Here is a 121,896-nt window from a genome sequence, read left to right as displayed (position 1 = left end):
GGAAGAATACCAATCTGCGAACAAGCGCCACTTTAGGGTGTAAAGGTGCCTGGTAGAGGGGGCTCTGGCTTGGTTGATGGTATTCACAACGTCCAGGGACCAGACGTGGAGGTTCCAGAGGTCTGGGCGCGGGTGCCAGAGCGTGCCCCATCCCTGAGAGAGGAGGTCCTTTCTCAGGGGAATTCGCCAGGGAGGAGCTGTCGCGAGGAGCCTGAGTTCCGAGAACCAAGTCCGAGTGGGCCAGTAGGGGGCCACCAACGTGACTTGCTCCTCGTCCTCCCTGACCTTGCACAGCACCGGTGCAAGAAGGCTCACTGGGGGAAATGCGTACTTGCGCAGCCCCGAGGGCCAGCTGTGTGCCAGCGCGTCTGTCCCGAGGGGAGCCTCTGTTAGGGCGTACCAGAGCGGGCAGTGGGAGGTTTCCTGGGCGGCGAACAGGTCTACCTGGGCCTTGCCAAACCGTTCCCAAATCAGCTGGACCGACTGGGGTGAAGCCTCCAGTCCCGCCGGGCAGGCGTTGTCGTGATAGCGCGTCCGCTATGACGTTGAGCTTGCCGGGGATGTGAGTGGCACGCAGCGACTTGAGTCACTGCTGGCTCCATAGGAGGAGACGGCGGGCGAGTTGTGACGTGTGGCGGGAGCGTACGCCGCCTTGGTGATTTATGTACGCCACCACCGTGGTGCTGTCCGATCTCACGAGGACATGTTTGTCCCGAACTAACGGGAGGAACTTCCTGAGAGCAAGAAGGACGGTCAGCAACTCCAGGCAATTGATGTGCCAACGCAGCGGGGCCCCTTTCCAATGGCCCGCTGCTGCATGCCCGCTGTACATGGCACCCCACCCGGACCAGGAGGCATCGGTTGTGACCAGAACGCGTCGAGACACCTGCTGCAGGGGCACTCCTGCCCGTAAAAAGCAGAGGTCTGTCCAGGGTCGGAGGGTTTTGAGGCAGGCGGGGGTGATCCTTACCCGATGCATGCCATGGTGCCATGCTTGTCTCGGGACTCGAGTCTGGAGCCAGTGCTGGAGTGGTCTCATATGCATCAACCCCAGCGGCGCGACCGCCGTGGAGGATGCCGTATGCCCCAGGAGCCTCTGGAAATGTTTTAGAGGGACCACTGTGCCTGGCTTGAGGGAAGCGGGGCAGTCCAGCACCGACTGAGCACGCTCGCTCGTGAGACGTGCTGTCATTGATACTGAGTCTAACTCCAACCCAAGACAAGAGATGCTCTGAACCGGAGTGAGCTTGCTCTTTTCCCAGTTGACCTGAAGCCCCAAACGGCTGAGGTGCCGGAGCGCCTGGTCTCTGCGGATGCCGGCTACTTGTAGCGGGGCAAGGGCCACCTCTGCGACCTTCGTGAAGACGCGAGGGGACAGAGACAGGCCGAAGGGGAGGACTTTGTACTGAAACGCCTGGCCGTCGAACGCGAACCGTAAGAAGGGTCGGTGTCATGGCAGAATTGAGATGTGGAAGTACGCGTCCTTCAGGTCTACCGCTGCGAACCAATCTAGATGCTGAACGCCAGCCAGAATATTTCTCTGCATGAGCATTTTGAACGGGAGTTTTAACAAGGCCCGATTGAAAACTCGCCGGTCCAGGATTGGTCGTAAGTCGCCGCCTTTCTTGGGTACAATGAAGTAAGGGCTGTAGAAACCCTTCCTCATTTCGGTTGGAGGGACGGGCTCTACCGCGCCCTTGGCTAAGAGGGGTGGGAGCCAGGCAAACTGAATTGCGTAACAGAGTCGAATGGTCCGGTGCAGCCAGCGTGATGCATTGGGGAGCGAAAGCCACGCTTCCCAGCTCTGCGCTGGGGCACCAAAGGGACGAGTATTTTGGACATACCCGGCGGGGTCTCGCTGCGGGGCAGAACAGGTAATGCAGCGTTGGGCGGCTTCGTTGCGGCCCGAGGCTGAGGTGCTGAGAATAGACTCAAAGCACTTACCTTGTGGCCCAATCGTGGCCCAAACACACGAGACAGCCTGTGCCGTCTGAAGCGGAAAGCACTCTACCGCATCCAGGAACGACACAGGGGCGGAAAGGCATCTTGAAAAAGACGCGTCCTTAAAAGGACGTTCAACGCCGCTGTGTTTGCTCTTTTAGAGAAATTACTCTTAATAGAAATTTACTCTTTTAATACACAGTGTGTGTGTGTGTGTGTCTGCGCTGTCGAAGCGCTCAGGGGCAACAATGCACGCCGTGCAATGTGAAGGAGATAGCCGCTGTTGTGCGCCGTCAAGATCCAACAGCATGCAGATCGTCAGAGGAAACAGGAACGTTTATAGTGGTGTGTAACTCGCAGCAAACTGCAGACAGACCATCGGCTCCGAAGAAATTTTTCTGAATGAACTCCCGTATTTGCGCCGCTTAAATACCCGTATGTCCGGGGGCGGGACATGCAAATACTGGCTGCCAACTCTCATTGGCCTTTTTTCATAGATCAGAGGTGGATATCGGCACTCAAGAAAGACCCCTAGTGTCGCTTCTCTGACACAACGTGGAGAGAGCAACAGAAGGGGAACTGCCAGTGTATGACATCAGTGAGACCTATATTTTTTCACTATTTCTCCCTTTGTGTTAAGAAAATGTAATAAAGTAATTTGGGGTTATAACAACACAGGGGTGAGTAAACAATGACTGAACTATCACTTTAAGCAAAATCAATTAAATTAAAATTATTGATCTTGGTTGATGTTTATTATAAACACACTATTGTCCAGTGTGCATGCATGTTAGTTAATAATGCATTAACTAATGGTAACATATACAATTTCATTGGAAAGAGTTCTCATAAATTCTTTTCTCTTTCTTTTGATTTTGGGGTGTCTGTTTCCAAATGTGTGAATTTGTTGGCTGTATGATTTGTACTGGGTCTGTGTAGACTCATTTTGGATGCTGATGCCGGCCTAGTTGTCTGTCAGGGCTCAGCGCCAGGACTAAATTTAGCATCCCACCCACAAGAATACGAAAAAACCAGAGTGGGAATTAGAGAGAGTAATGGAGAGTGACTCATCCATCCAGACGCTGGAATGCTTTTCTCTGCTACTTTCTATCTTTCTCTCCTTCCCCTTCTCTCTTCTTATAGGCAGTGTAGAAATGATGAGGTCCTTTTTCCTTTTTTTTCTGATTAACAATTTTTTAATTGATTTGCATATTGAACAGAAAAACAAAACATACAGTATATACACAAAATGAACAATTAACCCCCATTATAACCCCTCCCCCTCCTAATCCCCAACAACACACTGGCCCCCAACAACATCCCAGTGGTCGTATATGATTATAGACACAAAATATATAAATAAATAAAAAATTATAATAATCACACATTCAGCAACGTTCATGCTCCAAATGGCTTCTTGCTCCAAGTCTTCCATGGCTTCTTGCTCCAAGTCTTCCATGGCTTCTTGCTCCAAGCCTTCCACGGCTCCTTGCTCCAAGCCTTCCACGGCTGTTTTCTCCAAGCCTCCAGGCCTGCCATGGCCAATAAGCCAATAACCACACCTGCCATAGCCAACAAGCCAACGCCCATGCCTGCCACAGCCAAAGAGCCAGCATTGCAAGCCTCGTACATCCAAGAGCCAGCGTTGCAAGCCTCATCTGTCCCAGAGCCAGCCCCAGCCCAGATTCTAATAGCAAGTAATTTATAGGGGGAGGGCCACTGTGGTTCCAGTGGTCTCTGAGCTCCCATCAACAGAGACCACTTTCTCCTCAGCTTCTGTGATCCTGGAGCCTTCCTTCATCGAGCCTCCCATGGCTCCACCCTACGAGCCTCCCACGGCTCCGCCCTTCGAGCCTCCCACGCCTCCGCCCTTCGGGCCTCCCACGGCTGTCCTGTCTGCCATCTGGAAGCAGAAGAGGAGATCCTACTCTTAATTCGCTGCCAGTGTCCACGACCATGGAGGTCGTTTCCCAGTTGCTACCAGCACTCCTGACCACGACGACTCCACCCTCAGAGTCTTCCAGGACTCCACCTGCTCATCTTGCTACTTCTCCAGGAGTTCAGTCCACTCTTCCAAAGACTGCAACTCCGCCCGCTCCATCTCCAGATCCTCCTACTCGTGAAACACAAACCCCTGCTCCTACTGCGGCTCTGCCCACTCCACCTTGGGCTTGGCCTCCTGACCCTGTCCCTGCTCTGTGGCCGCCTCCCAGGCCTCCTGACCCAGTCCCTGCCCTGTAGTCACCTCCCAGGCCTCTTGACTCTGTCCCTGCCCTGTAGTCACCTCCCAGGCCTCTTGACTCTGTCCCTGCTCTGTAGCCATCTCCCAGGCCTCCTGACCCTGTTCCTGCTCTGTGGCTGCCTCCGCCTTCCTTCCCATCCATCGTTGGACACTATGAGTCACCCCTTTTCTTTGGGGGGCATCTGTTATGAACTGCCTTGTTTTTTCCCTCATCGTCTGTACACTTTATTGACTGTTTAGTTTCCCCCTTTGTTTATGGACTAGACTTCCCAGCATGCACCTTTTGATTACACTCTCCTGCCCTCCATCTTCCTCAGCTGTTATCCTTTCCCTCATCATTCATCTGTGTATATATATACCCTCTTGTTCCCTTCACTGTCCGATCTCACGAGGACATGTTTGTCCCGAACTAACGGGAGGAACTTCCTGAGAGCAAGAAGGACGGTCAGCAACTCCAGGCAATTGATGTGCCAACACAGCGGGGCCCCTTTCCAATGGGCCCCGTTCTTGTTCTTATGTTCTTATGATAAGCTGTAGCATTTATGTAGAAATGTTGTTTGTTTGTATTCCTCCATGTTTATTGTATTACCTTCTTCTTGTTATCATTAAAAAGCTGCAATTAGATCCTAAGCCTCTATTCTAAAAGATCACCACTACCACGTTACATCAAGATAGCATTTTTTAAAAGCATTATTAATATCAATGGCCAATGTACAAATTTCACCACCAGCAGATTTCACTGAGGGAATGGTTGAAAGAGACTCTTTGGTTTATATTTCTTGCCAAAAGCTTCCCTGCATTGTCCCCTGACTCAAAGTATGACTGTCTTGCCCTGAATACCCAAAACTCCACCTTCTGCGACAAAATAGTATTATCCTTTAGCTGTGACTTAGCACATTTAATATTCCCTTCCAACGCCACGAGTTCTCGTGCTTTGGATTTTTTGATGAATGAGGCATACTGTATGATCCGACCCCCAAGCCACACCCACAGAGGATACTGAGGACCAGTTGGTCTTCGTATAAACATTTATTTCAGCCTTTAACATTTGTTGGAAATGAGGATTTTGCAAAAGGGATACATTAAAGCACAACTATATGATTTATTTTTCTCCATATGTGTCAATACCTCTAAACACACTCAAGATGTTTTCAATTGAGCAGTCAACAACAGATGAACTAAGGCACTTAGATATATAAAAAAAAAATTCTAGAATAAATCTTGTGTAAAAATCATGGTATTACAGATATTTGGAGACTTTTGAACCAATCTGGTTGGGTTATACATTCTTTTCATCAGAAAGAATGTATAGTCCCAACCAGATGGGTTCAAAAGTCTCCAAATATCTGTAATACCATGATTTTTACACATCCTGTGAAAAGTCAATGTTGCTCTAGGGGGCTTACACACTTTTGCTTCACCATGATCAAGGACTGATCCTACCAATATTGTATCATGAGGGGTGCCAACGGCTTATAGCATCCCTTCAAGATCTATAAAAAGCCATGATCATCAGTGTTAGCCAAAATCAAACTTTGCCCCTGAATTTTTGTTAAAACAATAATGGCTCTTCCTAATTTATCTTTACTCTGTTTGAGACATTTGAATTGTAGAAGTTTACTTATCATTGTAATGACTCCTCTGCTCTTACTTGAGCCAGCACTAAAGAAAACACGCCCACCCCATATCTTCCCAAATTTTTCAGCTTCCTGCGGGGAAAGATGCGTTTCTTGAAGAAACTGTGACAGGGTGAGCAGACACAATCAGTGTGGCATCAAGCCTTGGAGATTGAAAATTATAATAAATTAAAATGTCCAAAAGGGGTAATAAAGTGTCCATGGGGGAATAGTATTCATAATAAAGGGGGAATCTGGCATCCTCTCGGTGAACGGGCTCCATGAAAGGGCGGGGTAATGTTCATATGAAGGTCCACGGTGCAAGGGGCGGTGGCATTACTGGCGGCATGAGGAGAAGGTGGCCCGTGAGCTGTTCATCCCCAGTGACTCTTCAACTCGTCTGGGGGTCCGAAGAACTGGTCCGGCAGCAGACCTTCTCATCAGCTCTGAATATTCACAGCTCTGGTCCTGGGCGTGCGAGGATGCCAGTGTGTGCACAAGTGGAGATATGAAGCTGGCTCCCCGAGAAGAGGTGCACTCTGCATTTAAAGACAGCAGTGATGAAGGATTATTCCCATCATATGTGGTTCATTCACCCCTGACTATACAAGGCTTATAAATTATGCACCTCTTCTCACTCTCCCTTCTTCTTTCATTTCCTTTGTAAAAGAAATAACCTTCATTCTTTTTATGGGGTGCCCCATCCCATTCCATGTGGAGAGAGATAAATCCACTCATATTAACATTTTGACATATTAGAAAAAATTAATTGTGTGTCAAAAACAAAATTATAAAGACCACATTCCAACATTAGTGCAACAATCAAACCCCAAACTTCCCCTAGAACCAGACAAACAGAAAAAGAAAGATATGCACATTAACCCTGCGCACGACATCGCCTACCGGCGTCCGTCCCTCTAAACTCAAACAGTCTATGTACACCTACGAGAGCCCCCACGGACAAATTTACTGTCTGATTGCTCAAGTCCAGTGTTTCAATACAAATTTTGTGGGACAGAATTACATAACAGAAGAATATCTATAAAACAAACTCCAGCCAATAGGCAGAATAAACACAAATAACTTGTAGATTAATCCACAGAACTGTCCCGAAGGTGTGTTCCTCCACAAAACAAGCTTCAGCTGCGAGCGTAACCAGCACATACACACAAAAAAAGCCGCTCAATTTCCTCAAGCAGTCAAACGAGTGCAGCAGATGACCTAATCACTCCAATGTCCTGCAAAAAATACTCCACAAAACAAACTCCAGACAATAGGAGGCATAAGCACAAAGAACGTGCAGATTCATCGACAACACTGTCCCGAAGGAGTGTTTCTACACAGAACAAACTCCAGCTGCTAGGCGAAACCAGCACCAAAAGAAACAAAATAGGCACCCAGTTTCCTCGGACGGTCAAGTGAATGTTCACTGAGTCAGGCCCAGTCGGATTCAACGCGAGCACCACACAAAGTCTTACTCATTCCATTGACTTTATGAAGGACAATACTTGTTGGGGACAAGTAAATACTTTGCGGACATTCTTAGCATCTATTCTCAATTTGGCCAGGAACATAAGTGCAAAAGCGACCTTCCAGTGATGTAAGAGTTTCTTGCATCCCTTGAATCAATCACGTTTCTTTCTTGTTGAATTCACAAAGTCTGGGAACAAGAAAATGTTGTGGTTCTTCCAAGAAAGCCTTCCTTTACTCCTCGCCTCACGTAACACAAGATCTTTATCGGATGATCTCAGAAATGTAGCCAGAATTGATCGGGCCTGTCTCCCTCAGCGGATCGCTGAGCCAGAACACTGTGAGCTCGCTCGATTTCCAGTTTATGGCCTGTTATGTTGAGCAGAATCAGAAAGAGCCCATCCAGAAATTCCATCATATTCTGACCCTCTGCTAGCTCAGGAACTCCAACAATTCTGTGTTTTGCTGGTTACAATTCTCAAGGTATTCCAACTTTTCCCAAACGTGTTCCAAGTCCGCCGTGGTTGCTATCGAATTAGAAGCTAATTCCCTCTCCGATGACTCCAGATAATTGATCCATTTCTCAACATCCGCCACTCTTGTAATCAACTCATTGATTTTCATCTCCATGGCAGTGATCGATCGACGTATTACAGCAAGATCCTCCAAGTCAGCAATGACCTTCGTCGGCATTACCGACATGTTCAACAGTTGATGCTGAATCTCTTTCACCTCATTGGTCAAATTGAGTCCCTGGTCTGGGGCCTGCTGCTCAGGGGCTTCATCTTGAGCATGTAAGTGTCTTTTAATGTCTCCATAGCCTGAGGATTTTACATTTTTTTGATAGAACAAGAACATAGAACAGTTATGGAACAGGCTGAATTATTTTTATAAATCACACACTTCAGCTGCCTAAACAAAATGGCTCTCTTATCAGCTCACAAGCTTTTCTTCTACTCCAGAGCCATACTCTTCCTCTCCCAGACATTTTCAGTTAAAAACACAGTCCTGTGTTGTTGTTTTTTTAGTGTTTTTTTTTTTTTTTTATGTGCATGAGTGTGTGTTTGTGCCCAAAGTGGCACTAATGATAAAGCATCAGTCATGTTTACTCTGTGTCTCTTTGTTGAAGCAGCTGTGTTCTAGCAGGCCTGGATGCTATCTGGACAACATGAATATGTGTGTGTTGTGATGTTATCTGGCAGAGACAATGACATTGGCTGAGCACAGCCTATGTGTGTGTGTGACAGGATGAAGCGAGAGACAGCATATGTGTGTATGTGTGTGCAAACGCTGTCGGTTGAGCACAGAACAATCCTTTAAAAGTGTCTGTATGTATGTTTGTAAGGTTGTGTGTCTTTTAGGAGAACACTGATGCTTTTGAACAAAATCTAAAATAAGATAGAGGAGCAGAAAAATAAGCTATGCCATCAGTTTGTTTCCAAAAAGCAAATGCCGATTCAACGATAGGTTCATGAAAAATTAAAGTTTTTTTTTTTTATTCAAAGTGAGTGGGACTGAGCCACATCAGGGAGATAAACACCATATAAAGCTCTTACACAGAGAGGACATCAAACAAGTTTACATGCTGCTTCATGTTGAATTGCATTTTGTGGGTTTACTGAAACATACTTTGTCTAAAATTGTCCCCAGAAGTTAGCAGAGTCTAACAGAACTTTTCTTTGGGTATATCAAAAAATTGGAAGAAAATGGGAGAAATATTATTTAATTTATTAATGAATTATGTATTATTATTTATTAATTATTGTATTTCTAAAAATTCCAAAAGTTTTATTTGAGGGTTAGTGTTTGGGTTAGGATGTAGTAATCATAGTATGTCTCTCTTATTACAGTTTAACCCTTATATTGTGTTCCGGTCAAAAGTGACTGATTAAATTTTTTCTTTCTTTCAGTTTATTTCATCCAGTTGAAATAAAATTCCATGACTTTGTTCACACAGGGCATAACAGTACGCAATATGTGTTATTTTTTTTTTTTGAGTATTTTAATAAAATTCTGAATGTAAATGAATGTATTAGACTACAAAATACAGAAATATTAAGTGTTCAGGAGCATCCCAATCCTTTAGATGAGCACATATGTGGATGTGTGCTTGCACACACAAAGTTCTCATGCACACAACGTGTGTTGACCGCCCTTTTGTTTATCGTCTTTCCATACAAACTTTGAGGAATTTTTTCTATGATGGACTTATCATATTATGTTGTGTTTGTGTTCATTTGAATCGGGATAGTCTGCTGTAAGTTATGATATGTCATTGTCTATGTTATATGTATGTTTCAGGAATTATTAAGGAAAAACTTGACAACAAGACACTCCTGTTTACAATATTTATGTGTGTCTGTGGGAATTTCATACACTAATAATCACTGCAGTGAAACAATGAAAACAATTGCTCATTGCATTTTACTAATTGAGACCTTTCCAACGATATATAACACATCTCATCTTTTTAGTGTTTTTTACAAATTATGAGAACGATTTTTCAGCAATTTAAAAACATGTAAGAATTAGTAGGATCGGTTATATGCATTGTAAAGTCCAGATTCTAAGCTTTAAAATGACACCTATTTTGTTTAGATCAAACTAGTCGTTATTAATTTATTATATAATAATTATAATTTAATTTGTTTTCTGCAGGGAGTGCCCCCACTAGCCTGAACTAGGTATAAGTTCAGGTCAATGAATCATTCTATCAATATATATATATATATATTTTTTTTTTTTTTTATGAAATATATGTTCAAAAAGAAGTACAAAACCTGTCATAATTACAACAAAAGAAGTTGACAAAAAGATCTTATCCAATATCTTGGGATAATAAATGCAATATGAGAGATTTATGAATAATCTTAGTGGGCTGATAATTTCTGACAAGGTACAAATGCAACACAAAATTAAACAGTGTAAATGAGTAATTATTGTACTCTTTCAAATCATATTCTTCTCAAAATTATCATTGTAACGCAAGTGCTTTCGACGTTTCACTTGTCCTGACATGTGATATCAATAATTACATTGTTACCAGCACACATATCCCTTCCTAATGTCAACATGCTTAGTAAAAATGCTAATTATTTTATATCTGTAAGTGTATTTCAAATATCAATAAACTGAAGAGTAATAAAATATATCTTTAAAGACTTACTTACTAGTTGCAATAACATTATATGAACCTAAAAGTAACATTGCCACCAACATTGAAAACCAAATTACCAATATAAAAAATTATAATTTTTACTAGTTGAAATTTAGCTGATATCTTGAATGGACATTTGCACAAGTAATGATGTAATTGTTTATATAAAACATTGTCGTTTTTACTAATAAATAGTGCATTACTCATATGTGATAATGGAACTAGTAATACATTTATTATAGATATCTGTATTTGTGTTTTGAACAGGAGTGAATGACAGATCATTGTGCTACATTGAAAATGATGCATTTACAGATATCCATAATTATGCTTTTTACTAATTGAAATTGCATTTTTGATATTAAGAATGGGTATTTCCACTATTAATGATGTCACTATTCAAGAATGAACATTTTTACTAGTGAGAAACCTAATAATTGATATAAAAATTTAATTATAAATATATATAATTCATATCCTGCACGTGATTCAAATTCAAAAGTCTATTAGAGTCTCTAGTTTGAGAAATAGACACCTCACATGTCCTCAGCTGACAGCTTCATTGAATTCTACCCACTCAACACCAGATTCATGTACAACAGTAGAGAAGACTCAGGGGTGCAGGCCTTATGGGAAGAATTGCAAAGAAAAAGCCACTTTTGAAACAGAAAATTGACAGCTAGAATAACAAGGATCTGCAAAGCTGTCATTGCTGCACTTGGAAGATTGATGAGAACTCTTTGAAGTAGTTTAAAAAGTTCTAAAAAACAAAATTCAAATAGTAATAGTAATTTTTCACATTAGTAATGTCATGACTATATTGTGATCAGTTGAATGCCACTTTGGTGAATAAAAGTACCAATTTATTACCATAAGAGTTAACTCTGTACATTATTCCAAACTTTTGGCTGCCAGTGTGTGTGTATAGAACAGATATATATTTCATTAAGTCTTTGGCCTATGTTCCACTTAAATTATACCCTGTGGGGCAATATTACATGGGAAATTTCTTAATGTCTTAAAATGTACATTGTGAATGTGTTCCATTCTGTGCATTGGTAAATATTCCTACAATTGCAGTTTGTAGGAATACTTTTGGCGACATCTGCTGGTGTTTTGGTACTTTAAAACAACGTCACCAAAATTTTATTTGCTGATTCAGTGATTTTGTCACATGCTGTATGCCTATAAACTGGTATTATCACCATTGTTCATAAAAGGTTTTCGGACTGATACATTTCAAGCCAAATGTGAAACTGCGCAAAATACAAGCTCGATCATACTGCGTCACAAGTCACGCTTTTGGAAAGCTGAAGTGCGCATGTGTGTTCGGGGACGTGGCAGTGACGTTGCACAAACCGGAAGCGGTCAGGACTGGAAGCGAAACACCGACGTCCGTAAAATCGACAAGCCGGGAATACTGAGGATCAAAACAACGAAATGACACTCTAACCGTGAGTAAACGCGTGTAAACGATGACGGTGATCATTTGGGTCCATTGCGAGTAATACTCGTTTAAATGAAGTTAGTAATTGTCGAGTTTTGTGCCAATTTACGCTCAGAGTGCTGCGTATTGTGGGACTGAAAATGACGTCAGTCAATATAGAGACGTAAACAAACCTCTAAACATCTTTAACCCTATAATTAGTCTTTAAATATTATTACTAGTCATTTGGCACACCTGCTCTTGAATACTTGAGTTGTTATCAATGATGTGTGTTATTCCACGTCTGCCTGTTGAGCCAGAATATTGTAGCTGGTCAATAATCCGATAACATGCGAGTTCAATTCACCTCTGTGTAGCTGACAGATGATGTGATTGTTTCTGGAAATAATCTTAACAATAATAATATCGTTTGCGATTTATAGACAACCATATGAAGGTCAGACTGTCTTAAAACACATCCTCTTTTGAGGATGTCGTTTCTTTAAATGTAGTTTTGAACCAACAGCTCTTGTAGCACTTTGAGATTCGATTTGAGTATGAAGTGCATTCAAGGAAAAATGACATGGCTGTTATTGTTATTATTAGGGTGGATACTAATCCGAATTTGGACGCTTAAAAATGTCTGAAGGCCATTGCATTAGACAGCAAAATATCCAAGCAAGTGGCTTTATTTTAAGGAAACATTACACAAACACATTTTTCAAGCAAAACATGTTACGAACACATTTGCTAGGTTTTATAGTCATTGCATTGTGTATTTGTTTGGTTGTCAGATGTTAGTGGAATATGTGTTTATGTGATGAACTACACCTGTGGTTACTGTGTTTGGATACCTGTGTGAAATTGAGGTGAGCTGACTTCAAACATCCAGTACAATTCTGTTGGCACCAGAAAAAGGTCTACCATCATTTGTTCTCCAATGCCACTTAAAAGTGAAATGTTCAGAGACTTTTTTGAATTTGTTCCGTGTCTTTTCTCTTCTTTGCAACGACAGCCATGCTTGAAGTTAAATCAATATCTTTTTTTAAAGGTGAGGTGACTGATCGGATCATTTTTGTTCCTCAGATGATCTCCAGATTTATTGAAGAAGAACAGTCAGCTCTGCCAAGAAGTTTTAGGAACATCTGAAGTGTTTGCTTTGGCCTCATAAAGACTGTTTCAGCAGAGAGTTTCACATCAGCCGGATCTTTTTAGACTCACGGTCACACATATTCATCCCCAATATCATTGAGGAAAAAACGGTTCTGCAGCATTATCATGACGTGTCGAGATCGCACGGTTGAGTTCCAGTCGGCTTGTAAGTCACTGCAGGGGAGACAGTTACAGGTATGAATATGTTATCTGTATCAAACTCTGGATATTTAGTTGATTCTTTTGAATTATTTTACATTTAAATAATCTTTTACACGGCAGAATGTAATATTTCGATAATGACTGGCTGACTGTACATTGTTACCATTAAGGTTAAGGTAAAAATATTTTTTTCCCGATGCATTGTAATCTTCATTTGATCAATTGAGATAACGTGATCTTAAATCCCAAGATTCATTTTGTGTTTGTCCAAAGATGAGATCCTCACAATCCATTTGTCACTGAATAATGCTTTTTTTTGTTTTTTGTTCTTTAGTCAATTGTTGATCAAAAACAACAAAAAATAAACATTTAGTTCTAATCACGAATAGTATGGATTAGGTAAATCTGTTAGTCCTCTGTTGTTACGATGTCATTTACAGACACTCTTTACAGAACTGCCTTTATTCTTAAAGCGGCAGTACTGATTTTTAACATGTGATGTACAAATCAGTGTAAATAGTATAAATTACGCATGAAACAATAAACATTTAACAAAATATAATATCATATCATTTGATGGAATAAATTAATTTTAAAAAGCTAAAATGTACAAAAAACTAATAAAATATAAAAAAAAATTCAATTTTTTTTTTTTTCATATGTAAACAAAGGGACATTATAACTAAAATATACCCATATGAATTGATATCGAATCAAAATCTAATCGAGAGCTTGTGAGTTGGAATCGGATAGAATCAGGAAATATGTATCAATACCCAACATTAGTAACAATTCTACAGTGTTGCATGAAAATGTTCTGTATCATTATATTATGCTTTCTGTCAATAGCAAAACTTGTCTGAATATTACTAATATTTTTTGATCTGTGAGAGATGGTTCATATTTATTTTCACATTTCTTCAAAAGCATGAAAAAACTGTCAGTAAGTCCACATAAACGTTCTCTCTCTTCTTTTCAGAATGGTACTCATACTAAACCTGCCATTAATGCCCTTAAACAGCGCAGTGACTTCACTCTTATGGCCAAGTAAGAGTTCAGATCCATGTTTTCCAGACGGTCTTTGGCCAGTGTCATGTTTTTAATGCATCTGCACCTTGTCCTGCTTCTTTGAAACATAGCCCCCTGAAATATTTTTTATTTTATTTTTTTGTTACAGGAGAATTGGGAAAGACTTGAGCAACACTTTTGCAAAGCTTGAAAAGCTTACAATCTGTAAGTAACATGTCAGTAACACTAATAGGCTGTTAGTAGTAGTGAAAGAACGTCTTAAGAATGCTGTTAATTGATGCAAACCTTAGATAAGACCTTTAAATTATATCTATATATTTGTGTTCCCTATTTAATGAATCATTGTTATCATCATAACAACAAGAGGTCAAACCGATAGTTTTGCCGTTGATAAATGATTAATCAGTGGATAGTTTTTTAACTCAATGTAAAAAAAATTACAAAATTGTCTTTCCTTATTGTAACAGGCACTGACATAGGGCTACAAGAGTTCAAAATGAATACAATTCAATATTACGTTTATTGTTGGGATGCATCGATTTATCGGTCGCCGATATTAATTGGCCAATTTCTGGGGGGTTTTCTCCCCATTATGTAACGCCCAATTCCCAATGCGCTCTTAAGTCCTTGTGGTGCCGTAGTGACTCGCCTCAATCCGGGTGGCAGAGCACGAATATTAGTTGCCACCCTGGATTCGAAGTCATGACTCCATGGGTGGTAATCAGCATCTATACTCATTGAGGTACCCAGGCCCCCTAATTTGCCAATTATTGACAAAATACAAACCATCTACAAATAATTTTAAACTGATATGAGAAAGCATCAATTCTCATCACACTTTGTAAAAAAAAACTCTTTGAATTAAAATACACAATCCAGAAATAATGCTAGCCACAGAATGAAAAAGGGTTGGCACTCCTAAGAACACAGTTTTCGTTCTCGCATGAGGAATAATGTTACAGAAGTGACCGTTGTGAAAGCGGTACTTACCTATACATGATGAGGTCTGAGCAAAATAGTGATCTGATGACAAAAAGGTATGTGGCAAAATATAGGTATCGGCCAATGGGTTTTTGTTAATATCCGTATCAGCCAAATATTTTCATATCGGTGCATCCTTAGTATATTGTTCAACCAAAATCCCAATAATAACCAGAAAAAAATTCAGATTTGGTGCCTAATGTGTAATTTTAAACTATAAACAAGCCCAAAACCACACAAGGGGCTCTTAATTTAACTTGGCTGTTGCAATGCTCTATATTTAAGTATTAACCAAATTAAGCTTTTTAGAGCTTATATATTCACCAGATGAAGAGTTTATGGAAGAGTAAGGTTTATTATTATTCAAAAGATATGAATTTGGAGACACGATTTAGATAGGGCACGTTTCCATGTACTCATTTTTCTTTGCATGCCTTTGCTTCAATTTAGATTCCTTGATTATCTAATGAAAATGGCACCTTTGCTAAAATAGCAAATTGTGAGTCTAATGAGAATGTTGGAGAGAAGACGTTTCAGATTGAATTATTAATGTCCTGTTCCCTTTTATAATCTGTGCTATGCTATTCTCTTCTCTCATATCCAGTGGCGAAAAGGAAGTCTTTGTTTGATGATAAAGCAGTGGAGATTGAGGAGTTAACATACATCATTAAGCAGGTTAGTGGCTGGTGATGTCTGTATGCCCCATTTACACTTTGGGATCACTGTTGGATAGCACTTGGCCACATACAATTTTCAGTTACCACAGCCTCTGATGTAATATGTAAGTAACTTTTTCCATTTTTGTTTGGGTAACTTTGATTGGATCTGGTTTCACCAGCTAAATAACTTTTAGATACTTTTTGGATATGAAACAAATTTGAATGCAAGGTGTAAATGGGGCCTATTTTCCTTCTCTGTATCCACAGAATGAAACCGTGTGTAATAATCTCAGACATTCAGTGCTTACTTATTTCACTTTTTCATTTAACTGTAGATTAAGAGTGTTTTAGTCAGTCTAACCATATTGTGCAAGACCAACCCTCTTGCAGAGATCTGATAGGTTGTCTGTCTCTCATCAGGACATGAACAGTCTGAATAAGCAGATAGCACAGCTGCAAGACCTCGTTCGGTCTCGCAGTGGGCAAAATGGTTGCCACATCCAGACACATTCCAGCACAATTGTTGTCTCCCTGCAGGTACGATCTCAAATCTGATATTTCTGCATTGCTTAGATACTTAAAACTGTACAGGAAGTGTTATCTTAGATTGCTGCTGTTGTAGAGTCAGGGTGGTCCATCTCATTTTGATTGACGTAGGATTACTTAACTGGCTGCCACACCTGTTATTTTCCCTTTGCAATCTAAAACACGATGTCTTATCTGTGAATGTTTGTGTTGCAGTCTAAGCTGGCATCAATGTCTAACGATTTCAAGTCTGTTTTGGAAGTGAGAACAGAGGTGAGTTTAGAATTAATTTTTTATGACCAATGTTGAACTTTTATAACATCAATTCTTTTAAATATTTAACCATCTCTCACTTATTAAAGTTCTCTCGTTTATTGTTCATAACAGTCCTGTGAAACCATCTACTGTTTCTGTTGAATTTTGTTTAATTTACCTATAATGCCCTATATGTCAAACAATAAGGGATGAGTTTAGTTGTAATGAGTAAATATGACATGTTTGGATTGTGTCTTTGTTCAGAACCTGAAGCAGCAGCGCAGCAGAAGAGATCAGTTCTCTCAGGCTCCTCTGTCAGCATCACCTCTGCTCACCAATAACTTCAGTACTGTTTCTTTCCCTTTCATCTGTTCCATCTTAGAAGAGAATTTTAAAGTAACAGTGCATCCAAAAAAAGAACCTTTTGTCATTAATATAACAGAAGTGTAATCTTTAATAAATGTGACTGCTGCTTTGGAAACGTCTTAAGGTTAATTGGTATTAATATATAGAACTGTAGACAAAATTATTAGCCCCCTATGAAATATTTTGTTATTTTTCAAATAATTTCCAAGTGCTGTTTAATGGAGCAAAGATTTTTTCCCAAAACATAGCACTTCTAAACATAATAGTTTATTTAGGCAACTTAGAGTGTTTATAATACAAATAGAAACAAAATCATAACCAAGAATAAAAAAAAATCTACTGGTCAAAATGATTAGCCCTCTGATGTTAATAGTCAATAGTGTATCCCTTTTGCTTGATAACAGCCTTTAGTCGTTTGTTGTAGTTCTCAACAAGTTTTCGGCATTTCTCCTGAGGAGTCGCAGCCCATTCCTCCTTAGCAAATTTCTCAAGCTCCTCCAGAGTTGTTGGTCTCCTGGCATGGACTCTAATCTTCAGTGTGGCCCACAGATTTTCTATGGGATTTAATCTGGGTTTTGTGGAGGCCAGTCAAGGATGTTCACTTTGCTCGTTTGGAGATAGTTCTTCACCAGAAGTGAGGTATGCTTTGGGTCGTTATCATGCTGGAAGACGAAATGTTGACCCAAACCAAGTTTTGTTGCAGATTGCCTGAGGTTGTCTTTCAAAATCTTCTCGTAGACCCCCTTTTTCATGATTCCTTCGACCCTGATGAGATTCCCAGTTCCAGACGCACTAAAACATCCCCACAGCATTATACTCCCACCGCCATGTTTCACGGTGTTCTTTGGGTTTAGCGCATCTCCCTTCTTTCTTCAAAAATAATCCACATCTCTATGGCCAAAGAGCTTTAGTTTTGTCTCATCTGACCAAAGGACATGTTTCCAGTATGCATAATTTTTCACTAGGTTGTCCTTGGCAAACTTCAGTCTAGCTTGGAGGTGTCTCTTCTTCAGAAGTGGAGCTTTTCTTGGTCTGCAACCTCGCTGTCCATTCCTGTGCAGGGCTCTAGTGACTGTCTTCATTGAGACATCAATCCCAGACTTGACTAAATCATTCACTAGTGTCTTGGCAGTTGTTCTTGTGTCTTTAGAAACCTCTCTCACCAGTTTTCTTTCCAAGGTTTTTGAAATCTTTCGCTTCCTGCCTCTGCCAGTCTTGTTCTCCACTGTGTGGGTCTCTTCAAACTTCTTGATAATACTGATCATGGCAGATCTTGACAACTGAAAACGCTTTGATAAACGTGTATATCCTTCTCCTGCTTTGTGAACATTAACAATTATTTTTCTCATGTCTAAACAAATTTCTTTTGTCTTTGCCATGATGACAGTTTTATGACTTCACTAGTTGTTTTGCAAGATACTAATCCTCAATTTGAAGTGCAACTTTTAAAGGCTTGGGGGATTAATTAGGCGAGTTAGGTTAATTAGGCAAGTTATTGGATAACAGTGGTTGGTTCTGTAGCCAGTCAAACAGATAATTTATTAAGGGGGCTAATAATATTGACCTTAGCAGTTTTTTATTTTTTTTAATTATTATTTTATTCCAGGCAAATTGAAATAAATAAGGCTTTCTCTAGAGGAAAAATAGAATAAGAAATACTGTGTTAAAATCCCCTTAATCTGTAAAACATCACTTGGTAAATATTTGAAAAAGAATACAAATTTCATAGGGGGCTAATCATTTTGTCTTCAACTGGAAGGTTCTTAGATACACCGATCAGCCACAACATTAAAACCACCTGCCTAATATTGTGTAGGTCCCCCTCGTGCCACCAAAACGGAGCCAGAGCCTTAATGGCAGTTCTGACTCATCATTATAAGATGAGTCAGTTGTTGATCAAAAAGTAAAAATAAACATGAATTTTAATCACACATATCACTGATGGAAGTAAAGACACCGTGCGACTGCTCTCTCCTTAATGTGTCCTCAAACAAATCAGCGTTCTTCTAGAGAAAGTACTCTTTTAGCACTTGTTATACAAATCGATGTAAATGCTGGTAAATTGTACAAAGGATTTCAGTGACTGCTCATATGATGTTACACTGTGTGTGCAATTTCATATTAATTGTGTTAAATTTATTTTAAAAACAGCAACAATTATAATAATGATAAACAATTGATCAAATAAAATAGACACTTTCATATGGAGTGACAAGAAAAAGTATGTGAACACTGGAATTACCTGCATTTATGTATTTCAATTTGTCTTACAATCTGGTTTGAGCTTCATCTTAGTTACAATAATGAACAAACACAATCGGTTCTAACTAATTACACAAATTATTGTATTGTTCTTGTACATACTGTATACAGTACATCATTCAAATGTTCACAGTGTAGGTAGGGAAAAGTACATGAACCCCTAGGCTAATGATGACAACAAAAGCTAATTAGAGTCAGGAATTGGCAAACCTGGCATCCAATTAATTAAACTAGATTGGAGGTGTTGGTTAGAGCTACTTTTACTTATAAAAAGCACTCAAACATTTTGAGGTTACTATTCACAAGAAGCATCTGCTGAAGTGGACCATGCCTCGCAAAAAAGAGATTTCAGAAGATACGATTAGCATTGTTGCTTTGCATAAAGATGGAAATGGTTACAAAGTTCTCTAGATGAGCTTAGATATTCATCTGTCCACAGTTAGACAAATTGTCTATAAATGGAGTGTCCAGCCAAAACATCGCAGAATGCTCAATGAGGTAAAAAAGAACCCTAGAGTGACAGCTAAAGACTTGAAAGAATGACTTGAACTGGTTAACATCTATACCACTTTATTAAAAACATTAAAAAGGCATTGTGTCCATAGTAACCACTGTAATATAAATAAATAGCATGTTGCTTTTCCTAACTGGTTCCATCATTTATACATTTGTTAATAATCTGTTTTTACAATGTTGGAATTAATATAATTGTTAGTTTCTTATTAGTAAATATAGTCAAAGCTCTGAGTTTTCTTACATTCATAAAATCCTTAATTGAAAATTGGTGCTGGAAATGTACTGAATTATTATTCAGTAATGACTCAAAGCCCTGTTATTATAATTTTATGTTTTTTATTTGGAAACCAAAGTTCTTTGCTCAGTTTCTCAAAAATAGTTCTCGTCAGAGAGAGCACACTTGTTGCTTCATTTTGAAATGTAACCTGATATTTCATTTATTGCTTCTCACAGACAGTTCAGTTCTGATGCAGGATGAGTCCAGGAGTCTGGGAGGAGAGGTGGCCATCGACATGGACTCGAGAGCAAACCCTCTGCAGCTGCAGCTCATTGATGAACAGGTACCAATCTCTGAACGATCACACCTTTTTTGTGTCATTTACTGTTATATAGGGACCAACTTGTCGTTTATGGTCAGAGGTGCAAAATGAGTGAATGAAGGCATAATATAACAACTGCAGCACCTCCATTCTCTTAACAATGGAGTTATTTGCGATCAAGCAGCACTAACAACATTGTTTCTGTGTGCTCTAAACACTACCAGTATCTGTTTTCTTTCTCCCCCTCTAGTGGTTGCTGGCTTAAGTACACTTTTTCTAACCTCTAATTGGAACAAACCATTCTGGAAAATGGTTCAGAACAAGAGTTAAAAATGGAAATCAATAAATACACAAAACACTTGCTTAAAGATTTTCTTTTATGGCTAAAATATGCTTCCCTTATGGTTACTCCCACTCCACTAAAACAGGAAATCAAAATCCCCTAATACATATTTTTTAAATTTATTAAAAAAATAAATAAGGCATTTTAACACTGTAGGATCTCATGATGGAATACTCCACAGGTTCTCCATTATGCTTATGGTTATTGCTATAGTGCATAAGTTTTTTGTTTTTTTAAGCATCTTAGTGATTTTGCAGGATTAGTGTTTATGAAGGAGGAACATGTCAGATTTAATTCACAGTTGTATGTATGTGTGTGTGTGTGTGTGTGTGTGTAGGACTCGTATATCCAGAGCCGAGCAGACACCATGCAGAACATCGAGAGCACCATTGTGGAGTTGGGCTCCATTTTTCAGCAGCTGGCACACATGGTCAAAGAGCAGGAAGAGACCGTTCAGAGGTTAGACAACCCACACACACAAGCAAACCAGAGACAAACACATGTACCTCAAGAGTGTACATTCTACAAAACCACAGACCATACAGTACAGCACACAAGAGATCACTTGTAGAGCTTTAGTGACATGCTTTACAAACCACACACACGAAACGCAAAACACTTTCTAACCCACAGAAAGAAACCGTAAAACAATATTCACAATATAATTCAATTAGGCACTTGAGGCTTATACAAAGGTTAATATATAATTTGTGTTTGAAATGTTTTATTTTCGTGGGTTAGTTCACCTAAAAATGAAAATCCTCATGAATTTCTTCCCTTTAAGCCATCCCAGATGTGAATGACTTTCCCTCTTCAGCAGAACCGAAGGGAATATTTTTATAAGCATATTTCAGCTCTTTTTCTTCATACAATGGAAGTAAAGAAATGTCATTAGACTGCTGGCTGTTTGACAGTCCAAAAGTCATATTTAGTCAGGATAAAAGTAAATCCACATGACTCCAGTCGATGTTTGATGTTAATTCATGTGTTTTTCATGCTGTAATTGTGTAAAGAGGAATGCTGATCGGAGGGGAGACGCTATAAGCAGCGCTCCCGTCTGAAGTGACACCAGTATGTTTTAACACACTGCATTTAAGAGCATTTAAAAAAACATCATTTAAAATAGAAATAAATAAATTTTATATATATATATATATATATATATATATATATATATATATATATATATACACATACACACATTTGAAGAGTTTTACATACAACTTATACAAATACATTTAAACTCTTTAAAACACATTTAAAATGCTTTAAACACAATTCCTGACATTTAATCATAGAAAACACTCCCTGTCTTATGGCAGTTAGGATCACTACATCATTTTAAGAATGTGAAATAGAGGTCGACCGATATTGTTTTTTTCAGGCTGATGCCGATCTTTTGAAATCCGGGTCGGCCGATTAATGCTGCCGATTTATTTTGGCCGATATTTGGCCGATATGTGCTTGTTTTTAACCTCTTATTTGAACCTTTTATTTGAAAGATAAAATGTAACACAAATAATTACTTAAGATAGACAACATTTCTCAACAAATACATTTATTGAACACTTGACCATTCTGCACTTGTACACTTAAATTAAAAATGTATAATGTAAAAACATATTGTATAAATAATGTATAACAAATATATTAAATAAACAAAGCAGGTGTTACGAACTGCTCCGAGACACGAAGGTTGAGATCCAAATGCAGCTTTAATTAAGGAGCAATCCAGACACGTAATCCAATATTCAGAGCATCCAAGAGAAGCACAGGCATAACTAGTGATGGGTATCGTTAAGGTTTTAATGGTATTACAATCTTACCGATACTGTTTATCGATCCGGTACTTCAACGGTATTCTTAACAGTTCTTTTTGTTATATATATATATATATATATTTTATTTCAGGAAGGTCTAACATTACTGTTCAGGTGTGGTCTAAAAAGAAATCTAATAATCAATTGTAAAATAACACTGCATAGTTTATCATAGATAGATTAATGCTTATTAATGCAGAAGTTATTCATTCAAGAGCTGTAAGTGATTTTCTCTTTGCCTTTTGTTGTTTGATTCTCAGTAATGGCTCAATCGTCACATGTTTAATAGACAGCTTCCCCTTTAAGACCGAGTTCAGATCTCCTGATGCAGCATATTTTCTCCCAACTATTTCCATAACTACGTCCATTTAAGACATAAACTGTGTTTAAGTGAATCTCCAAGCCGGTCATTTTGACATATTTTTGTGTATATTTGATCGTTTAGACGCGCACATGAAACTCAAAGTAGCCTGTACTTTGCCTGTCTCTTTGCGGTCTGTATCGGAGCGCGCGCCACCTTGGGAACGACATCTCTTGCACTCTTTTTATTATTAAACGCGTCCCGCAATTTAGCAACAGTAGCATTTTACAACAATCACCGATCGTGCTGATTCTGACGTTAAGTTTGAGTTTTAGGGAGAAATGTCAGTGCACCGCTGTGAAGGGAAGGAAGTTGTGCTAGACAGAATGCGGCTTATGTATAAATATTCTTTTTATAATCTTTGGAAGGCGAAATCTAAAATAAAATCAGACTAATAATCACAGATCTAAACCAGGCTATGTTTGAATGTTTAGTTCTGTCACTCATTAAGCTGGGCTCGTGTTGGGCTCGTTTTGTGCTCGCTGTGGCACCGCGTGAGCGAGTTCTCTCTCTCTCTCTCTCTGACTGCGAATAGCTAAATTGCATCACAGACAAATGGTTTCATATTATTATACATAGAAATGGCTGGCGAGATAAAATAACTTTCTCTTTATAGCAATAAAGAATGTATGTTCTTAATTTCTCCAGTACCGACAGCAGAACCGATAACGTCCGAGCTTACCAAAGCCAGTCCTTCAATAGCCTATACTGCGTTGGTATATTTTTATTACTTATTTATCGGCATTGAGTGACAACCCTCTCAAATATAAGACACACAAACAGAACAAATAAAAGTCTCAGATTCACTGTCTGTAATTGCAAAATTCTTGCTTACTTATTGTGACATGATAGCAACCCTTCTGCTGTGATAATGCAACTTCAACTACGCTATCAATATCCAAAGTAGCCGAACGTCATGTCAGCTATCGCGTTTGTCGCGTTTTTTCTTGAAGTTGGCAGTAACATATCAAAAGTTTTTAATTAAATCTAAAGAAGTTATACAAATTTAACCCTTACTGTTTTCTCCAAGGAACTTAGCTCCTTCCTTAGGCACTGGATGAGGTCTGCACACTCTGCTGGAAAATGACTCTAGGGGCAGCGTGCGTCGAACACGTGTTCCACAACAACACTAGGCTGCCCACAGATGCGCCTGCCTAATAATCGGCTTGATATGCGTGGATATTGGCCGATGCCGATTATGTAAAAAATGCAAAAAATCGGCCGATTAATCGGTCGACCTCTAATGTGAAATTTCCGAATAATCGTAGAGAGAATGATTTATTTCAGCTTTTCCCAGTGGGTCAGAAGTTTACATATTTGTTCACATTGCCTTTATATTGTTTAACTTGGGTCAAACGATTTGGGTAGCCGTCCAAAAGCTTCCTGCAATAAGTTGCTGGAATTTTGGCCCATTCCTCCAGACAGAACTTGTGTAACTGAGTCAGGTTGTAGGCCTCCTTGCTCGCACATGCATTATCAGTTCTGCCCACAAACTTTGTATTGCATTGAGGTCCGGGTTTGTGATGGCCATTTCTCTCTGTAAACAATTGTTGGAAAAATGACTTGCGTCAAGCATAAAGTAGATGTCCTAAACGACTTGCCAATACTATAGTTTGCTAATATTAAATCGGTGGAGTGGTTATAAAATTTGTTTTAATTCAAGTTTATGTAACTTCTGACTTCAACTGTATATATCATAATAAAAATATAGCTGCAAGCAGCAATTAATGGGGTTTAAGCTATTAAGGTCCTTTAAGTACAAATGCAGCCAATATTAAGTATTAATTAGACTGTCCATTAGCACCTAAAACTATGATAAAGTGCCTTAATATTTCAGGACCATCATGTTAGGTATCACAGACATGTGACATTTTTTACATTCATGAATGTTATAGTGCCACCAGGAGGCAGAGGTGCGTATTTTATTTCATGTGTCATACATGAGTCAAAATTTGGTGATAACATCTCATTCCACTGAATTGAAAGTTCAAACTTTTTTTGATAATTATTGGGACTCCAGAAAATCTCTCTTCATTGGTTTGGTTCCGATTGGGTGAACGCCCTAGGACTAGTTTGAAAAAGTAGCTTTTTTTAAATAATGTTATATATTTAACAAACAATTTGATTCACACCAATGCTTCTTGAGGCAAAGTTTTTCAGAATGAGGAACTCTATCACATCGTGTCTGTGTGAAAAAAAGCTGTATATACAATGTTTTACTTGCATGAAAAACATGATAGTACCTCTCGGTGGCCCATTTTTACTTTTGCACAGACCTCTTTGGCCAAGAGACAAATAGGCCTACCGTGTTTCATTCCAATCTGCCTTTTCTAACCCTGTCTAATAGCTGATAAAAATGTAGAGGTCGATGGCGGCCATGATTTTGAAGATATGAGACTGTCCTCATAGACAGAGGGCACCTTGGACATAGACACTGTATGCAAATTTCAAGTTGATCAGCCCAAGCATAGTTAGAGCCATTTTAGATTTTGGTGATATCTCATTTCATTCATGAGTTATAACTGTTTAAGTAAAAGTGACCGTGCCCACTATGTATGTTTTGGCTTGCCATTTGACGATGACTCAAAGTCTCATATTGAGAGACTGCTGAATCCGTTTATCATTCATTCATTTCATATTCAAAATTGTATAAAACAAATAGACTTATTTAATTATTCATTTACAAAACCAATATAAAAAAAACGAATAAATCAGGGGCCTGGGCAGCTCAGCAAGTATTGACGCTGACTACACCCCTGGAGTCGCGAGTTCGAATCCATGGTGTACTGAGTGACTCCAACCAGGTCTCCTAAGCAACCGAATTGGCCTGGTTCCTAGGGATGGTAGAGTCGCATGGGGTAACCTCCTTGTGGTCGCAATTAGTGGTTCTCGCTCTCGATGGGCTGCGTAGTAAGTTGTTCGTGGAGCGCAGAGAGTAGCATGAACCACCACGAGGACCTACTAACTATTGGGATTTGGGCATTCCAAATTGGGGATAAAAAAAAAAATACACAAATAATGACTTTTTCATAATTTAGATTTAATACTCCTGTTAAAAAAAGGAAATTGGAAAAATAGCCACGGGACACTGTTCATTTTGATTTATTTGATTTCACTAATATATGGCTTGAATATTTGATTCACATACATGGGTGGGCCTGAATCACACTTTTTTTCAGATTGGTCAACCTGCACCGTCGTCTTCTCAGTGCTGTGAGACTAAATAAATATTAACTGCTGTCTAATTGTTCCGAAGAATTTGTCTCCATTAATATTAAATTCTTTACCATTTATTCTCCAAACTCACCACGTTTATTGCAGCTGAGCTATCTCTCTCATCAAGTGGCCAGACACCGTGCCAACACACGAATGTTCACTGAATGCAGACAGGGTGCGACACACTCACAATTTATATGTTTATTAAGATTAATCCCTGCACTCCATGACAAATGTCTTCTCACATTTATCCTTCTTTGTGCCACACAACTTGTTTTATCCATTTATAAATGGTACCATGCAGTGCAGGGATGGCATTCACAATTAGGTGACCAGACGTCACTTTAAAACATGGGACAGTCCTCTTTTTGCAAGTCATGTTCTGCGTCACGATGGACTTACAGTCAGGACACCTTTTGTCCTAACAGCTATAGTTTGATTGCTTTAAATAATCATTTTAAATTCACATCAGTGTTTTGTGCGTTCTTTAAATGAGAAATCAAAGAGTTTTGAAAGAATGGTTAATTTAATGGTTCAAGGAAATACAGACTTAAAAGTAGGGTGCATCCAAGACAGATGAGCATTTATGCCACAACAGTAAATAACAAATGATTAATAATATAATAACAAATAAATTGGAAGATATTATTATATTTAATATAAGATAATAAGTATTTACATTGCAGTGAAGAGTACTAATTTCAAGCTCCGGTCATTCCGACATCCATGTTTTTGAATGGGAATGTGGGTGGACTTCACGGCAGTTTTATGTGCCTTTTTATTATCATACAAATGTGAAGGCTATGTGTAAATGCTGATTTTAAATTCACTGGCCGAGCTTTTGAGAGATGAGCATTCATTAAATTCTTTAGCATAATTTCCATGATGAGCAAGTCCCTCACACCTAAACGCAGAGCGGGGTCAAGTTAGTTTTAAGTTTGATATTTTGGGGATATTATGTTTCTTGTGCCCGCCCGCACTCTCTGCCGATGGCAAATTTGCAAAGATTTTGCACACTTGGCTTGATGTTATGGTATATAAATTTAAATGGTGTGTGTATATAACTATAATATACAGATATAAAACACTGCACTAGGAACTGTCATTTGGTTTGGCTGCAAATTATGAAAAGGCATACTTAAGGGACCATCTGAAAATTCCACTCACTATTAACACAAGCAGTGTTCAATCACTCATTCAGTTGACGTGCAAGTTAAATATAAAACTTTAAAAGTACACAGTTACATTCCAAATGTTGTAGTAGGTTGCCAGTTAATAGACTGAGCTACTACTTGTGAGATTTTTACTGTAAGTCCAATAATATGAACACAGTTTTAGATTATTTCAAATAAATAAATAAATAATTCACCTAAATGTTATTTTCACATTCCAAAGATTGTAGTAAGTTCCCAGTAGATGGCACTTATATTTGCCTATGTAATGGAAAACCTTTCAATTCAAAAACGTGTTAATTCTTTCTTTTACAATTACTGTTTTAATTATCATTTCAGTTCTGTTTAAGCTGTTTGCTAAAGCTTAAAGGAAATGTTCACCCAAAAATTGTAATTGTCATTTTTACTCACCCTCATGTTGTTCCAAACCTGCATGACTTACTTGCTTATGCAGAACACAAAAAGAGATATTTTAAAGAATGTCACAATTGCTGATTTCCATACAATTGCAGTGGATAGTGACTCTTCAAAGCTTAAAGCGCCCAAAGGTGTCATAAAATTAGTCCATGTGACTCCTGAATCATATTCCAAGTCTTCTGCTGGCATATGATCACTTTGTTTGATGAACAGATTTAAATCTAAGACATTATTCACTATTAAATCAGTATGCATACATCCAAATGGTAAAATGTATGTAGCTTCAAAGTGTCATGATGTATGGTTTAGTAAATAATGACAGAATTTCCTTTTTGGGTGATTATTCCTTTCAAAGAAGCATAGAGTGATTTCAATCCTAGAGAAAAAGCTGCTTTATTCTACATATAGTGCTGGGTGCACATTCAAGCATGCTCAAAACAAACCGTTTGAGAAAATGAACCTATGACTGGCTTACTTCTAGTGTCTCTTCATATTTAGCTGGGATTGAAGAAAGTATTTTAACATTGACAAATGTTCATACGTCAGCTTTATGTATTGTCTGTTTTTTGCTGACCACCAGGATCGATGCCAATGTGGAGGACACCCAGCTGAATGTGGACATGGCCCACACAGAGATCCTCAAATACTTCCAGTCCGTCTCCTCCAACCGCTGGCTTATGATCAAGATATTCCTCGTTCTCATCGTATTCTTCATCATCTTTGTGGTATTTCTCGCTTGAGAGGGAACAGCCCCAAGGAAAGTGGCATGGGAGACGATGGAAACAGAGCCAAAAGGGGATAGACTTATGGGCGAATGTGCAAAAACATAAGCGGACTGGGCCGCCGGGGACTCTGGCTCACTAGGGGAGGGAAGGGAAGGGAAGGATGGTTTCTGATGCTCATTGGTTAAAGGATTTTAGTCTGAGGAACTTAAGTCCATTGAATTGTAAATTCTGTCACTGTCTGACTTCGAATCTCTTACACTAGAGAGAGGATGATGATGATGATGATGATGGAGATGAACCTGAGATTTACGGTGTATTCAGCAAGAGATGGGGGTGTTCACTCTGTTCTGTTTAATATTCATCTACATTTGCATTTATATTTGAGCCTTCATTTGTTAGAGTAATCACATATTAAAAGAGAAGGCCTTTTCCCAAATGGTTTGATTCTCCAAACTGGTTTAGTTTGATTTTTCTCTGACAGTGTTATCAATAATCAGCGATAACATTTTTACAATAAATTAAATGTGATCTGTTCTCTTCATATGATAACCCATTAATCTCTATTAATATGTTTTTATATCAAAGAAGGGCAATTATTTGCCCCCTTATGGTTGAATCTCACAATTCACTTTCCTGGTCATATTTAAGCCCAAATTAAAAATGTTTTACGAAATTATATTTTTCATACTTTACAATATACTTGGCAAAAAAATACAAATATATATATATATATATATATATACACACACACACAGGTCTGGAAAGAATTGAGACCACTCCAAATGATCAGTTTCTCTGGATTTATTATTTATAGGTATGTGTTTGAGTCAAATGAAATGTTTGTTTTATTCTATAAAGTACTGATAACATTTCTCCCAAATTCCAAATAGAAATATTGTAATTTACAGCATTTATTTCCAGAAAATAACCAAAAATATGCTTTGTTTTCAGACCTTGAATAATGCAAAGAAAACAAAGAAAACAAGTTCACATTCATTTATAAACAACACAATACTAATGTTTTAACCTCGGAAGAGTTCAGAAATCAATATTTGGTGGAATAATCCTGATTTTCAATCACAGATTTCATGCGTCTTTCACATTGCTGTTGGGTGACTTTATGCCACTCCTGGAAATTCAAGCAGCTCAGCTTTGTTTGATGGCTTGTGGTCGTCCATCTTCCTCTTGATCACATTCCAGAGGTTTTCAATGGGATTCAGGTCTGGAGATTGGGCTGGCCATGACAGGGTCTTGAACTGGTGGTCTTCTACCCACACTTTGATTGACCTGTCTGTGTGGCATGGAGCATTGTCCTGCTGGAAAAACCAATCCTCAGAGTTGGGGAACATTGTCAGAGCAGAAGGAATGATCTGGGGGTGCTACAGCAAGGCTGGATTCTTGCAGATTCTTCTTTGTGATGGACGCATGAATATGCATATTTTTTTGTTATTTTGACCAGTTGTCATTTTCTGGAAATAAATGCTCTAAATGTCAATTATTTTTATTTGGATTTTGGGAGAAATGTTGTCAGTAGTTTATAGAATAAAACAAACATTTTATTTGATTCAAACACATACCTATAAATAGTCAATCCAGAGAAACTGATCATTTGGAGTGGTCTCTTAATTTTTTCCAGAGCTATATAATGTTCACAATCAAGTAATTGGAATTTAGATGGGGAAATGTGCTTAATTGTCATTATGCAAACAATGGAAACAAATCTTTATGGTCACAAAAATAATTTTTACAGTAAATATATATATATATATCTACACACACACACACACACACATATGTATATACAGTATTTATTTGGTGAAATGTGAAATGGACATTTCTTGACCATTTTTGTGAGATTCACCCTTATAGTGTTAAGACATTATTGCTGGACCTGTAAATATAAGGTCGGTAAAATTACACACTGATATGAACTTTCAATTTCTTTATTTTAATCATTTTAGTTTGATTCTGCCAAAAACATAAGGATGAGTTTGATGAAGTCATCTGGTCTTGTGATTTTGTTCCACTCCATGCAGGAATAAATGAGGTGCAAATGAAGACCAGGTCTTTCTTTTTTTTTAAACAGGATAATAACTGCTTACTAGAGACTTTAAGAGGTGACACTGCAGTTTAATGGGATGAAAGAGACTCCAAATGGTTTTAAAGCTTCAAACTGCACGTTCATCACATCAGGACCAGTTTAATAGTTCCAGATCATTGCAAAAAAAGTTGCATGTGTCAGTTGCTCTGAGTGAAACTGGAAATGAACGTCTACTGGCAAAGCACATCGGTACTCTAATAAGTGAGTGGTGGATGCAATTAAGTATTTTGTGAAGAGCAGCTTTGGCCAATGAACTTTTAGGCTGCTGGCACAGAGAGCCAGTTTACAAAAACTTAAGATCAGCTCTCTCATGCTGTGATGCTGTGAATAATAAAACAGGAGGAGAAAGAAGTGTTTCTATCAGAGACCACATGCTCTCAGCTCAAATTCATGAACGATGTACAGTGTATTATTTAATGTGCACTTATTATGAAGAATTTCCAGGCTTTTTTTTTAGCTGAATGATCTGCATTTCTTGTATAAACTGAACACTGTTGTTATGTAAAGGACAAATAGTACAAATTAAAACACTTCTGAGGAACTGATTGTTGCTAATGTTGCTTTTTGTTTGCAGTACAGGAGTGATAGACTGATATATTGGTCCGGCCAATATTTGCCCAATTTGAAATGAACTGCCTGCTTAACATATTAAAAAGTGGTATGGCAAGCTGAATTGACTTTTGAAATTTTTGCTATTTCTTGATAAATACTAATAGTGGAAATGCACATTTTTAACATCAGTAATTAGGTTTGCACTAGTATAAACAACATTTGCTTTATATCAAAATAACATTACTAAAAAAAAAAAAATGTAAACTAGTAAAAAGCATAACTACGGATATCTGAAGCTGAATTTGTATTAGTAGAATTTCACAATGATCTGTCATTCACTCCTGTTTGTAATGCAAGTACAGATATCTTCAATACATTTCTTACTAGTTCAAATTCCAAATGCACACATCAGCTATGTACTTTTTACAATTAAAAATGATCTATTTTTATATCAATAATTACATTGTGCAAATAAGTTAGAACTAGTAAAAATACTTAATTTTCCATATTGCTGATATGTGAAATTGCTAATGATAAGTAAGAAATGAATTATAGATATCTGTAATTGCATTTTGAACAGGAGGGAATGACAGATCAGAAATGCAGTTACAGATATCCGTAATTATATTTTTACTAGTTGAAATTCCATTTTTGATACCAAGAATGGGTATTTCCGTAAGTAATGTCATAATTTTTATAACAAGATCCAGTGTTGATCCAACAAGATCAATTGCTGATTGCAAAAATTGTCATTTTCACTAGTAATTCTATTGCTGATATCAAGAATTAGCATTTATATAGTGAAAATTGAAAGATAGATCTCTATAATTCATTTCCCGCACCTGAATTTTACTTTTCAAAGATTAAAACATTTTTGTAAATTAAGTGTTCATGTAATTCCCATAAATTCGCCATCATTAAATTGTATTATTATTGTTATAATATAGGACATCCGCCATCCTGCTCTCTCGATATCAGTATTGGCCATTAAAATCCCATATCGGTTGATCTCTACTGCAGGGGTCTTGTGTAGCTTTTAAATAAAAATGAAATGGTCTTAAACATTATACATACATTTTTGCCAAATACTTACATGTCAACTGCAATTGTTTTCAAAAACATCTTGAAAGTTAAAAAAAGACTATAGGCTTTACATATGCCTATACCTGTGTTCTTTGGTATGATTAACAAATTAACAATATTTTAACAATCTGATACCACACGCTTTAATCTTTTTCAGTCAGATTTGTCCTCTCTTTGCCTCTTTTTTTTCTTTGCCTTCCTCCCTTTAGTCTCATCCCTAATGCCTTACAGGCTGCAGTTCTTTTCAAATGTCTTTCTTTCATGCCTTCCATTGCTTTCTTGCCTTAAAACGTCTTTCCATCTTCCTGTCCGTCTTCCTTCATGTTCATCTCTAGGCAGCCTCTTCGAGTGGGGTGATCTCTGGCATGCTCAGACTTCGGCCCTTCCTGTTGCGCATGGCAGTCGAGACCTGCTCCGTTGCCTCCTCGTCTTCGTCAGACCACGTGTTCTCCTCTTGCAGGTTGTTGCGGGAACCACCAAAGTTTCCCTTCCCGCGGTTCAGGGTGCGGAACTTGGATCGGAATGTGACAAAGGAAAGGCTCTTACTTCGCTGTTTCTCCCAACGGTTTGCCCGATCCTGGAGTTCTGCATCTCCCTGAATCTCATCCAGACAGTTTTGCAGGGCACTCCGAAACAACTTTGGAACTTCATGCACATCTGGCTCAATCTCTGACACTAGTTTCCGGAACCTTTGCAAATTTAATATTGAAGATAAATTAGATACATTTCATTGATAGGCCAACCCTGTCTCAAGTACTACGATGTCGTTTAGTCGTAAACATAGTACCAGTTGGAGAAATCATACGTGTTGGTCTCTATGTAAATAAAATCTGACCTTTACAAACAAGCAAAATTGTATGACATCTTGATTTTGCCATCTTGCACAAATTATTTCGAGTTGTCTTGAGACTATGTTGCATCCATACAACTCCAAAGTTCTCTTGCTCAATCACCTCTGGCAAAAATTCATGCACACCATCAGACCTCATAGGTCAATGTACCTACCTGACAATAACAGGACCACACTGTTGGGGTGGGATTTGGGCACACAGGTCTTGCAGGTCCAGAACATCTCCTGGTGTGAGCTCGTAGGGTACTCGAGGCTGAGGGCCGGCCAGCCAGCTGTAATCTGCAGAGGAAGAGTTGCGACGTCTACGGATCTCCTTCTCCAGCCTGATCCGTTCGGTTCGTTTTACCATGGCACCCAGCTCCAACATCAAAGTGTTGGTCACCAACTCCCCTGGAGTACGTTGGCCAGGGACCTTCGGCTCCAGGGAGAAAACAACAGACCAGGGAAACATCTGTAAAGGCGAGAAGAAGGAACAAAAGTAGCAAAATCAGAAGAGGTCGGAAGAACTCCTGAAGTTTAGAGCTGCCAAGAGTAAATTCTGAAGATTGATCAGACATGGACTGGATAGAGAAGCTCTCACTACAGCGCTGGACAGATAAGCTCATTACCATTTTGTGTTAAGTTTAGGTAGTAACATTGAGCCTTCTTAATAGTTGGCAGGCAAGTTATTACTAAAACGATGGACTTCAGTCTACCATTATAAATTTCAGAGACCACGTCTGTCTGACTAAACATTCGACTACTTTGGTGAGCACAGTTAGATGGTGCACCAGTGCAACAACAAAATCAAGCTAAAAACTTGCAGCAATGCCAAACTTATGTTAAACAGCAAATTTATGGTCCATTTTACTTAACATTGGCCAAACCGTGCAGGTATTTGTACCCAAATAGTCTGGGGTGTAGTTCGAATAATTCTTCAAACAGCAGCACATTGCCAGAACACCATTTGTAATGGAATAAATGACTGTCTATGTAGGGTTCAAATAGTATACACCACAAGTGCAAGAGAATAGACATTACCTTTTAGATGTGAGAGTTGGAAGTTTTCAGATCAAAAATATATTCTTGTTTTATTGTCAAATGTGTCCGAACAATAGAGGTAGAGCCAAAATATTAAAAGAACCCAAATCCAGGGTTTGATTGCCACACAGAGTACTCCAGATGAGACAGTTCTCCTACTTGGCGTTGTGCCTGTTGTGCCACACTATTATGTGCCTGTAATCCTTTATAAATATACAAGCTGGTATTTAGCTATCTGATTAGCTTGACACACCTTGCATATGTAACTGACCTCCTACTCATCCTCTGGGACTGACAGCACTTATGTAATATATATATATATATATATATATATTAGTTTTTCAGTTTCAAATCATTCAAAAAGAAATCAAGTCAAAAATTGTTTATATATATATATATATATATATATATATATATATATATATATATATATATATATATATATATATATATATCCATTATGTCCAGTTACGCATTATACACATGATATATATATATATATATATATATATATATATATATATATATATATATATATATATATATATATATATATCATGTGTATAATGCGTAACTGGACATAATGGAACATACCAGCCAATTTCATTTTTTTTTTCTTCTTTTTTTGCAAATCAACCCAAATAGTATGTAGCTATGATGATAAGAAGTGCTTCTCATATTCCCACAGTCAAATAGTTTCAGTGTTGGCGGAGTTACTGTTTTGTTATAGCATTAGGTTGTTTTGTTTCTTTACAAGTACCACAGATATGACATTTCTATTGATGCTTTTTAAGTAACTCTGAGTCACTGTTGTAACCACCATAACTTGATAAACAATAGATCTGATTGACATTTTAGGCTTTATATGAATCTCTCAATAAACCTTAGATAGGGTTAGAGTTAGTTAGGTTAGGGTTTGGACCTTTAACGAAATAACAGGCTCCTCACTTTCACTGCATTATTTTGTTTGAAACTGTGAGTTTTGGTCATTTGAAAAGATGCCACATAAGATGTTACATAACTCACTATATGTGCTCATGCTGGTTTATTCATTGTGTATCTGTATCCATCCATCAGTGTTTTGATCAGTCCAAAAGATGGGGAGTGAATTGCAGGTGTTATTAGTGTTTCCAGTCTATTCAGCACTTATTGCATGTGTGTGATCATGGATTACACTGCAGCCATAAACACTTCTGAGATACAAGGGCCGGTAGCAGTTGGGGTAATCTGATTACAGTATATACTGTTTATGCTGGTGTTAAACCAGTGAGATTGACCAATAGTGTTACCTAATGCATGACGAATACCTGTAACAAGGTGCTTATACATTCTAATGTTCAAATGAAAGGGAAAGACTAGAACTGTTGACAGAATTTATAAGGAAGACTGACTTGCTAATGTACTTCATCTCTGTAGAGATTATTTTAAGTGGTTATGTGGGATTTCTCTTTGAAGTGTCATGTCATACTGTAAAAAAAATAATGTTGAATGCGTTTATGTATTAGATAAATGTAATCAAAAATCCTTATGAATTACTATATTGCAATGTATAAGGATTGTTTTAATAACATAAAAAAAATCTGATAACTTAATCCTTTAAAAAAAAAAAAAAAAAATATATATATATATATATATATATATATATATATATATATATATATATATATATATATATATAATGAAATAAATATTTATAGGTTCTTTTTTAAGTTAACAATAGATTAAAAAATATTTTAATTAATTAATTATTAATAGTTAACATAAATATTAAAAACATACTAGACTCTGTGTTTACCACGTGCACCGCTGGTTGGTTACCTCCTAAATCCCCGCCTTTTTCTGATGACGTCAACGACCTCCACGTTTCGTGTCAAATCAAGTTCGGGCAGTTCTGAGGTTCGCAAGACACGGTGGCAGCGTGCGCTCTGTTTTGACCGTATAAAATAACGACAGTCTGGAAAAACCGTTTAACGGTCAAACTCAGACATAAAGATTGTTCGTCATCTAATAATAGTCTACACAAAATAACTCGGAAAATAGTACCGGTAAGTGATGCCACGTTGTTTCATTTCTTTGCCTTGTGTCTAATATCTTTTTGGTATGTTTTTGTCTTTCTCGAAGATTTCTACAAGTATTATAAACAACATATTTTTTGACTGCAATCTTTACGCACCCTGCAAACTAGCGCAATTATATTCTCTTCGCGCCTAGCGAAATTACTAATCCTACTATAGCGAAGGCTGAAACTCATGAATTTGAATTAGAAAGGTTTTTGCTGCGTCAAGTCACGTAACCTAATTAATATTCATAAGCTTAACCTTTACTATAGTAGTGTTGGTAAATTCGTTAATTTGAAACGCCTGTAACAATCTTGCATCAGTAAATAGAATTTGAATATTGTACACGTAAAGTAAGCCTGTTAGATGGACGTTTAAACATATTTTCATGCATTTAACATGGTAATCAACCCAGCATGGCGTCAGCTGTATTTGAAAGCTTTATCTTTGATGTTTTATAATGTTAATGAATGTACATGCACACCCAGTATGGATAGACCTGAGCTGGATATTTTCAAATTCACAAAGATTCATGGGCTGGATTTTCCTCATTCCTCTCTTTCAGCAATGCTGCACTAATGTAAACCGAGCACTTGCCCTTTAAATTTGGGTGTACTTACTCTAGAATTGACATTTCAGTAGGCAAACTTTTGCTTTATTTGAAGTTTTTAGAGAAATTATACATAAGTTCCTCTAAGGTTGTGTTTTAGCTGCAGACCTCCCCTGGGAGTGTTTCCATGAACACACTGTCAAACACAAACCTACTCAAACACTGTGGTTTTCAGACTTATATAAAGATGCGGATGCACTGATTCATTTTTCCTTTTGTCATTAGCGAAATGTATAAATATGTGAACTGATATTTCTGGTCTGAAACAAGTACAGACAGCTGATAGCTTCTTGCCTGAGGCAGCAAACAGGATCCTTGTGAACAACAACTGAAGTCAAAGTTCAGGGCTGTTTTAAGATCTGCAACACTAATCTCACGTTCTCTGTGTCTCTTCTCTCCCAGCATTGGAAGATGACCAGTGTGCATTCTGGTCGATCTCTCTGAAGCATCATTTAGTGGTTTGTAAGTGTGTGTGGTGATGAGCTGGGCCGGGGAAGACTGGACCGTGGGTCTGAGCGGTCAGGTCCTGCAGAAGGTGAAACAGCTTCAGTCTCAGAATGAGAAGCTGAATAAGGAAAGACAGCAGAGACAACTGCAGCTGGATAACTCAGAGATAGCTCTGCACAGACAGAAACAGAAGGTAGGTAATGATGCTCTTATTGCGAGATATTTACATGGCTATTTTTACAGCAGCACTCAAGCAATGCAAAAGACTGTCTGTGATGACACCAAAGCTTTTGAAAAAAACTTGGCCGATAGTTGGAGCGTGGCTGTTCTCTGGTTTTGTTGTAGTTGTTTATGTAGTATTTGATAGAACAGCTCACCAAGACTACTTTAAATTAGCTAGATTTGTACATTTTTGAATACATTGAGATGAGTGCACAATTCACCCTCTTGATGCAAGGGTGTTGTGGGCGATTGCCAGGCTTTTTTTTTGGCTTCTAGAGTTTTCAGGGACCCATCCTGTATAGAGCACAATAGTCTCCGCCCATTTTTTAGCCATTTTGGTTCCAGTCCAGATATATTATGCCATTCATTTTTTCCATAGGGATTTTGTTAAATCCTTCATTAAAGAGTTGTAAGACATGAAACAAATCAACCAGCTCTGAGGTGAATCTCAACATTACAAACTTAAAAAAAAAAAAAAAAAAAAAAAAGTTTTAAAAAATCTGACAAAAAGACAAAGATACAAGACTGTGTACTCAACATCTTTCATGAGGTAATGAACTACGATACCATGAAACATTATTAATGATGTAATCGAATTAAAGCAGGAGTGTGTAATTTCTGCGCCAGTAATGCCCCCGAACGGAATTACAAATATTAGCGTTTGTTTTCAAACAGCTTTCTGTATACGCCCCATCTGCTGTTGATCGAACAAACAGATAGTCACACCCCCAAATAACATCATTGGTTGAGTCAATGTTATTGTGTCTATAAACAAACATAGTGCCACAGGGACACAGTGTTTACAGTTTTCGAGAAAATTAACCTACAAATGGCTTGCTTATAGTTAAAATAAAATCAATATCGCGATATGACTCCGTGTGATTTTCAAACCATGAGGACTGTGATTTAAATTAATAAATAGTCTCGATGTGCATGGCTGTTTTGTCTTTAGTGTGTAGTGCTTTCTTAAATACATGTAGTTATCATTGTATTACACATGTGGTTCTGTGCTCCATACAAACAAGCTCTATCTGGTGCCCTGAGTGACGGATGTGCTCTGAGTGCAGTTAGGTGTGCTAATGTGCACTGAGCACATTAAAGCGCCCCAGATTTACTTTAATTGCACATTTGCGTAATTTCACATACCACTTTGTTTGGCTGCTACAATTTACTATACACATTTAAAATAATTGAGAATTGAGAGTGGGTTTTTGTTGACAGCAAGGCAGGTGAGAGCATTTCACATTAGATCATTAAAAAACTCAACTCAACTTCAAACAACAGAAACTTCCGTCCCTTCATTTTTCAGAATAAAAGCTTCCACCGAAATAAAGGCTTGATGGTTTACTGTAGTAATAATGTTAATTTTTATTATACAATAATATGTTTCTATAACAAGTTCTTAACATTATTATTATTATTATTATTATTGCAATAATATAAAATTCAAGTTTAAAAAATTATGATGAAAAACAATAGATGCTGCCACCACCCCTCCGCCTATTTAGACACCCTATCTAGAACAGTATTTCTGGTTGGCCATAAAGCATGGGCAAAACATTTTCGCAATTATTTAAAAAATCACAATCGCAAAAGATATTTATGTGGTGGCTCAGTGGTTGAGGCTCAGGGTTACTGACCAGAAGGTCGGGGGTTCAAGCCCCAGCACCACCAAGATGCCACTGTTGGGCCCTTGAGCAAGGCACTTAACTCCAGATTGCTCCGGGGGGATTGTCCCTGTAATAAGTGCACTGTAAGTCGCTTTGGATAAAAGCGTCTGCCAAATGCATAAATGTCTAAATGTAAAAAGTGTATTTTAAAATATTCATAATCATACAAATATATGTAAGTAGTTTGAGAGTGTAGACTCGATTGTGCCATTGAAGTGGGCGGTCGCTGCAGAGCTCTTTTGGTGCCCTTTGTTTGCTGTAGTTTTTGGATTGTTTGATCTTTCTCTGTAGGATCATGGGTAGTGTAGTTCTTCATGATTTTTTTATATAAATTGAAATTACACAGACTGATCGAAGCATATACCATCGATTAATCACCTCAGATCTCACGGTAGGTCTGTAGTTAACGTTTGCGTTTAGAATCAATTCCTCTATGGAACACAATGTGAGATTTTTACTGCTGGAACCAGACTCTCATGCTCCGTTCTGGTCCGTAGATATGGCCCTCTTCAGTATAAGTCTATGGAATTTTTCACCCTTATAATCCACAAGACAAAACTTGGTGGTCTGATTACGTAGAAAAGTAATAAAGCACCTCTCCTCAACAAGAAGCATGATTTGACAATTTGATGATTTATGTTTTGTAAACTGTACAGGATGAGTTATGTTGCAGTTTAATAAATGTTTGTTGAAGTTCCTAATCTTAAGTATGTTAAGTAGTTTTGAATGCAGAGTAGGGCTGGGACAACGACGTCAACGCAAACGCAAAAAATACGTCGACGCAAAATATGCGCGTCGATTCGTCGGACCCAAAACAAAGATGGTGGCGCCGGCGAGTAGTAGTAACACGAGTGGCTCCTCAGACTATCAGAAGTGCAAGGCGGCATGCACTCGTTCCTCTAAAGTATGGGAATTCTTTAATTTAAAAGGAAAAAATTCTGTGATATGTCGTCTTTGCAAAATGGAGATGGCCTTCCATTCTAGCACCACGGCAATGCACCAGCACCTTAAGAGGCGCCACCCGGTTGCAGCTGCAGATGACAGAGCACCGTAAGTTTTTTTTTTCAACTCCCCACTTTGCACTCGATGTTGGAGTAGGCTATAATACGTTGTCGACACCTAAAGTTTTCGCTTATAGCTATTAATAATGCACTTATAGCTATGAATGTCGTGAAAAATACATAGAGGACACTGACAACGGCTGACAGACAGGACCAAGCAGGTAACATTTAATAAAGTCTCAACTTTCAAATTTGGATATTCAAAGAAAATTAAACCATAAATAGGCCTACTATTTTGTGGCTCTTTAATGTGTCGTGACAGATTGCCTCAGTTAAAGCTGCTCGTGAACCGATCATCTTTTCCTTGGTTAATTTATAGCATCAAATAGGCTAAACATGAATGTAGCCTACATCAGAAGGACTGTTGTTTTAACCACGGAAAGATGTCAGTACAGTAGCCTACAATCCATTATTCAAATTCAAATCCACCGACGTTAATCTTCTCTCTCCTGACTACTTTGGCGTATTATGATTGATTGATCAGATTGCCAGTCAATCAAACTCCTGGCAAATTATTATTTTTTAACATTTTATACACCCCCACCCCCGATGAAACCGGTATTACCTGTGTTGTCACAAGTGAGTCGATTAATCGACTCGAAATCGAATCGGACTGAAAAAATGAATTGTTAGATTAGTCGATGGATCGGGAAAAAATAAATCGCTAGATTAATCGTTTAAAAAATAATCGTTTATCCCAGCCCTAATGCAGAGCAATGTACAAGCACTGCGGTAACGTTAAAGAGTGATACAGTTATCACTGCATGATAGTTTTGTGCCCTATGTTGGAGCATCTCTTATTATATACCTTCTATTTATTTGCTGTATATTTATCAGTTTTCCTATTGTAGGGCTGGGCGTAGCATACATATATCCCTAAGAAACGTGTCCACTAACATGTTCAGTTGTGATATGATATGACTTTTTTTTTTCTCTCTCAGATTGTAATCTAACCATCAAAAGCTCACAATGTGGCATTCTTAGTAGTGATTAACTCTCAGAGCTGGGATTTGGAGTCGATTCGTGCAAGAAGTTAGTTATATGCCAATCAGTATTGAAAAAGCACTAAACCCCAGGTTACTCCACACAATATGTTAATGGCACTGTTATATGGCAACATTGTGTGAAATTTTGCAAATAGAAGGCCCACTGGGCCTGGTTGTGTGAAGATAAGATTCTACGTAGTTCTTCTTAAACAAGTTGATTGGTCAGTCACTGTGACTTGTGTCTCTTTGTACTTTAGTTTTTCTGTTGTCATCCTCTCTCTCTATGTCAGTATGCGGACGTGCGTGTGGAGCTGGTTGCGCTTCAGAGGGAGCTGGGAGGAGTGCGTGAGGCAGCGCATGCAGATGTGCAGGCCAGAGACCGTCTGGTTCATGAGGTGCAGGTCAAAACGAGTCAAGTGCACTCGCTGGAGGGCCAACTCGAATCTGCCAAAAACCTGACACAAAGCCTCACACAGGAGATCAAACAGTGAGACACACACACCCTCCTGTCCTTATACATACGAACTGAACCACATCATGTAGGGCTGTGTTAATGCGCTGAATAAAGGTGCACTCAGTAACATTTGTTTTTGTGTCATCTTGGACTCACAGTGACACCTAGCGGTTTGAATGCAGCCTAATTTAAAATCAATAGTTTTCAGACACAGATGTCATTGTAGAAATGTATTATTCATAGTCAGCCATGATTCTCAATCAATGAGTGAAAGTGTCCAATAACAGGATGGTTTCTGAGATTGAGTAGTGTTCAGCTGGTCATGTGATTCTAACATGGCAACCTCCACGTGCAGACCCTCTCCATGTAGAATAAAACGGCTTTTATAAGGTTACTGATATTACTGAAGTCTTCATTTTAATGTGAGTGATAATGATTTCCTACGTATATTGCAAAATTACAATTCATGTCTTTTGAGTTAAACAATTTTAATGAGGAAAAAATTACTGAGTGCACCTTTTGATGAATCATGATTCTATTTCTCAAGGTTTTTCCACCAATACTCTAGATACTTGCATTTGTGTTGGATGTATTTTCAATTTATGAAGAACCAGGTCTACTAATCAAGCACAAACCCTGAAACATGTGGGGTGATAGAAAATTGAACAAAACCAACAGCACTATGTGTTAGCAGATTAATAGCAGATTTCCTCTAATATTTGAGCTGCATTCAATTTACTGGAGCGTGGTTTAAGCCATTGTAACAATTTAATACGTTTGTTAGTTAAAAAGTGATCCAGTAATAATATTGTCATCCATTCAGTAATGCTTATGAAGTAAATTGCTTTACCCAGCTATATGATCTTTTATTAAAGTTGAAGTTGCAGAGTAGAGTAGAATAGATTTGTTTCAACGTAACATCAACAAATGCCGGAACTACCTATTTTTTTGATAAGAGATGTTTGGTTAACCTGTGTGGAAATGATCATTAGTATTTAGAGCTGTCAAAATGAATGTTACCTTTTTAAATGCAGGTAACGCATTTATTCACGCATGCACGCACACCCACAGCTTATATCAGTAAGTTGGAGGAAGACCATATTTATGGGTATTTTATTTATAAATAAAACCTTCTTGATTCAATATTTTAATAGATTTGATTGCCCTATTATTTTTACAGTTCTTTTTGGTTTTACTAGTGGAATAGAAATGACACAATATGCCCTTTATAAAAAAAATTTAACTCCCTCTTGTACAGTTAAAACTGTGGGAAATGTATCAATCTGTTGCCTAAATTGACCCATCACTGTGTATGGCCATGTTCACACAGCAGTAGAATATGGTTGTCAGACCTGCTTTGAGTGCTCAATACAGTTAGGTTCACACACAGGTCCGTTATTTATGAGAGTAACAAATGCATTCTATAACAGAATGGACACCCGCAAATTTTCAGGACCCAATAGCATTTTCAGCAAACCCGTTCTATGTGAAGGGAACCGCACTGGATAACTAGTTGTCTGTCTCATCATATAATGTGAAAGCCAAGCTGCACTGTACATATGCGTGCAACGTGTTAATCATGAGGGGTTTTGTTAACCCAGAGACTGAAATATGAGCTGCGTGTCATCCGAACATTCAGCCGCTGTATTTCACCGAAGCTTCTCGCCAGTGCTGCTCTCTTAACTCAGTTAAAAAGCATTCAAAGCCACTGTTTGTTAATTCTGATCTGATGAATGAATTTGTGCCTCATTTGGACTTGTTCATTTTGTAACGTGTTGTTGTCAATTGTGATAAGACATCTCGATGTTATGGATGTCACCATAACTGTAAGATGTTGTATGATTAGGACATTTCAAGACTTGCAACTGTGAGTAAATGAGGTTGTCATCCCAAACACTTACATAGCTGAATTTTCTCTCTCTCTGTAGGCTTGAGGCTGAGCTGGAGAAGCTGCAGAAGGGAAATGGCTCTGGGGACTCCATGTTGTTTTCCACACCTTGTTGGAACATGAGCTCTCCCCGGGATCACAATGGTACTGTCCCTCACTCTGTCGTGTTTAGTTTTCTTCACTTTTATTGTCTGCATTCATCTCTTATTTTCTCCAACAGTTTTTTTTTGTTGTTGTTTTATTTGACTTTCTATTCTCACAGTGTCCCTCTGCAAAGATTACAAAATATCCCCTGATAAACTAGGGCAAACACACTGAAGGTCCTTAAAGACTGATTGCTCAGTACAATATGTGATTATATTCTCTCTCTCTCTCTCTCTCTCTCTCTCTCTCTCTCTCTCTCTCTCTCTCTCTCTGTGTGTGTGTGTGTCACTGTTTTTAATAACCTTTGTGAACTCTGCAGATGGTTTCAGAGTGGAGAGTGAAATCAAATCGCAGCATGTCAGAGTAAGTAATGTTGGCACGACTTTAAGTGCAGAGACCTGTTGTTTTAATTTATCAGTAGTTGGTCCTTGGAATCACCCAAGATTCGTTTTTTAAATACACTTCCAGATAATGACTTGTTTGTCTTATTTCTGTTTGTAGCAGCAGCTGCAGTTTGGAGACATCCCAAAGCCCTCAGTGAGTGCGGCATTCTCCCCGTTTCCACAGCAACCACACAAATCCCCACCTCTTCGGCAGCATGTCCACCAATCAGAACCATCCACCTCCTCTTCTGTATTTCCATGGGAACGTGAGGATGTGCGGTCTTCTCCCAAAGGACGACCAGCTTCCTGTGTTTCCTCCAGTGATGTCATAATGAAGAACAATGACTCTGGGATAGAAGAGGCCTTGAGGAAAGAGATAGATGGTGAGATGCTCCACACAACATTGGGGTTGCAAGGTTTTTTCATGGTTGAAAAACTGACTTTGAATCAGAAAACCAGTCTATAATTAGTCAGGGTCAATTAGTTGTTTGGTTGTAAGTTTATTGGTTATTCAGTTAGTTGTTTTGTTTGTTAGTTGTTTGGTTGGTTGGTTGTTTAGTTGGTTAGTGCTTTAATTACTTAATAGATGTTCTGTATTTAATAAGATTTCACCTGAAACATTCTGGAAGTCTGACAATCTGCTCAATAACAACATGAAATCAAAATTAACCTTACTTACTTAAATGTTCCTGGTCTTATCATACACTTTTCACCATCAGTGCAAGCTATTCAAAAAGAACAATGAGCCTCATTCATGAAACGCTAGCAGGAAAAAAAAGTCTGCACACCGTCATATATAGTTTGCATATCTGTAATGTCTTATGACATTTCAGTTGTGATTGCTAAATCAAAATGTTACTATGTGAATGCATTTCATTCATAAAAACTAGAAGTCGACAGATATATTGTTTTTGCCGATTAATCGGCAACGATAACATATTAGTTATCTGCAAAAATTCACACCGATTTTTTTTTCCCCTGTTGCATCCTGTGCTGGAGCGGCTGGGAAGGGTCCGCTGTCAGAATAATGTATGAGAGTGGCCTTAAGAGGCGGAAAAAAAAAAATAGTGCTTCACTGATGCCTTGTGGTGCTTGTCTTGACATGTGAGACTACACTCCGCATGGAACGGATTTAAAACATAAACAACGAAAAGGTATGTATACAGTACCTACAGTGCACGTTCTCATATCATTATAAAGTAATTCCTTTGTTGACTAGATGCTGCATTAGTAGAGAACAGCAGTATGTATGCCAACAAGGCTGAGAGGACGCTAAATTAATTCAATCTAACCTCAAACGGTTAAAACAATGTGACAAAAATACACGCAAGTCCTATCCAAATGTTTAAATGTACTATTGTTACCATCTATTACCATTAGTTGCATTAGTTAATATCCAGCTGGTCACGTTTATGCATTCGTTAACCAGCTAAGTTGCATATGTAAAGCTAGTGACATGAGGAAGCAAATTAATATCTTCATACAGTGGAGAGAAACGTATAAATAAATCAGAAACGCATCCGATTTCAATTTATTATAATTATTTTATCCTCACTGTAATACGATGACTTCAGATCGATCACATTCTTGCACTGAAAAAGGCTAGACACAGTGCAAAAAAATACAGTTTAACAGAAAGCAGGTGTTTCAATATGCTTTTTAAAGTTCTTTTGAATTAGACACATCATCTAATAACAGCGCTCCTGCACGAGATGCTGAATAAACAAAAACAAAGGGAAACAAAGATGTTCGTCTACCATGCTTTTACATAGAAAAATAAGTGGATTGATGCAATTTAAGTGTTTGGTGTGAACAGCCCCTTACAGTTGGTGGAGATCTTTGGTCATTGTGTACTGCTCTCTTATAAGCGTTTCTCTGATTAAGCAATGAGTTGTTAAAATGCTTTGTCAGGAAGGATGTTCAACTTGGAAATGTGTTTCTCAAGATCCTCACGTTCGGTTCCAGTCTGTTGTGTTCCATCTGTTTAAACAGCCCCTGGCATGGGCTCATAGTTTGAGCCGCTTCACCACGGAGTTCAGCCGAATACCACTACTATCTGTGAATATTGCTAATCTACATACAATTGTACTGAATAAAAAACATTGTGGTATTTCGCTCTTATTATGAAGCTGGAGTCTGGAGTAGTAGGAATCAGTGCAAGTGCAACACCATGTGAACTTTTTATTGAAGTGTTTCCCCCCTTATTTTACTTTTGACTTGAGAGTATTGACTGACTAAATCTTATTTATTTTATGCACTTTAGTTGAAAATGAAATGCTCTTTTTTTTTTTTTTTTAAAGGCAGGATAGGAATGTTCTATGCAAATAATATAGCGGTGCTGAATGGTTTATGTATTTATTGTGCCATCTTGTGGACTTGGGAAACAACGTCAATTTAAAAATCAGCTGGCTTTAAAATTTGAATATTAGTTCATATATATTAATATTTATATATTTATTTCATTTAAAAAAGTACAATACATTTTCATGGTTCAGTCAGTACTGTTTATATTCAAGTTCAGCACTATTTTACTTCGATATTATGATTTTAATTTGTCATTCAGTATAAATTTTAAAAACTATCGGCTGATTAATCAGTTATCGACAGATACTGCCCAACTTGGTTATCGGTTTTGGTAAAATCAACAGTCGGTCGACCTATAATGAAAACGATTTCATTACTGTTCAACATAGATTTTAACAGCGTTTACTAGTGAGTCTGGTGCCTTTCTTAAATGGTGTTTTCATGGGCATGGATTATGATCATTGTGAATGAACGTGCACACGTCCCCCCTTTACCAATGTTTGGAATTCACAAACATACATGTTTTACTAACAAATCCTGCGGAAAGTTTTCGAGAAGGTCCAAATTACCCCAAATTTACTGATATATTCACGAAAATGTCATGAGGCTAAATTTTTTCATAATCTTTCATTGACATGTACTTTTTGTTGATCAATTTAATGATAGCTTTGTCTTTCTATAGAATAGCTTTTCTGCTGATGCAACCAAGACCAAAAAGGGCAAGGAAAAATTATATTTAATTAGATCAAAGAATGTAAAATGAAGTCCCGCCCTCCATATCCCACTTCACTTGGAAATATGGTACAATGCCGAATTCAACTGCATTGGAAATATTGTTTCATGTTGTTTTGAAGGGTACAGTGGTCATGTTACCATATATGTTCTATTAGTGGCATCCCTGCCTAAAAGTAAACCTGAAACCTTTGTGTAACCAATCATCTTCTTTCCTTACTCTAAATACTTAACTGTTGTGGTAGTACAGATGAGTGCTTCAGGTTGTGCCAGGAGCATTTTGCCCTCCTGTGTATCTTTTGAATAATCTTATTGTGTCAGGGCAGAGGGCCGGGTCGTGATTCTACACACCCGGTCCTTTATCAGGCTAATCAAGCCTCCGAGAGGGATAAAGGCAGACTGCGGAGGATTGTGCGGGAGAGAGATTGTTTACGGACATGTCCGTCATATGTGTGTTTGTGTCTTTTTGTTTAAGTTAACCATTAAAATATAATTTATATTGTCAAGCCGGTTCTCGCCGCCTCCTTTCCATTGAACTGATTACACATAAATAATAAGCTTTTATAAGCTCATTCAGTCCAAAGTCACTGTTTAAAGTCACTGTGTATTTTGGTCAACCTGACCAGTGGCAAGGGCAGATTTGTGTAGTATTTGAATGTTAAAGAGCGTGCAGATTTCTCAAAGTCCTAGCTTCATGATGTGCTGAAAATACAGAAGTTTAAGAAATTGAAAGGTAGTTTTAATTATTTTCCTTTGCTTTGTGCTTGTGTGTTTGCCCATAAATGTTGAGAACACAAGATCATGTTCACTCATGAGATGTTATTTACATAAGCAGACTGATCATTAGTGAATAGAATCAACATGTTTACAGTAATACAATTCCCAGTACAGTAAGCAGACTAGGCATTTAAACCCAATTTGATATGTTTGATGTGAGACACTGTCTGTGAACATCTGTCTTTTTACATTTGAAGGTCAGGCCTATAAAGGATTTGTAGTACCAATTGGAACAATCTTGAAGAAATGACCAGGTCACATTTCATTTCAAAATAAAAAATAAGAGAGAATATATTTTGCATAAAAGAAATGAAGCCTGTTTTTGGAACCATTAAGTTATTTAATTTGTTTTGCGTTATGACTTCTTTTTACAAGGAATTTTCACAATTTTGATTGTGGAAGTATTGCATTCTCATCACTAATGTAAAAAGTATTTATACACTTCATGATAGTATATGTTGAATTTGTGCTGATTTTAATAAAAAAATATTTATATTACAGGAATGTGAATCACCTCTGAGAATGATGACAATAATAATAATAATAATAATAATTAAAAAAAACTCAATGTCTGGTCGCATTATAGTAATGAGATTTTGAAGGGCAAAGTGTGCAAAGTGTTGTTTTTTTTTTTTTCCTCCTACATTACATTCGGCAATAATCTCCATGGTCCACTACATAGGGGTACTTTCCTTCATGCAAAATATAATTGATTTTATTTCTTTGTTTACTTGATTTTGGGTGAAATATGACCTGGACATTTCTTTACACATTTCCTTACCATTCTTTAGAGATCTCTTCTACATCATGTATGGATATTCTATCAGGATTAACAGATGATATTTCTGTTAGTTTTGTGTGTGCTTTAAAGAATAGGGAATTTGATCTTGTCATTTCCTGTCCTCTCATGGGTTTAGATCCGCACACACTGAATGAGAGAAACGGGGCTCTGTGAAGGAGAGAGAGAGAGAGAGAGAGAGAGAGTGAGTGGAGTGATTGAGACGCACATTCTTTTCTCCAGCCGGATTTAGCCGAATTGTTTTATCTGCTGCCAACTGAGTTTTTTTGTGTGCGTGTTAGAGAGGGAGTGGGTGTATGTAAGGGTGTGCATTGTTAGATCAGTGTTTTGTGTGCATGGTATGAATGTTCTCCATTGTTGTGTCTTTTTGTGCATTGATGAGTCATCAGTGAGGTCATCAGGGTTTGTCATCATCCACACACAGCTGAGTCTGACAGCTCTCTACAGCTCTGGACCACAGTGCAACTGAGTCTACCTGCAAATATCTTATGGATGAGAAAAGTAAACTTTACAGGATTGTAAATTTCCCTCTGGGGTCTGTAATATTACAGTCACAGTTGCAGGGGATTCAGAAAGTACACTTTTTGCATTTAATTCTTTCCCCTGAATTAAGATTTATTGAACCAAAAAGGGTGTAATTTAGTTGAACCATTTTCCAGCCTCTCTCTCTGACAGAATGAAACGAGTTGTTTTTGGTATGAATGTAAGCAATGGCCTCTCTTAGGATTGGCTAATCTCTGTATACCTGCATTGTTCACACTGTCATTGTTCATCTGGGCAGACCAAGTTGTTGAATGGATGAATCTCATGAAAAGATGTCTGGGTCATATTTCACCCCATAATCAGAAAGAAAGATTGTTTTGCATGAATACAATGAAGCAGGACCGTTTTTAGGGAAGCTTTTAGCATTTTAGCCTATGTTTTGCATTTTGACAACATTTTCATGGCAATGAAGCACATTTGTCCCTGAAATCCTCATTACTGTAATGTGTTATAATTGTTTTTAATTCTCAGTAATTGTCATATTGTCCTAAAACATTTAGTCGTTTCTGAAATGAGTCGATACTATCAGTACTGCAGAAACACTATTATTAGTTATTTTTTATTTTACCATCAACCGGTTCTTTTGACATCCCAGCATTACAGTAAAAATTACAATAATGCAATTATTAAAAAACTAATTATCCGCATGAATTATAGGCAGGACAACAATACTATCTTGATGTAAAAATCCATTGCAATTTACATAAATAATTTTGTTCTGCGTTACGTGAGAGAATGAGTTGAGGGGGGGGGGTATTCTTAATAATAAAAAAAGATTGTGAAGGCGTGATTGTGATGTCAGTATCATGGTGTTTTCTGAATGACCTTTTCTTTTTTTAAGTTTCAGTCAATGGTTTTGGTGGACTGGGGAGAGAACTTTTTGTTCTGAAAGTTACATTATGTTTTTATAGTGTGATGAACTTCACTGCCTGGCCAAAAAAGTAGTTGTCTGGATTTGAATAAGCATATACTTAAAATACTATGATTGGATCATTATTGCGGTGATTAATGTTTCAGCTGGCAACAATTCTTTTAACCCTAACTGAAGCAGTGTGTAGCTTCTCATTTCTTAAACAACCATGTTGGAAGATTTATCCCGTGGTCATGGACAGGGGTGTAGCACCAAATTTTGGGCCCCGGGCACAAAAATATTTTAGGGCTCCCTGACCAATTTGGGTTTGTAGTGATTATAATATCCTGTATAAACCTTTTGTAATGGATATTTAACAGTGCTAATTCATTTTTTATTTTCAAGCGCAAGTATTATTTGAATCAAGCAATACATTATAAAAAAAAAGCTGAAATTTAAATATGAGATTTCTTGTTGGCAAAGTCACCATAACATTTCTGAATTAAAAGAGTGCCAGGTTTTTAAGTCTATCCTCGGCATTTCTGCTCTCAGGTAGTTTTAGAAAGTCTTAACTTGACTGATATTTACACTTGACTTATTTTGGGCTGGGTATTGTTACAGATTTCCAGATTCAAGATATAGAGATTACAATTTCCATTAAACTTCAAAGGATAGTTCACCCAGCAATGAAAATTATCTGATCATTTACTCATGCCATCCAAGATGTGTGTGACTTTCTGTCTTCTTCTGAACACAAAGAAAGATTTTTAGAGGAATATTTTGGCTTTGGAGGTCCATAAAATGCAAGTAAATTGGTGCCAAAATTTTGATGCTCCAAAAAGCACATAAATGCAGCATAAAAGTAATTCATACTTTTATTCCTTTTTGCTGTCTAATGTGAATCAGCAAAAATAAGAATGTTAAAGTTGACATAGGGAGGAGATTTATAGTAAAAAGTGACTAAAGTGTTTTTCACCCACATCTATCAGATCTCTGATACTGAAGACATTGATTTAACCTCTGGAGACTTATGGGTTACTTTTATGTGGACATATGTGTTTTTTGGAGCTTCAAAATAATGGCACCGTTCATATTCGTCTAAACCTCATTTGTGTTCAGCTGAAGAAAGTCATACACATCTGGGATAGCTTGAGGGTGAGTAAATGATGAGAGAATTTCCATTTTTGGTGAACTGTTCCTTTAAATCTAAAATGAAAATTTGCTCTGCTCATGCTGTTAATTATGAAAGGACCTTCTGACCTTCTTGGTTACCCTTCTAGGTGAAATCTTTAAATTTTACTGTACACATTGTCAGTTTATTATCATATTGGTTGCATTTTAGCTTTTGAAAAATTGTCAATTTCTGTATATTCCATCAAATGTCTGGAAACTGCATTTATTATTTTGCATTTATATGCGTTACATTTTTATTGTTTAAATGCATAAATTGTTCTATTTAAAATGGTTTACATTGATACTCAGAACACATACTAAATCTGTTCTGTCCTTTTAATTAGGCAACGGCATTTGAGCCCAAGGACAAGTGATTTATTTAATTTTTTTCCCCTTCACATATTCTTTTGGTGGCTTAATGTGAGGAAATTTTCACATGTATCTCATGGAGTGTAAAAAATAACATTATTATTTATCATAGATAAACATCTTATGGTAAGGTTTGCACTAAAGTAACATGTTTATACAGTAGATGCGTGAGTAGCAGCTGATGCTGACAGTTTGATTTGACTTGTGCGTGTCACTTTATTAAGCAAGCATCTGATTGTTGTTCACTGTTTAATGTAAAGCCATTGCTAATAATGTTCTTGACCTTAACCCCATTGAAAGTCTTTGGGATGTGCTGGAGAAGGCTTTACAGAGTTGTTTTACTCCCCCGTCATCAATACAAGATCTCGGCCAAAAATGAATGCAACGCTGGATGGAAATAAATGTTATGAGTTGCATAAGGTTGTCGAAACAGTGTCGCCGTAATCGAAGCTAAAGGCGGTCCAACGAAATATTAGAGTTTGTGACTTTTTGACCAGGCAGTATACTTTATTTCATACAGGAGTTGTATTAAATAATTGTCTCTCTTCTTCAGACCTGCGTGTGCGTGTGTCAGAACTGAAGCGTGAGGCTCAGCTGGACTCTGAGCGTTTGAAGGAGGTGGAGTCTCATCTGACTCAGACTCACAGAGAGATCAGCACTAAAGAACAGACTCTAACACGCACCCAAGACCAGCTGACCCGTGCACAGACCCGTATCACACAGGAGAATGACCGGGTGAGCCCATACTTCTGAAGACATCAGCGACAAAACATTGAAACACTGTACAAAACTGCGAACATAATGTGTTTTAGCCATAGCACTTTCATGCTTGCACAAGACTGTAGGGAAAATGTGTTTCATCTGAGACTCAAGCACTCACACACTTTCACACACAATACTATATACAGTATCTAAGTTATCTAAAACATGAACTGGTAGTTGACATAATGTCAAGCAATGAAAACAATGTTAAATGCAAAGCTATACTTGTATTTTCCTCATTGTTTTATATATGAAGTCATGCTAATAAGTACATGGAATTTTTTTATTTTTAAAAATGAATTTTAAAACTAAAAACGCTGACCAGTTACAGGACTGAAAATATACACTTTCACTTGTATAATTCTATATAGGGGAATAAAAAGTGAATGGACTTTTTGCCAACTACCCACACATACTATTTTTAATAGAGTATCAAATTGTTATTATAGAGTATCAAGGTTTATAAGACTATTATATTCTTTTTAAAGCAAATCTGAGTCTGACCATTAAAAAAAGTCAAACAATAATTTTTTTATGTATTCATTGAATGTGTGTAATGTATTTGTAGGCCCAGACTGCTGAGCAGAAAGTGAAGCAGCTTCAGGAGGAGTTGAAGTGTCAGAGGCAGAATGCTGAATCCATCCGCTGCAATGCAGAACAGCGCAGGAAAGACGTGGAGAGAGATCACCAGAGGGTGAGATGGGTGTGTGTGTGTGTGTGTGTGTGTGTGTGTGTGTGTGTGTGTGTGTGTGTGATCCAGTGTTTCCTAGAGGTGTGAATCTTCACTGGCCTCACGATTGGATTCGATTATGATTCAAAGGGTAACGATTTGATTATAAAATGGTAATCACAATGCATCTTGTCCTTCAATATCTATCTTTTTTCAGTTTCTTCAAAATTAAATTTTTTCCCTCTCAGCTTTTTATTTAACAGCTGTTTTAAAAATCAGAACAAGTCACATACATAAACTGTCCTTTTACATTCAGTATGAGCTGTGAACAAAACATGGAACATCCACAAGATGAAATAAATTCTTCTATAGTTTAAAAGAGTATCTCAGTTTCTTTCTTTAGAATCTCATAAAAAAAATCTCTTAAAAGCACCCAAATAATTGGTTCTCCATCCATCCATCCATCCATCTTCAACCGCTTATCCGAAGTCGGGTCGCGGGGCAGCTGCTCCAGCAGGGGGCCCCAAACTTCCCTATCCCGAGCCACATTAACCAGCTCTGACTGGGGGACCCCGAGGCGTTCCCAGGCCAGTGTGGAGATGTAATCTCTCCACCTAGTCCTGGGTCTTCCCCGAGGCCTCCTCCCAGCTGGACCTGCCTGAAACACCTCCCTAGGGAGGCGGCCAGGGGGCATCCTTACCAGATGCCCAAACCACCTCAACTGACTCCTTTCAGCGCAAAGGAGCAGCGGCTCTACTCCGAGCTCCTCACGGATGACTGAGCTCCTCACCCTATCTCTAAGGGAGAAGCCCGCCACCCTTCTGAGGAAGCCCATTTCGGCCGCTTGTACTCGCGACCTAGTTCTTTCGGTCATGACCCAACCTTCATGACCATAGGTGATGGTAGGAACAAAAATTGACTGGTAGATCGAGAGCTTTGCCTTTCGGCTCAGCTCTCTTTTCGTGACAACAGTGCGATAGAGCGAGTACAATACCGCCCCCGCTGCCCCGATTCTCCGGCCAACCTCCCACTCCATCGTCCCCTCACTCGTGAACAAGACCCCGAGGTACTTGAACTCCTTCACTTGGGGCAAAACCTCATTCCCTACCTGTAGTACGCACTCCATCGGTTTCCTGCTGAGAACCATGGCCTCAGATTTAGAGGTGCTAATCCTCATCCCAGCTGCTTCACACTCGACTGCCAAGCGATCCATGGTTGTCAGCAGGTTCTCCATCAAGAACTTGTAAATCATTTAATAGTATTTCATTATTATTTCAAATTAATCTATGCCATGCTATTCATTTTCATTTAAGCACAAATGGAAGAGCGATATATCTGCTTCTATGAGAGTGCAGCTGTCAGCTTCTCCTCTCCTCACCTGCACAGGTGATAGTAAAAGTGCTTTAAATAGCACAGTTGTAGCTTCAGAAATGTATCAAGAGTCCCGTATGCACTGTTCTATCAGTTTGCTCTGTGAGTAGAAGATAAAACCTTTATCATCAGGTGTGCACACTGTCCTGACAAATGAGTGACCGGCAATGACAAAAGCCAATAAAATGGAGAGTGCGCAAGAGTAGAGAAATCGTTAAATGAAATATTGATGTATTCAGAATTAAATGAAAACATCACCAACATCTCCCGAACAGCTGCATCATCATTATTTTCTTCTGTGTTTTCCCCCGTTGTGTGCAAATCATTGCAGTCATGTTGTTTGTTGGCTTCTTATCACAAATAAACTCTCCCATTGCTATGTGTGTGGGTTTGTGAAAAGAATTTCGGGATCGTAGTTTCATTCGGGCACAAATGGTCATGTGTTTGATACAGCTTGTCTGTAAACAGTCATGTTTGTGCACTTAAATCGTCTTTGTTAAGTGCACAAATTTCTTTGTAACTCGTCTTTGTTTCCACATTTGTCTTTGGTGCACACCACTTCTGCTGTGATTTAAACTGAACTCCATATCGATTCTGATTCTTTTGAGAATCAATTCATAATAGTTTGAGTATGAATTGCGATGCACCGCTGAAACGACTTTTTCCAACAGCTGTAGTGTTTCCTCCACTGCCCTGCTAAATTTTTCTGTCATAATTTGTGATGGTCCGATGTATATTCTGATATTTTGCCATTATCTGCTTCGGGCCGATAATAGTAACTCTGTTTACATGGACACAGAAAGGGGATAATTGCAAGAAAACAGTGTTCCAGTTTACATGCACACATGCGGCTCAGTCAGTAAGCAGCTTTCTCCACTGCAACGTAATTTCCTTGCGGCACTTGTGTTAATATCAAATATGGTATCCGAGGAAGACTTCACTATTTTAATCTGTTGCTTCACTTTATTTCCAGATATTCCAGAGTTGTTGCTGTGTTTGTTTCCTTAACTCTTGCGCCGCCTGCAGCGGAATTGCGCTTCAACAGTTGGGTTTCCCTTTAATGTGATTCCCTCAATGCCTATATGCCAACATGAGGGGACCATTGATATTTTACAGTGGTATTTATAAATGGGTATAGTTTGTAGTGTATGTGCTTTTCCCACTGTACTTCAAAAATGTGTTTGCATGGCCACATTCGGGAGAAACCCATGTTTGTTTAACTGCTTTCTCTTAATCCCGTAGACGGCAAAAGGAAATTGGCGGTCTCGTTTATGACGTTTCAGAATGCCGCTTTCTGTAAAAACCCTGGAATTAACGTTTTTTTTCTTCTTCTTTTTTATCCCCTATTCTCCCCAATTTGGAATGCCCAATTCCCACTACTTACTAGGTCCTTGTGGTGGTGCGCTTACTCAATCCGGGTGGCAGAGGACTAGTTTATCACGTGGCTTGCTGTGCTTGACACTGTGGATATTCCCAGCATGTGGAGGCTCATGCTACTCTCCGCGATCCACGCACAAATTTATACGTGCCCCATTGAGAGCGAGAACCTCTAATCTTGACCACGAGGAGGTTGCCCATGTGACTCTACCCTCCCTAGCTACCGGGCCAATTTGGTTGCTTAGGAGACCTGACTGGAGTCACTCAGCACATGCTAGATTTGAACTTGTGACTCCAGTGGTGGTAGTGCTGAGCTACCCAGGGCTTAAACCACTTTCTTAAGTGCATGTAAACGTGGTCAGTGTTTGCTTGCCCGATTTACATAATTGGCTGCTAGTGTTTTTAGAACCATCGTTGCTGTGACTCAGAATCCCATGCAGCATTGCGATGTAAACAACATGGCGGCACACATACCAGTAATCACGTTCATAATCGTATATTAATCTATCATAATCATTATAAACATCTTACAATTACATTATATTTTTATCATATTAATTTACTTCCTCCAGTATGTCTGCTGTGAAGTCTAAAGTGAAATTGTAAACATGGTAAGTTCTTACATGAACATGCAAGCCACTGTGTTTGAGACACTTTTTTGTAATTAACAATACGCAAATTGGTTATTGTCATCATTTAATCAGCAGATTCTAGTTCACGAATGACCTAGCTTCCTCGTGTACCATTTTGTTCAGGAATGCCAGTTTTCCCGTGCTCATGGAAAACCTGGCAATATCAGGGAATTTCAAATTGTGAGTTTCATTCTGTATTTCTTTAGGGAATTTAACAATTCTTTGTTCAGATTACAGTTCCACTTCATTTGTTTAGAACATTTGAGAAAGCACCAAAAGTTGATTCTAAATATAATATACAATATTCTACATTTTTGTTCATATATCTCAACAAAAATGCCAAACAAAAACAATACAAATGTTTTACATGCAGCAAACCTACATTTCTCCCTACATGGCCTAGGCTTACCTTGATTAATTACATAGTGAGCATAACACCTTTTAAATGTTCTCGGTTTATTTAAATTCATAAAAAAGAATCCGATCATAAGAGTCATTTGTTTCTAATTCAGACTGTACTGGTTGGACTGTATGTATGTTACCACATCAAGAACAGTAAATAGTTAACTGACATTTTGAGTGCAAATTCTGTAAAATAATTTTTTTCAAAGACTGGAAAATAATGGAAGTGATTAATATCGATCTACTAACATATATTAATATAAGATTTGGTAACCTTGAGACCCTGAGGTGGCTGTTGCTCCAATGCAAAAGTAGTATAGAAAACACTTGTGTGAGCTTTTCCTTTTTGGTCAGAAATCCCATCTAAATAAAAAATTATTAATAAAGGATGTCTTCAGAATATGGTTTGTGTTGTGTAGGAGCTGTTGGAGCTGCAGAGAGAAAGACAGACTCTGGAGAGACAACATCAGCAGGAGAGCAACAGACTTAACCAGGAGATCCAACAGGCCAGAACATTGCACAACACACTGCAGGCTCAGTACGACAAGGTACCAATGCTGAGTAACTAACGTAGAGCAGTGATGCTGTTAACATCACTCATTTTTCCATAATATATTGCCTCTTTATATAGCTTAAATGTAGTCCTTTGTAGCTACATTTGTAATAGCATGTAGAATAGATTACTACTGTTTCAAAAGAGTGGCTTGACTGTGGTTTATCTACTTTACATAATGAGTAGCTTGCAGCTTCTTCACCAAGTTTTGAAGTACCTCCCCTTAACACTGCAAAGCACACACACATTATGTTTTCAGATAATTGGAAAATCTTTCCCTTTCTGCTGTCTGTCCATTTCCTGCACTGTTTTTCCTCTCTCTCGGTCTCATGGCAGCTGCAGTATGTGTGTACACTGGTCAATGTACTAATGTCACCTCTCTCTTTCTCTCATACTCCCGCTGCTTCTGTGTCTTCTCACACGCTTCTATTCCTCTTTTTCTCTCTTTCTGTTTTCCTCTTCAGAGGACACTAGAGCAAAGGTCAGTGCTGGGATATCTTTGTAATTTCTGTTTGAAAATCGTAGCATGATTTTACAGAAATGTCTCTGAAGGTAGGAGATGTGGATTTGGTGCATGTATGTTGTTGGTAATTAAACATTACTATTTCTTTGACCTTATACGTATGGTTCACAAATTTGTCACTAATGAAAAATCTATTCTATTGGACTGTTCAATCATTGAGTGAAAAAATAGGTCTTTTTGAGTCCCCTTTCATAGTAATATTAATCTAATACCTAATAAAAACCTTTAGAGACCAAGCATTTAGAAATCTCTCACACACTTGTTTTACTTTAATTAGTCAGTTGTTTGTAGTGCTAATAAGACACATGTGATGCATACATGTCAGTCAATACAGAAATCAATAATAGGCTTTGTTACACATGCAAAAACCTGCTGGAGAGGCACAAATGTAAACCAAATAACCCACTTTGGGTTGTGAATGCTATATTACACAACTTGTGGCCAGTCTTGGTTGATTTCCTTTCAGAATGTGCTTTACATTTTTTCAAATCTGAATAGTAATTTTGTTTGTTTTTTGCTTCAGAGCCATCACAAAAGTGATTTTAAGGTCTCCATTAAACAAAATTGACCCCAATTACTTTATAACACATAGTAATTTATCAAATTTGAGTAATTTATCAATTATTGTAATTCCAAAGATGTTTGTTTGTTTTGTCTTATCTCTTATCAAAATGCATTAACTTGCTCGATCTCTGACATCACCAAGCTCTCTTATTTTTCAACTCTTCCCTTCCGACGTCCTGTAAAATAGTGACTACTTTTCACAATTCAATCAATTCCTAAAGATCAAATCTTGTCGTTAATGCGTCACATCATATGTGTACAGTGGGTTTGGAATGTGTTTAATGTTGATTTTAAGAGACGTTAATTATTGATTTACACTCTAACCTATTGATTCAGCACAGTAAACATTGTATGACCTATTCAGTTAAATACAGGGGTGTCCAAAGTCCGGCCCGTTTCATAATTTTCTCACCCTCATGCCATCACAGATGTGTATGACTTTCCTTCTGATGAACAGAAACAAAAGTTTTTAGAAGAATATTTCAGCTCTGTAGGTTCATATAATGCAAGTGAATGGTGACTAAAACTTTGATGCTCCAAAAAGTACATAAAGGCATTATAAAAATAATCCATAAAACTCCAGTGTTTAAATCAATGTCTTCAGAAGTTATCCTGTTGGTTTTGGGTGGGAACCGGCCATCTAATCACGTGTGGAGGCTTTACGCTATTCTCTGCAGTATCCACGCAGGACTCTCCACGCGCCCCACCGAGAGCGAGAACCACATTATTGTGACCACGAGGAGGTTACCCCATGTGACTGTACCCATTCTAGCAACCGGACCAATTGGTTGTTTGAACTGGAGTCACTCAGCACGCCCTGGATTCAAACTTAAGACTACAGGTGTGGTAGATCGCATCAATACTCGCTGAGATACCCAGGCCCCCAATGTCAAGATTTATAGTGAAAAAGGAGTTACAGTTTGGTATGTTCCCAAAACCGATTTGATCATATGGATTACTTTTATGCTGCCTTGAGTGCCTTCTGTGCTTTTTGAAACTTCAAAGTTTTGGACCTACAGAGCTGAGATACTCAAAATATTTGTGTTCCGCAGAAGAAAGAATGTCATACACATCTGGGATGACATGAGGGTGAGTAAATGATGAGAGAATTTTCCTGTTTGGGTGAACTGTTCTTTTAAATGTGGTGCTGTATGGTGACTGTAAAATGCATGATTTTAAGGATGTTTTATATTTATAGCATGATGTTTGAACACCACAGGACTAAAAAGGACATCTACATTTTGTATTGTGTGTGTTCAATGAATAAACCCATAAAATAATTTGTTTGTCATAGATCATAACTTCATATAACAGCTGAAAATGAGTGACATGATTCAATCTACCTCTCAAACAGTATGTTGAAAATTAACATTTCATGAAAACATTTCAGGTTTGTTTGCAGAAGCAGGGTTTGGAGAGAGATCTATTGGAAGTAAGAGGAACACTGAAGAACACGGAGACTGACCTGAGAGAGAGTCAGAAAAGAGAGACACAGACAGAGGCCAAACTCACGGTACTACAACAAACACGCACTACAGAATTATAGAAACCAGAATTCTGTGTGGCACTGAAATTACATAATTTTTTTTAGCACTGATCTAAAGATTAATTTGCATCATCACTCAAAATTGATCTCAGAATTCCCTGTATGGCATTCTATATGCTTAAAATTGTTTCTGTAAAAAAATACATGGAGGAAAATATTGTGGTTTATCACTATGTATTGTTTATTGGTTTATACAAATAAAAATGATTGGGTGTTTCTCCTACTTCTTCAAGGATTCAACAAAACCAGTTTCAATATTTTTTTTAATTCTTTTTTTTTTTTTTTTACATGAAGGTCTCTAAAACAGAACTGGAAACTTGTTATCAGACATTTATTTATTGTTGGTTCTTTTCAAATGACTTTTTATGTTTAGATTTGACTGTTTTAGTCTTGTCCCAGACCCAGACTTTTAATATTAATCTATGAAAATCCATGATAAAAATTCAAGTTATTTCATGTTTAAAAAAATTTAAACCGTAAAATAAACACAAACCATTTCAATATTTATTGTGTAAAAATGAATTTGTTAAAGTACAATTAAAATGGTAGCAATTTATTATAAAAAAAAAAAAAAACATAAAAAATGTCATTTTCATCAGCGTAATTTCCACCGTAGGATTCTATTAACCTGTTGATATGCATTTCCCACATGCGGTGGTGACGTCTAACTATGAAATCTGAGCAGCAATCATGTTGTAAAACTGTATATTATCTTATATATTAGAGTATCATAAACCAAATGAGCCTGTCTCCAAAGTCTATTTTTAAAAATGCAGCGGAGTTTTATTCATAGCAGTGTAGTCAGATTTTGTGTCGTCTTGAAAGGCGGAGCCTTAATTTTACTCTGTACACTGGCAGTGATATTTAGAGAATAAGCTTGCAGGAACCTCATTTTTTGTTCGATCATCTTCAAATTTGAAACGTAACTTCTTTAGACTTCTGGCTTTGAGAACATTGTATTTCTGGGTTGTATTATTTTTTTTTTTGTTTATAAAAACATGTTCAGCACAAACTATTTCCAATACTATAAACTTCAGCTTCTATAACTTTAGAAAATATATAAAAAATTATTAATATAGAACATATATTAATTCGGAAACTTTGGAAATAAAGCCCAAAATGTCTTCATTGAAAAAATACTACAACTGTGTCCATACTCCAACGGGTCCAGTAAATGCAACCATTTAAGTTCAGGTATGTCATTTTCATGGTTTGTGCTCAAAATTTGAGATGTGCTGGAAATTACACTGTGATAGATATTCACAACAACAACAACAAAAAATGGCAGAAATGCACTGTGCACATGTACATACACTTTTTTTTGTTGGACAAAAAAAAAAAAAAAACATTTTGAAAAGAGTTTATAGAGACTTTGAGACCCGAATTTGAAGAAACACCCGATCAAATGTTGTTAATTAGTCAGTAACAAGTGTAGAATTATTTTCATTTTTTTTAGCTAAATCGGCCAGCCCTAACACACAGACAGTTCAGACCAAGCTCTCAGTGCAACAATACTGTTACTGACTAAGCAGAACGGAGACTGAGATATAGCACCATTATCTCCTTATGACTAGTGTTTCATGCTGGGGCATGGGTTTAATCGCTTTATTTTTAGACTGCATTCAGCTTGTATTATAATCACCAAAAACTTTTATGCTGTTTGAAGAACTTTTATAAAAGACATGAGTCAGTGCAGTGTAATATTATATGAAGATCAGGATTTCCGTTTGATTCAAACTCTTTGTCTGTTTGAATATCTTAATTTTGTTTTATTAGGTGTGTGCTTTTGCAGACATGCCCTGTTCTGAACGCTTCTATGCTTAAAATGTTTAGTTACAAGGCTTCTCTTTGCTTCTGTTTTTATTATTGAAATTCTGTCCGTTTTAAACAATACAGTTTTTTTTTTTTTTATTGTTGCATATTTAAATATATATAATAGTCATGTAAAATGTTTGTCAAGCCTGTTTGTTATTGTGACCATGCACATCTCATCCTGTCCTTTAGGAGGCACTGAGGGAGAGTGAGAGTCTCACTGTGTCTCTGGGGCAGATGAAGAAACAGGAGAAAGCTCTGCAGGAGGAGGTGAAAAGACTGACTGAGGAGCTTGCTGAGGCCCTCAAGCTTATTAAAGAACTGCAGGGTGAGACGGGGAAAAATCTGGTCCCCCACGTACAAAGATTTTGTGTGTGTTAGCCCTGCCCTTTTCCTCATATCTCATGTGTTTGGCACCCTCTTTTGACCAAATTTCAACAGTGCACCTTCCAAAATCACATTGTACAAGAAGTCTGTCATGATTTAAACAGACAGTCTAGTAAAAAAAAAAAGTGTATTGCTATTGCTCACTCCAGATGTGACTATTATTATCAATTACTGTAATTATTCATTGCACATTATTAGTTGCACTTAAGTATGAGCTTTTTTTTTTTTTTTAATAACAAAATGTAATTAAACTGTTGACTAAGAATTCAGAAAAAATATCAAATAATCACAATATACATCATGACCATCATGTGTTTTTGCTTAAATATTACACCCGTTGAGCACATAAAATGTCCTTGAAATGTCCTGGAAAATTGTGCCTATAACATGTATTATAATACAACAAAAATGCTTAAATACTCTCTTCGACTTGTTGGTCGATTAGTCAACCTTCCTGGCCTTTCCCTGAACTATACTCTGTGCCATGCCTTACACCCCTTAATGGGATAGTTCACCCAAAAATTATTCTCTTATAATTTACTCACACTCATACTGTCACAAACTCATTCAACTTTTTTCTTCTATGAAACACAAAGCGAGATACTTTGAGATATTATGTGAATATATCCATTCAATGTACATCAATGGGAACCAACATTTTCAAGCTTCAAAAAGGAAATAATGGCAGTATAAAGGTAATCTATATGAATCAAGTGGTTAAATCCATGTCTTCTGAAGCTATACATTTGCTTTGGATGAGAAACAGACCAAATTGTATTTATTCACTATAAATCTTGACATTGGGCAAAATGGAATGGAGTGCAGGCTTCAGGACAGAGATGATTTGATGCTGCACCAGGTTGCCAGGTGCTCAATCCCAGTTTCTTTATACATCAGTAAGACATTGCATTTTTATTTTCTAGTGTTTACCATCAACATTTTGGCAATCGTGGTACATTTTAAAAGTATCCTCAAAAACTTCAACTGGAGATTCTATAATTTTAACTCTCATCTGCATTTTAAAAACAGCCCAACTGGGCGTGAAAACCTTAAACCTGGCAATACGGTATCTGGTCCATGTAGAGCGTTCTGTGCTTGTGCCAAGCATGTGGAATTGTGTGAGTGAGCTTCTATCATTAATGTGCCAAGGAGACTGTGGCTGTCAAGATGTAGAATGAATACATTTTGGTCTGTTTTCACCCAAAGTTGTATAGTTTCAGAAGACATGGTTTGAACAACTCTAGTCTTATGGATTACTTTCTTGATACCGTATGTGCTTTTTGGGGCTTGAAAAGTTTGGACCCATTAACATAAGTTATATGGGCAAAATCAACTCATGCATCCTTCAAAATATCAACTTGTTTATTGCAGAAGCAAGAAAGTAATACAAGTTCGAGACAGCATAAAGATGTAAATGATGATTTTTTTTGTGAACCTTTTTGTTTTCCCTTAAACCATCATAAAATCACTAATGAACCGCCAGACATTTGTATGATTATTATTAAGTAGGTTATTGAATGTGCCAGTGAATTGATTTCCTCCTTTTCTGTTTTCTTAATTTTTCTTTTATCTTTAGCTCAGCTGGCTGCTGCTCCTCCAGCAGTGTCTGTTTCTCACATCAGCTCTGTAGGAGACTGCTTCTCGCCCTCCATTTCACTCCACCGTGACCGCTCTCCTCCATACCAACACTCCACTCAGAAAAAGAGAGCTCTAAAAACAGGGAGAACTAGAGAAGAGGAGAGTAAGAAGTACCCCTCAGGCAGAGAACCAGGAGAGGGCATCGATTCTGAGCACATTGGGAACTTTGATTCTGAGGAGTCAAGAAAAAGAGTCATAACACATCAAAGTGGATCTCTAAGAATGAGTGAAGCTGATGTGGACATCTCTGTTACAGAACAAGAGACCGGCATATCATTTACGTCTGGTTCAATTAATGCCACAATGACTAAAAGTGAATCAGACACCTCTTGCAACCTACTGACAGATGTTGGAAATGCCACCTCAGGTAACCCAGAAAAATGTGACCCCACGTCTCAAAAAAATCTAAAGAAGGAGAATGCAGAGCTTCGTGATGAACTTAGAGAGGTTAAATATGAGCTTCAGAAGCGACTTGAGGACCTCGAGTCTCAGAGGAGGGCAGAAACGGAGGCAAGGACTAAACTGAAACAGCTGAGCCGCAAACACTCGACCCAGACAGAGCAGCAACGCGACAAAACTCTTGAGCTCAAAGAGAGCATCTGCAAACTGGAGACCCAACTGGAGCAAGAGAAGAAAGAGACCACAAAACTGAGAGAATCTCTTGATGTGTTCGAAAGAGAAGCTGAGAAGAGACTGGAAGAGAATGAGAAAGATGATAAAGAGTCTACAAGGCTGAAGGAAGTCTTGGCTGAGATGGAGAAAAAGGAGACAGCCATGAAGGAAGAGATGGTGGGAATGAAAAAAGAGCTAGAAGACCTTCAGCTCAAGCTTGCACAGGAACGGGAGGAAAGAGAGCTTGAGAGAGAAGAGAAGAAGCAGCAAATCAGAAAAGAAGAGATGGAAGGATTGAAGATTGCACGGCTTCAAGAAGAGCTGGACAATCTTCGCAAGTCTGCGAGTTTAGAAGAGAAGATATCAAAAGACAATCTTCCTGTGACATATTTACAACTAGAATGCCACATAAGCACTGATAAGATAGCTCTTGTAGAAAATGAAAATGATTTGCAAGAGTCCATATGTGACTCTGTGAACCTTCAGAACACTTTGGTCCGCAAAGAAACCAGAACAATGCAAGTGATTACGGATCTTGGACAACCAGGGACAACCACACAGAGCAGGACATCAACCACTGAAATAAGAGGGACAGAAGCTTCAGAAATGGACAGCACTACTGTTTTAGTTTTGGAGGTAGAGTGCTTGAAGGGGGCAAGAGACCGGGAGGCAGAAAAGGCAAAGCTAGCCCAAGGAAAGCTGGAAGTCCTTCAGAAGCAAGTGACCAAAGAGACCAAGCTTCTGACCCAAGCTTTTGAAAGCCAAAGCAGACATATTGAGAACCTACTCGGAGAGCTGCATCATAAAGAGTGCACCCTCCAGAGGAAGTGCGAGGAACTGCAAAAATGTCAAGAGAAAATCTGTCTTCTAGAAGAAGAAACGCATACTAGGGAGGACATCATCCTCAATAAGGCCTCTACACATCCTGAAACATCAATAGAGATCTCAAGAGAACTTAGTTGTGATTCCGTCTTCAGCAACACAAGCATTAGCGACCATGACATTTTTAATGACGATATGTCAAACATTTTGAAGGTCTTGCAGCCTAGTGTGCAGCTGCCTGTTGAACACTCCGTTAATGAAACCATTGAAGAAACCAACATTAGTGATATATCTCATAAGCTGCAAGTAGTGACTGAAGTTTCCAAGCTGCATGAATTATGTATCACTTCAGACATACATTCTGGAAATGCTCCAAATTCTGAAGCACATGCTCTTTCTGAGATACTTGATAAGAACGCAAAGGAATCGGAGTACTCCACTGTAGCAAGTTCTCACTTGCAAACTGAACAGTCGGGAGTACTGAACTTTCAACATGACATTCCAGAACACAACACAGATGATGTCAGTGAGCTGGAAAGGGTAACAAAGCAATTACAAGATGCTCAGCTTCAACTGAATGTGTTGAAGGCTCAGAATGGTGAGCTTGCTCTTGAGGGAGGCGTGGCAAAAGAAGAACTGCTGTCCATTAGACAAGAAAATGAAGGGTTAAGATTGAAACTAAGACACATGGACAAAGACAATATCTCTGAACAAAATGCTGCCTTGTCTTTGATCAAAACTAAAAACAATGGTCCGTCAGGAACAAAAACAGATGGAAAACAAAACAGCGCCCCCTTAGGACAGGAGGAGTCTGTTGAACTTGATGAAAACTTTAAAGATGGAGATATGGAAGGCAAAGAGGAGAGTACAAGATGTGAATATGACTGCTCATCTAAAGCAGAGGTTGACTCTCTTCAGGAGCAGGTAAATTTAAGGTCAAAACTTTTTTACTTTTATATTCTTAGTAGTTCCTGGTCTCATTAAGCGCGTTTCCACAATCGGGCCAGACAGTTTGCACAGTTATTTCACTTACAGTGAGAGCAGAAATATCAGATGCTGAAAACATATTTAAATATTTCAGTGGAAACATCACAAAAAAATGGCAAATTATTATTGCTCTGAATGCCTGAATCCTACTTGATGCAAGTACCTGAACATAGACCAAAGCACATAGCCAACACGTTGCCAACGTGTGGTCCAGTTGAACATGCTTAACGGGTGTTCTTGCATTGCTGTGGCAGTAACAAACCTCAGTACTCAAGGAGGCAATATAGTGACCTTCAAATGTTTGTGCCAGTGTGTTATTAATCAGGTAAGTTGCCAAAAATGTATAGATCTTATCTTGCACTTCTATGATGGTAATTAACTTAAAGAGTAAACTCAATTTAGAAGTGGACAGTTCACATTAATGTCAGCTATAGATCCCCTAGCGGCAATGTTGAGAATGCAACACAAATACATTATATGCTGACGTATATACACATTTCAGAATGCCGCAACGCTCTAAATCGAGCTTACATACCTAGAAGTATCTGCATTTACTTGCTTGCGAAGAGTATGTTTTGGGCTTGAGAGTTAGTTTTTTTAATCCCTAACCCCAAGTATTACATTTTGGCACGTAACTTGTGATTCAGCTTGTGGTTTATTTTATTTGCCTGATAAATGATAAACTGGTGAAAAGTGTGATCACATTGACCCTGTTTACATCTGGTATTAAGATGGACAATCCAATCAAAAGTGGTCAACGCTAAATACAGGTACAAACGTCTTCAAAATGTTTTGTGATTGGATCACAAAAACCACCTACCGAGGAAGTTAAAAACGCATGTGACCACATCACATTTGAGTTTTAAATGCCAATACATCTGTCAATCAACCTCTGTGCTAAAACAAGAGATTAAACTTTGCCGGTTACAAGTGGCTTTAAAAGCATAATTAACCATCCAATCTGAAAATTTGAAAAACAGCAAACCTAAACATGCACTAGAACTTACCAGAACGCCTTAAATGTGCCTGATATCAACATGTAGTGACACAGATGAGAAGTACACATGTCTGAAGCTCAGTTAAAACAGGTTCTCCTCTAAAATAATGGAGAATTCTGCTCAAAATTTTGCATTTGTGATTGGATAAAATTTAAACCGCATCTAGAAAGAAAAGTGTGATTGATGTGCGTCGTCATGAAATCGGAGACCCTCCCCTTGAAATTTGAGCTCATAGTCACTGGAGACCAGGTGTAAAAGTGATGTGTCTCACCTGACCACATGTGATTGGACACCTGAGATGCATCTTAATGCCAGGTGTAAATGGGGATAGCAAATCTATAGACTCTAGTTTATTTTTTATTTGTTTGATCCATATTCTGTGTGACCCCCAGATACAAGCACTACAAGCTCAGATCCAGCACCTCTCTGAGCAGAACAAAAAACAAGCTGAGGAACTAGAATTCTGGAATAACTCAGTCATGGGAAAAACAGTGGGCAGCAACTCCTCCACCGTCGTACTTAAAGATTTTGAGATATTCCTCCCCTGCAGACCCACCGAGCTACAGATGCAGTCCCAACAGACTAGGTAACATACCGTACAGCGGTATTTGACTGACATTTGTTTAAGATAAGTATGTGATAAGCGGTACAGTAGTGTAAACTGTGATTGTTCCTAATGCATTTAGAAAGCAATGTAAGGCTCTTAAATTGAATTATGGAAATGTTGGTACTGAGGAATGTTGGTACTGAGGTAGTACATTTTGGGAAGGTAAACACAGGTCTTGCGTATGAGTGAAGTTTATGCAAGACCCTTTCCCTTCTCATCAGTCTACACACTGTCTGCTATAGGACCATGATGCACCAGTGCACTGTCACAGACATGACATATCAGTGTGGACTAGAGGAACGGAATGAGCAGACCAACTTGGGGGAACATGTGTTGCCTGAAACGCATATGGTGAATGACGTGAGTGAATCTCGGGGACCTGCTGAGGCAAGTAAAGTCTCATAACATGCATGTGTTTTATATATTCACAAATTCTGAAATGTGATTAAGGCTTCAGGTTTGACATTGGTGATGCCAAACAGCTTCAGGGATAGGAATCATAAGGAATTTAATGATTTTGGTTATGATTCTGATTCCTTAAAGGTTCTTTTTTGATTGAATGTTTATGATTGAATATGTTTATTATATTTAGAAAATTGTTCAATTTACGGTTGTCAGCAGGCTGTTGATAAATGATTAGATCATTTCAGGTTTCAACTAAGCAGATATAACAAATCAGAAATAGATTTAAAACAAATCTTGCAAAAAGTCATTACAAAGACTTGATGTCTTTTCAAAGAAATTTGAAATGCAATCCAATAGTTGGTCGTAATTCAACTACTGTTCTGTATATATTAACAAAAAATTCTAAACAATATCCTTGAACCTTAGAAATGATTTGTTTCTATGGATTGCTTCATTAATTCACCTCTATATATCTTACAGTGTTTTCAAAACAAGGAAAATACTCCAGGCAGCAGTGGCCATAGTAAAACGTTATTATATATAGAAATATACATGTCAACTTTACCTACCTGTTGAGGCTGCTGCCATTTTCGTTGTACATAGTCACAACAGGCAAGTTGGAGCTTTCCTATAATTCCTAGTTTACTTAATTATGAGTTCCACAAAGATGTTTTTATAAGTCGGAATCTCGTAAAAAAAAATACGGAGACTTGTGTACATACGACTTGCGAGACTTTATTTGCTTCCAGTTGGACATGACTGAAATTACATAATTAAAAGGAATCAGCTCATTCGTTTGGGAACCACATTAAATTGGTTGCACTGTGTGTCACTTTGTAGAAGAACCAGCTCATAAAAGCCATTTGTTCACTAATTGAACTACACTGGTTGTGCTGTATGTGTTTCGTGCTTTAGATTCAAAAGAATCTACTCGTATGAGTCATTTGTTGGGGAATCACACTATACTGGATCTGAAATAAACACCCGCCATGCGGCAAATGTGGTTAATTTTTCTATTGGCCTGTGTTCTGGCGGGTGCTTTTTCCTTTCTCTTAGTGGCCATGTCAGCTTCTGAAAGGAATGTTCCAGTTTTGTCCTGAAGGGGGCTCTGTTGACCTACTGTCAGCAAGGTCAATTGAGAGGGGTTTAGGCAGAACGACCTTTAGCTAGTTTCCCGCTGATCATCGATAGCCTCAGTTAGCAGTACATAAAAGAAAGATGACGGCAATGTTGAGGACCATTCTTGTTATCGTAAAGAAGGGAAGACCACTCTTGGATTTCGAGTGGATGTGCAAGTAAATTGTATTTACCCACCACACACACACACAGAGACTCTGGTAATAATGGCATTGTTTTACAGAAACCCGAGGGATTTTCATGAAATTCTGTTTTGTTAACGGTTATTTAACATGCATCCTTCCAGCGATGCGGACAGAAATCAGACTAAAATAAGCAGTGTTTTTCAGCGCTGCAACACTGCTACTGAACTAACAAATGAAAAATTTGTTTTGTCAAAATTGAATCTAAACAAATGACTCTTGAGACATTTATTTTTAATCTACTGAATGAAAGATAATGCGTGACCAGTGTAATCAAAATCTCCCAAAAATGACTGTTTCAGATGGTTCTTTTGAGAGAATCAACAACTACAGCTCTACCAGTGTTGTCCGATTCACAAACGTATGACCCTTTTTTGTGAATTAACAAGCCTTCTGTATCAGTTGGAGGCTGACTGAATAAATCTGATTGAATTATTTGACCCACTGGAAATAACTCAAGAACTGTTATTGTATTATATGTGCTAAACATTTAGTTTTTTTGTAATAAGTGAATAATCTGAAGAATTTTTTTTTTTACAGGCAATTAAATATTTCATAAATAATAAAATTGTAAAAATCAATTTTAAACATTCATATAATATTTTTTATTTGTCTCATGTCTCTCAAATCCATTTTTAAAATGCAATAAAACAATAAAAAAAAATTGGCCTGCAAGAAATCTGACTGGCTGGTAATTTTTTTCATCTACCAGCCAGCTTGCTGTAGACTCAGCAAGAATCAACTCATAGAAGTCATTTGTTCAGGAATCAGACTACACTTGTGCTGTAGATTCAGTAGCGGGGCAGCACGAATAAGAGCTGGTTCTCAATTCCATACCTATTTATGCGTCTCATAACCAAAACCAAATGCAAGTATAAATATGCAAAAGTACTAATGACTACTGAGAGATGCAACTCGACCACATCTGATCCTGTTTATGGAAAAGTGCACCTGGCGCTTGGTGGATTTTTCCTTGTGTAGTCTACGAAAGAAATTCAAATGAGTTTGGAATGACATGATGGTGAGTGAATGATGATAGAATATTAATTATTAGGAGAAATAACCCTTTACTACTTTAAATTGTTTTCAGGACCTCATGACTGTAAATGAGAAGGTAATGACGAAAGAAAATGCTCAACAGAGCAACAATGTTGACCATGGTAACGAATGTCCTCCAGTCTGTGTCTCAGATATACTGACTAGTAACACTAAAGACAAACAGTCACTTCATCAGACCAAATTAACAGATAATGATGATTCAGAGATGCAGAGGACTGCCTCAATGTCTCAGAATCAGACCAAATCAGGTGCACCTGGAGAAAACAGCCAAATAGATGCCTTAATCGATGTTCTGTTCTCAACCAAAGTAATCATCTCAAAGCCAACCACAGAGTCCCATGGGCCTAAAAATGCCCAGATTTCTGGCCATAATGAGGTTGAAACTATGGAAACTGCTGCTTTTGATCAACAAGGCCATTGTTGTGGAGACACAACAGATCAACAGAACAAATATCACACTACTGTAGAAGTTTCGGTACGAAGCAAGAACGACTCTAACGCTGCTCAGGGTCAAAGGGTAGAGGTCAGCAATGTCACTGGATATCCTAACAGAATGGAAGTCAGGGAGGTCCAGGGTGTGTCCACTCAGACAGAGGAGAGCAGACAGCCTCTAGAGAAGCGACCTCTCCTCCATGCCAGCACACAGACAGATGGTGTAGAGCTAGAGACCGAGGAAGATTTTAAAGAGCCTGCAGACTCTCCCCCCCTGCCATCTGTTACAGACAAACTGCTGTTGTCCAAGGTGTTCCCTATGAGTAACCCAGCTCACCTCGCAGAACGCATCCGACAAAACCGCAGCCGCATGTCTGCTGCTCACGATGATACAGAATACGAGCCGTACGGTCTACCAGAGGTTGTTATGAAAGGTGAGATTAACCCTGACCAAAATTGTGGGTATATAACTTAAATATACTTGTATTTTTTTAAATCTTGTGTACATATATTCTCATCTAAACATACATACTACTTTTATATTACATATATACTTATTCTTTTGCAGGATTTGCTGATATCCCCAGTGGGCCAGCTTGTCCATACGTCCTGCGTAGAGGTCTACTGGGTACTGATGCGATGCCCCTCCCACGCAGAGAGGCCACACCCGAGGAGGAAGATGAAGACATTGAGCCATAGTACTCTCACGCACCTATACAGCATAGGTATTTGCTGTGTTCCATCTCCTTAATATGTTTAGAAAAGCATTTGAAATTATTTGCACTGCTCTTTTTGATTATTCTAATGTAATAAAAAATGATTCACATTTTCTCTATGCCCTGTTTTAGGCTCTTCTGTTGGAATTAAAGGAATTTTACTTCCTCTTTAAGTGTCAACAGTACCTCCTCTGCACATCGTGGGACACTTATGATAATCTTTGGGCTGAATCAAATGGTTTAGAATTTAAAGGCTTTAATGCTTTTTTTTTTTTTAACTTGCTTTAAAGAAATGCCTTATTGTGAATATTGATGTCATATATAGTTTTGTTTGAGTACTGGAGGCAAATTTGCTTAGATACTGATGTAATATATTTTTGTTTGTATAGAGATGGTGTCAGCCTCTGTTTTATAAGACTTGAAGTTTGTGAATTGCCTTATTTATTGACAGACACTCCTTGTAGATTTTCCTTTATGCACTACTCTGTGAGTGTGTGTGTGTGTGTGCGTGGTAAGAGTCAGATCACCATGAGCCTGTTTCCAATCCTTGTATGGTGATTCACTGTGAAAGACCGTTTCTCTCTCTCTATTTGTGTCTCTGTCTAACAACTTTCTAACGCACAGTGGAGTATTTATATTATCTGGCCCTTTGTAATAAAGCATGGGAGGAATGGATGCACTGTTGATTAGATTAATTTATTTAAATTGAGTGTATGTGTGTCCATGTGTTTTATGCTTTCTGTTTGTGTGTGTTGTCTACACATTTGCTACAATGCATGTTTCTTCTAAATGTGAAATGATTTTTAGATGGGTATGTTTACATTATTAAACTTTGTTAGTGAAATACATATGTTGCTTTGTACTTTAAGATTTGCATTCTGGAAAACTGTGTCTGCCTTATCTGAAAAAATACGTCTTAAGTTTTTAGATTCATTAAAAATAAGGGCTGTCAATTGATTTAATTTTTTATTCAAATAGCACGACATGCAGATTAATCAAATCAATATTTCATTTAGCAATATATAAGTATTTGCTGAAATAGGCCCCCAAATAAAGATCATTCAAATATAATAATCAAAATCATAAATATAATATAAATAGCTAAATATAATAAATGTAATTAAGAAAACATGACATTTAGGCAGACATATAAAGCATTGATTAGACAATACAAAGTGTATTTTTGTGCTGTTTTTGGAGCGTCTCACTGGTTTATAGCATTTCTAGCCTTCAATGCAATATCTCAGCTCTGTAGGTCCTCACAATGCTAGTGAATGGGTACAAAATATTGAAGCTCCAAAAAGCACAAAGGCAGCTTAAAAGTAATCCATTAGACTCCAGTGCTTAAATCTATATGTTCAGAAACAATATGATAGGTTTGAGTGAGAAACGGATCAATATTAAAAGATGAAGTCAGAAGTTTACATGCACCTTAGCCAAATGCATTTAACTCAGTTGTTCACAATTCCTGACATTTAATCATAGAAAACATTCCCTGTCTTAGGTCAGTTAGGATCACTACTTTATTTAAGAATGTGAAATGTCAGAATAATAGTAGAGAGAATGATTTATTTCAGATTTTATTTCTTTCATCACATTCCCAGTGGGTCAGAAGTTTACATACACTTTGTTAGTATTTTGTAGAATTGCCATTAAATTGTTTAATTTGGGTCAAACATCTTGGGTAGCCTTCCACAAACTTCTCACAATAAGTGGAATTTTGGCCCATTCCTCCAGACAGAACTGGTGTAACTGAGTCAGGTTTGTAGCCCTACTTGCTCGCACATGCTCCTTCAGTTCTGCCCACAATTTTCTATCAGATTGAGGTCAGGGCTTTGCGATGGCCAATCCAATACCTTGACTTTGTTGTCCTTAATCCATTTTGCCACAACTCTGGAAGTATGCTTGGGGTCATTGTCCATTTGGAAGATCCATTTGTGACTGAGCTTTAACTTCCTGGATGATTTCCTGAGATTTTGCTTAAATATATCTAACATGATGCCATCTATTTTGTGAAGTGCACCTGTTCCTCTTGCAGCAAAGCACCCCCACAGCATGATGCTGCTACCCCCATGCTTCACAGTTGGGATGGTGTTCTTCAAGGGTTGCAAGCCTCACCCTTTTCCCTCCAAACATAATGATGGTCATTATAGCCAATCAGTTTAATTTTGTTTCATCAGACCAAAAGTCATTTCTTAAAAAGTAAGATCTTTATCCCCATGTGCACTTGCAAACTGTAGTCTGGCTTTTTTATGGCGGTTTTGGAGCAGTGGCTTCTTCCTAGCTGAGCAGCCTTTCATGTTATTTTGATATAGGACTTGTTTTACTGTGGATATAGATACTTGTCAACCTGTTTATCCAGCATCTTCACAAGGTCCTTTGCTGTTGTTCTAGGATTGATTTGCACTTTTCACACCAAACTATGTTCATCTCTAGGAGACAAAATGCATCTCCTTCCTGAGTGTAAAGGCTTGACATCATATTCTGGAATTTTGCAAGCTGTTTAAAGGTACAGTTAGCTTAGTGTATGTAAACTTCTGACCCACTGGAATTGTGATATAGTCAATTAAAAGTGAAACAATCTGTCTATAAATTGTTGGAAAAATTATTTGTGTCATGCACAAAGAAGATGTCCTAAACGACTTGCTAAAACTTTTAATTTGCTATTATGAAATCTGTGGAGTGGTTAAAAGATGAGTTTTAATGACTTCAACCTAATTGAATGTAAACTTCTGACTTCAACTGTCCTTTTTTACTATAAATTATCCTTCCTGCCCATTAGGTGGTAATATGCATGAAGAATGTGAAAGTGGACATTGATATAAAAAAAGAAATGCTATTTCTGACTCACACCTATCATCATCTGAAGATGTTTTGATCATCAGTCACTTGCATTGTATGGACCTAAAGAGCGCAGATATTCTTTAAAATATTTGTTTGTGTTCAGGTGAAAATTAAAAAAGTCATACACATCTGGGATGGCATGAGGGTGAGTAAATATTGAGAGAATTACATTTTTTGGGTGAACTATCTTTTTAAGTTCCCTGAACTCTGTTCAGTGGAGCTGTCAGTTTTCAGACTTATGAAATTGACATGGGGTCAGGGTAGGGTGCAAAATCAAATGCAAAATTGGTTTAATCTTGATATTTTTTAATACATAATTGATTGCCCTGATTTATCACCATTAAGTTATAGTTTACCATGGTGTTATAATCACCATGGCATCACCCAGTGGTTGGTCAGGAAAACTGGATAATGAGCACTAAACCGTATAATTGAACGTTGTCCCAGGCAACAAATTTACTACATAGCTATTTGAGTTGCATGTGTCTTATATCACATTGTGGTCTATTCCTTCTCCGGTAATAAAATATCAAATCAATATTTCATGTCCATTATTTCTTTAATTTTTAAGTAGCAGTTTGATAAGAGGGATAATGAACAATGATTTTTTATTTGTCCTATGCAATTCTGGTTGCATTCATTCCATCTCCCTCCGAATAGTCTTATTTTATTCCATTAGATTGAGGAAAAAATCTTATTTCTAGTACTTGCTGCTATCACCTTCCGTCACAAAATGCCGCTCTCAAATGTAAGTGGCGCTCGTTTATTGATATTCAGTCTAATTTTCTGTTCCAATTTCAGAATATCTCGGCCTCTGAGTGGACTAAAAGTCTAATATACAGGTCCTTCTCAGAAAATTAGCATATTGTGATAAAGTTCATTATTTTCCATAATGTAATGATACAAATTAAACTTTCATATATTTTAGATTCATTGCACACCAACTGAAATATTTCAGGTCTTTTATTGTTTTAATACTGATGATTTTGGCATACAGCTCACGAAAACCCAAAATTCCTATCTCAAAAAATTTGCATATCATGAAAAGGGTCTCTAAACGAGCTATTAACCTAATCATCTGAATCAACTAATTAACTCTAAACACCTGCAAAAGATTCCTGAGGCTTTTAAAAACTCCCAGCCTGTTTCATTACTCAAAACCGCAATCATGGGTAAGACTGCCGACCTGACTGCTGTCCAGAAGGCCATCATTGACACCCTCAAGCAAGAGGGTAAGACACAGAAAGAAATTTCTGAACAAATAGGCTGTTCCCAGAGTGCTGTATCAAGGCACCTCAGTGGGAAGTCTGTGGGAAGGAAAAAGTGTGGCAAAAAAACGCTGCACAACGAGAAGAGGTGACCGGACCCTGAGGAAGATTGTGGAGAAGGACCGATTCCAGACCTTGGGGGACCTGCCGAAGCAGTGGACTGAGTCTGGAGTAGAAACATCCAGAGCCACCGTGCACAGGCGTGTGCAGGAAATGGGCTACAGAGAAGCAGCACTGGACTGTTGCTCAGTGGTCCAAAGTACTTTTTTCGGATGAAAGCAAATTTTGCATGTCATTTGGAAATCAAGGTGCCAGCGTCTGGAGGAAGACTGGGGAGAAGGAAATGCCAAAATGCCTGAAGTCCAGTGTCAAGTACCCACAGTCAGTGATGGTCTGGGGTGCCATGTCAGCTGCTGGTGTTGGTCCACTGTGTTTTATCAAGGGCAGGGTCAATGCAGCTAGCTATCAGGAGATTTTGGAGCACTTCATGCTTCCATCTGCTGAAAAGCTTTATGGAGATGAAGATTTCATTTTTCAGCACGACCTGGCACCTGCTCACAGTGCCAAAACCACTGGTAAATGGTTTACTGACCATGGTATTACTGTGCTCAATTGGCCTGCCAACTCTCCTGACCTGAACCCCATAGAGAATCTGTGGGATATTGTGAAGAGAAAGTTGAGAGACGTAAGACCCAACACTCTGGATGAGCTTAAGGCCGCTATCGAAGCATCCTGGGCCTCCATAACACCTCAGCAGTGCCACAGGCTGATTGCCTCCATGCCACGCCGCATTGAAGCAGTCATTTCTGCAAAAGGATTCCCGACCAAGTATTGAGTGCATAACTGAACATAATTATTTGAAGGTTGACTTTTTTTGTATTAAAAACACTTCTTTTATTGGTCGGATGAAATATGCTAATTTTTTGAGATTAAAAAATTTCTAATGCTATCCAAATCCTCATGGTAGCGTAGTGACTCATGGCAGAGGACGAATCTCAGTTGCCTCCGCATCTGAGGCCTTCAATCCGCGCATCTTATCACATGGATTGTTGAGACGTAGCGCCTGGAGGCTTCACACTCTTCTCCAGAGCATCCACGCACAACTCACCATGCAACCCACTGAGAGCGAGAACCACGTTATAGCAACCACGAGGAGGTTACCCCATGTAGCAACCAGGCCAGAATTGCTTAGGAGAATAAGAATATAATCTCAGAATGCTATTCTGAGATGTGGGTTGGTACTGTATTGGCAGCATGAGGGGGACCTACACAATTATTTCAATAATTATTAGGTAGGTGGTTTTAATGATGTGGCTGATCAGTGTATATACTCATTGAAATACAGTTTCCAGTAAGTCACTATTATTACACACTGTCACTGATCTCTGATTGGTCATTTAGAAAAAGTGATGTAAAAAGTCTTTGGCTGAATTCTGACTGTCTCTATTTTTCAGATACTCTTCGTTTATGTCTTTTGGCTGAACAGATTGTCCAAAGAGTCTGTATTTAGTCCCGAGTCCAGATTTTTCACCATGACTGTTTTATGCTTTCCGTCTAATGTGACTGAGCATGTAGTATTATCAGATAACTAGTGTACATGATGTAATGCACTTGTGTTTTCAAAAGCCAAATATTAGTCGGAGTTAAAGCAAAAATCAAAGGTGTGCCTAGGGATATGATATCATATCGTAGCTTTTAAAGGGTGGAAAGGCCATTATGGTCTTTGGATAAGTGCTGTTAAGGGAAGCTCTGTTTAATCTCTCCTGTGCTTTGGTCGGGTCCACAGGGCCCACTGCAGTCCTTATACAGAATGTTTTGAATTCTGAGCTTTCATGTTTTATGTTAATGCTTTACCATTGCACTGTTGACCGCAGACACTGTTGACAGTCCAAATCCATTTGCTGACATCATATGTGATACATCATCAGCATTCTTCAAACCAATCAGAGACACAGTGAATGATTGGAGCATTGCACCAACCAATCACATGCTATCATCAATGTCACTGCTGTTTTATTCATTGTGGCCCAGAATGTGCAAGCTGATGCTTATAGAGCAATACAATTACATCCATATGCCAAATATTAACAAATACAGATACACACACTACCAGTAAGAAGTTCAGACACACTGGACTGAATTTATCATTCTCAATCTCTTAAAAATCTTTTAGTCTAAAGTTTAATATAAAATTTATATTCGGGATTCAATAAAAGTTAATTTCTACTTGTGGGGGCAATCCGTAAATGTTAAAATACTCACTATTTCAAAAGTATAGCTTAAAGACTTAAACAATGTGCCTGTTAACATGATTTTAGCATAATAAAACACTTAGTAATTTTGTCTGTGTAACGTTATATACAAATTTAAACTTTGTTGCCATGACAACATAATGCCGCAAACCCTAAAATTGCTGTAGAAATTACAATTCAAACTAATTTACAGATCAAATGATACATGAGTTTTAACAGAAGAGTTAAAGTAAATTATTTTATAAAATTATAAGCTTCACTTTTCTGCCTTTAAACCTTCCTAAAATTGGCCCCATTTACTTCCATTATAAGTGCCTCACTGTAACCTTGATTTTTTCTAACATTTTGCCTCAAATGCTGTCGACTGAGCTTATTATTAGCTTGTATTGAACACAGGACATTCCTTTAATGGGATAGTTCACACAAAATTGAAAATTATTTCATTATTTACTCACCCTCACATTGTTCCAAGTCCACATGGCTTTCTTTCAGTGTGAAACAGTCTCAGTCATCATTCACTTTCATTAAATGGAGGAAAAATAACAGTCAGTCCAGTCATTTTGACCCGAAGAAGATTTTCTTTTGCTGTAAAACGCTAATGTTAATGTTATCCTACTGGACTAAAACTTTCTGACTTTGCTCACTCAGGGTATCAAAATTAAACACCCCCAACCAAAACAAAATATAAAAAATTGCTTATAAATCTCTTTATGCTATATTATCACCAAATATTGGATAAGACATTTTGTCAACTCGTTCTTTCAATTAGCACAGGTTTTGTATTTCTGTTTGAAACTTATTGATTGTTGGCCTCTTACCTGAGCTTATGCAGTTTTTTTTTTTTTTTGTGAACAATTGTTTTTATTGAGTGCTCAATTCAGTACAAATACAAACAGTACAAAATAGAATATACAAATATAAACCAGCCATTGCTCTGGTGTGACAGTCAAAACTATTGCCAATTTTCTACTGCACGTTACGGTTTGACTCGCCTCAACTCTACTCGCATTACGTTTTCCGATCTTGCATTTTCACTGCAGTTTAGTGCCACCTCAATGTGGGAAGGAAGTATAGGAAGCAGATTCACCTTTAATACTGGAACTATATAGTTCAAATAGCAGGAGTGAGAAGTTTCATTTATACACTTTTGGTCAAGCAGAATCTCACCTGAATGAGATTTACAGCTGTAATATTAGCAAATGTTTATGCACCTCCATTTTTGAGTGAACAAAAAAAACATTATTTGTGGATATTTTTGGAAATATTAAATAAAATATGAAGACATTTTGTACTATTTATCACACTAGTGTGGTTTAATGTTTAACCAGGAAGTTTGCTTTGAAATGCTTTTATTTTGTACAAAATGGCACAAACTCACACTTGAGTTGTTCCCGGTCAAAAATGACCGGCCATTGAAAATGAATAAACAAACATAAAATAAGTGTTCAGAAGCATGTTCATCTGTTAGATGAGCACATATGTGCATGTGTGCTTGCAGACATAAAGGCCTTGGACCTGTGCACACACATACACACACACGGATGGACCTGTGCACACACATGCGAACAGACATGTACACGGCGACAGGGGTGAACACATTACAAAACATTTCACTATTGATGAATTCTTGACGACTCTGCCTGGACTCCAAATTACGTTTCACAACAGAGTACATGCGAGAAGTGATACGAGATACGAAACCAAATGCATGATCATATGTTATGCATTTCAGAATATGATGTGTATGTTTTTAATCATATATTTTATTGGTTACAATATGAAAAAGTACCTCCTACTGTAAAATCTACCTATTTGCTTACCTGACTGTCCAAGAGAATTAGCAAGTTCTCTCCAACTCTTCTCTTTCTCCACCCGGTTGTGGTACAGTTCAGAGGAAACATCGACTAGGCACTGGTGCTCCTGCCAATGTTCCACTAGTTTCCTCCATTTCTTTCCTTCATTTGAATCACTGATATGCAGTTATGACCATATGCATACAAAGGGTGACTTTCATGCAATACCTGCCAAATAATTAGACATTTTACCTAAAACATTATAAATGCTTAATAACACTTATTATAATGCTTAATAACTTATTAACACTTTAGTGAACATTAATCCATCCATCCATTTGCTATTGCCGCTTGTCCTATGTAGGGTCAGGGGAGTGCTGGAGCCTATCCCACCTGTCTCGAGCCAAAGGCAGTGAAACCCCCCATGTCACCAATACACACGCAGACATATACACATTCACAATCTCACCTATAGGCAATTTAGATTTTCCAATTCACTTAAACTGCATGTTTTTTGGACTGAGCACCCAGAGTAACACCATTCTGTGACAAGTGACAACACAATGAGTCAAGACATTACAGTAATGAATATAAACACAAAAATGATATAATCCCTCCTTTTAATCTCACTATAATTGTCGATTTTTACTGCATTGTGACATAAATCATACATTAGTTTTTGATTAATATAAGTGTATTTATTAAGCATATTTACATGTAATTTAACATGTAAAATGCTCACTATTTGACTGGCTACAGATGATTGCAGGCACATTGCCATTCTATTTTGCGACCTCGTCTCAGTAGTTTATGTGCAGTCATGAGAAGGATACCTGCAAATGGACAGAAACAGGGGGATAGAAGAAGAGTGGTCGATAAGAATGTTGTAGACGCATGAGATGAATAAACTATCAGGTTAAATTGGTGAATAATTTCTGTCTTTTGAGAGATTGTGTTCTCTCTCTATCCTCCCCCTTCTCTGTTTCTTGCCATCTCTCTCTCTCTCTCTCTCTCTCTCTCTCTCTCTCTCTCTCTCTCTCTCACTCACTCTCTCTCTCACACACATACATTGGCAGTTTCAAGTAGAGACTTGGGAATGGGGAAAGACCTGATGAGTGTATGTATACTCACACTTGTCTGCTGGAGACAGGGAACTCCTCAACGGCCACTCCAAACACAACTGCACATCTTCATTCCATGCTGGGGTAAGAGAACATGCTCTCGCTGACTTCAGATTTAACTTGAACACTTGTATTCATGGAGAAATCGACATCTTAGTGTTTTATGAAGCATTTCATTACTTTTAGATGTGGATATAAAATGTCACTTTTTGTATTTTGTGTGGTCAGTGGTTCTGAAACACACTCGGAACTTGGAGTTTTAATTTGCACTGGAAGTGTTCTTTAGATACTTGTTCAATTTGTATGAAAATCTTTAAGCAAATAAGGAATAGTTGTAATACTGTCAAAGTGAAATATATTCTATATCAACATTTATTAGCTGGGTGATCATTAATAATTGGCTTTAAAACATCTGTCGAAGCATAAAAGTGCTTAAACGTGCAAATATATGAATCATTTTTGTTCAAATGTTTAATTTAAATCTTGAAAGCAACAATCAAAACCTTTTATTCTAAATGTTGCAGTAAAACTTTTTTGGACACACCTACTCATTCTTAATTAGTACTTTTGTCCATATATGTTTTTTTAAATAGTAAAGGTATTCATTAAAAAAGTAATTACATTTTTAAATAAAATTTATGCATATGCACAAATATATATTTGTCAACAAAGCAAACTTCAAGCATTTACACATAAGTCTTTAGACCAAAAGTTTTTTAAAAGAATGTTCCTGGTGCAAAATAACTTATTTGTGGCATAGTGTTGATTACCATAAAAACATTATTTTGACTCGCACTTTGTTTATTAAATAAATGGTTTCAGTGAGGCCCATACAATGGAAGTGAATGGGGCCAGGCCATAAACATTTAAATACACACTGGTTCAATAGTATTGTCACAAGACGTAAACAATACGTGTGTTAACATGATTTTAGTCTGATCAAATAGCTTACTAACCTTATTTATTTAAAGATAGATTCAAAGCCATGAATACAGGCTTTTGTTGTAATGGCAACAAAGTTGTAATATTGGATTTATTGTTACGCAAACAAAGTTACTAAGCAGATCTATCTATCTATAAATCATGTTAACGGTATAATGTTTAAGCCTTGCGGAAAAACAATGTGTATTTTAGCGTTTATGGACTGGCCCCATTCACTTCCACTGTAAGTGCCTCACTGAAATCATGATTTTTCTTTTTTTTTTTTTTAAATAAAGGAGGGATGAGTCAACCAAATGTTTTTGTGGAAATCAACATAATGCTGCAAATGCTGTGAACTGAGCTTAAGCTGTACGGTAAACATACGTAGCTACAAGCATGTGGTTAAAATCCCTGGTGAACATCAAGATGCTGTCGCAGGACTCTAGAACGATCTGTTTACACAGACCTCTGCCAGTGGGTCTGTTTCAATGCCGTCATTTGTTGTCTTCTAACCTCTGCGCCTTTACTGTTCTCCTGTCGTGTCTGGACTGAGTCAAAATTTCTCAAGCTCAGAACTGATCTGGAGTCAGGCTCAAGTTCACTTTGAGATGACAAGGACATTTCTGACCAACAGGTTTCTACACAAGTCAGTGAAAAAGGCTGTATATGGAAAGACAGAGAGAGATAGAGAAAGAGAAGTGTACAGCAAATATCTGATATGGAGGAGAATGAGAAAATGGTTGGTTGGGAAAACCTGACGTCATAAGGTAAACAACTCACCTCCCTTTTATAGGCCATTGCATGTACACTGTACCCAAAATATATGCACACTTAAGCCATGCTTAAAAATATAAATATTATTGCATTAGATAACAAAATATCAAACTAAGTGGCTTTATTTTAAGGAAGGATAGCATAAGTGAACTTTTCCAACAATATTTCACAAAAAATGTTTGTTAGGAAATAAATAGGGATAAAACAAGAGACATACTGTTCAAAATGAAGACTAAACAATTTTGGATTCTTTCTCGTGGTCAATCACTAGTTGGTGGTTATTGTGATGAAGTGCCCCAGGGGTTATTCTGTTATAACACCTGTGTAAACATGAGGACAACTGACTAACATTCTCTCATCATTTACTCACCCTCATGCCAACCCAGAGGTGTGTGACTTTCCTTCTTCTTGCTGAACACAAATGAAGATTTTAGAGGAATATTTCTAAAAATCTTTAAAGACCCATATCTTTAGAAGAGATATGAATAAGTGTGGGTGAATAACAGATAAATATTTAAGTAATTTTTACTATAAATCTCCACTTTCACATTCACATTCTTCTTATTTTGTTTTTGGCAATTCACATTCTTATTGCATATCGCCACCTACTGGGCCGGGAAGTGAATTTATAGTAACAAAGGACTAAAATATTGATGTTTTTCTCACCCACACCTATCATATCACTTCTGAAGACATGGATTAAACCACTGGATTACATTTATGCTGCCTTTATGTGCTTTTTGGACCTTTCGTTCTGGTCACCATTCACTTGCATTGTATGGATCTACAGAGCAGAAATATTCTTCTAAAAATCTTTCTTTGTGTTCAGTAGAAGAAAGAAAGTCATACACATCTGGGATGACATGAGGGCGAGTAAATGATGAGAACATTTTCATTTTTGGGTGAACTGTCCTTTTAAAAGTAACCTTAATATCAGTTGGTTAAAAGTGATTGCAGAAATGTCTCAGAGAGGTGAAATCAGTTCTCAGAAAAGCTTGAGCACCTTTTGTGTTGGCAGATGCCACTTTTTACATTTAGTTTAAGTGTCCGAATACTTTTTGGGCCCACTGTACTTTGCCAAACACACAAATCACTCTCACATTTCTTCATTTATCATGATAACCAGAGAGATATTGATTGTTGTGACCACTTCTTTCCTTGATGTTCTTGCCCTTCCTCTGTGTAACCTGATGGACACATAATTATCAATGTTTCCAAAACATTCACAAGTAGGCTATACAAAGTCTGTTTCCATCCCCAGCACAGGAGAAGCGTTTGACGTCATACAGCGCTCATCACAGCCATGCGGAACTCAACGCTGTTGACGATACTGGCAGCTGTGCTGCTGTATTTGGTGTTGGGGGCTCTGGTATTCGGCTGGCTCGAGTCCTACAAGGAGGAATGTGCCCACCGCGAACTGCTAACCTCTCGAATGGCTTTCCTACAGAACCACAGCTGCGTCACTGCTTACAGCCTGAGAGAGTTCACAGAGGTTTTTATTAATAAATAGAATACAGTATATCCTCACATCAAACCGTGTTTTATAGCTGCAAATATCCAAAAGTTTAAAAATACATTTTATCCCTGATTGGTCACATTGATCAGGCGTTTTCAATGTTTACAGACCCAGAGACCCCACAACCAAACTCTCAGTCAACACAAGGGGACTCCCAATATAAAAAGCTAAAGTTGTCAGTAACAATTACTCTTATTATAACACAATTTTTTTCGGTACACAAAGAGAGACATTTTGAAAAATTATTCTGCTCAGTGATGTCAAACAATGGCAGTGGATGGTGACCAGCACTTCAAGTTTCAAAAGAACACAAAAATATAATTCAGTGTAATAAATTATTCAATGTGACTCATGCCTTATTCTAAAGGCATACAATAAGGGTTCATGAGAAACAAACCGAAATCGAATGTATTACTTAGTGAAAATCTTCACCGACTGTTTCTCTCCTGAGAGTGCACGAGAGCAGCAGTTTTTTAAAATGTTTGTTTATTTAAACAAATATAACATAGGATTTTCTAATTAAACATTGGATCTACAGACATCCAGTCAAAAACCATGGACACTGATCATTTTAGATGTAAATAAACTACCAATGTCCACCTAGTTTTAGATATAAATAAAACTCCTAGTCTGCCTATGTTTTGGGGCATTATAGACAGACCTTTCTTCTCTTCCTTCTTCAGAAAGTGGTTGATGCAATTGAGGCAGGTGTGGATCCCAGAAGCGCGTCAAATTTCAGCAGCAGATGGGATCTCTCCAATGCTTTCTTCTTCTGTGGGACCATCATCACTACCATCGGTGAGACAGACACACTTTTCCAATCAGAATGGGTTAAATCTTCTTGTGTGGTCAACACACTTCATCCTCTTCACTTCAGGATTTGGAAACATCTCCCCTAAGACCGAAGGTGGCCAGTTGTTCTGTATATTTTATGCTCTGGTGGGGATCCCCATGTTTGGCATACTGTTAGCAGGGGTTGGAGACCACCTGGGGACGCTGCTGCGAAGAGCAGTGGCAAAGATAGAGACTCTATTCCTGGTGAGTGCTCTCTTGATATTCATATTTGCAGTGATCATTAATAATTTGGATTAAAGGGATTCAATTGTTAGCATGTAATATTCCTAATTCAGTTAAAATACACAAAACAGACCAGTTATAACAGATTACATTATTTGAATTTTGAAAGTATGATCAAAAGAAAAGTGATACTTGCAAAGGAACTTTTAAGAATCTAACCATGTTTGTTTTCTAATAAACAGCGCAAGGGTGTGAAGCCCACCAGTGTTCGTATAATCTCTGCTGTCTTCTCCATCCTGATTGGCTGCTTAATCTTCATTGCTCTGCCGACCATGGTGTTTCAGAAAGTAGAGAGCTGGAGTCTGTTGGAAGCAGGGTACTTTGTAGTGGTCACCCTGACAACGGTGGGCTTCGGGGACTATGTGGCAGGTGCACAGATATATGATGGCCATATACAATAATCAAAATATATTATTTTGTTTAAAATGTCATGTGACAGCATGATAATTGGGTTAAGGATAAGGATATTGTATTACGTCTGGTGCTGCAGGATGTTTTGTGGTTATTCGATCCAGACAGCCATGAATTTACAGATTTTTATATCATCTACATTAGCTAATTATCAATTTTTTAAAACCTTGACACTAATTGTAACTAAATCTGTACCTGTAATAGAAAACCAAAACATCCACCCACCTGGGATAAAATGCCTTTTATATGTGAAAATCTTTTGAGATGTTAGTAGATAATTTATCATAGAGCAGATTTTCAATAGGAGAAATTATTTTTAAAGAAAACTTTAGAGCCTTTAAAGACAGACCCACCATGAGCTCAGAGGTTATCAATTGATGGTATATGCTTTGGTTGAACCTATCAGTCCGTGTTATTTCAACGTAATAATTTTTTCCAGGCTATCAATTCTCATAAATGAACACAGAAATACAAAACATATATGCACAGAATCAATCTTAACCCCCACTATTACCCCTCCCAATCCCCAACCCCACCCTGGCCCCAACAAAATCCCAGTGGTCGTAAATTATATAGACACACACACACACACACACATGTTGTGTTTCCATGTTTTATGGGGACTTTCCATAGACATAATGGTTTTTATACTGTACAAACTTTATATTCTATCCCCTAAACCTAACCCAACCCCTAAACCTAACCCTCACAGAAAACTTTCTGCATTTTTACATTTTCAAAAAACATAATTTAGTATGATTTATAAGCTGTTTTCCTCATGGGGACCGACAAAATGTCCCCACAAGGTCAAACATTTCGGGTTTTACTATCCTTATGGGGACATTTGGTCCCCACAAAGTGATAAATACACGCTCACACATACACACACACACACACACACACACACACACACACACACACACACACACACATAAATCAATAATAATTATCACCCATCCATAAATTATATATACCCTCCCCATTTCCCGTTGTATTTCTCTGTTCTTCTAAACAACCCCTCCTCAAAGGCTGCCACCCTTCTCATCTCCAGCTGACCTCCAGCCCTTTAAAACGATCTGTCTGTCGATCATGACACTGGTTAAAACCCAACTCTTTATGTGTCTATTTTCAATGGCAATGACCACCCCATCACCCAAAATACAGAGTCTGGGGCAAAATAATACCCAAGTGCCTAATACATCACACACCAGACTCTGAACCTTTAGCCAAAACTCCTGAATCTCAACACACCCCCAAAATACATGGGTTATGTCTCCATCCTCTGATTGGCATCGCCAGCAGGTGGGTGTGTCTTTAAGACGAAGCCTATACAATCTAGAGGGGGTCCAATAGAACCCATGTAAAATCTTGAATTGCATCAGGCGCACCCTTGCGTGTCTAGATGCAGACTTGATGTTTTTTAGAATTCCAGTCCACTCTCCCTCCTCCAATTCCAAGTTGAAATATTTCTCCCATAATCTCTTGAGAGTGGTCGAGGTTCCATCCCCCAGACTCTGAATTAACAAAGAGTAATACACTGATGCCTCATGACCTTTTCCAAAAGTAGTAATCACCACTCTCATAGTATCTGCCTCTTTTGGGGAGTGAATGCTATTCCCAAAAATAGTACAGCGCAAGTGGTACAGCTGTAAATACCTAAAAAACTGAGATCTGGGGATCCCAAAATGTTGAACCAAATTTTACTCTCATATACAGTAGGTCACAGAGTGTAGTAACCCCCCTCACAATCCACTCAAACCAGCAGAATGGGGACTTATTGATACATAGTTTAGGGTTCAGTCATAAGCTTGAGGCAACATAAATGTCCGAATTAAACAGTCTGGACACTTTTGTCCATACCGAGTGCAAATGCGAGATAATGGGGTATAGTTTAATTTCTTCTGTTAGATTGATAGAAAGGCTTTGCAATGGCAAAATAGGGGCAATAACTTCCTGTTCAATACAAAACCAGGGAGAACTCTTTCAGATGGAAGCAACCAATGAGCAAAATGTCTGAAACCGCACACATAATAAAACAAAATCTTGTTTTACTGAAATGTAATCTGGGACATTTACCATTCCAAATGAAAGACTTCGCTATGCTCACAAATTGTTTGAAATAAGAGAGGGGGACATCTACTGGGAGTGACTGTAGCAGGTTGTTGAATTTTGGTATACAATTCATTTTAATATCATTAACCTTCCCAATCATTTTTAAATGTAATGAAGCCCACATCATTCAAAACCTTTTTATTAAAGGGTCAAAATGAACTATTCAGACAAATTTGCTGGGAATAAAATACCCAAATACTTAGTGCCCTGTTTGTGCCACTGGAAGGGGCTGGCTGGAAAGCTGTTACTGGGCAGTATGCTGTCAGAGCCAAAGCTTTGGATTTAGACCAATTAATTCTGTGTCCCAGCATAGATCTAATGGGATCAGAGACGAATAATAAAATATCATCTGTGTGACGCAAAAGCTTATGCGCCATACCTCCCGCCATCACTCCTGGAAAATCATCCTCCTTTCTTATCGCAGCTGCTAATGGTCCAGGGCAAGACAGAACAATAATGGTGAAAGAGGGCAACCCTGCCGGGTGCCCCTATCCAAAATAAAATAATCTGAAATGAATCAAATTGTTTGTACCACCACTACAGGGTGTCTATAAAATAACTTAATCCATCAATAAAAAAAGTATTCCCGAACCTGTATATTTCCAAAATCTTAAAAAGATAATCCCATTTTACCATATCAAACACCTTTTCAGCATCAAGTGAGATGGCAGTGACCGGAGTCTGATCATTCGCCACTGGACACATGATATTTATGAAACGCCTAATTTTATCAGAAGAGCTGCAGCCCCGAATAAACCCCACCTGATCTATATGTATAAGAGATGTCATTACTTTACTTAATTTTAACGTCTAGCTGGACCAAGGAAATTGGACGATAACTCTTACATTTGCTTGGATCTTTGTCCTTTTTAAGAATAAGACTGATCAGTGTTTGTGTCATGGTTGGTGGAATTTCCATTCTTTAATTTAGGGAGTTCTAGAGGTTCCACAAAGTTTCTAATATCTTCACCAGTAGACAAAGACATAGAACTATAAAGATATAATTCTTTAAAACCATTATGAATATCAATTGCTGAGGTAAATATTTCATCACCAGCAGATTTCACTGAGGGAATAGTAGAAAAAGAATCTCTGCTGTGTAGATCTGGCCAAAAGTTTTCCTGCTTTGTCCCCCGACTCAAAATTTGACTGTCTTGCCCTGAATAAAACAAAACTCCACTTTCCGTGACAAAATATAAATGTATCTGTATTTCAATCGGGTCAATTCTCTGAGGCCATCAGACAACATTTGGTGCTTCAGCTCTGCTTCGGCACTTTTAATATTCCCTTCCAACCCCACAAGTTCTCGTGGTTTGAATTTTAATGTATGCGGCATACTGTATGATGCAACCCCTTAGAACCACCTTAAGTCCATCCCAAGCCATGCCCACAGAGGATACCGAGGACCAGTTGGTCTCCATATAAACATTGATTTCAGCCATTAACATTTGTTGGAATTCAGGATTTTGCAAAAGGGATACATTAAAGTGCCAACTAAATGATTTATTTTTCTCCATATGTGCCAAAAACTCTAAACACACTTGGGCATGATCTGAGACTAAAATGTTTCCAATTGAGCAATCCACAACAGATTAAATGAGGGACTTAGAATATATATATATATATTCTAGCATAAATTTTATGTACTTTGATGAAAAAATTATAGTCCCTACCAAGTGGGTTCAAAAGTCACCAAATATCTGTAAGATCAAGATTTTTACACATCCTGTGAAGCGTCATTGTTGCTCTATGGGGTTTACACACTTTTGCTTCACTATGGATTGAGTCCATTAAAAGATGAACGTCTCCTCCCAATATTATATCATGAGGGGTGCCAATGGCTGGAAACATCCCATCAAGATCTATAAAAAAACCCTGATCATCGACGTTAGGTGTGTAAATATTAGTCAAAATATCAACCTTTGCCTCTGAATTTTTGCTAAAACAATAATGACTCTTCCTAATTTTTATTTAATCTGTTTGAGACATTTGAATTTGAGATGTTTACATATCACTCCCCTGCTCTTACTTGAGCTAGCAATAAAGAAAACATGCCCACCCCATATCTTCCCATAATTTTCAGCTTCCTGCAATGAAAGATTAGTTTCTTGAAGAAACACTATTTCACATTTCTTATGCTTAAGAAAATAAATAACCTGTCTTCTTTTTATGGGGTGCCCCAATTAATCACATTCCACATGGAGAGAGATAAATCCACTCACATTAACATTTTGATATATTAGAAAAAATATATTGAGTCAAAAACCAGATTATATAGACTACATTCCAACATTAGTGCAACAATCAAACCCCAAACTTCCTCCCACCTCGAACAAAACAAACAGAAAAAAGAAAAACATGCATGTTAACCCTGCGCACGACAGCGCCAACTGGCTTCCATCCCTCTAAATTAAAAAAAGTTAATGTATGTCTATGAGAGCCCCCACAACAACTTTGCCGTGGAATTGCTCAAGTCCGGTGCTTCTGTACAAATTTTGTGAGGCAAAATTACATAACAGAAAATACTTTGTAAAACAAACCCCAGCCACTAGGCGGAATAAACACAAAGAACGTGCAGATTCATCCACAACTGTCCCGAAGGAGTGTTATTCTACAAAATAAACTCCAGCCGCTAGGCGGAACCAGCACAAAAAGAAACAAAACAGGTGTCCACATTCCTCGGACAGTCAAGAGTATATTACGTGAGTCAAGTTCACTCTGAAGCCACATAAGGAACACACCATGACTTCCTTAGTCCATCTACTTAAACAAAGATTTTGTATGAACTGTAAGTTTAATTACTTTGAAGTCCATTCTGGATTAACTGCAGAAGTTCACATAGATGCAATTGTCCTTGTTAATTGGCTGATGAAGGGTTTTGTTGGCAGATAATTGATAGTCTATGTATTCCATTTCAAGAGTGTAGTCCATCAACCTGATCGGTAATTTCGGTGAGGTCTATCCTAAGTCCAAGGTTCAGGGAATGGCATATGAAGTATCCCATGTCTTGGAGTTGGCATCAGTTCATCCTCTGAAGTCTTTCGTAATAGACTGAAGTGATGTTTGGCTGGCACTGGCTGCTATTAGTCATCATTACACAGCGACATGTACCAATGGAGTCCAACATGAATCAGGAATGGAGCTGGATCCAGCTGGTTCTGGTGACCTCAGGATAGGAGTCCCGAGGTTGAGACAGGGAAACAAATAAAATTATATTAGCATAGATGCCAAATATGAAAAGGATCTACCTCTTTCTCAAGGTCTTCCAGTTTTTCTAAAATGCATTCCAAGTCTATCTTGGTCACTAGCGGATTAGCAGATAATTCCATCTCCGATGACTCCAGATAATCGATCCGTTTTTCGCTGCCAACTATCTTGTAACCAACTCAGAGAATTTTGTTTCCATCGCTGTAATCGATTGGCATATTACAGAAAGATCTTTTAAGTCAGCAACAACTTTCGTCAGCATCACAGACAAGTTGGACAGTTGACGTTGGATTTCTCCCGCCGCACCGTCCAAACTGAGTCCTGGGTCTGCAGGCCTGTCAGAGGTTTCAGTTTGAGCACGTAAGTGTCTTTTAATGTCTCCAGAGGCTGAGGATTTTGAATTCTTTGCCATGTTGACTTCAAAGACCAGATATATAGCAGGGTGTATCGAATCTCATCGGATTATAACATAAAATTATAAAAAATTAGCAAAGGGCACAGAGCTTGTCCTCTACACATCCGATCCTCGCATAGTGTCACATGACTCCCATTTCAAAGTAATTTTTTTAATAATTGTGTTTACATTTCTAGTGAAGAACCACCAATTAGAGAATTACTACAAACAAAGTGCGCCAGTGACAGTCCACTTCCATGACGTACTGTAAATGATGCAAGCAAGTCTGTCTTATTACACTCTCAAACTGATTTTACACTGATGAGCCAAAATATTATGACTGCTCACATGTGAAGCAAATAACATTGATCATCCTCTAACAAGGCCACGTGTCAAGTTCTGGTTAGATTAGATGGTAAGAAAACAATCAGTTCTCGTAATCAACTTGTTGAATGCAGGAGAAATGGGCAGTAGTAAAGACCTGAGAGACTTTGACAAGGGCCAAATTGTTATGGCCAGATGACTGGGTCAGTGCATCTCTAAAACAGCAAGACTTGTGGGGTGCTCCTGCTCAGAAGTTGGGTGCTACCAACATTGGTCAAAGGAGGGACAAACCACAAACAGTTGACAGGTTGTTGGGCACCGAAGGCTCAAGGATGCGCAAGGACAACGAAGGCTATCCTGTCTGGTCCGAACTGACAGAAGGTCTACTGTGGCACATGCCACAGAAAATGTTAATGATGGTGTAAAGCGGACCAAGGAAGGGACGGAAACAGACGTCAGCTTAAGGGGTAAGCTTTATTTTTGTCACTCAATTTCTTCAACACACACACACACGTATTCTCTGCCTTGTTGTCAGGCTCTCCCGATGCTCTGTGGCTGCTGGCTTTTATCCGCTCTCCTCACGCTACTGCAATTAGAGACAGGTGTTAGACATAATTTAGCTCAGGTGTGAGCGCCCTTACCGCTTTTCTCTCCCGGACGGGCGCTTGACCACGCCCCCGCTGCCACATACCCCCACCGCCCGACTCAGGCCGGGGCGTCATCCGGCCTGCCTAACACTCCCCCCCATTTCTGGAGAGGAAGTCAGCGGGAGCCATCTGCACCCCCGGTCTGTGGACCACCTTGAACTTAAAAGGCTGGAGGGCCAGATACCAACGGGTGATCCGGCGTTAGTATCTTTCATGCGGTGGAGCCACTGCAGTGGGGCATGATCCGAGCAGAGGCCCGCCCCAGCAGGTAGTATCGGAGGGTGAGGACCGCCCACTTGATGGCAAAACACTCCTTCTCTACGGTGCTGTACTTAGTCTCCCTCAAGGAGAGCTTCCGGCTAATGTAAAGCAACGGGCGCTCCTCTCCCTCCACCACCTGCGAGAGTACGGCCCCCAGCCCTCTGTCTGACACGTCCGTCTAAAAACAAAAGGGAGAGAGAAGTCAGGTGCATTCAAAAGCGGCCCCCCACAAAGTGCAGCTTTAATCTGTGTAAACGCCTGTTGGCACTGCTCTGACCATTGGACCGGATCTGGAGCCCCCTTTTTAGTGAGGTCAGTCAGCGGGCTGGTGACATCCGAATAGTTAGGCACAAATCTTCTGTAATAGCCAGCCAGCCCCAGGAACTGCCTCACCCCCTTTTTGGTCTTGGGTCTAGGGCAAGTCGCAATCGCCGCGGTCTTGTCAATTTGGGGACGCACCTGGCCATGACCCAAGTGGAACCCCAGATACCGTACCTCCACACGCCCAACCACACACTTTTTCGGGTTTGCCGTGAGCCCCGCCCACCGCAGCGATCTCAGGACGGCCCTCAGATGTTGCATGTGCCGCTGCCAATCATTACTATAAATAATGATATCATCTAGATAGGCAGCGGCGTAAGCAGTATGCGGTCTGAGGATCCTATCTATGAGACGCTGAAACGTGGCCGGTGCCCCGAACAAACTGAAAGGAAGCGTCACAAATTGGTGTAATCCGAACGGCGTGGTGAAGGCCGTTTTTTCACGGGATATTGTTGTCAAGGGGATCTGCCAATAACCCTTCGTTAGATCCAAGGTCGAGTAAAATCGAGCCGTACCTAACCGATCGAGCAGTTCATCAACACGGGGCATTGGGTATGCATCGAATTTAGACACCGCGTTGACTTTTCTGTAATCCACACAGAATCGTACAGACCCGTCGCTCTTGGGAACAAGGACGACCGGGCTGGACCAATCGCTGTGGGATTCTTCTATTACTCCCATCTCAAGCATCGCGTCCAATTCTTCTCGAACTACTTTCTTTTTATATTCGGGCAAGCGATAGGGGCGGCAACGTACCACCACGCCCGGCTCTGTCTCGATATGGTGCTGTATGATGTTTGTGCGGCCCGGTAGAGGAGAAAACACGTCCGCAAACTCATCTTGTCATTTGGAAACCTCTGCGAGTTGGCGCGGTGAGAGGTGGTCTCCACAAGGAACCGGGGTGTTGAGATTGCAGGCTTTGTTTACCTCCGGTCCGAGTTCCGCCCTCTCCGGAACTACCGTTGCCATCGTCACAGAGGCTGCCTCTTCTCTCCACAATTTCAGGAGGTTGAGGTGATATATTTGCCGCGCGCCCCCTCTATCGGTACATTTAACCTCATAATCGATATCCCCTACTCGTCGTGTGACCTCAAAGGGTCCTTGCCACTTGGCGAGTAATTTAGAGCTCGATGTTGGGAGTAATACAAGCACTTTATCTCCCTTTGCAAATTCCCGTAGCTGAGCACCCCTGTCATACAGCCGGCGTTGGCATTCTTGAGCCTGGAGCAAATTCTCCTGTGTTAATTTCCCCAGGGTGTGGAGTTTTGCTCTAAGATCAAGAACGTATTGAATTTCATTTTTACTATTGGAAGGTCCCTCCTCCCAAGCTTTGCGGATGACGTCGAGGACCCCGTGTGGGCCTCGCCCGTACAACAGCTCAAATGGGGAGAACCCTGTGGAGGCTTGCGGGACCTCTCGTACTGCGAATAACAGAGGGTCCAGCCACTTATCCCAATTCCTAGCATCTTCGTGCACAAATTTACGAATCATATTTTTGAGCGTCTTATTAAATCGTTCCACCAGTCCATCTGTCTGAGGATGGTACACACTAGTGCGAATCGACTTAATGCCCAAAAGTTCGTAAAGTTCGCGAAGTGTTCGTGACATAAAAGTAGTGCCTTGGTCGGTGAGGATTTCTTTCGGAACCCCACCCGGAGATTATCTTGAAGAGTGCCCCTGCAACACTACGTGCTGAGATGTTGCTCAAAGGCACTGCTTCCGGATATCGCGTTGCGTAATCCATCAGGACTAACACAAAGCGATGTCCGCGTGCCGTCCGTGCTAATGGCCCGACGAGGTCCATTCCAATTCTTTCGAAGGAACCTCGATCAATGGAAGGGGCGCAATGGCGCTTTTGGGGTGGCGGTGGGTTTACGAAGTTGACATTCGCGCACGCCGCACACCACCTGCGGACGTCGCCGCCAATGCCCGGCCAATAGAAACGGGCTATTAGACGGAGAAGTGTCTTTCTTTCCCCTAGGTGACCGGCCATAGGATTATAGTGAGCCGCCTGGAAAACCATTTCCCGGCGGCTTCGTGGAATCAACAATTGTGTCACCTCCTCCTTTGTTTGAGCGTCATGCGTCACTATGTACAACCGATCTTTAATAAGCGAAAAATATGGGTATGCAATGGCGATGCCCGGCCGGAGCTGTTGACCATCAATTACTCTCACTTGGTCAAGAGCATGTTTAAGGGTTTCGTCCCACGACTGCTCTAGAGGGAAGTCCCCCTCAGGGAATTCCCTGAGAGGAGGGGCGGCCACCTCGGCCCTTCCCTCGTCCTTCCGTGCAGCCCCGGCTCCGCCTCCCCTGCCAAAGCATCGCACACCGCACACCTCTTTATGCAGGACCCATCCGCACAAATACCCTTTAAAATATCTTTGAAATTCGGCCAATCAGTACCCAAGATTAGCCTCCACACTATGGTTTTTCCCCTGAATTTAATCGCCAAAGTCACCATGGGATACTTGTGAACATCCCCATGCACACACCTCACCCTCACCAGTTTAGCTAAGCCCAAAGCCCCGGGTTGAACCAAGCGTTGGTGGCTGGTGGTCTGGTTACAGCCGGTATCCAACAATGCTTGGTATGTACCCCCTGGATCCTTACCGGAATACGGTACGCTCCAGCCCGATTGGGGGCAGCCTGCGGGAAGTCAGAGACCCGCACCACCATCCCTATTTCCATCGGCGGACACTGATCCCGGAAGTGGTCAGGGTCTCCGCACCTCCAGCAGACCGGCCCAGGCGCCATGGCCGCACCCGTGCTGGCGGGCGCCCCACCTGAGGAGGAGAGCGGCTGAAGGACGGGGAAGGGGTAGGCGGGTTCTCCCACGGCCGGGAAGTTGGTCTCAAAAATCCTCCACGCCTGCGGGGGGCAGGCACGGACCCTGGGGAGAGAGCAGAGCGAGAGGGAAGAGGGGAGGGGAAAAAAACAGGGGAAGACACAGGGGAAGGGGAGAAAGAGAGAGAGGGCTCATCCGCCCTTGGAATCGCCGCCATGTGGTCCTCCGCGAGTCGTTCGGCTTCCTCCAGCGATGCCGGGCGGTGGCACTGGACCCACTCCGCCGTTCTCCTGGGCAGCCGTTGCGCGAATTGCTCCAGCACCACCTGATCGATGACTTCCTCGACGTCGCGGTCCCCCGCGAGCAGCCACCGCCGACAGGCGTCCCGGAGCCGTTGTGCAAACGCGAACGGGCGATCGGACTTCTCTAGCTTCATGCTCCGGAAGAGTTGGCGATTTTCTTCCGGACTCCGACCGGCACGTTGCAGTATGGGCCTCTTCAGGTCAGCGTAAGCCAGGAGGTTTGTCGCCGGCAGTTGTTGTGCCGCGAGTTGGGCTTCCCCGGACAGGAGAGGGATTAGGCGGGCTGCCCACTGTTCGGGCAGCCAGCCCCAGATTTCTGCCGTCCGCTCGAACAAGTCGAGGAAGGCCTCAGGATCATCTGCTGCCCCCATCTTCTGTAACGTGGGCGGGGGTAGCGTAGCGTGGGTGTCCGGGGTCGCAGCTGGGGCCGACGCAGTCTCCTGGCTGAGGAGGCTCCGGATAGCGAGTCGGTCCTCTGCCTGAGCCCGCATGATCTCGAAAAAACGTTGATCTTGATCCTGCCGGAGCTCAAGCAGGGATTGTTGGTGGCCTTGATGGAGAGTAGCGAGGGACTGGAGGACTTCCGCCAGCTGGGAGGACTCTATGGGGCGACTCTGTTCCATAACTTGGAACAAAAAAAAAGGTGTTCCTTCTATTCCCGGGTTTCGGCACCAGTGTAAAGCGGACCAAGGAAGGGACGGAAACAGAGGTCAGCTTAAGTGGTAAGCTTTATTTTTGTCACTCAATTTCTTCAACACACACACACGTATTCTCTGCCTTGTTGTCAGGCTCTCCCGATGCTCTGTGGCTGCTGGCTTTTATCCGCTCTCCTCACGCTACTGCAATTAGAGACAGGTGTTAGACATAATTTAGCTCAGGTGTGAGCGCCCTTACTGCTTTTCTCTCCCCGACGGGCGCTTGACCACGCCCCCGCTGCCACAGATGGGTACGGGAAGAATGTGTCACAACACACAATGTATCGCACCCTGCTGTTTATGGGGCTGCATAGATGCAGATGGGTCAGAGTGCCCATGATGAACCCTGTCCACTGTTGAAAGCGTCGGAACTGGTCCTTGGAGCAGTGGAAGAAGGTCATCTGGTTCAATGAGTCCCGTTTTCTTTTACATCACGTGGATTGTTGTTTACATGTGTGCCGTTTACCTGGGGAAGTGATGACACCAGGATGCACTGTGGGAAGACGACAAGCCGGTGGAGAGAGTGTAATGCTCTGGGCAATGTTCTGTTGTGAAACCCTGAGTCTGGCCATTCATGTGGATGTCAATTTGACATGTACCACTTATTAAACATCAACTGAATGGCAGCCACAGAAAATAATAGTTTTGGCAGTTTAAACGTCAGAAAATTAAATTTGTTTTATATCTATATTTATAGTGTCTAATAATGCATTGGCAATGAGAATTAGAACACAGTTAAATTTATCTTGCCAATTAAGCTTGATATAAATTGAATCTGCTCAATGGATCCTATTATTATTAATTTGATTAAATATTTAGACATATTAAAATAAATCTAATTAACTCTTTGAAAATGTTAACATGTACATATTTAAATTACAAAAATAAATGACGACAAACCAATTTTTTGGTTCAAAGTTCTTTGAGACAAATTATATAGTAAATATAATTATTATTGTATTTGAAAGTTTTTTTTAATGTACAAAAGAACCATGATTAATCGTGATTAATCATAGAAAACTGTGCAATTAAATATTTAATTGATTCTCATCTGAACGTTCTGCGATAAACTTAAATTTAGTAATTAAAAAAAATATGTTGTTTCCTCAAAATCTTAAAAATAAATAAATAAATTTACATTTGGCAATATATGCAAAAAATCATGAGCACTCACATTAAAATGAAGACTCCAGTCATATCAGTAACCTTATAAAAGCTGTTTTATTCTACATGGAGAGGGTCCGCACATGGGGGTGGCCATGTTAGGATCACATGACCAGCTGAATACCTCACCTAAACTGTTCTGTTTTTGGACACTTCACTAATGGATTAAATTAAAAATGGTTAATAGTGAAAAGTTACTTTCTACCATGGCATCTGAAACTGAAACTATTGCGCTTGAATGATGCTGCATCCACACCACTAGGTGTCACTGTTAGTCCAAGAAGACATACATTAAAAAAATACTGAGGGCAACTTTAAAACATATTGTTTCTGGACTTATAACAACTTTTAAATAGTTTTATATTTTTCTATCATTTTTATTTTGATTACATCATACGCAACGCTTTATGGGACTGTAGTTCATTACTTCATGAAACATATGTTAAGTACACAGCATTGTACTTTTGTCTTTTTGTCTGATTTTCAAATACTTTTTTGCTTCAAATGAAAGTTTGTAATGTGATTCACTTTGGAGCTGGTTGGTTTGGTTTTTAACCAATGGATTTTATGAAATCCCTATGGACAAAATGAATAGGAAAAATACTTCTGGAACTAAGATGGCTAAAAATGTGAGCGAGCACTGTTGCACTCTATACAGCTTATAATGGAAGTCTTTGTGGCACGGCTTTGTACCAGAATAAATGTTATAATTTGGATTGCAATTGTAAATTAATATGAGACTTGTATATAGAATCACTTTTTGTGTGTGCAAAGTTATTTCCAGTCTTTCTAACTCATGTTATGACCATGTAAATTCAATATTCTCAATAACTTTCATTACATGATATGATATATGATGCACATGGACACAATAAATGGACTTGATGTAATTATGTGTGAAACACATATTACATTGAAAACACTCCACCCAGTAACACATAACTTGAAGTTAATCCATCTTGAAAAGTAGTCCCACTGCTACAAGGATGATTTAGACACCTTTACATCTCAAATAACAGATTTCTGCATGTAAAAATGTTGCTTTAACAACAATTTCACATTTCTGCTTCAAAACCCTCCAGAATGCCTTGCCCATTAGACTGGCACTGTAAGGGCATTACTGTTAATATGATTTTAGTTTGGTTTTACAAACTGAGGTGCGAGTTGACATTTTCTGTGGTATTTGGCAGCAAGCCACACATGCTGTTTATAGAGCATAAGTTGTATTTAACACAAAATATTCCTTTAAAGGCACAATCGTGATAGCTCATGGCTCCATCTTTTGCTGGCTCGAACCAGCAATCTTCCAGTTATTTCAGACCTCATCTTTTGGCCACTAGGCCATACCACCCCTATGAATTATTATAGATGTGAATAATTATCTTTCTCCTTTTCTATACTTCAGAGAACAGGAGAGATGGCACGCCCCTGTACAAACCGTTGGTGTGGTTGTGGATAGTGTTTGGTCTGGCGTACTTTGCGTCCATCCTTACTATGATTGGGAACTGGCTCAGAGTGCTATCCAAGAAGACACGTGCAGAGGTAAAAAATAAATCAATAAAATGGGCAATTTTTAATATGTTAAAATTATTTCTCCTATCCCAGTTTAACGTGGAGGGACAACTATAAATAAGCTAGTCGTAAACACTAGCACTTTCAAAACATTTTCCCGTTTGTATGAGGGGCTCAACAAAGCAACAGTTAAACTAATAGTTTGAGTTTGGGGCAGGACTATATTTATTTTTTGTTCAACCAATGGCACACAGGCGGAGTGTTAGGGAAACCTATTTGAAAACACTCATTAGAGGTGTTCAACTGAATATAGTGCTGAATAGACCGATCGGAGCCGGACTTGAAACAGTATATGTTGTTTTTAAATTTGGCCATAATTTAGACACCGCCACGTCACCGTGACGTATGTCATCGTAGTACCACAAGAGTGATTTGAGACCAGCCGCCTGGCTGTGTGCAGCCGCTTAGGTGCGAAACAGCTTATTTGCGATTGGCCAGTCTCACGGATACAATGGTGACATGTTTTTAATGGACTGAGTTCCAAAAATAGAGTCTGCACTCTGAAAATGTCTTCATAAGAGTTATTTATTATTTTATATATGATGTAGGTCCTGCAGATGACAGGAAGTGCAAAGTGTCTGGCTTGCTACTGCCAAATCTTGCTGATTAATTCAAATAAATTCCCCTATGAAAAAAACTATTAAGGGATTTTTACTTCTGGAACCAGACTATTGCTTTCTGTATATTTTTCTAACCATTTGATTTCATCCATTGACTTGGATGGCATCAATTAAATTCAATTTCAATTCATTAGTACAAATTCTCAAATTCAAAATGTATTATCGTTTACCCTAAAAGTTCAATCAACATCAATTTATATTTTGTGCCATAATGTGTATAATATGACTACAATAGGATAACAAGAACCATATCAGATTTTGAAAATATATATATATATTTTTTAATGTTACCCTCAGTTTCTGACCCTGGTCACAATACATATTTTCTTACATCATACTAACAGGTATAACCATTACAATTGAAGTACAACTTTAAGAGCATAGTTTTAGGATGCAAATTGGGATATTAACAGTAGTTCATATAGTTCACTCATGCCAACTCTCTGAAATGTGAATGTGGGTATGACATATTGATAGGATAAAATTGTCTTGGTGGATTAGATCTACTATGCTGCTGCTGCAGAGCAAGTATGGAGACTTGCTACTGCTAGAAAAAAACACATACTGAGTTAGAATGTGGACATGCTGCTGCACAATGACAAAACGCAAGTCTTGCTGCATCAAGTATGTATTACATATTATTAGATGTAATGTATGTATGTACAAATGTATGTACAAATAGACATGAACAATCCCCCAACAAAGCAGGGAAGACAGAAATACAAACACCCAACCAAGCAGATCTGTCGCCAAGAATTATGTACTGCTGCTGCTCTGAAGATAGCTCCATGTGCACTGACTGTATGCTAGCTAGATGTGCCTAGGCCACAGGCCAAATGGCATAATGCTAATTAACTAAATTTATTTTTGTGCCTCAGCCTGCTTAGCCAAATAGCTTAAACGCTTCTGACCTAACTCATAATGTGTACCTTAGCTAAGAAAAACCTGAGATTATATAACTAGTGATTTAAACTAGCTATGTGTGGATTTATTTAATCTAATGGCCTAAGATAGCAAGGTGTGCCACCCAGATATGTTTAAGGCTCACCTTATTAAGATGTGCTTTTTTGTGTCATGGCCAAAGCAGACCTTACCATGCAAGCTGATAGAAGGAACCATCCAGCAAACCACCTGAGCAAATAGCATTTTCAGAGAAATAACTCTCGCAGTGTGATGCAGAGAAAAGAGCTTAACTTCAAAACTGAGCCATTTAAATAAAACACAAGGAGAAATATAGGCAAGATGATAGGCTACCTGATAACAAGTCAGAGAATCAATCAGCCTATGCCATGCAAGCCGTATGAAAGGCTTAACATATCACATGTGAGCGAGCTGATTGCTAACAGATAACAAGTCAAAGAACCTAGAGTTGCATGGCTGAACTTTAAACTGGTCATTTATATTCAGGGTTTATTCCACATTAATTTGTTTTCTTGGTATGTTATGTTTCTTTCAGATGGAGGAGCTGAGAGCTCATGCCACAGATTGGACCCAAAACATCCAGAATATGTCCATGGACTTCCGTATTCCCGTACCGTTGGATCTCAATGATCCCTTTCAGCTTCAACGGCGACGCAGAAGAAAACGCCACCGCCATCACCGCCACCCAAGGGTGAGCACGGCTAGTCTGGCTCATGGCATCTCCCTAGATGCCATTGCTATTCGAGATAATGGACATCTGCTCGTCGGCTGGCCTGAATCCAAGTATAATCCATCATCTGATATCCAGTCTGAAGCGATGTCCCAGTCCAGGTCATGGTCCAGATTAGACGGGAGGTATGAGAGGAGACAGCGATCAAGGTTAACAGCAGGATCTGCAGCTAGATCCATCTCACGGTTAGATCTGAAACCACCGTCAAGACCCGTGTCCAGAGGCATCTGCAGGTCTCCTTCAGGATCAAGATCGGGATCAGTCTCTGGATCCGAGACGCCTTCGAAATCCTGGTCGGACTCCGAGTCAAATTCCCGTAACTCAGAGGAGATGGAATCTGTAGCCGGGTCACAAAGGTCACTGGGAGGTGGGAAGGATGTTCCTGTCGTCATAGTTGCCAGCTGTACTTCGCCCCACCCCTCCCTGTTGGACTTCTTTGGCGAGAACCTGGCGTACATTGATGAGTCATCAGACACTCTTAGTGATCGAGTCAAACCAGCAGGATCGAACCGTCCTCACAAGCCAAAGAGGAGAAGTATGAGGAGACAGATCTCGCACTTGCATCCTACTGGGCTACAGAGGGAGATCAGTAGTGAACTACAACCCAGATCACAACCTCCAACACCTCCACCTAATAACTGATAGAAATCAGCATGCGACCAAGGATTTTTAGTATCCTGAAGCTAATTCACAATAAGGCTAGGCGATAAATTGAATATTCATTATATAATATTGACGATTTTTCTGACAATATAAAATTGTGCAATGTCGTGAATATCACCATGATTTTAATGTGCTTTTTATTTGTCCTTTAAGTTGCATAAAGAGCATATCAGTAGACTAATTTCACAATCCTTCAGGGCTGCATAACTAATCAAAATAATGCCAAAATGGCGATGTGGTCATATGAGATTATTAATCTGCAAAATACTGTGATTAAAGATAGATAAACATAGTCTGTGTGTGCTTCAGAATAAATGCGTGACATGCTGTTCTGTGCACGTGCGGGCTCATGGGCTCGTGTTTTTAGCACTTTTAGAGCAGTTCACTTGCATTGTTAAAGAGCATTCGCACAATTTCAAACATTAGTTACCGCTACAAGTTATAATAAAAATCTACAAACATGACACATTAAAACAGAAAAGGAGTAGATGACAGTTTCACCAGATGTGGACCATTGTAAACTACACACTGCACTTTCAGTGTCAAAATAAAAGCTCCAGCTGAAGGTGAAGTTAATAGGATAGAAATATATTACTTTTATATAAAAACAAATCTAATCCTCAAATTAATAATGAAGTATTATATTTCAATAATTAAGTGAATAAGTGAAGTAGCTTTTGCACACCTTGTTCATTAACAAAAAATTGTTTTAATAAAAATATTTGAAGGTTAATAATGCTTTTTATTAATTTAATATGTATAATTTTATATAAAATATAAATAAAAAAAGCTTAAATCTCAAAGTTAAATCTCATTCTTCCTTGTGTTCATTTAGTGAAAAACTGTGGGAAACATGCCTTCATTATTTTTAAATAGATTTTATTCAATGCCTTAAAAAAATGTAATCTACTTGGCTACAATATCTGTTTGAATGAAATGATGGTTCCTCTGATTTAAAAAACAACACTGAGCCAGTTCAGAGTAAATGCATAATTAGTGACATATACTGTATACGGTATATTGAAAATCGTCAATAGGCTAGAAAATATGGAGATAAGATATTTGTAGCCATTTCGCCCAGCCCTATTTCACAATACTTCATAACAGTTTTAAGATGCAAAATAAAGATTAAAAGCAGACTGTAGAGCGGAGGAGGGCGGGGCCGGGCTGGATCAACGCATGCCTGGTCCCCAATCAGCCTGATGGGGGCGCTTGAGGGATAAAGTGACAAGAGAGAGAGAGAGAGAGAGAGAGAGTCATTCTCTCTATCTCTAAAGCTGTCGTCCCATCTGCCGACACGTCATCCCTGCCTTGCTCGACCTGGGAGGAGACAGGAGGGCAAAAACAACAACAAAAACTAAACAGGCGAGGGAAAGGCCAACACGGAGCGACTGAGAGAGAGCGAGAGAGAGAGGAGAGAGAGAAAAAAAAACCTCACTCACCAGTTCACTGATGCGCCATCGTGTGGTCCCCTTTCACTCCTCCACCCTCTCAGGCAGACGGCAGCTGCTCCTCCCCAGGCGAACCGGAGTCAGACCGACCCCCAGTGGACCGAACGCCCGTCCGCATTCTTGGCGACCAGTGGGGACACTCCTCCACCCCTGGCAGCGGCCCTACCTCTCCAGGCCTTCGGGGAGTCGCTTCCCTCCTCCCCTCGTGGACGTCGGTCTTCTTGATCCCTCCGCGTTTCTGGGGGACTGCAGGGCACTCTTCTGCCCCTGGCAGTGGCTCCTTTGCTCCAGGCGATCAGGGAGTCCAGTCCCCACTCGCCTCGTGGACAGAGGCCGTTCTTCGCATCTGGAAATTGGGCTACTCCTTGCCCTGGCGGATGGCAGCGGCACTCCCCTGGGTGGGGAGTGGACTCAGTGACGGGCATCCCTCCTCCCTCCCAGGTTTCGGCACCAGTGTAAAGGGATTAAGAGAAAGGAGGAGGCAAGAACCGGCTTGGCACACAGAGCAGCTGCCTGTCATTCTCTCTCGAGCTGTCATCACCGGACGCCTTTATCCCTCACGCGCCCCCATCAGGCTGATTTGGGACCGGGCGTGCGTTGTTCCATCCCAGCCCCACCCTACTCTGCTCTACACAGACCATCACAGACTTGCATGTATATATAAATGAAATTATATGTGTGATGTCAAGGCGTTTAGACAAAAACAAAGCATGTGTCCATGAGAAAATACAGAGAGCTTATAAGAATTTACACCATTTTTGTTTTAAGCTTTGTTGGGTCAGTGCGCTCATTTGAAGTCATATTTAACTATACAATTCACTGTATATTGTACAAAGTAAAAATCTTAAAGCCGTATTCTGTATCTGTTACAGTTTTATGGTGTGATAAATCGCTCCAAATGATTCAGTCCATGCAGATTCAGAGTGAATCATTAACCAGTTCACACAATTTTGCCACCGGTTTGAGCAATTCATTGAGAAGAACCGACTCAAAAGAATGATTTATTCACATGGTAACTAATATTTTTAAACTAGTTCCAGAGTAATATAACACAAAGCAAAATGTTACACATTTACAATAAATTATTTAATAATTGCAATTTTTGTATTAATTAGATTTACACTGCTAAATAGGGCGAAAACACATCATCACAGTCTGTGAAAAGGGTCCATTCACCTAATGTATATACATTTACATTTACATTTATGCATTTGGCAGACGCTTTTATCCAAAGCGACTTACAGTGCACTTATTACAGGGACAATCCCCCCGGAGCAACCTGGAGTTAAGTGCCTTGCTCAAGGACACAATGGTGGTGGCCGTGGGGTTCAAACTAACAACCTTCTGATTAACAGCCCTGTGCTTTAGCCACTACGCCACCACCACTCTATATAACTTTATGAATGATACATAATTGCCAGTTTAAATTTTGTGAGATTTACTGTAAGCAAATGGGAGGCATTTTTGTATTTACATCTGTTTATTAAAATCCCATGTCATTTGTGTGCCAGATATGTTATCATTTACTTTTACTAATTTAATGAAGTTATAATTGAATTGTTTAAATAACTGCTAAATAATACAAAAACATATTTTGGGTGTTTAGTGATATTTCTATTTATGTGACTTTTCTTTGCAATTGCTCAAGTCAAGTACTTTTTATGTATTTTCATAGCACTTTTCACAAAGCAGATTTTCAATGCAGCTTTACAAAAAATAACGCTGTAAAAGAAATTGATGCTGTATTGTCTTAAAGTCCTCATTGAGAAGTTTGAATGAAAAATGTGAATGAAAATCATAGAATGTCTTTAGGCCCCCAGTGAGCAAACCAAAAGCAACTTTGGAAGGAACACAAAACTTGTTAGTTAAAGGAGAATAAAAAAACCTTGAGGGAAACCAGCCTCAGTTGGGGGAGCCAATTCCCTTCTGGCTACACAGCATAAATATAATGTGTAATATAAGTAATGTATTCATTGAATAATTGAGTAGATGTTGGTGAGCAATGTTTAAAATGAAAGGATATTGATTGAACTTTAAGGTTAATGATTATGTGTCTTTGAAGTCCATCCCGACTTGACTGTGGAAGTGAACGTACTTTAAATGCAGTGTCCTTTTTTATTTGGCTGCTATAGTTGGCATTAATTTTGTTTCTAAGTATTCCACTTTAAGAGAGTGTAGTCCATTCTATGACTAAAATGATGCAAGCAGATGTCTTTGAAATGTGTTGTTGTAAGGTTGTAGTTAGCAGTATTTCATCCTCTGTGAAGTCCATTGTTATAGATTGAAGTGATGCAGACAGTGATCATTGAAGCGCCCCTCGCTGTCTGGTTGGCACAGACTGCAGTTAGTAGTCATCGCTCAGTGACACATAGCAGTGGGTGTGGGACTATGGGCTGGAACATTGCTGGATCTGGCAGGCTCTGGGTTTGGATGGAAACAATCTATTAGCATAGATGCCATTCACTTTAAAGCAGAGTTAGAGAATATGAGGTGTTTTTCTGATAGACCTTACTAATGCAGCATAACTACTGGTTGAGGTATAAATTAGGTGTATGCCTGGCTAATGAGTTGAGAGAGAGTGTAAGGAGTGTTTAAGGAGTTAGTAATATTGAGAAGAGGTTCTGAGATAGGTAACACCTCTTTCAGTAGCATAGTGGTTAAAGGGTCTACTATACATGTTGTTGATGCTTTAATAATTTTTGTTTGCTCTTCCTGACCCATAACAGCGAAGGACAGAAGTTGCCAGAAGGGAATACTATGAGACTCTGTCTTCTGAGGTACTGTGACAGACAGTTGCATAATTCCAATTTTGGTTATGATGGTAAAGAAATTAATAAAGGGTTTTATACTCTGCTGCAAGGGAATATGGTTCAGTGGAAGCTTTGTTCATGGTCAATTTAGCCTCACTACTGAATAAATACCTAGGATTGTTATGGTTATTTTCTATGAGTGTGCTAAAATATGCATACCTGGCAGCTTTTAGAGCATGTCTATATTTAGTACCCAGAACTTTCAAGCTGGCAGTTATTATACTGCTAATCAAGAAACCACAGCTTGATCCTGGAGGGTTGGCAAATAAATCTCCCATTGATGTCTTAAATACTAGAAAAAGTAGTGTCCTCCCAAATATGTTAATAGTTTTCCAGAGAAATGGCATCTGGGAAGAATTTCAGTCAGGATTTAGGCCCTTTCATAGTACAGAGACTGCACTTATCAGAGTTACAAATTACTTGCTCTTATCATCTGACCTTTTCAGATCTTAGTGCTGCCTTCGGCACCATAGATCATGACATTCTGTTGGATAGGCTTGAGAATTATGTTGGCATTTTTAGACGTAAGTTAGCATGGTTTAGGTCCTAGTTATCTGACTACTACTACTTTGTGTAAACAAGTAATTTTTAGATTACGTAGAAGTAAAGTAAGGAGAGCCACAGGGTTCAGTATTAGGTTCTCTACTTTTCTACTTGTATATGCTTCCCCTGGGAGACATTATCAGGAACCATGGAATTAGTTTTCACTGTTATGCAGAGGATACTAAGCTTTATATTTCTTTGAGACCTGGTGAATGTTCCCAATTCTCCAAGTTATCAGATGGTTTCAATTATATCAAAGACTGCATGGCAAGAAACTTCCTTCTACTCAATTCTGACAAAACAGAGGTATTCATTATTGGACCAAATACCTCTAACAATCAAATGGTGGAATATAATATGTCTCTCGATGGATGTACAGTTACATCCTCTACAGTAAATAACTTGGACGTTATGTTTTATAGCAATCGATCCTTTGAAAAGCACATTTGCCATGTTTGTATATCACATTTTTTTCACCTCAGACATATTGCTACATTAGGACACATGCTCACTGTTTCTAATGCTGAAAAGCATCTATGACCTCAAGATTAGATTATTATAATGCACTATTGGGTTGATGTCCTGCAGGTTCAATAAATATGATTATTTTAGTTCAAAGTGCAGCAGTAAGACTGCTAACTTGAACCAAGAAATATGATCGTATCATCCCAATTTTATCATCACTATATTGGCTACATGTTAAAGGAAAATTTCACCCAAAAATGAAAGTTCTCTCATCATGTACTCATCTTCATGCCATCCCAGATGTGGATGAATTACTTTCTTTCTTGTGCTGAACACAAATAAAGATTTTTAGAAGAATGTATCTGCTCTGTTGGTAGATACAATGCAAGTGAATGGTTACCAAAACTTTGAACTTTGATTTTCGACTTGCGACATTTCCGGGGGCGCGGCTCTGCTGCTGACCCAGTGCTTCACTAGTGTATTGTTGTTTGTTTTTTCTTCGTTGTTTTGTGTTATTTGTTTTGTTTATTTATTTATTTTTCTGTGCTAAACTTAGTACTTTAAATACGAAAATGAGATGCTTTATTTACTGGGTGATGGCGCATATGGTGATGTGGCTAGCAGCAGTCGGCTTGGAGGTGAACGCCGTGAGTGGCGTTCTCGTGTATAATCGGGAGGAACTTCTGTTATTAGTCCCCCGTTTACGGAATAACTGCCCGAAAGTGGAATTGCCTGAGGATTGTAAAGACCTGCTTAGGAAATCCAGGACAAGGGTATGCAAGCGGACTTCACTGAAGAAACGAGGATCAAGAGGTGGGGTGCGGCAAAAACTTAAAAGGAGAGGATGCAGACCCGCTTTGCCTGTAATTACCTTGTCGAATGTACGGTCCCTACGAAGTAAAATGGACAAACTATCATTGAAAGTTAAGTATGATAGTGATTTTAGACAAAGTCATTTATTATGTTTTACGGAGACATGGTTAAAAGAAGAAATCCAGGATATCGACATAACTGGATATACATTGATAAGAGCAGACAGAGATGAAATTGCGTCTCATAAAGCTATCGGAGGAGGTCTGTGTATCTATGTGGATAACAGATGGGCAACTCAATTCCGAATACATGAACAAGTGTGCACTCCGGATTTCGAAATTTTGTCTGTGTCTTTTAGACCTTTTTATCTCCCTAGGGAGTTTGGACAAATAACAATTATTTTAGTGTATGTTCCCGGACCGGACTACGAAAAAGCCGGGACCAAAATAGCAGAATGTTTTAATGATGCGCTGGCCCGTTCATCTGAACAACCAATATTTATTCTGGGAGATGTGAACTCCTGTGTTCTGTCATCCTAGCTACCCGCTCTATAACAGTATGTGGATTGTCCGACTAGACTTTCACGCATTTTGGATAAATGTTTTGGAAATATTGCTGATGGTTATAAAGCTATTTGCCGATCTCCCTTGGGGAAGTCAGACCACAATATTGTACATTTATTCCCCAGATATCGGGCTAAGATTAAACAGGAGAAACCGGTTGTTAAGCACGTACACCTGTGGACTGAGCAAAGCAAAGATCAATTGAGAGATTGCTTTGACCAAATGGACTGGCAGTTGTTTTTTAATGTATGTGACAATGTTCATGATATTACAGACACTATCACGTCTTATTTAAATTTTTGTGAGAACAATTGTGTTCAAAACAAAACAGTACGTATATACCAAATAATAAGAAGTGGCTCACTAAAGATCTTAAAATATGCCTTAATGAGAAACGGGTGGCCTTTATGAAGGGTGATAAGGAATTAGTTAGAGAGAAGAATAGAGAACTTAGGGGGAAAATTAAAAGGGCTAAACTTGAATATAAGAATACAATTGAAAGTAATTTTTTTAAGGGTAATGCAAAGCAGGCATGGGAGGGTTTGAATGCTATGATGGGAAGAAAGGGGAAGAAAATACACATCACTCCTTCATATAATGCATCTTTTGCAGATGATTTAAATGTATTTTTTAGTAGGTTTGACACTGGTGAATGTATATCTGAAACGAATAGAGTGCGAAAAACTGTACCAAATTTATGGAAAATATCTACTGTCATTCCCATACCAAAAAAACCAGGAGCTAAACAGCCAAAGGATTTTAGACCCATTGCCCTCACATCTGTATTGGGAAAATGCATGGAAAGTGTAATCATGAGGCATGTAATGAATTCTGTGAGTGATGTTCTAGATCCATTGCAATTTGCATATAGGAAAGCTAGAGGTACTGATGATGCTGTGTTAACTTTATATAATTCAGTTGCTGAACATGTACAACGAACTACAAACTATGCTAGGATTTTGTTTTTAGACTTTACGTCAGCTTTTAACACAATGAAGATCCATATTCTTATTCAGCGATTGATAAATCTGGGGATTAACGGGGGACTTGTTTGGTGGATTAAAGATTTCCTTTCTAAACGTCCACAAAGAGTGGTTGTTAATGGCAACATGTCTGGAACAATAATATCAAACACAGGAGCCCCACAAGGAGCAATTTTATCACCGTTACTCTTTTCTTTGTATATTAATGAGTTTACAATTAGAAATAAGATGTTTCGTCTTTTTAAATATGCTGATGATATGGCTCTTGTTGGTCTTTTGCAAGTAGGAGAGATAGATAGGACTCGCACATACCAAGAGCACATAAAAGCCCTTTTTGAGTGGTGTCAACTGAGTGCACTTGTGATAAATGTGGATAAAACAAAAGAATTGGTAATTAGAGGAGATAAGCAGAATATTTTAAAGTTGGAACCTGTATTACTTCGTGGGAATCCAATTGAATTTGTTTGCAATTTTAAGTATTTGGGGACACGCATAGATGCTCCACTTAGTTTTAAAGAAAATACAGACAGCATCTGTAAGAAAGCTCAACAAAGGCTGTATTTGATCAGGAGGTTAAATCACTTTGGTGTGAGTAAGACCATAATTGAAATGGTCTATAAAAATTTAGTTGAAAGTACTTTAACTTTTAACATGACCTTGTGGTATGGTAATTTGAGTGTTAAAAACAGGCTCAGGATGACCAAGATTGTAAATGAAGCTAGTAAGATAATCGGCAAGACACAGATGCATCTGAATGATCTTTATGCATGTAAAGTCAAGCAAAAGGCTTTAGTGATAGTAGGGGATGTGTCTCACCCTCTTCATGGTGAGTTTCACCTGTTGCCATCAGGGAGACGTTATAGGCAACCACATGCAATGAAGAAAGTCTATCAGTTATCTTTTGTGCCCAATGCTGTTAAAATTTTAAATGCAAGGGATCGATGACTTCTGTCTTGGTTTGTATGCTTTTATATGTATATTTATATATTGTTTGTGATGTATTGTATGGTGAAGCCAGAGACAATTTTCCACAACGTGGACAATAAAATTTAACTAACTAACTAACACTAACTAACTTGAAGCTGAAAACAAATAAAGGCAGCATAAAAGTTATCCATAAGACTCCAGTGGTTAAATCCATGTCTTCTGAAGAGATATGAAGTTCTTTATGTGTTTTTGGAGCTTCAAAATGTTGGAACCTATTCACTTGCATTGTATGGACCTACAGAGCTGAACATTTTTTTCATACACATCTGGGATGTCATGAGGATGAATAAATGGTGAGAAAATTTTTGGGTGAACTATCCCTTAAAGTTTCATATACATTTTAAAATTCTGCTAATTACTTACAAAGCTTTGAATGGTCTAGCTCCTCAGTACTTAACAGACCTTCTAGATTATCAAAATCTACAAAAAGAGGTAGATCCTTTTCCTATTTGACTCCTAAACTATGGAATAGCCTCCTAACTCTAGTTACTGTAGATACACTATCTTTCCATGCACAGAATCAGATTTCCAGAATCAGCTCTAATTTTGTAATCTTACACTTGTGTTCCATTTTCTGAGCTGCTCTCTTAAAAGGGACCTATTATGCAAAATTCCCTTTTACATGGTGTTTGAACATAAATGTGTGTTGGCAGTGTGTAAATACCACCTTATAATAATAAAAATCCACCCAGTCCTTTTTTTTAATCCCCATTAACAATAACCATTTGGAAACGTCCTGGTTCATTCTCAAAACTGTTACTTCTGACAGAGTCTCTTCCTCAACAGTGTCTGACTCCGGTTCACACATATAGGGCTGAACACCACTATTTTCACTGTCAGTCATATTGCTTATGATGTCTAGTTATCTGAAGCAGAGATGTCAGAACTCTGCCCTATTCTGGATACGGGGCGGGGAGCACCAGCTCATTTGAATTAAAAGGCACACACACAAAACCAGCTTGTTTTTATTCCCACCCAAAAATGGGCATTTTCAACATGGTATAATAAATTATCTGTTGGGTATTTTGAGTTGAAACTTCACAGACACATTTTGGGGACACCAAAGATTTAAATTACATTTTGGGAAAAGGGCCATAATAGATTTTTCTTTAACTTTCTTTAATCGAAGGGGGGTGACACTATCTAGAGTGCTAGAGAAGATTGTATCCATATTTTTTTGTGACTTCAGGGGTTAGGGTTAGGTTAGGTATGTGAGACAGATCTGGAAGATTATTAGTGAAGCTATCTTTAGTGGGTTCTCCCTGATCATGCTGCAGATTGTGCGATTTTAGCTTTGCGTATTTAATGAAGGTGGCTTGTAAAGGTTTAAAATTTACAATATAGTGTGTATAAAAATGAGTTCCGTCCATGTCAATGCAAGTCAATGGCTTCCAAAGGCAGTGGACAGTGACATTGCAGTGTCACTCATCATTGTAACTTCCTTATATTTGTGCGTAACTTTAGAAATACTTATAATATACCTCGCTGGGAAATGTTGGGCAATGATCAAGTGCATATTGAACATAACAAGGTTCACTGTGATGTCAAAGACGTGCAAAGTATAGGAGGCTGGAAGCTACGATTACTTGTAAATTTACAACCTTCTTCAAGTACTACTTCAGTTACGATGGCTTTAGTAAAAGGGCTGTAAAACTAAGATGGATAATAAGATGGATACTAAGATCTACATTGACTCAAGATGCTTTAGGGAAATGAGGCCCTGGCCCGATTGGAACACAGTGCAGGCTGCTTTGACGCTGCATTAGGTTGCCAGGTCCTCAATCCCTGTATAATTTAAACATAAATTAGATGTTGCATTTTCATTGCACTGTTTTCAAAATATTTTTGCCGTAAATAAAGGCTCAGGTACACCTTTATCAACACCAAATGTCTCTATCTACACATGTAACCTCAGTTCCCTGAGATGAAGGGAACGAGACTTTTGCTTTAAGCACTATGAGGAGTCCTTCTAGATGACCTGATTGAAGCTCTTATATCAATGGTGTTTGAGCCCTGGCCTTTTAGACATGCAGTTGGTCTATATAAGTGGGTAATCAATCACCATTTCTTCAGAATTTTCTGACAGATGAACAAGAGTGAGTCACTTGTATCTTGAAACACTGAAGTAGTTTTGCAGCCAGCTTTCGCAATGCCTCGTTCCCTACATCTCCGGGAACCGAGGTTACATGTGTAACCGGAGACATTCCCTTTTGATTCAGTTTACTCTGATGTAAGCACTATGGGGAACAGTATCCCATCACACCCCCAGAGGTATAACACTTAATAGAGATATGCCTAAGGAGTCACAGGCTACAGGCTGGTGACTATAAGACTAAGTGTATATCATATAATGAATAGTTCCAAGTGGCGAATGCCAGATGGAAATTAATGTAGTCTGGGAGTCTATATGCACCATATAGAAATACACAGAATTGGTTTTATTAACTCAACTCAACTCAACTCAATTTTATTTATAAAGCACTTTCAAAAACCACACTGGGTACCAAAGTGCTGTACATGGAGTAATAAAAAATAAATAAAATCACATTAATACAGCTTAAGAATGCAAAAAAACATTTAAAACCTATAAAACAAGAATAAGATAAAATCTACCTAGTACAAATTGTAATGCAATTAATTAAAAGCTAGGGAAAATAAATACGTTTTTAAGGCACCCTGGAAAGAGAATAGAGACGGAGATGATTTTATGACCAATGGAAGCTCATTCCAAAGTCTAGGGGCTTCCACCGCAAAAGCTCTCACCTTTAGTTTTTAGGCGAGATCGAGGAACTGACAGACACAGCTGATCACCAGAGCGGAGAGACCTTGAAGGTTGATTCAAACTTATTAAGGCAGAGATGTACTCAGGTGCAAGACCATGAAGAGCCTTAAACACATACATCAACACTTTGTACTTGATTCTGTATTGGATCGGTAACCAATGTAGTGAAATCAAAACTGGGGTGATATGGTCTCTTTTCCTGGTTCCAGTTAAAAGCCTAGCAGCTGAATTTTGGACCAGCTGCAGGCGAGAGAGAGAGGCCTGACTCACACCCAGATACAAAGCATTACAATAGTCCAATCGAGAGGACACAAAGGCATGCACAACCTTCTCCAAATCATCAAAAGAAAGGATGGGCTTCAACCTTGCCATAGTTCTAAGATGGAAAAAACTATTTTTAACCACAGCATTTATTTGTCGATCAAACCTGAGCTCAGAGTCGAATATAACACCCAGGTTTTTTACATAGGGAAGTTTTTTCCCTGGAAGCAGTGACAAATTTCTTTCTAAATTTAAGTCACATCCCCTTTGACCAGAAACAATAAACTCTGACTTATCCTCATTTAATTGAAGAAAGTTGTTTGCCAGCCAACACTTCACATCGGCCATGCATTTATGCAGAGACTCAAAAGAGTGGTGATTCCCATGTTTAATAGGAAAGTAAATTTGAGAGTCATCAGCATACAGATGATAGTGTATGCCATGCCTCTCAAAGATCTTTCCTAACGGAAGCATGTAGAGGGAGAATAAAACGGGTCCCAAAATGGAGCCCTGAGGAACCCCACATGTTAAAGGAACAACTGATGAATAACAGTTCTCTAAACAGACTGAAATCGTTCTACCCTTGAGATATGAGGAGACCCAATCCAAGGCTAACCCCTGAATACCAACCTGGTCTCTTAGGCGATTGATAAGTATGTCATGATCAACCAGTATCGAAAGCGGCACTAAGATCCAGCAGCAGAAGACCAACAGGACTACCAGAATCCACACCTAATAAAATATCATTTAAAACTCTCAACAGAGCTGACTCTGTGCTATGACCAGCTCTGAAGCCTGACTGAAATTGATCGAGCAAATTATTGATGGCTAAAAAATCATTTAATTGTGCAAGCACCGTCTTCTCTAATATTTTTGACATAAAGGACAATTTTGATATAGGTCTAAAGCTGTTCATATCAGATGAATCAAGGTTTGCTTTCTTAAGAAGAGGCTGAATAACAGCATGCTTAAAGCAGTTGGGAACAATACCAGTGGTCAGGCTACTGTTAATAATCGATAACACACTTGGACCAATTGATTCCACCACCTCTTTAAACAAAGTGGATGGAATAACATCACACATAGAACCAGTAGGCTTCATATGTGCAATTATATGTTTGAGTTGAGACAGGGACACAGGTACAAAACAGGTCAATAGATTTTGCGGAACAGGATAGGTAACAGGATCATTACTAGTAGGTAAGATCTGTGAGCGTATACCAGAAATTTTAACAGTAAAAAATGTTAAAAACTGCTCACATGTGTCCACCGAAGGGGAGATGGGAGTAAGGGCAACTGGATGAAGAAATGATGTAATAGTAGAAAAGAGAACTTTAGCATTATTTAGCATTAAACATTTTACAACCATGGTTGGAAAAGTAGGTTATATTTCTTTATGGGAGTGCTTATGACTTTAAAGGGGCATTTCAACAATAGCAGCATACATCTAGGTGGCTGTGTCAATTACAGTCAGTAGCCCAACCATATGGCTTGAACCCATCCGCTGAATGTAAAAAGCGCTCTCCAGGTTGTAAAACCTCACGAAAGTGTTTTGTGAAGACCTTGCTGCCAAACATAGGCCACAGTTTGTGTGGCTTCACTGATGGCTCGGCTCAAAATAAAGTGCTGGGTCATCAGACTGTCACCAGACTTTTTTGATGCTGTGAGGGACACGACGTCATCCCCTTCGTCAGAACAGCCAAACGTGATAAGGCCAAGCGCTTCAATAGAGGACCGGAGCTCATCACGCAAATACTGTATTGGTGAGGATGCTACATCATAAGATCGAGGGGCTCACAGGGCAGAGGAAGCAGGTGGGAGGGCACGGGAGGTGGGATACTTGAGTGTCCGGAGAGTCATGCCCTCGCAGTGAGGGCAGTCTGTCTCCATTAGAGCCATTTCGGCATAAAAGCAGCTCTCATGTTCATCTGATGGTGGGTGCCGCTTGCTATAGGAAACACATGCAGAGCTACATCTTGAAAAGACATCTTGCACCCAAGTGGCTCTTTTTTGATATATCATCATATATATATATATATATGAAAGGATACAATACAGATGAAGTCAGAAGTTTTAATACACTTAGGTTGAAGTCAATAAAACTAATTTATTAACCACTCCACAGATTTCATATTAGCAAACTATAGATTTGGCAAATAGTTTAGGAAATCTATTTTGTGCATGACATGAATCATTTTTCCAACAATTTTTTTACAGACAGATTGTTTCACTTTTAAATGACTATCACAGTTCCAGAAGTTTACATACACTAAGTTAACTGTGCCTTTAAGCAGCTTGGAAAATTCCATAAAATGATGTCAAGCCCTGAATTGGAGGTGTACTGTGGATGTATTTTAAGGCCCACAAGTCTGATTCATCATTGGGAGCTATTTCCAAATGCCTGAAAGTACCACTTTCATCTGTACAAACAATAGTACCCAAGTATAAACACCATGGGACCACACAGCCATCATACCGCTCAGGAAGGAGACACATTCTGTCTCCTAGAGATGAACTAGTTTGGTGCAAAAAGTGCAAATCAATTCCAGAACAACAGCAAAAGACCTTGTGAAGATGCTGGAGGAAACAGGTAGACAAGTATCTATATCCACAGTAAAACGAGTCCTATATAGACATAACCTGAAAGGCTGCTCAGCAAGGAAGAAGCCACTGCTCCGAAACTGCCACTGTTTGGTCATAATGACCAACGTTATGTTTGGAGGGAAAATGGTGAGGCTTGATAAGCCGAAGAACACAATCCAAACTGTGAAGCATGGGTTGGCAGCATCATGTTTTGGGATGCTTTGCTGCAGGAGGGACTGGTGCACTTCACAAAATAGATGGCATCATGAGGAAAGAAAATTATGTGGATATATTGAAGCAACAGCTCAAGAAATCAGCCAGGAAGATCGGTCGCAACTCGGTCACAAATGGGTCTTCAAAATGGACAATGACCACAAGTATTGTTCAAAGTCAAGGTATTGGAGTGGCCATCACAAAGCCCTGACCTCAGTCCGATAGAAAATTTGTGGGCAGAACTAAAAAAGCATGTGCGAGCAAGGAGTCCTACAAACCTTACTCAGTTACGCCAGTTCTGTCTGGAGGAATGGGAAAAAAATTCCAGCAACTTATTGTGAGAAGCATGTGGAAGGCTACCCAAAATGTTTTTCCCAAGTTAAACAATTTAAAGGCAATGCTACTAAATATTAACAAAGTGTATGTTAACTTCTGACCCACTGGGAATGCGATGAAAGAATTAAAAGCTGAAATAAATCATTCTCTCTGTTATTATTTTGACGTTTCAGATTCTTAATATAAAGTACTAACTGACCGAAGACAGGGAATGTTTTCCACAAATACATGTCAGGAATTGTGAAAAACTGAGTGTAAAGATTTGGCTAAGGTGTATGTAAACTTCTGACTTCAACTGCATCTCCTGTTGGAACGCTGCAGGAAGCGGGTGGTGTCTCGATGAAGCACTGTGTTGTTCAGTGGCGAGCGTCTAAGCGAAGTACATGTTCACCGAGAAGCATCTTCGATGGCGAGGCAGAAAAAAATCTTTGCCAGAACACACAGAGGAGGGGAGAGACTTCTCTCTGGCAACAGGTGATGAGTCGTCCTGTCCACATCTGCAGAGAAGATCCCATCTGCTGAAGTGTGTATCTCGATGGCGAAGCTTAAATGGCTTTCAAGATGAGAGATGTTGCTGTCTTGAATGAAATAAATTCTGAAAAAATTATGATTGAATGCCTGCTTATTTAGGCCAACTGTGAGCATAAAGTGGCAGGGCTCAAACACCATTGCCAATCAGAGGATTGGCGTGATTGTATAAGGGCTTCAATCAGGTCATCTAGAGAGACTTCCCATAGTGCTTACGGCAATGCCAAGTGAACTGAATTGAAAGGGAAACAAAGATGTGTACCAGAGGCTAAATATAATTGATATAAATATGATTTATATATAAATATACTTTATACTATGTCATTTATTCATCATCCACAACAAAAACAAAACCATGCCAAATGAGCAATGAAATGTGCGTTTAGAACAGACTAATGCTGTTAATTATACAGTGCAGGTGATCTAGCTAGGTACATTTGAGAATATAAAATTTTAAAAAGGTAATTTTAGCATTAGTTTTTCATCAGTAGAGTATACTAACTTGTAAAAAAAATAAACATGTAGGCCAACAAATATATTGCCCGACGTGGTCTTCTGCTGTTGTAGCACATCCACCTCAAATTTCGGCATGTTATGCATTCTGAGATTCTATTCTGCTCTCTACAATTGTACAGAGTGGTTATCTGAGTTACTGTAGCCTTTCTGTAAGCTCGAACCTGTCTGGCCAGTCTCCGTTGACCTCTCTCATCAACAGGGCGTTTCCATCCGCAGAACTGTTGCAACTCTGGATGTTTTTTGTTTTTGGCACCATTCAGAGTAAATTCTAGAGACTGTTGTGCATGAAAATCCCAGGAGATCAGCAGTTACAGAAATACTTTTCTTAAACGAGGACCAAATTTTTGGTTTGTTTCTCAAACAAAGCAATTGTGTCGCTTCAGAAGATGTGGATACATTCACTAATATGGATTACTTTTATGCTGCCTTCATGAGTTTTTTGGAGCTTGAATGTTTTGGACCCCCTTGTCTTACACTGAATGGACAAAAGCAGCTGAGACATTTTTTTTATTATCTTTTGTAGTGTTCTGCAGAAATAAAAAAACATGAGTTTGAGATGGAATGAGGGTGAATAAATGATTAAAGAATTTTCATTTTGGGTAAACCAATCCTTTTACAAAAATGTTTTCATTTAGTTGTTTTCAAAGGTGAAATTTGGGCAGCAGGGGCCCGATGAGATTTTAAATGCTCTTAGTGTGGGAAGACAGAGCGAATGAGAGAGCAAACGTAACGATATGTCCCAGCATGAGACAGCTCCAGGAATGGCTTTTGTAAGGCCTGGACTGTTGGGATAAATAACGGTTGCAGAGTGAAGGGGGTATTTAGAGGGAAGAGGACAAACACATGGTGGCGGTTTACAGAGGAGCTTTTCCGCAGGGCTTCCTAAGCACCCTTCAATTCTACCTCTGCAGTCCAGCCCCACCGCTTCTACACCCAGAGCAATGATGTCTCAATCCGGATGATGCCTTTTTTCCTTTCGGTCCCAGATCAGTCGTAATTGAAGTGTGGCTACAGTCGATTTCTGGGTTGGAGAAAGAAGACAATATAATGTGTGGACTATGAAACACTTGGATTGGAGTGGTATTTTTCTGAGAAACATGAAAATTATTTTTGTGTTATGGACAGAAATATTCAGATAGTATATAAATTAGGGGACAAAAACAGATTAGCTTCCTAGATAAACAATAATATAACTATGAGAGCTGTCAGTCGATTAACATTTTTAATCATGATTAATCACATGATTTGTCATAGCTGATCGCAGATTTTGATTGTGCTGAAATTTGACTATAAATATACTTCTTTTCCTGTCAAAATGCATTTAGTTTCTTCTTAGAAAAGAAAACAATATGCAACAATACTGTTTTTATAAACATTTTCCAAACAAAGCATTCCACAGTATAAAGATGGAAATGCACTAAAATAGCATTAATTCAAGTAAAATGAAATATTTCCCAAATCTAAGTGGTATGTTAACTAACTGAAATACCTAGTCCCTGTAGTTTGCGTGTAATTGCAATGGGCATTAAATCTCTTAAATCCTCATCCTCCACAATATTAATAATATCTATCCACATTGCTACAGCAATCATGAAGCCGCATTTACATGATTTGCCACTTTGAACTCCACATGAATAGCGCTTGCATAGAATGTTTTGTTTTGCTATTTTCGCTGGCACTGTTCACGTGATTCTTAATTCAAATTGTCTGGAACGTGACACTGGGGAAATACTGATGCTATACTCTATTGAGTCGTGAGAATGCAGCTTATCACAAGTTAGGTGGAATACAACACACAGCCTTTACCGGTTAAGAGCGGAAGCGCATTGTGCGGAGCGGGATCGTGGTAGATCCTACCCAAGGGGGGACGAGTTACTACAAACACGGCGACCTAGGACAGAGGGCCCTCTGCCCAAGGAAGATGCGGTTTACCGGAAGGGAAACCATTTTGCGGAATATACATCACACAGGGTTGCCTAGGGGGACAACCAGCACATTTGGAGCACTTACCTCCGTACGGGGGCCTGGTGACGCCCGTACTGGGGCGGCAGCGAGCCTCTCCGAAGACTCAATGGCTGCTAGGCTAGGGAGGAAGAACGTCCACATCTTGCGAACGCAACTGGGGAAAGAGCGCACATCTTAGCCTCAAGGGAGGGGAAAGGTGCTATGCACAAGCGTCTACACCCGGCCAGCTGACACGAACTTACCTGTTTGTGTCACCTTATAACACACGGGACAAAACTGGCTCAACCCTGAGGTTATAGAACCTTGCAAAGGTGTTAGGTGTTTCCCAGCCCGCGGCTCTACATATGTCTGCTAGTGGACAATGCCCAAGAAGCCGCAACACCCCTGGTAGAATGGGCTTGTAGGCCAGCAGGGGGCGGCATGTGCTGGGCGTGGTATCCCATAGTGATGGCATCGACGACCCAGTGGGCGATCCTCTGTTTGGAGACAGCGCTTCCCTTCCGCTGTCCACCGAAGCAGACAAAGATCTGCTCGGAGCTTCTAAAGCTCTGCGTAGATGCGAAGAGCATGCACCGGACACAGCAACGCCAAGGCTGGGTCTGCCTCCTCCTGGGGCAGCGCTTGCAGGTTCACCACCTGATCCCTGAAAGGGGTCATGGGAAACCTGGGCACGTCGGTCAGGGTCTCAGGATGATGTGAGAGTGAGCCGGACCGAACTCTAGGCACAGTTTGCTGACAGAGAACGCCTTCAGGTCCCCTACCCTCTTGATGGAGGTGAGCACCGTCAAGAGGGCAGTCTTCAAAGAGAGCCCCTTTAGCTCTGCTGACTCAAGGGGCTCGAAGGGAGCTCCCCGAAGGCCCCAAAGGACCACGGAGAGGTCCCACGAGGGAACGAGGTGCGGCCTAGGGGGGTTTAACCTCCACGCGCCTCTCAGGAACCTGATGATCAAATCGTGCTTCCCAAATACTTACCATCCACTGCAATCGTGATGCATCGATATAGCGGCTACATACACTTTCAAGGTGGAGGGGGACAGCCGTCCCTCCAACTTTTCCTTCAAGGATGCGGTGTGTGCCGCGGTGAGACTTTCGTAAATGCGTGAGGGTACAAGGACAGGCCAAAGGTGGGGACTTTGTACTGATATGCCTGACCCTCGAAGGCAAACCGGAGAAAGGGTCTATGTCGAGGAAGAATCAGACATGGAAGTACGCGTCCTTCAGATCTACTGCCACGAACCAATTCTGATGCCAGAAGCTCGCTAAAATGCATTTCTGCGTGAGCATCTCGGTGGGAGATTGGCCGCAACCTGCCACTTTTTTTTAGGTACGATGAAGTAGGGGCTGTAAAACCCCTTCGTCACCTCAGCTGGAGGGACAGGCTCTATCACGTCCTTTCGTAGAAAGGAGGCAATCTCCGCGCGCAAGGCAGCAGCGTTCTCGCCTCTCACCGCAGTGGAGCAGACGCCGTTGAACCTGGGCGGGGGCCTGGCAAACTTAATCGCGTGGCCGAGTCGGACAGTCCTGATCAACCAACGCGACGGGTTGGGGAGCGCGAGCCACGCCCCAAGCGGCGCATGAGAGGGAGCAAGGGACCTACAGCGTAAGACGTACCAGCGGGCGGGCCCTCGCGATGGGGCGGAGCACGAGGTGCTGAGTCTAGAGACGTCAAAGCACTTACCTGGCTCCTTGTGACCGCTCCCGGAACAGCCTGGGACGGGGGAGGAAGATTTTCATCCTTGTAGCCTGTGGAGACCATCACAACAGGGGCGGATTTTTGCC

The 121,896-nt window shown here is 39.1% G+C and overlaps 4 protein-coding genes across 4 annotated transcripts; 3 read left to right on the top strand and 1 right to left on the bottom strand.

Moving 5' to 3' along the window:
• Positions 1-11,773: 11,773 nt before the first annotated feature.
• On the top strand, positions 11,774-29,066 carry LOC127659419 (syntaxin-5-like). The gene is made up of 11 exons (XM_052149219.1): positions 11,774-11,880; positions 12,939-13,199; positions 14,146-14,213; positions 14,344-14,399; positions 15,781-15,851; positions 16,256-16,372; positions 16,577-16,633; positions 16,880-16,961; positions 20,213-20,319; positions 20,979-21,100; positions 28,208-29,066. Exons 2-11 carry the CDS (start codon positions 13,131-13,133, stop codon positions 28,365-28,367), a joined length of 909 nt encoding a protein of 302 aa, XP_052005179.1. The 5' UTR covers positions 11,774-11,880; positions 12,939-13,130; the 3' UTR covers positions 28,368-29,066.
• Positions 29,067-31,379: 2,313 nt separating this feature from the next.
• Positions 31,380-34,121, bottom strand: LOC127659421 (protein RD3-like). Its single transcript, XM_052149222.1, has 3 exons — positions 33,959-34,121; positions 33,094-33,389; positions 31,380-32,777 (listed from the first exon to the last, which is right to left on the bottom strand). Exons 2-3 carry the CDS (start codon positions 33,387-33,389, stop codon positions 32,420-32,422), a joined length of 654 nt encoding a protein of 217 aa, XP_052005182.1. The 5' UTR covers positions 33,959-34,121; the 3' UTR covers positions 31,380-32,419.
• Positions 34,122-35,856: 1,735 nt separating this feature from the next.
• On the top strand, positions 35,857-72,536 carry LOC127659413 (centromere protein F-like). Its single transcript, XM_052149214.1, has 17 exons — positions 35,857-36,003; positions 37,028-37,265; positions 41,302-41,498; positions 43,394-43,497; positions 43,817-43,860; positions 43,999-44,263; positions 51,981-52,162; positions 52,758-52,883; positions 57,061-57,189; positions 59,672-59,794; positions 61,832-61,967; positions 63,603-66,022; positions 67,476-67,669; positions 67,933-68,077; positions 70,505-71,339; positions 71,474-71,630; positions 71,754-72,536. The coding sequence occupies exons 2-16, from the start codon at positions 37,104-37,106 to the stop codon at positions 71,602-71,604; spliced, it is 5,193 nt and encodes a 1,730-aa protein (XP_052005174.1). The 5' UTR covers positions 35,857-36,003; positions 37,028-37,103; the 3' UTR covers positions 71,605-71,630; positions 71,754-72,536.
• An 8,317-nt stretch (positions 72,537-80,853) lies between these two features.
• kcnk4a (potassium channel, subfamily K, member 4a) lies at positions 80,854-103,772 on the top strand. The gene is made up of 8 exons (XM_052149216.1): positions 80,854-80,983; positions 82,455-82,587; positions 83,856-84,086; positions 84,794-84,908; positions 84,988-85,148; positions 85,370-85,556; positions 99,218-99,354; positions 101,461-103,772. Exons 3-8 carry the CDS (start codon positions 83,898-83,900, stop codon positions 102,295-102,297), a joined length of 1,626 nt encoding a protein of 541 aa, XP_052005176.1. The 5' UTR covers positions 80,854-80,983; positions 82,455-82,587; positions 83,856-83,897; the 3' UTR covers positions 102,298-103,772.
• The last annotated feature ends 18,124 nt before the right edge of the window (positions 103,773-121,896 follow it).

Source organism: Xyrauchen texanus, chromosome 19 (genome assembly GCF_025860055.1).
Source record: "Xyrauchen texanus isolate HMW12.3.18 chromosome 19, RBS_HiC_50CHRs, whole genome shotgun sequence".
Lineage (NCBI taxonomy): Eukaryota > Metazoa > Chordata > Actinopteri > Cypriniformes > Catostomidae > Xyrauchen > Xyrauchen texanus.
This window is presented reverse-complemented; position numbering and strand designations above follow the sequence as displayed.

Excerpts from the sequence above, each read along its gene's own strand:
- kcnk4a (XM_052149216.1), top strand. The coding sequence starts at position 83,898 with ATGCGGAACTCAACGCTGTTGACGATACTGGCAGCTGTGCTGCTGTAT. Across the intron at positions 85,149-85,369 it reads AGATAGAGACTCTATTCCTG|CGCAAGGGTGTGAAGCCCAC; the intron begins GTGAGTGCTCTC and ends TCTAATAAACAG. Across the intron at positions 85,557-99,217 it reads CTTCGGGGACTATGTGGCAG|AGAACAGGAGAGATGGCACG; the intron begins GTGCACAGATAT and ends TCTATACTTCAG.
- LOC127659419 (XM_052149219.1), top strand. The coding sequence starts at position 13,131 with ATGACGTGTCGAGATCGCACGGTTGAGTTCCAGTCGGCTTGTAAGTCA. Across the intron at positions 14,214-14,343 it reads GACTTCACTCTTATGGCCAA|GAGAATTGGGAAAGACTTGA; the intron begins GTAAGAGTTCAG and ends TTTTTGTTACAG. Across the intron at positions 15,852-16,255 it reads TAACATACATCATTAAGCAG|GACATGAACAGTCTGAATAA; the intron begins GTTAGTGGCTGG and ends GTCTCTCATCAG.
- LOC127659421 (XM_052149222.1), bottom strand. The coding sequence starts at position 33,389 with ATGTTTCCCTGGTCTGTTGTTTTCTCCCTGGAGCCGAAGGTCCCTGGC. Across the intron at positions 32,778-33,093 it reads TGTGGTCCTGTTATTGTCAG|GTTCCGGAAACTAGTGTCAG; the intron begins GTAGGTACATTG and ends AAATTTGCAAAG.
- LOC127659413 (XM_052149214.1), top strand. The coding sequence starts at position 37,104 with ATGAGCTGGGCCGGGGAAGACTGGACCGTGGGTCTGAGCGGTCAGGTC. Across the intron at positions 52,884-57,060 it reads TGGAGAGAGATCACCAGAGG|GAGCTGTTGGAGCTGCAGAG; the intron begins GTGAGATGGGTG and ends TGTGTTGTGTAG. Across the intron at positions 61,968-63,602 it reads GCTTATTAAAGAACTGCAGG|CTCAGCTGGCTGCTGCTCCT; the intron begins GTGAGACGGGGA and ends TTTTATCTTTAG.